This window comes from Lemur catta, unplaced genomic scaffold, assembly GCF_020740605.2.
Source record: "Lemur catta isolate mLemCat1 unplaced genomic scaffold, mLemCat1.pri scaffold_53_ctg1, whole genome shotgun sequence".
Taxonomy (NCBI): domain Eukaryota; kingdom Metazoa; phylum Chordata; class Mammalia; order Primates; family Lemuridae; genus Lemur; species Lemur catta.
The window spans coordinates 1,255,485-1,399,663 of NW_025423858.1; the positions used below are offsets into that span (position 1 = coordinate 1,255,485).

The 144,179-nt window shown below is 43.8% G+C and overlaps 2 protein-coding genes and 2 long non-coding RNA genes across 4 annotated transcripts in view; 2 read left to right on the forward strand and 2 right to left on the reverse strand.

Moving 5' to 3' along the window:
• Window positions 1–20,024: 20,024 nt before the first annotated feature.
• Window positions 20,025–71,603, forward strand: LOC123629842. Its single transcript, XM_045539221.1, has 6 exons — window positions 20,025–20,437; window positions 51,568–51,756; window positions 55,345–55,469; window positions 66,894–67,090; window positions 70,402–70,543; window positions 71,443–71,603. The coding sequence occupies exons 2-6, from the start codon at window positions 51,569–51,571 to the stop codon at window positions 71,511–71,513; spliced, it is 723 nt and encodes a 240-aa protein (XP_045395177.1). The 5' UTR covers window positions 20,025–20,437; window position 51,568; the 3' UTR covers window positions 71,514–71,603.
• Window positions 71,604–77,198: 5,595 nt separating this feature from the next.
• Window positions 77,199–83,821, forward strand: LOC123629843. The gene is made up of 2 exons (XR_006732314.1): window positions 77,199–77,733; window positions 82,130–83,821. It is a non-coding gene; the product is annotated as an uncharacterized LOC123629843 (long non-coding RNA).
• A 20,784-nt stretch (window positions 83,822–104,605) lies between these two features.
• LOC123629836 (putative neuroblastoma breakpoint family member 5) lies at window positions 104,606–110,336 on the reverse strand. Its single transcript, XM_045539218.1, has 5 exons — window positions 109,057–110,336; window positions 108,742–108,954; window positions 106,712–106,814; window positions 105,569–105,783; window positions 104,606–104,661 (listed from the first exon to the last, which is right to left on the reverse strand). The coding sequence occupies exons 2-5, from the start codon at window positions 108,917–108,919 to the stop codon at window positions 104,606–104,608; spliced, it is 552 nt and encodes a 183-aa protein (XP_045395174.1). The 5' UTR covers window positions 108,920–108,954; window positions 109,057–110,336.
• Window positions 110,337–122,112: 11,776 nt separating this feature from the next.
• LOC123629844 overlaps window positions 122,113–144,179 on the reverse strand; it is a 32,033-nt gene continuing 9,966 nt past the window's right edge. The window contains exons 3-4 of the long non-coding RNA XR_006732315.1: window positions 130,801–130,844; window positions 122,113–122,227 (exon numbers count right to left, since the gene is read on the reverse strand). This is a non-coding gene — a long non-coding RNA (uncharacterized LOC123629844). The remainder of the gene's footprint in view (window positions 122,228–130,800; window positions 130,845–144,179) is intronic.

A 144,179-nucleotide genomic window follows, 5' to 3' on the forward strand; every position in this document is an offset into this window, starting at 1 on the left:
AAAGTGACCAACATATAACTCAAGCCCATTAGATACTGGTGCCAAAGTGAATAAATGTTCTCTGTTACTCTGTATTTTTGAAAGCTTTTGTACCAGATCTTTTTTTTTTAACGAGTTGCAGTTTGTTTCTAGCCACAGTCACTCCAGGGCTTATGTTACCTAGCTTGGCTTTCTACATCCATAAATCAGCCACACTTTTACCAAATTTTTAGTGTGTTCTTACAGGAAAGTCTTTTGTTTACTGGCAGAAACTTTTGTTTGTTTTCCAGTTTAATCATTTGATTTCTATCTTATTCATTGTGAATTTTATATGTAAACAAATTATCTCTGTTGTTGTCCTTTTTATTTTCTTTTAATGCTGATTTTATCACAAGAAAAAAACTTGTCTCTAACATTTGGAATCAAAGATTTATTTTTAGGTAAATTGTCCACTAGATGGAACTATTGTTTCAAAAGAATAAGGGTGGTGCCTTGACAAGGACTTATTTCTATAACTTTCCCACTGAAAGTTACAACATAAAAACTGATGGAGAATTCCTTTTTTTTTTCCTTTTCTGTTTTTTGCTTTTTATATAAGTGACATTAGCATTTATAACGTATGCCATTTTCAGTTTATATTCTGAAAATCTTTGCATCTCTGTTAAGACTTTAGTTAAGACATCTCAATGCTGAGTTCTCTTTTTAAAAAATTCATTTTCTGTATGCTTCACAGGTTTCATCACAACAAATGAAAATATCTTAGTTAAAAAAAAAAACATGCCTTAGGATTCTGGGAACTTGCTCAATGAGTCAGAAATAAAAAATTCATAGAGGTTTAAATAAAAACCCTAAACCTAAAGTGCTTAAAAAGATAAGAAAACCCTCAAGTGAGAAAAACACACACAGAGATTAAGTGTATCTATTAGGCATGTCTGTCCCGTTCTCAAGGAAACAATATCATTGTGTGTTTACACACTCTTACCCAGTATACACAACTGTATTTAAAGTGGTATTTTACTATTTGCTAATGCAAATGGCATAGTAAAGTTGCAAATTGCACTCCTTTCTTATTTGCAGTTGCTGACATAAGTATAAAAATCTCTTTATTAACTGAAATTTATGATTTCTTCCATTATCTTCATGTACTTAATGCTGCTGCTTGATCAATTTTTTGTTCTCTTACTATAATGTTTGTGACATTTTTTACAGTATTCACTCAACCTCTTATAGCATATTATGTTTTATAATTAAATATCACTTTGGAATGAATGGTTAACATAATCTTTAGGAACTACGATCCTGAGGAAGCAAACTTAAACGCTGTATGAAAGCATTTTAGTTGGAGGCTTCAAACCTCCAACTGAGTGACAAGCTTTCTCCATATGTTGCCCCTCAAGTGTGTACTTTCAACAACTGATAAGAGGAAGTCAGTCAGCCCCTCAGAAAAGTCTTCACAGTAGTAATCGGAAATATCATAGAAAATGTATTTCTTAAAGCACATCTGAGTCACCATGATGTCATTGAAAATACTGTGGTTCTTTTTTCTCTAAAAAAAGTGGAGGAGAGATTTTAAAATTATATTGGAATAGTTATAATACTTTCTTAAAAAATATTTTTTTAAGTTTTCAGAGTAAATGTTCTTTCTTACATATTTACTTAGTAAAATTTAGCAAATACATTAAGGCTCTCAAAAACTAACATAGCAACTTTGTATTCTCCCTTTAAGTCATTTGTCAAAATGAAGTTTTTTAAACACTAGGTTTTGATTTAATATTGTATGTATAAATACAAAAGTAGTTCAAACTCTGTAATTTTACTTATAAAATTTTTGTACTTTGAAAAGTCTAGAAGCTCACTTTCCAGTTCTAAAGCTAGACAACTAAACTAGTCTACTAAAGGAGCGTGGGCTAATTTGTTACATAAATGAGATCACGCTGTTGATGTTTGGCATAAACAGTGGAGGTGAAACTGAAGTCAGCCTGCTTGTGTTATTTAAGCAGTCAGTGTAAGATTATGTAAACCCGAGTCCAGTGTTAGAATGATTGTGTGTTCCTCTGTTCACCCATCCAACTACTTTTTCATTTATTGATCAATATTTATTGAATGCCTAGCAGACCTTTTGAAGCATTCAACATTTTCCATGCCTTTATTTTTGTATGCTGTCGTACCTTCTTAATTTGATTCCCAAATGCTCTACTTTTTAAGCATTATAAAACATTGTTCCATAACTTCTTTCTGCCTACTGAGAACAAGTGCAAACTCTTCGGTCTGATATGCATGGCTTTCCTCAATACAGCTCCAACTTGTATTTTGAGATTTATTGCCTATTCCTCCACATGTCTTACATTTAATTCAAATTTTATCCACTCATCATTCCCTAAACACCACCTTCACTTATTGGTATTTTCCCTTTGCTAAAATTCTCTTGCTATGCAATCGCTTGCATCTCCAAATTCTTCACATACTTTAAGACACATCTTAGATTTCACCTCCCTGAGGTGATTGTACTCCCTACCAATGAGAAACCACCTTTCCGGTCTCTGAACTACCATTCCTTGCCCTTGACTTGTGTCTCTCCTATCGTTTATCACTTTGTACTGCAGAACAGAATCATTTGCGTGCGGTTTTTCTCTCTCCCACATGGAAGGAGGACCCGGGTCCTGCCATACTCATCTTTGCATCTTGAAATCCCTGATCACAGGAGCTCCTGTTACCAGCCTGTGACCATCTGGACCATCGTCACTCCTTTCTTCTGTCACCGGCAGGGGTTGCTTTTTTCTGACAGCGACTGGCTCCCACCAGCACCTTCCATCTTCATTCCCTGCCCTAGCGTCTCCTCCCAGCGACCATTCTCCTCTCTGCCAGCTTCTTCCCGTTAGCATAGGAACATGCTCAGGTCTCTTCTGAGACCTTGTCAACCTGTCACGCTCTTTCAGCTGGCGTCCTCTCTCTTCTCCTTCAACAGCCAAATCTCTGTCGAGGGTTGGTTTCCCACACATGCTGCCACCACGGCCGCAGCTCCTACTCCTTCTCTTCCCTACGCAGTCTGGCTTCCGTCGCCATCACTCCAGTAAAACTGTTCCCGTGAGGGACACACATTAAATCCACCGGGCACTTCTTAAACCTTTCCTTATTTGGCCTTTCTACATTATCTAACGCTATTGATCATTCTTTTCTCTTACATCACCCTCTTCCCTTGCACTTCCGTGACTCTTTGTGTTCCTGGGTATTACGTTCCAATCCGTCTCTTAAATTACGGACTGGGTCAGTGTTACATCCTTGGATTCTGTTCTGACTCTATATGCTTTTCCAGAATGATCGTCTAGTCCACAGCTCCAGACTCCATAAGGCCAGGGACTTTTGTATCTCATTTTAGTTCCAGCCCAAATTTCTCTTCTGAGCTTTGTGCCTACAAAATACAGCCTGCTACACGTGTCTTTTTGTGTGGTCTGTATGCACACAAGTACAATGGTACCAAACCAGGTTCGTCACATTTCTTCCTTTCAACCGATCCTTGGCTTATTTTTTGTTCCTCATCACATTAAAAGGCAATATTAGTCATCAGGTTTCCCAAGCCAGAAGCCAGGGTGTCTTCCCTGGATTTTCCCTCTCCCTTGTTCTGCGTATTTTAGTCAAACACCCACCCCTGCCAATTCCATCATCTTTCTCACCTGGATTTCTGCCGTGGCCTTCCAACTCGGGGCTCCGCCTCCAGTCTTGCTTTCTCCATTTACCCTGAAGGTAAAGGAAACTTGACAAATGCAAATCTGATTATTCCCCTGATTGAACACGTCAGTCAACCTAATGACTTGTAAGACTAAGTCCCGCTGCCTGAAGGCAGTTGACTACGGTGTGCAGGACCCGACCACTGCTTCTGCCTCTGGCCTCATGGGGCCGCACCCCCTTCAGACCCGACCTTCCAGCTCCTCTGGCCTCTTCGAGTTCCCTCAGCATGCCACGGTGTCTCTCACCTCTGACCCTTTGCAGGTGCTGTTTTTTATGTCTAGATCACCCTTATTCCCACCTCTCAACTGCTTTGCAAGGCTGACTCATTGCCATCCATCAAGCCTCTCAGCTTACACATCTTCCTCCAGAAAATCTCTAACTTACCGCACCTGGGCCTGATATCCATCCTGTGTACTTCTGATTGCATCCTACACTGTTCAGATCCTACCTAATTGGTTTTGCCTGTTTAGGTACCTGCATGCTCATGAGTTGGTAAACAGGGAGTGTGTCTATGTTGTGCACGACCATAACCACAGTGGCGAAGACAGTGCCGGCACATAGAAGTGACTGATATATGTACTGCTAGTTAAATATTTTTATTATCTTCCCAGAGTAAAGCTGATAGACTGGCAGATTCTAAATACACCCATTCCTGTGAATATAGACTATGGAATGCCAGAATATTCCCCAACACTTCAGTCATGAAAGTGATGTTAAGAAGCATTTTATGAAAAAGCATTGCAGTATTACTTTTGTTTTCTTTTTTTTTTTTTCTTTTTTTTGAGACAGAGTCTCACTTTGTTGCCTGGGCTAGAGTGCCATGGCATCAGCCTCGCTCACAGCAACCTCAAACTCCTGGGATCAAGCGATCCTCCTGCCTCAGCCTCCCAAGTAGCTGGGACTACAGGCATGCGCCACCATGCCTGGCTAATTTTTTCTATATATTGTTAGTTGTCCAGATAATTTGTTTCTATTTTTAGTAGAGACGGGGTCTTGCTCTTGCACAGGCTGGTTTCAAACTCCTGAGCTCAAACGATCCTCCCGCCTCGGCCTCCCAGAGTGCTAGGATTATAGGCGTGAGCCACCGCGCCTGGCCTCAACTTTGAAATCTTATAGATGGGAAGAGCAGAGTCTAGAGGGGTATTGTTTTAAGGTCCTTCCCCAACACAGTGGCAAAGCTCCCCTCAGGTTAACAGGATCACAGTAGGACACGCTTGCACACCATCCTACCCGGTGTTCTTCCCATCGCACGGTGTTGTTGTGGACCACCTCACTTCCCTTCGTTTAGAATTTCGAAGTAGAGCAATGCTGAGAATGTATTCCAACGATGTATGTTTTCTAGCTGGGATTAAAAAAAATTAATGGAATCTTATCTGGCACCACAATAAATACACAGAACAGATAAAATCAATAAATGGGTTTTTCAGGCAATTAAAATCTTCATTGTTTGTAGAATTCCTGATACGCTTTCAAAGGTCCAAAACAATCTCTGGAGCTGAGTTTGAAAACTACTCTAGACCAAGGACGGGAGATTTGGTGGCAGGATTCTGGATTCTGCCATTCAGCCAACCCAGTGCCACCCTTGGACGTGGAGAGAGCAGGCTGATGCAGCAGAGTTACTCTGGCATTCTTACGTGTCTTAACAGTGTCGGGATTTTTACCACAGTCAAGCAGGAAATAATCACCTCAATAAGACAATAGTAACTCAGAGCTCAGCCAAGACAAAACGATAGGAAATTGGGCGTCAGAGTGGTCTTTCTATGTTTCTGTTATGTGCATTCGTTCAACAAATTGTTTTTTGTTTTTCACACCGTCTCCCTGAGGGGCTTTAGTCACCAGCATCTTAGCTGTGCCCAATGTGCTCCTGCAACTAAAGACCTGACCCAGAGGAGCCAACGGCCAAATTTTTTTTTTTAATATAGATTATGCTTTAGACACTGGCTAGCTGTCTAAAAGCTCCCACAGATGCACTTCATATCTCCAGTTCCCGGTGTTTGCCAATGCCTGTTTCTCATCCCAGCTCTTTCATGGAAAGCTCATCGGAGTGAGGCGAGATTGCTTCCTCCTGTAAGTCCTTACGGCATTTTGCTCAGACTTCTTTTATAATAGTTAGGTCCATACAGACGTCCTAAGTGCCTACCTTCTCTCTGCCCCACCGTTCTCTCCGGACGCCACAACGCACACCTCTGTTTCTGAGACAGCTGCTCTCTTACTTACCTGTGTATCCACCAGAGCGGCCAGCCCAGTGTCTTGAAAAAAGAATGGGTTTTGGGAAAGATGAAATGAAGACATATTCTGGCTTTAGGATTTTTTCATCTAATATATTCCTTATGTAATCTTTCTCCACCTCAATTTCCTCATCTGCAAAATGTGGATAATTACTGTCTTGAAGAAGTAGGAAGTCCTTGGCAAAGATTGCAAAAAATGCCTGGATCATCATCATCTAGTACGTATTTATTTAATTCACATGGCATGGAGCTGGAGTCTGCTTTTCGTCTGCAGACTGCTGTGGCTGTGGTAGCAGTCTTGCCACCAGGCCTAGAGAGCTGCGGAGCCCACAGCCTGGCCTGTCAGTCCTGCCTCGTAGGGGCAGATTTCTCTTCCTACCCAATCTGTTTTGCGGCCCTCAGCTCACCCAAGGAAGCAAGATATGACGGGAAGACCACTGGATTGGAAGCCAGAAAACCTGTGTTGAACCTGAGCTTTAATTGATTGCGTGATGCCAGGGAAGGCAGAGACTTGTGTCCTTCATTAATTCATGTGGAAAATAAGCACTTGCCATATTTGCCTCACAGGCTGTGGCAAGTACCAGAGGCAATTACAGAAGTGAAAGCCATTTGGAAACTGAAAAGGACAAGACAAAAAGGGATTAAACATTTGGTTAGTTTATTGTTATTTTGAGTAGGTAATGTATAAACTGTACAAAATTCAAGAAGTGCAAATGGGCATACGGTGAAAAGCAAGTCTTTCTCTCCTTCTGTCCCCCAGCCACTCAGATCCTCCCCAGGGACCACAGATGTTATCATTTTCTTATTTATTCTTCCAGAGGTCTTCTATTTATGTGCAAGTGATTATGTAACTTTTTGTAAAACTTTCCAAATCCCCCACCACCACCACTTTCCTCCAGCCCAAGTTTCCACTTAACACCTTTGAAGCCAGCAACACCTAGGGCTGACAGCTCCGGTTGGCCTACTTGCACTGCTAACTGTATTTACTGTTAAGAGTCACTCAGTCACTGAGAAGGATTCTGTTGTAAGTCTGAAAAAGCCATCATTCTCGGCACACAATCCCCCCGGGGAGCACAGGGCCTGATGAGACATAAAGTTGCTACATCTTCAGCTCACAGTCCTAACAGCTAAATGGTCCCTATTCTCACACATTCCAGCTGAAGCTGTAATCCACCGACAACCAATTGCTTTACTTTTTTCTTCTACACAAACTTGGTTAACTTAGTTGCAGATATAATAATTTTCCACTGTATTTGCTTGAAACAAGTAGATTTGAAACAATCTTAATGTTTGGCTGATTTATATGTGTGATATTTATATGCTGTCATATTCATGTGAATATTGAATAGATTAACTAAAAGTGTTAATATTACAAAGCTCTTCCAAATTTGTTAGGTGAAAAGTCTACATTTATGTTAAGTCTGTGGTTTTAATATTAGAGAGTCTCAAATCTATTTTGAGACTCTCTAATATTAAATGTCTTCAAGTCCTTTGCCCATTTTTTTAATCAGGTTATTTGTTTTCTTGCTACCAAGTTGTTTAAATTCCTTATATATTTTGGATTTTAACTCTCCATCAGATATATGGTGTGCAAATGTTTTCCCCCATTCCATAGTCTGTCTCTTCACTCTGGCTGTTTGCCTTGCTGTGTAGAAGCCTGTTAGTTTGATGTGATCCCATTTGCCTGTTTTTACTTTTGTTGCCTGTGCTTTATATCCAAAAAATCATTGCCCAGACCGATGACAAAAAGATTTTTCCCTGTTTTCCTCTAGTAATCTTGTGGTTTCAAGTCATACATTTAAGTTTTTAATCCATTTTGAGTTGATTTTTGTATGTCGTATAAGGGTCCAGTTTCATTCTTCTGCATATGAATATCCAGTTTTCCCAACACCATTTATTGAAGAAACTGTCCTTTCCCCATTGTGTGTTCCTGGCACCTTTGTAGAAAATCAACTGGCCATAAATGCATAGATTTATTTGTGAGCTTTCTATTCTGTTACCGTGGTCTATCTTTAGGTTTTCATGTCATACCATGTTGTTTTTATTACATAGCTCTGTAGTATATTTTAGAATCAGGTAGTATGATGCCTCCAGATTTTTTCTTTTTGCCTAAGATTACTTTGGCTATTTGGGATCTTTTGTGGTTCTATATCAATTTTAGAATTGATTTGTTAATTTTTGTAAAAACTGTCATTGGAGTTTTGACACAGATTGCATTGAATCTGTAGATCATTTTGGGTACTGGAGATATTTAAACAATATTAATTCTTCCAATCCATCAACATGGTATATTTTTCCATTTATTTGTGTCTTTTTCAATTTTTTAATCTGTTTTTTATATAATATTCAGTGTACAGATATTTTACCTCCTTAAATTTATACCTAAGTATTTGGTTTTTGTCACTATTGTAAATGGCATTGTTTTCTTGATTTCTTTTTTGGAAAGATTGCTCTCAAGGTATAGAAACGCTACTGATTTTTGTAAGTTGATTTTAAATTTTGCAACTTTACTGAATTCATTTATTACTTCTAGGATTTTTTTTTTTTTTTTTTTTGCTAAAGTCTTTGTGGTTATCTATATATTAGATAAAGCCATCTGCAAACAGAAACAATTTAACTTCTTCCTTTCTGATTTGGATGCCATTTATTTATTTTCTTGCCTAATTGCTCTGGATAGAAGTGGCAAGAGTGGGCATCCTTGTCTTGTTTCTGATCTTAAAGGAAAATCTTCAGCTTGTCACCGCTGAGTATAAAGTTAGCTATGGGCTTGTCATCTATGGACTTTATTTTGTGATTATATGTGAGCCGTGATGAGTTAAAAATGACCACAAATTTTTTGCTGTTCCTCGCATCAGAGGGAGAGACCAATTCCTCACCTCTTGAATCTGGACCAGCTTTGTGAGTTGCTTTGTCCAACAAAAGAAGACAGAAGTGACAGTGACATTTCCTCATCTCTCCCCCTTTCTGCAGCCCTGCCTCATTCCCGACCTTGGGATTCGCTGCCATTGCTCTACTGCAGTTTGTCTCAGTAGCATCTTTCAGGGGCTTCCTGCCGCTGTGGGAAATCAGACAGTGTCCCTCCTGCCTTCCTAGTGGCCTGAGACTGTCTCACGCAAAGCAGCAATGGCATGCAATATTATTTTAGGTGGTTCCATAGCAAATATTTCGTTTATTTTAATGTGTATGAGAAGAAAAAACAATAACCAGCACATAAAACAGGCATTACTGTTTAGGTTGTTAACTTCGTTTTTAAATAAGCTGTTTACTAAAAAGTTGTTACGCAGCTTAAACAAATCAATCAAGTAAGTAATAATAGATGCGGTATTTAAATATGGAAAACTTTGGGGAAACTCTGCTTTAAGGAAAATTCGTTCAAATCCCACTTGGTGCAAATACAAAATCCAATTTACATTCTCTCCTTTTACCAAAAGGATCCCTCTAACTTCAAGATCCTCCCTGCTTCAGCTTTCTGTTGTCTTCCCTTTCAGACAGCTTGCCTTTGAAAATCTGCAACTCTTGGTTTTCCTAACTCCTAACTGGTGGCAAGATGGCAATTCTGGAAATAGGCCAACGTTCCCTGCAGTTAGCGTCACTGCACTACTCCGTTTTGTTTTCTCATTACATAAACATTGGCTTTATGATGTTCCATATGTGTTCTAGTAGAACATCGCGAAGCGTTTTCATTGCACTGTTCTGTGCTCTTCTCTGTCACTTCTGCCTTGGAGAAAAAGAGAAAAAAACGAGATTTTTCTCCATGCTTCCTACGTTATATAGCCCCTTTTCTGGCACCACTTCCAGTGTTGGTGCCGAGTTATGTATCACCCCTTTTCTCTTGGACTTCTGGACTCTTCTAATGAACTTGCACTTCCCCTCATTATTGTCCTCCCGTTTCTTATATCCACTGCCTCCCTGTGTTCTGCTCACTTTCCCTAACCATTTTACCTGTCTTTATTTTCTCATCACTAGTTTAAATTCTTAACCACTGTCTCCTCTTCTCTTCACCCATTTCTCTCCTCGTTCTCTACCTTTATTCTTCATTTTAGCGTGTGTCTTCCCCTGCCTTGTGCCCTGCTGCACTGAGGTTTGTAAATGTGTTCACTGATGGAAAGATGAAGACAGTCAGACCTCCCGGAGCTTTTGAAGTTCTTTCTGCATTGAGGCCCTGCTGGATTTGTATGACTTATTCCCTTCAGAACATTCTTGCTCAAAATAAGTTACAAAAATTCTGGACTGGAATTGATTGGATATAAGATTATCTTTAGTCCTTGAATGAGACTCTGTGTTTAATACAAATTACATATTGCTCACGGGTCAGCTTGCAATTTCCCACACAGATAAGGTCTTTGAAAAGTCCTTACAAAATCAGAATGATTTTACCATGTTTTGACAGATGTACAAATGAGCCCTTTTGAGTTTAGTGTTTCAAGTGACCTCCGAGTTTCAAACTTATTTGAATTTTCATTATGTTAGTCTCTACTAATTACAGGAAAATGTCCAACCCCTATATTTACAGTTTCTTCAAAATAGGAATTCCCTCAGCTTTTCACCGAATAGTTTAGGTTGGAGGATTAGAAATGATAGAACACTGTCTGATTACCACATTAATAAAAAGTTCTGACTTCAGGAACATAGAGAGCCACTGATAAAAGGCGAGGAAGACAAAAGAGAAAAATTCAAGGCTCTATATTCGGTTCTATTTTTTTGGAAGAGAAAATGACACATAAGGATTAAATTGAAGGGATGAAGAAAATTTGGGCTGGATAAATCTAAGCTTACATTAGGAAAAATCAAATTTTTCTTTTATAACTCCAAGAGTTTTCCAAGTTACATTAGACTCTATTGGTATGGAAACTGTTTTCCCAAAATAATTTCAGTGGTTCAATTATAATTTATTATCCAGAAAAAATGGCTCTACTTCTTTTAAATGACCCAAAATAATGCAATTTTTTTCTTCAACAGAGCATAATGAGAGATGAGTAGTTAACTCAGAAAATAAGAACAGCCCCTGTTTCTCATTACGTTCCACATATAGATTTTGAGTTATGGCGACTTATATTTGATCTAGTTTTATAACAGAATCTGCTTTGGCACAATGAAGTAAATATTAACACATTTCTTTCCTAGATGTGGTGTTTAAAAGTAGAAATGTGACATAATCCAGCATTAACTGGTCTAATCCAATAAGGAATTTAATATATTTGAGTCTGATAACACATACTGAAAATCTTAACATAATTCTAAAATAATGCTATCCTATTAAAGTTTTATTTTCTCAAAGGGAATTTTTTTTATATGCCGAACTACTAGGAAATAGTTTAAAATGCATGGTGATGAGAGGACTGGACTTGGCTTATTATTAATTTCTTTGATTTATTCTCCACATTTGTGACTACCTTGAATCCATTCCAAAAGGGGAAGAGTAAGTGTAATATCTAGAAGCACTTCCTGGGTTCATATTTCTTCTTGTCAAGAAATATGACAGGTTTGGGTGGCCTTGGTAGCCTCATCTCCACAGTGGGAATCATGATAACACCTACTGAAGGTGGCTCTTGTGGTTCCAGTAAGCAGTGACAGTAGAAGTCCCGTAGAAGCCACTCAATAAGTAACAGTGATTAAACAGCCAAGATGTTAATATGGAGATGCTCCCCCCTTTTTTGAAGTAACTAAGTTCTAGGGTTAGCAAGTTACTTATAACGGAAGCTGGTTGAACCAAAGGTATATATAATCACATGCTACTTTTTATGAGATACACACACTGAGATTTTTAAAAATTGTGTTAGTCCTCCCATCCGCACTGCTTTTCATAGACTGGCTAGTTTGTTAAATGTTTTTAGGAAAGGACTCATACTGTGTCAATGACAGAGTTTAAAAGGTTTTCAAATAAAAGAAGATTCAAGCAGTTAAATCACTTTGGACTATTCCACCTCCCTCTGGTTTAATCTTCAAGGCTTCTGACCTGAGAGGTTTGTGGCTAGAATTGATGGATAGGTACACTTTTGTGAAAACAGTACATGTGGTCAGATTCGCTCTTACAGGGAACCAACAAATCAAATTATGTGGTGAAATCCCTTTTTAAAAAAATGCCCATTAACATGACAGCACTGAAAAGAAAAAAATTTTAGAGGCTTCCGGTAACATCTCAGGAAGGCCTGCGGTGGTTAAGAGCACAGGCCTTGGAGTCTGACAGCAGGAGGCTCAGACCCTGGCCAGCCACTGATGGCCCTAAACCTCAGTTTCCTTATCTGTGAAAAGAAAACAATTACGTCTTCTTCACTAGATGTTTTAGGAATAAATCAGATAAAATTTGTAAAGGGAAGAGTATTGGATTGGGTACATTTTGTCAAACCTGAAATTAATCATTTTGTTTGTTCATCCTTATGAGCAGGGTCTGAATGATTCCATTAATTTTTTTTTTTTCACTGACAAATGGTCCTCTGATTAGGTAGAGACAAATGTCTTGTGCATTTTAAGGGAAATTGAATCCAGGAAATAAGAACTGGCCACTATTATCCAGACAATTATTTAGTGCCTATTACATATCAGGCACTTTACATAAGCAAAATAGTTTAATCTGACAATAACCCTATCAGAGAAATTTTATTATCCCCATTTTACAGATGAGAAAACAGAGCGTCAAGATTAAATAACTTTCCAAGCTCACATAGTCACAAAGTCATCCAGTGTCAGTGTGTAGGAAACTGTACCCAAGAGCTCTGACTGGGAAGCCTGTGTTCTTTCCACTACATCTGGTGCCATTCAGCTTCGCAACGTTTGAAAAATAACCAGGCTTCATGTCTGTGTGGCCTTAGGGCAGTATGATATCACTGGCACGTAACTGTCAGGAACTGGGGCCAAATTGCTCACATGAAAGAGTTTGCTTCTGTAGCTGTGCCTAAACAAGCCATGGGATGGAGAAAATAAAGCAATTATTAAATGAACCCAAATTATAGGAACGTATTAATCACATAATCTTAGACTCCTGTTATATCTAAGAATACATCTCTATATGTCAGAGGAACCCATTAATTGCCATCAAAAGAATGCCTCTTTTACAAACTACCAGTGTCCTTCTTACATGTGACAAAGGGGGTTTGCTTTGTTCTTTTGTGAATTTAGGTGTTACCCATTGCCAAGAGGATAAAGCCCAGACTTCCTCTTCTAACACCTTCTCTCCAATATGCCCAACCTACATATTCAATTTTTAGTTCTATTAATTCCATTAGCAATATCCACCCCAGCCAAATTATTCTACTCACTGTCTTTTAAGTGCTCCTTGGTATTTCCTCCCTGCAAACCTTTCCTGGTGCCACTTCTGTGTTTTTGATGCTCTTACATCTCCGTCGTTTCAAACCTTTCTCAGTGGTGAGTAAGTGATATGCTGTAATCTTACCACTCCCTTGGCAGTTGTCTTCTGGTGTCTGATGCTGTGTATGATACCTGAAAGCCAACTAACTTGTCACTTCCTCTGTGCGCTCTCTGAGGGTAGGGGTGACATCTGTCTTTGTAATAATGAGTGCTCAGGGTATGGAAGGAAATAGGCATTCAATAAATATTTACTGAATGTCTAAAGGAATGAAAGAAAATATGTCTAAACTCATCTTACAGACTTTTCCTGGGCAAATATTATGTTCTTTGTATCTCAGCACTGAGTTCAAGACCTTGAACAAAGTTAAGAATTAAATTTTTTTCCATGTTTTAAGTTAATTTTTGGAAATCTGTGCAAATTGCATTTGGAGTTTTTAATCTTTTATTTTAATCTAATGATTTCTTTTGTAAGATAGTAGCAATTCTGATTTAAATTACATGTATTTAAATGTACTATAATAATTTTATAACACCCAGCCTGAGCAAGAGCGAGACCCCATCTCTACTAAAAATAGAAAGAAATTAGCCAAACAACTAAAATATACACAAAAAAATTAGCCGGTCATGGTGGTGCATGCCTGTAGTCCCAGCTACTTGGGAGACTGAAGCAGAAGGATCACCTGAGCCCAGGAGTTTGAGGTTGCTGTGAGCTAGGCTGATGCCACGACACTCTAGCCTGGAGAACAGAGTGAGACTCTGTCTCAAAAAATAATAATAATAATAATTTTAAAATAGTCCGTTCTACTTATTAAACAAACTAAAACTCAAGGAAAATAGGTTGATCTTATGTATTTTAAAATTAAGATTTTTTTTATAGTAATGGCCAATTCTGTAACATTTCCTTATTACAGAATAGTCCATGCTAGTCCTTCTTCCTTCACACCCCCATCCTTTAACCCAAGGTGACTGACCCATCCTTCAGGTCTCTACTTAGATGTCACTTTCTCCAAGAATCCTTCCCTGATGCCCCACTCTCACCCTACCGACTGACTGGTATAGTACCGTGTTATGCCCTCGTTATATCACCCAGTAACTACCTAATTCTTCACTAAACTGCATGGTGCTCAGAGCTAGGGCCTTGTTTATTCTTTTGTTCCCAGCAGCTAGCATAGTGCCTGGCACATAAGAGGCGCTCAACAAATGTTTAATTAAGTGAATAAATGCCCTCAGGAGGAATAATAGGTGACTAAGACTTGATGTTTCAACTTCACATTGATTACGTGTGTAAGAGTCATCACATTAGAGGTAATCATTAATTTTTAAGGGGCTTTGGAGAACCAGTTCCTGAACTGTGTAGCACCCCCAACCCATGGCGATAGTGCAGTCAGGGAGGGATTGAACCCGAACCACAGACAGGAATGACCAGCGCTGGTGCAGCCAGGGGCGTGATACTGTTTCATACAAGCTTCAGGATTTGGAGGATGCTTTCCATTAGTTCTTTTGTCCCAGTCCCCGGAGTAGAGGTGTCGATTATAACACTCTATAGAATTAAGTTTATGTATAGAAGGACCTATTCACATTTGTGTGAAATGAGAATTGTACAAATACAATTGAGGTGATAGCCAAGCTATAGGCAGAATATTGTGACAAGCTTTTGATGATCTGTCAACCTATTTTCATGATAGTAGTCCTCAGGACAGCTTTGCAGTCTGCAATTATTAAGGATTCCAAGGAGCTTTTGTTTTTATGGGTTATTTCTATTTGTATTCAACATACTATGAATTACAACAGAAATCTTTAAAATATTTATTAACTCACTTAAAAATAACTGTAGTAAACCTACTACATGCTAACACAAATAACATCATTTTCTGAAAAATAACTATGTTTTCCAAAATAGGTTAGTGAGAAAAGTGGTATTGTTTTACAGTTTTGTAAATCTCTTTAATGTCTGGCTTAATAGAAGACAGATGGATTCTAATATGATGTCTGTATTCAATCTGTCTCAATTTGGGTTTTTTTGTTGTTGTTTGAAGTAAATGAGGAAAATTCAGATTCACTAAGATATACAGTTGAAAAATGAAGAAGCATTTTAATCATCTTTTCAAATAATTCTGGATATTCATTCTTCTTTAATGCTACACCAAAACTCAACAAGTGGTAGTTTCTTAAACCTTATAATTGCAATGTGGAATATGAAACCATGTCAGTTACCTTTTCATACTGTGTTATATCAAAATCCATTTGTCTATTTTGCACTTTAAATGGATCTTTAACTTGTGGATGAATTTATAATATCATGTGTTATTAGTCATTTGGAAAATACTGGTTCACTGATTTATGCAGATCTTCCAAATAATATAATTCGCTGTACAGTATCTAAAACCATATTAATTTAAATGATCATAGTCTTATTAGAAAGACTAAGTATCAGGGAAACTGTCCAGCTCATGGTGGCAGACATAAGTTTTCTAAATTCTAATTTTTTACTTGAAAGCTCAAACTTCTAATTGAAAATAAATATTGTGGGTTGTTTACCTTGAAGTGAAAGGCTCATTTTATTCATTTGTAAAAATCTGTCTGCCAAATATCCAAGTCTGAATAACCATAGTTTGTCTGTCAGTTGTTCTTGCAAGTAAAAATATATTTCATAAAAAAACTAGTTTAGCTCATAGCTCATAAAACACACAAGTATTTTGGTTCAGAACAAACACTATACTTTGGTATATAGCAGAAGAGCTTCATTTGTGCTTCCCATTTTGCCACAGGGACTTTTTAAATTATTTTTATTTTTATTTTTTTAGAGACAGGGTCTCGCTCTGTCACCCAGGCTGGAGTGCAGTGGGACAATCATGACTCACTGTAACCTTGAGCTCCTGGACTGACGGGATCCTCCTGTTTCAACCTCCCGGAGTGGCTAGGACTACAGGTGCATGCCACCATGTCTGGCTAATTAATTTTTTTTAGAGATGGAGTCTTGCTATGTTGCCCAGGTTGCTCTTGAACTCCTGGCCTCCAATAATCCTCCCATCTCCTCCTCCCAAAATCCTGGGATTATAAGCCACAATGTGCAGCACCACACATAGTCAAGGGTTGAAATTTCATAAAATGAATAATTTTTTACTGCTTCATTAAAGACATTCTTAAGTGGAACCGACATTTGTGACAATAAAATATACAGTTATTTCTAGGACTGTTTGATGCCACTGCCTTGATCGTGCTAAGGTGCTAGCAGTTTCACCTATCATTGCTTTTGTATCATTAGTGCAAATTCAACACAGTAAAGGAAGGCAAATTAATGTCTTAGATCAATATGAAAATGGCTTTGGCCTTGCAGATCTCCCTTGAAAGGATCTCAGGAGCCTTTAGGGGTCTACAGATCCCACTTAGAGGACTACTGCCTTAAGACATAGGCTTGCATCAGGAGTTCTCCTAAGTAGACTTAAATTATACTCTCAATTTTATAATTGTTTTGGACTTTTTTCCCAGTTTACTGAATATTTATGAATTTCATAATTTAAAAGTAAATTCAGATATAAGTAAATAAATATCTTCCAAACACTTTAATGTGTTATGCTACCCAATACTCACAAAACATCTGTAAGTCAGCTATAATTTGTTCCATTTTTATATTTGAAAAAAAAAAACCCTGATGTTCAGAGAGGTTTTGTCCCACAGCAAATAATTGTCAGAGTCTAGAATTAAATACAAGTCTGTCTGGCTAAATAATGCATGCTCTGTCTAATATGGCATGTTGCCCAAATCTCTCAGGACTCACTGAAAATACTTACATAACTAAAAATATAAATATGCACAATGCCATTGGTTTTACTATGGGCATATCGTTTTTGAGAAGACAGGGTATATTGATATTTGCAAATTGTGATGTTCAAAACACAGGTATTTTCTGGAACTTTCATAAGAATATCCTTCACAGGGTCTGCAGAACTTTTTGACAGATTCATGTCTGTCATTATTTGGCTGGATGTATTAATGACAAGTCACTTTAACGTCATTAGGACTCAGTTTCTTCCTAATGGCAATTTTACACCTACAACATAGACTACAATTGCTTGGGTCAAGATCACAGAGACGTTTTGTGAAGAGGCGCAATCGCTTTTCAGTCTGGTTGTCTTCATGTGTCTTCCACAGTTTGCCCCGGTCATCAGTGTTGTCTTCCCTTGGCTCCATCAACCCTGCTCCTTCCTCTGTGGTCTTCACCTTTTTCTTTTGCAGGGTCCTCTTCCTCTACCCATGCCTAAAACATCAGTGTTCTGCCACATTCCATCCTAAGTCTTCTCTTCCCGCCTGCCCTCCTCCTCTCCCTGGCTCTGCAAAACCCCTGCCTGCTGATGACTGCTGTGTATCCCTGCGGCTTGGACCTCCTCTCCTGGGAACTCCGCTTCTGGCTGTCCGCACGGAGCTGCACTCCGATGTCACATAGGCACCCCTTCCACAAGTCTGAAGTAGAACTCGTTCGTTCCTCCTGAAACCGCTCCCTCCGTGTGCTGTCTGTCTTGGCTAACGGGCACCACCAGCTGCCCTGTCGCCCCAGCCAGAACACTGGGAGTGAGTCTCGACTGGGCCGCCTCGCCATCAGCCTCTCTATCCAGTCCATCACTGAGGCCTGTCTATTCTGTTTGCTAGATCTCTCTCGAGCCGTCCCGACCTCCCACATGGCGTTTCTGCTGTCCTGGTTCAGACCTAATATTTTCCTCTGGAAATAACCTTCTCCCTGTGCTCTCTCTCCTGTTCGTCTGGCACCATGATGCCGGAGGAAACGTTCTAAAACACATTATGTGATGACACGTAAGAACCTTAAGATCTGTCCTTGCTTAAGACCTTCAGTAGTTGTCCAGCCACTCACCACCTTCAGGAAAGTTCTGGCTCTTCAGGCCAGCAGAACCCGGCGGACCCTGGCCCTGCTCACGTCACCCGCCACCCAGCCACACCTGACTTCTTCCTTCCTGGGACACACTGAGCACTCCGACACTTTCCTAATCCCTTCTCTTGCTTCTCTCTGGTTCTGGAATGCCCGTCCCCTCCGCCATCCCCGTTTGCTGCCCCATCGTCAGAAGCTGCCCGAGGATCCCTGCCGAGAACAGCTGGGAAGGACCAGGCACGAACATTTATATAGTGCTGATCACATTTTCATCTGTGCCTCTGTCCCCTCACCAGGCTGTGAGTTCCTCAAAGGTGGCACCGTGTCTTACCCCTAAACCTCCGCAGCTCGGACACCCCCGGCCCACTGGGAACTTAGTGTGTGTTCCCGAAGGCCCGAAGCCCGGGCGTACGTCGCCAGGGCAAGCAGCGCCTTCTCCAGAGAGGAGACTTGTCTCCCGAGCTGAGATGCAGGGGTCCCTTTTCCCACCTCACTGTCGTCTCGTCTGCAGAAGTCAAGCTTGCCCAGTGACCTGGAATGTTCCTTGTAAAGGTTAAGCATCCTGTGGCGTCCACGAAACGATTTCCTGCCATGTAAGCGGTTTATAAATCTCACCCAGGAGCCGCACTGGGCGGCCCGTTACCGGGTCGTTCCTAGCGTCCTCTCGGCAAGGCCGGTTTTCATCTTCTTTGTCCTCATTGCACCGTGGCGTGAGAAGGGGCCAGCGCTTTCAATGCCGACGCCGTATTTCAAATGTCACGTATGCTTAGAACTTCCAGCTCTACACACTAGAGTCTGGAAACCAGGTTTGCGGGAAACTAGGCTCGCGGTTGGAGAATGAGATCACTGACTCGCTGGGCACCCCGCGCCCGTCCTCCTGCCCAGGCCAGGTTGCTAATCAGGTAACTTCTTATCTTCTTATCGTAATTGCCTACTCAGCCCAATGGCCGCGCGCACTCCGCTGGGTCTCAATTGCTCAAAGGGCTGCCGAGTTTGCGGCGGGGAGGCTGGGCCGGCGGGCGGCGCGGAAAGCGCTCCCACCCCGACCTCCGGCCGCCTGGACGGGACGCGGCTCCCCACTCCGCCCCCAGACCACCCCGGTCGCCCTGACACTGCCATGGCCCTGCGCTGTCTCCCGGGCTTTGCAGCTTCGCTGCCGCGGCGCCTCCCTCATCCTCCCCGCGTGGCGGCAGGGAGCAGGGACGGCGTGTGTCCCCGCCAAGCTGCCCGCGGGGGTCGCGTGTGGGGAGCGCTGGTCGCTGGGCGGGGTGTGCGACTGTGTGTGAGAGAGAGAGAGGTGTGTGTGTGAGGTGTGTGTCACAGAAGTGTATGTGTGAGAGGTGTGTATGTGACAGAGGTATGTGTGAGAGAAATGTGTGAGAGGTGTGTGTGTGTGAGAATGTATGAGAGAGACTGTGTGTGAGGTTGTGTGTGAGAAGTGTGTGTGCGGTGTGTGTGAGGTGTGTGTGAGTTGTGTGCCTGAGAGATGTGTGTCACAGAGAAGTTGCATGTGTGAGAGAGAGGTGTGTGTGAGAGGAGTGTGTGTGTGAGAGGAGTATGTGCGCGTGTGTGTGTGAGAGGAGTGTGTGTGTGAGAGGAGTATGTGCGCGTGTGTGTGAGAGAGGAGTGTGAGAGAGAGGAGTGTGAGAGGAGTGTGTGTGTGAGAGGAGTATGTGCGCGTGTGTGTGTGAGAGAGGAGTGTGAGAGAGAGGAGTGTGTGCATATGTGTGAGAGAGAGAGAGGAGTGTGAGAGGAGTGAGAGAGAGAGAGAGGAGTGTGCGAGCCCGCTGGCGCGCAGCGGGAGAGGGAAGGAGGGATGGGGGGAGGCGGCGGGCAGCGGAGGGAGGGGCGGGCGGTGGCGGCGGGGCGGGAGCGGCCGGGGCTGGGAGGGGACAGCTCCGGGCTCAGCGGTGACACTCGGAGCGAACACACACTCCCCGCTCGGAGCCGCCAGACAGCGGAGCGAACCGAGCCGCGCGCCGGCATCGTCCCGCCGCCCGGCGTCCGCACGCCCCCCGCCTTTTCAAAGGCCCTCCCGCCGCTCCCAGCTCCACCCGGGACTCCCCGGCCCGCGCGGCTCCCGGCTTCGCTTCGCGGCCACTTCGGCGGCCGCCCGCCGCGCGCCCTCGCCCGCCTTTGAAGTTTGCTGTGCCGGCGGCAAAGTTGGGACGCTTCCGCCGACGGAATTTTTCGCTTCTCCCCGCTCCGCCCCCTCCCTCTGGTCGCCCGGTTCCCGGACGCCGGCGCCGGGCTGCTCGCGCCGCATCTCGGGGCGGCCGCTCTCCGCCTCCCCCGGGAGGCCGGACGGATCTCTGAGGTGAGCGGCGAGAGCAGGCAGAGCCCGACGCCCGAGCGGCAGCGCCGGCGCAGGGGCGCTCGCTCGCGGGCTCCTGCGGGCCCGATTCGGAAGCGCCGGCGGGGCTCCCAAGGGCGCCGGCTCCCGGGAGCTGCGGGCAGCGGGGTGCGGGGCGGGTTTCCCTCGGGTTCCAGGCTGCCCCCGTGGCGGGGCGGCCCCGAGAAACGCTAGGCGGCGGACGGACGTCGCGCTGGCGGGGAAGGCGCGGGGACCGGGACCCGGGGTGCGGCGGGGTCCGGGAAGCCGCGGAGCCTTCACCCCGCGCAGGCCCGCCCGCCGGGAGCGCCGTGCCCCCTCTCCAGGCCCGCGCCCTCCGCCCGCGGGAAGGTCTGCGGGGCCGGGGTGTGCGGGGCGGCTGCGGGGGGCGAAGGGTGCGAGGTCGGGGCGGCGTCGTCAGAGAAACTTCCCCGGGCGGAGCGGGGGGCCTGGGGCCGGCTCGTACTTCGCTCCGAGGGCAAAGCCGCCCCCGGTGGGACCCTCCCGCCGCAGCCGGGCGCCTCGGCGTCGCGGCCTCGGCCGTCCGTGCGCGGGTCGGGGCGCGCCGGCCGCGCCACCTTCCCTCCCGGCTGCGACACGCGGGGCCGCGCCCGCGACTCCGGGTCCCAGCTGTTTCCTTGGGGCCCGTCGCGAGCTGCCCGAGGTGGGGGGCGATGTCGTCTGCTCGTGCGCCCTTCCTGCCCGCACCCGGCCCCAGCAGGGGCGAGCGTCCCGCAGCGTCCTGCACCGGCCCCGCCCGCTGGCGCCGAGCTGCCCCTGCGGGGTGCTGCCCACCCTGGCTGCGGGCACGAGTGGCTCCCGGAAGCCGAGACCTGGAGCGGGAAATGAACCCGAGCAAACGTCTGTCTGTGTGTGTCTTTTGCAGAGTTTTTAGCAACTTCGTGGGGTTGATGGATTTGTTCGCTGCTTGTCTGACGGTCCCGCTGGATGGCAGGGACAATCTGCGTTTGCATTTAGTTGATCTCGGCAGACACGCGGCTCTCTCCTCCCTCTCCCCCGCACCCTCCTCCTCCTCTCCTCCCCCCCCTCCCTCTCCCCTCCCCCCTCCCCTCCCCCTCCTCCCTCTCCCCCCTCCTCCACCTCCTCCCTCTCCCCCCTCCTCCCCCTTTCCCTCCCCCCCCCCCGCCCCGTCCCGTCCCGTCCCCTGAGCGCCCGGGACGGGGGAGTCGTCAGTGCAAATAAATGGGGCCTGCTCCGCTCTCCACCCCTGCAGACAAGCAGAGCCCTCCCTGGGGTCCCAGAAGGGGAGAGAAAACCTCCTTCCCAAGGGGGCGGTTGCTGAGGGTTTGGTGGGATCCAACTGCTCTGTTATCCCGGAAGAAGTGATGGATGGACGCTATGTGTATGGAGCAGAGGGTAGCGAGGGCGATCGGCATTTATTATCATTCATTACTGTTTATTGAGAGTGATAATAAAGCCCTAACCCTCGCTGAGGACTCGTGTTTATACTTGATTGCATGTCAGTCTCTTATTACAGTGGTTTCAGAAAGTGAAAACGCCAAAACGGCATTAATTCCTCACAGTCCTTCTGCATATGGGATTAATCAAATGTCAGAAAGATACTGTCATTTTATCAGACTTTTAATCCGTGAACTTTTAGAAGGTTGTACTCTTTATGAAATGTCATTTGCCTCAGTCTGTCTGCTTAAAGTTTAAAAATCTTGGCAACATAATTAATTATGGTCCCGATTCCCATTTTCAATCTAAACCTGTATTCAGGATTATATTAAAATACCCCTTATTCTTCAAAAGTGACTCTTACGAGTTTAAATTCCTGGAGGGGGTAAGGGGACAACTGGGAACAAGAGGCCAAGAAGTTAGAGAAATTAGGACTATTTCAGATTTCTCTTAAAAATCCTTTACTTCTTCCTTTAAGGAAAGAAATTTCGAGTCCCTTCTCTGCACAGTTCTTAACTTCGGTGAATGTCCTTAATCTTTACCACACGCTTGAAACATAACAGCTTGCAGCCTTGCCTGCATCATTGTTTTCATTTGTGTGTCAGGACATTTTATTCATTAAACCTGTATGTCAAAGACTCAGGCTCAGCATGGCAGTAACACTCTGTTTTAATTAGTAAGTATCATAAAAAAGAAGCTAGAACTCTGTAATAGGACTAAATTGCTATGAATTATGTGTGGTTTAAATTACGCATTCATTTTAGCAGAAATCAAGCCACGAATATAAAACATCTTTTAATCACTTGCAGATACAGTTTTTATCTCTTAAGATGTTAACAAAATATATAATTGGAAAGTACTCTTCTAAGAGTAAGGGAAGCCCCTACCCTCAGTTTATTTGTCCTGGGTCTGTTTGACGTTCATGTGATAAAGTATGAATGTTAAAGACTCAAAACTGATGTCACAGCCTTTGCACTGTCGTGCAGAGGCTATGGTGCGTTGGAAGCAGCCACAATGGGTTGGTCCTCAGATAACTTAATGCAAAGACTTTTTAACAGCTCAGAGTGCTAACCACTATACGATCCCGGCAAGAGGCTTTTTCAATTGGCTTTATGAACCTTGGCGATTCAGATTTCAGTTTTCTCACTTGGACTCACCAAAGAGACTCTCTGGTAGGGGGAAAAATATGTTCTAAAACTCTAATAAACTATTTGAAATGAACGGGGGTGTAGAAATAAAGTGTATCTGTTGTTATCTTTGTGTATTTATTTCTATAGCAGTTCTATTCAGACTGTCCAGAGGTCAGAATTTTTATTTTAAAACTGAGTGTTTTTCTTGCTGTTGTTAGAACATATTACTTTGATATGATGGATGAGCAGATACTGGAAATGGAATGATTGCACCTGAATTATCAGAAAGCCTGGGAGCAGTGTGTGAATTGCACATAATACGTGCTGATTAAAACGATTTTAATTTCCCTTCCTGAGTTTCTTTGTGATGAGGAGGTTGATACCTGTGACCAACCAGTGCTCGCTCCCACTTTTTCTGCTCGGTCTTCTTGTCAGCCTTAGCCTGGGGGAGCCAGGGGCCCACAGCACCAGCTCACAGATTGAACCCTGCCAGAGTCAGTCGCCACGAGCTACTGATTAGGAAGAAAGTATATCCCGTAGTCATCTGTGGGTCAAAGGCAAGCATAACCAACAAAAATAATCCAGCTAATTCATTTGACCTTGAAATAATAGCTAGACCTTATAAATGTTTATTTGGAAGGATTATTCTGAAGAACATAATTTATTCTTCCCCTGTTGGTTCACAGCCATTTAGTAGAAGCCACAGCATAACTGAATAATAAATAGTAAACCACACCAAATGTTTGCTTTGAAAGCTGATTTTATTTTAAATTTTTATTTTTTTAAAATTAGTTTGTGTTTTATTTTTAATTTGTGTACAGTAAAATTCATTCTTCATGGTGTAGGTTCTGTGAATTTTGACAAATGGGAAGAATGACGTGTCCACCATCATAGTTATGCTATGGAATAATTCTGTCACTCCAAAAATTCTCTCACACTATGCCTCTTTGATGTCATCCTCTTCCCTTAACCTAATTCCTGGTAACTACTGATCTATGTTCCTTTCTAATAGTTTTGCCTTGAAAACTGGTTTTAAAATCAAAGTCCTTCGGTATCTACTAAATACTCCTTTTAAAAATACTTTGCATTTCGTGCCTTGAAGTTAGGATAAATTCTGCTTTATTTTTCCGTTATATTACAAGAGCAAAATTAAACGACATCTAGGATGCATGCCGTCACGCTTCCATGTTTATTTCCACCTAGGAAGAACAGTACATACTTCATTGTCATTAAAAACAATAACAGAGTATGACATGGAAAAATAAAAATGCTAATATTTTATTGTATCATATAGTGGTATGTTGACTATAAATTCAGTTATATATTTGGGAAAAACCACAGCATTTCAGTTTGAGTCTGCGTTTGCTTGGATGCATGTATTTCCTGTATTTCTTGAAACTTCTGAGATGACACCCGGCATTTGCTGTTCCATAGCCTATGAGTGCCCCAGCCAGTGCTAAAAGCAGGATTCTTGGCTGCCTACTTCCTAAACACATAACCCAAAGATTTAATATCCACACCTTTTTTTCCTTTTGGTATTTTACTAAAAACTGCACACCAACAAATACATGAATTTTAGTCCTTTAAAATATTTGGAAAACATGAAGTATATCTTATTAATCCTCTCCCAAATAAAAAATGAGTTGCTTGTTTTACATTTTAAAAATTAAGGATAGAGAATTTGATCAATGTGGAGTAAAAAGCCAGCTAGCAATATGTTTCTGTAGATTTTTCCTCTTGGAATGAAGAGACAGATTTGACCACAGAACAGCTGGGTATTGGGTCCTATTACAATGTCAATTTTTTTCAAGGAACTTATTGAGTTAAATTTGATTTAAATTTCACTTTGAAGTCCAGAGACCTCATGTTTATAAGAAAAGTATAGAAACTTCCAAGATTACATGTCATTATTCCTTCAATAATTTCCGGATGCTTTGGAAGCTGATTTATTTTAGTAAATTAGTGAATGAGTCTTGGTTTTCATTTGTTAATTTTTTCCTGCAGCAAATTTGAACATGGCACATACTTAATGTTTCCTATAGTTCTCTGAAGTATTTTTAGTTTCACTTATGAAAACTGAAATGAATCTAAAAAAATATGGATGGAGGTAGTAGTATAAATATATAGTTAATTTACCAAATGTCTCTTTTAATTCTTCTTTTGAAATAACTTGTTCCCTTTTCATAGTTGTGAGAAAATAACATTTTTAGAAATAATGGGGTTATATAAAGTTTGGAAGGAACTTGATAAAAACATGATTATGGATGATTAGAAGTCAGCTCATTTGAGCGGAACTCTTAGACACTCTCTTGGCAGGATGGAGACGTTTAAATGTAACAACCAAATTACAAAAATGGAGTTAACAACATCCATGCATTTCTAATGGGAATGATTTCAGCCGATACCACAAATAGTGGTGACCAGCTGAAATAAATGGAGACTGTACAAGTTTCTGTCGATGTTTCTTCCCTCTAAGAGAATATCAAGGTAAACACCCTCTTCTTCCAGCTGTGTGCTCAGAGAACATATATTCCAAATTGGACTATACTCAAATGTGTGTTTTATCAACAACTAAAAATCACCATAACTATATCTTCTTTTCTGAAGCAATGTCCTTATATATACAGATGTACATAAAATATGAGATTGAAATTTAATGTTTTTGAAAATAAGCAGTAAAATCTGAACTCATAATTAGAAATACCTGTAAGGTGTGATATCTTGTTTTTGAAATCACCATGACTATTTTTACAAATTATAATATAGGAACTATGAACAAGTTAGTATATGCAACACAGACAATACTGTATCCAGACAGTTGGTAAACAAAATGAGGGGGTGGCATTGTGGTACTTTCTTGAAAATATTGATATTGTGTTTAAGAGAGAAAAGCTAGTGTAAAAGGGCCTGAGTTGTTTTGGATTGCTTTCTTCAATTTAGATGCTATGGTGTTAGGTGCCTACTGGAATGTAGATGGTTACAATTTACAGCACATTGTAGTGAAAAGTAAACCATAGTAATCCATATACAACTTGGAGACGGCTTTGATGACTGAGTTTAATTCATATATATGCTAAGCTTGTAGGCATTGCCAAGTGGAACATTATGCATTTTATCCAGTGATGAAATACATTTCTTGTTAAATTATCTGTCATATAAAAAAAACCCACACAAACATAAACATACTTGATCCATTTGAGTAATTTTGTTAAAAATACATTAGAAAACATATAAGTACCTTTTTATGCATAACACTAGCATATATATATCATGATGTAGATCTAAATATCATGTGTATGTTGATAGTCCTCAAGGTTATAATTTCATATTAAATTACAGCATTCACTAAAATTCATTGATACGGTCAAAAGCTTCAAATTTGGACTGATTCACAAGTAATTAGATCCTGTAATTGAAGAGGCATTTGTTGCCAACAGGGTAACAGAGTTTGCTAGCTAGAACACCTGGCAAACTGGAAAAGGACAGCAATTGTTTATCTCTTTGCTTCCCTGAGTCTCTGATATTGTTAGTTCTATTGGGTGATCTGTCGAAGTTTGTGAAAATGTGCTATGAAAATACATTACTTTTTTATGGAAAAATAAAACTACCTCCAAATGGAGACAAAACTGTGCCCCTCTAATTAATGATCACAGTAGCAAGATTCACCATACTAGCAGATGAAGTAACAGGTGGGTCACAGGAGAGATGGCCTGGGAGATACCAGGGAAGCCACCCTGCCCCCAGATGTTACCTGGGCCTCTCAGGGTACTAAAAGACTACCTGAAAAATAATTTTTCCTTTACTTTTAAAGTAATTTTTTTATTGTCCCCTATAAATATGAAAATAGCCCTGCCATGGGAAATGGATAAACTGATATCAGCTAATGTATTACCAAGATATGTTAATAGCTAGATAAAGCCAGATAGGAATGAGGCCAGCTTAGACAAAATTTTAGAGAGGGGTGATATATCTATATATGTGTGTATGTATGTCTGTGTATACATATATTTATATCCTCTAGGCTCTACTGTTTTGGACAGTCTACCTTTAGTATATACCTGCTCTTTATTCTCTTCCCCTGATAATTCTCAGTTTGTTATAAAAGTATTAAGTTACGTCCTGGGTCAGCTTCATGGGCCACTCTTAGAGGGACCTGGGGCTTGGCTGAATGCTCCAGTGTCACCATCTTGAAATTCCTAATTTTTGAACAAGAGGTCTTGCCCTGGGCCCCACAAATTATGTAACCCATGCTCATTATGCCGTGGTGTGAATCAAAGATTTAAAATTCTGATGTCCGGGAAATAGAAAGTGCATTTGAGATTAACTTTGCAAGGTTAGGCCCAGTGAATATTTGCATTTAAAAACTTGTCTTTTAAGGACGATACAATGAAAGATACGAGATACTCTTTTAATTTTGTGGTGGAAGTTTCCCGTTGCCTCTGAAGTCACACGGAGTAGGTATCCAGCTTCTGAGAGCACCGGCCTGGTAAAGCAAAGGCCTCTGAAAGGGAGTGTCCTCTTTGTTTCATTGCGGTGGACAAGATGCCCCATTATAGTGTAAGAAGGAAATAGCAGATCTATTAATATTTATATTCACTTTTATGTATAAATAATGAAATTAAGTTTTATGACTATTAATAATAAACAAATTAACAAAGGCACAGTCTTACTCAGCATATCAGATGGTCGTGGAACAACAAAAAATGGAAATGGTGACAGCTTCTCTGAAGTAAAAATGATGACATTCTGCTGGGTGTGATGGCACGTGCCTATAGACCCCATCACTTGGGAGGCTGGAGCAGGAGAATTGCTTGAGCCCAGCAGTTCGAGGCTGTGTTGCTTTATGATCGCAACTGTGAATAGCCACTGTACTGCAGCCTGGGGAACATGGCAAGGTCCCATCTCGAAAAAATAAAGTAGTAATAATAATAATAATAGTGACATTCTTATTAGCCCTGTTCACAAAACACCACTGATATTAACTTGAAAAAAATTTGAAATGTACAATGTCATCCACTATAGTTATGATACTCATCCCAGTATAGATTGCCTTTAAGTATTTTATACATTACACATTAATATATATATATATTTTTAAATCACAGTTCTAAGAGGTTTGAAGACCACGGTGTAGACAATACATTATAGAATGAGAGGTCTTGAAAGGAGTTGAGCAGGAAGCTGAAAAATTTCCCACATAAACTAGTCACTGTTGTCGGGAGTATTCTTAGTTATTTGTATAAGCATTTCATAATTCCTCTGTTATCAATAGATATTATATGCCGTTATGTTCTGAAAATTTCAGTATTCTGATAGTTTAAAAAATACTTCCCAACACTTTTCATGAATATCATCGTATTAGTCCATTTTGCGTTGACATAAAGGAATACCTGAGGCTGGGTAATTTATAAAGAGAAGAGATTTATTGGGCTCATGCTTCTGTGGGCTGTACAAGAAGCATTGCATCAGCAGCTGCTTCTGGTGGGGGCTTCAGGGAGCTTCCCGTCAAGGTGGAAGGTGAGGGGGAGCAGGTGTGTCACATGGCAAGAGATGAGCAAGAGAGGGAGGAGGAGGTGCCAGGCTCCACACAACCTGCTCTCTCGGGAATTAATAAAGGGAGACCTTACTCATTATTGCAGGAGGGCACCGGGCCACTCCTGAGGGGATCGGCACAGGACCCAGGCACCCCCCATCGGGCCCCACATCCAACGCAGGGATCACATTTCATCGTGAGATTTGGAGGAGCCAAACATCCAAACCATATCAGTTGTGTTACATTTTAAAGTTTTTCTTTAAAATTTTATTGCTTTTCAGTTAAGTTAGTTATTAACCGATGTTACAGTTGTTTCTGTGCTTTGAATTTTACAACAGAAATGGAAATGACTATTTATTAATAATAGTATAACTTTATATAACCCTTGGTTGTTATAGGCCTTCCACATCCATCATTTTCCTTAATCCTCAGAGCAACCCAGTGAGGAAGATACTGTATCCTCTTACGCCTGAGAAACCTGACACTCCATTTTAGTGAAGAGACTTATCTAAACTTGCAGAAACTTTTTAAATAAAGTCATAAGTTTTTGGTTTCAGAAGCAAAACTGATGAAAATTTCTAAAAATTTTAAGTTGAGATTAATTGCCAAATTCATTCGCATGGACCCAATTTGCTTAGAATGTTTTTGCAATTTAATGATTCGGAGTATCATTTATTAAGCCTGCATCCACAAGACCATAATTCTAGGCTTCCTGTGCACTGTTTGTTTTTGGTAATAGTTAGCTAATAGAGAATTTTTTAGGGGAAACCATTAAACTTTTCCACTTTCAAATCATTATTTAAGGTGCAGCAGAAACAACTTCTCTTTGAGAGTAAAAACACTCTAGTTCTAAATGGCGCTAAGGGCTACCAGTGATAAACAGATAAATAACGCCTAACATCTATCCTTCCAGAAGGTTAGTCTTTTTTAATAGGGAAATCATGGAAAGTATAATAGAGTTTCCATCTCAGAATGTGTGTAGGTTCTGACGTAAACCTCCCCTGGCCTTCCCACACCCCCAGCCACCATTCGCACAAATTCTGCTCCAATCGTAAAAGGCAAGCTCGATTATCAGTTTGCTTTCTTAAGCCTACTTATAGCTGTGAGACTATCTCTTGAAATCAAATCCCTTTTCCTTTCTTTAGCCTTCTTGATTAGTCCGACTGACCAGCCATTCAAATCTGGGTGTTAAAATGTTCTAGGATATGCTATGTGTTGAGTTTGAGCTCTCTCTCTTTCGGCATACACATGTAATAGAGCCTTTGCCATACCTTGGAGACAAGTTATCTGATAAAAGAAAAAATAAGAGATGGCGGAGTGGAGGTGACCTCCTGGATTTGTGCTCCCAGAGAGGAAGGCGTGGATCTCCACCTGCCACAACGCTAGAGGATTGCTTCTCCACAGGAACGGCGGTGTGAACCCACGGAGAATCACCGTGGGACACGGGGAACAGGAAAAAACAGAGGCGAGTGAGAAATCAGACCGAGATAATTTGGAGAGTGCGGGACGGAAAACAGACAGCGGAGTGCGGGACGGCCGTGCCTGCCTCACCGGCCAGTGGGGCGGGTACAGCCCCACAGCAGAGCGGCTTGATCTCCCCACTGACCCCCACATCCACTCGGTCAGGGATCTGGCTGAAATTGGTGCAGAATCACCGCGGGAGACGTGGAGCTCCGAGGACAGGTGACATAGGCGGGAGAGAGCTTGGACTCGGGCGGGTCTCCGTGGTGCCCTATCTCTTAAAGGGACAGACGCGGACCTGCACCGAGGCGAGGGGCCGCGAGCGTGAAATATTAAAGCGGGACTTTTTTGCTTTTCTCTCCCCGTACGGCAGCTCTCCGGCTGGGGAGCCGCTGCGGGCCCTGGCGCCTGCCGAGCTCTGAACGCTCTCGTGTGGTCGCCATCTCGGTTCCCACAGCTAAGCGGAAAGGACCTTGAACTCTGGCAGGCCTCCGCGGTGACGGTGCCCTATCTCTTAAAGGGACAGAAGCAGACCTGCACCGAGGCGAGGGGCCCCGAGCCTGAAATATTAAAGTGGGATTTTTTTTTTCTTTTTTTTTCTTTTTATCTCTCTCTTTCTTTCTTTCTTTCTTTCTCTTTTCTTTCTTGTTTTCTCTTTCTTCTTCTTGTTATTCATATTGTTTCTCTCCTTTTTTTTTTTTTTTTTTCTTTTCTTTTTTCCTTTCTTTTTCTTTTCTCCTTTCCGGTGTCCCTCCAGCCCAGGAGCTACTGTAAACTCCTGAGTGCTCCAGACCCCCAGCTGTGATTCCTATCGGACCCTGAAAATTACCCCCCAGTGCCAGTGATCTGCGGGTGGGCAGGAACAATTGTGAGGGCCAAGGTCTAACTGCTGCAGAGCCATAGGGTGCCAGGCGACTCCTCAGGAGGCTCCATCCCCTGATCCATAGACCCTCTCCAGGTCCCCTTCCCAGGTGTGAACACTGAGTGCTTCCCTAAACGCAAGAGTGTGGAGCCCGGACCTTGGGAACACTGGGACAGTGTAGACCTTTGCCCGTGGGAGCTGCAGCAGCTGGGGCACTGAGGGAGTGAGGGCACTGCCTCCTCGGCCTAGCCAGTGTCTTTCCTGCTGAAGGAGACAGAAACCACACATCCAGAGGAAGAACCAAAAAGCCAGGGGGGGGGGAAAAAAAAAAAAAGAGAGGGAGAAGAGGCTTTCTGCTTGCAAATCGTGTGAATCCTGCCTACTAACTGAAAGTCCGCAACACAATGATTTAACTTGCCAAACTGGTCTTAGGTCAAGCCAACCCTCTGGGGGTGGACCCATCAGAAGCAGCCCCCCAACTGAGATAGAAAAAAGAAACTCTAAACAGCACACAACAGTCTCCCCCTATAGATAAAGGAAGCAACATTCCTAGACTGTTCCATAGCCTAAGAACAGAGTACAAGACGTGCTGTTAACTAGACTAAAGCTGTGAGAAAAGATCTAACGATAGAGCCAGATGGGAAGGGCTCAGCGGAAAAATATGGGGAGCACAAAAAACCAAACGGAAACCTCGCCCCCAAAGAGAAATACCAACTCTCCTCCAATTGGCACAAGCCAGTTTCAGAATACCAACATGTTACCAGAAGAATTTCAGTCTTGGGTTATAAATAAGCTGAATGATATACAAGAAAAAATTGATATCCACCGCAAAGAAACCGCAAAAAAATTCCAGGATTTGGAAGAAAAATTCACTAAAGAAATAGACGTATTGAAAAAAAACCAAACTGAACTCCTAGAAATGAGGGATTTATTCAGGGAGCTACAAAACACAGTGGAAAGTCTCAAGAACAGGGTAGATCAAATAGAAGACAGAATCTCAGAAATCGAAGATAACTCTTTCCAATTAAATAAGACAGTCACAGAGATAGAGCAAAGAAATAAGAAAAAAGACCAGAGTCTTCAAGAAATGTGGGATTATGTGAAGAAACCTAACGTGAGAGTTATAGGCATCCCTGAAGGTGAAGAAGATAATAAGCAAGGGCTGGATAAACTATTTGAAGACATAATAGAAGAAAATTTCCCAGGCCTTGCTAAAACTTTAGATATACAGGTTCAAGAAGCTCAAAGAACCCCTGGTAGATTCATAGCAAATAGGAAAACACCACGCCACGTAGTCGTCAGACTGACCAAAATATCCACTAAAGAGACCCTTCTTCGAGCTGTAAGGAGAAAGAAACAAGTAACATACAAAGGGAGGCCCATTAGAATTACGCCAGATTTCTCAACTGAAACTTTACAAGCAAGAAGAAGTTGGGGCCCCATTCTCACTCTTCTGAAACAGAATAATGCCCAGCCTAGAATCTTGTACCCAGCTAAGCTAAGCTTTCTATATGAAGGAGAAATTAAGACATTCTCGGATAAACAAGGACTGAGGGAATTCACCAAGACAAGGCCACCCCTCCAAGAAGTACTCAAAAGAGAGTTACACATGGATCATCACAACAAAGACCCACGAATGTAAAACCACCCAAGAGCTAAAGATCAAATTCTAGCCACCACAATGGCTCAAGAGAGAAAACATAGCAATGAAGTTCTACCCAATAAGATAAACAGAAATCTATCCCAATTATCAGTTCTCTCACTAAATGTCAATGGCCTGAATTCCCCACTCAAGAGACATAGACTGGGCCAATGGATAAAAAAACACAAACCAAGTGTCTGCTGCCTTCAGGAAACTCACTTAACCGGCAAAGATGCATTTAGACTGAAAATAAAAGGATGGAACCTGATATTTCAAGCAAATGGTAGCCAAAAGAAAGCTGGTGTGGCAGTTTTAATTTCCAATAACTTAGTCTTCAAACCAACAAAAGTAATAAAAGACAAAGACGGTTACTACATACTGGTGAAAGGCACAATTCAACAAGAAGACATAACCATACTTAATATATATGCACCCAATCTAGGTGCACCCAGATTCATAAAGCAAATCCTACTCGATCTAAACCAAATCATAGGCAACAACACTTTAATAGTTGGAGATTTTAATACCCCACTGACAGCACAGGACAGATCCTCCAAGCAGAAAATAAGCAAAGACATAGTAGACTTAAACAGAATGCTAGAACAAATGGGCCTGACTGACATCTACAGGACATTCTACCCGAAAACCACTGAATATACATTCTTCTCATCAGCTCACGGGACATTCTCTAAGATTGACCATATCCTAGGACATAAAGCAAGTCTTAAAAAAATTAAAAAAATAGAAATCATACCCTGCATCTTCTCAGATCACAATGGAATAAAAATAATAATGAACCTTAACAGGAACTCTCATTCCTACTCAAAGTCATGGAAGCTAAACAACCTTCTCCTGAATAACAATTTTGTAAAGGAAGAAATTAAGTCAGAAATCAAAACATTCTTTGAATTAAATGACAAAGGTGACACAACTTATCAAAATCTATGGGATGCAGCTAAAGCAGTCCTGAGAGGAAAATTCATTTCCATAAATGCCTATTTCAAAAAGACAGACAATTTACAACTAGACAACTTAATGAATAGACTCAAAGAGCTGGAGAAAGAAGAACAGACTGACCCCAAACCCAGCAGAAGGCGAGAAATTATTAAGATCAAATCAGAATTAAATGAAAAAGACAACAAAAATACTATAAGGGAAATTAATAAAACAAAAAGTTGGTTCTTTGAAAAGATAAATAAAATAGACACACCACTGGCTAGACTAACCAAGAGCAGAAAAGAAAAATCTTTAATAACTTCCATCAGGAACATGAAAGGAGAAATCACAACCGAAGCCACAGAGATACGTGACATTATCTATGAATATTACAAAAATCTTTATGCACACAAATTGGAGAATGAGGAGGAAATGGACAAATTTTTAGAATCACACAGCCTTCCCAAGCTCAATCAGGAAGAAATAGAATTCCTGAATAGACCAATATCAACAACTGAAATTGAAACAGCAATAAAAAACCTTCCCAAAAAGAAAAGCCCTGGTCCAGATGGGTTCACACCTGAATTTTACCATACATACAAAGATGAACTGGTGCCCATCCTACATAAACTATTCTTCAATATTGAGAAGGATGGAATTCTCCCCAACACATTCTACCAAGCCAATATAACATTAATACCAAAACCAGGAAAGGATGCAACAAAAAAAGAAAACTACAGACCAATTTCTCTCATGAACGTAGACGCAAAAATTCTCAATAAAATCCTAGCAAATCGTATCCAAGTGCTGATTAAAAAAATAATTCATCATGACCAAGTAGGCTTCATCCCAGAGATGCAGGGGTGGTTTAACATACGAAAATCTATAAATGTAATTAACCACGTAAATAGAAGCAAAAATAAAGACCATATGATCCTCTCAATAGATGCAGAAAAAGCATTTGACAAAATTCAACACCCTTTTATTATAAAAACACTTAACAACATAGGCATAAATGGGACCTACCTAAAAATAATACAAGCCATATATGACAAACCCACAGCCAACATCATACTGAATGGGGAAAAACTGAAAGCATTCCCACTCAGAACTGGAACCAGACAAGGCTGCCCACTGTCCCCATTACTTTTCAACATAGTATTGGAAGTCCTTGCAAGAGCTATCAGACAAGAGAGCAGAATCAAAGGTGTCCAAATAGGGACAGAAGAGATCAAACTCTCACTCTTTGCTGATGACATGATGTTGTATCTGGAAAACCCCAAGGACTCAACCAAGAGACTCCTGGAATTAATTAACGAATTCAGTAATGTCTCAGGTTACAAAGTCAATACACACAAATCAGAGGCATTCATATATGCCAATACCATTCAATTGGAGAACCAAATTAAGGACTCAATACCTTTCAAAATAGCAACAAAGAAAATAAAATATCTAGGAATATATTTAACTAAAGAGGTAAAGGACCTCTATAAAGAGAACTATGAAACGCTAAGGAAGGAAATTGCAGAACACGTAAATAAGTGGAAATCCATACCATGCTCATGGATTGGAAGAATTAACATCATTAAAATGTCTATCCTACCCAAAGTAATCTATAGATTCAATGCAATTCCTATTAAAATACCAACATCATTTTTCACAGATTTAGAAAAAATAATTATACACTTTGTATGGAATCAGAGAAGACCCCGTATAGCAAAAGCAATCTTAAGCAATAAAAACAAAATGGGAGGTATTGATTTGCCAGACTTCAAACTATACTACAAAGCTGTGGTTCTTAAAACTGCTTGGTATTGGCACAAGGGCAGGGACACAGACCAGTGGAACAGAACAGAAAACCCAAATATAAAATCATCCTCATATAACTATCTAATCTTTGACAAAATAGACAAAAACATACTCTGGGGACAAGAGTCCCTATTCAATAAATGGTGCTGGGAAAACTGGATAGCCACATGTAGAAGACTGAAACAGGACCCACAGATTTCACCTCTCACAAAAATCAAATCACGGTGGATAACAGATTTAAACCTTAAATGGGAAACAATTAGAATTCTAGAAGAAAATGTAGGAAAGACTCTTACAGACATTGGTCTAGGCAAAGAATTTATGAAGAAAACCCCTAAGGCAATCGCAGCAACAACAAAAATAAACGACTGGGACCTGATTAAATTAAAAAGCTTCTGCACAGCCAAAGAAATAGTCATGAAAATAAACAGACAGCCTACAGAATGGGAAAAAATTTTCGCATACTACACATCAGATAAAAGACTGATAACAAGAATCTATTTAGAACTCAGGAAAATCAGCAGGAAAAAATCAAACAATCCTATCAAAAAATGGGCAAAGGACATGAATAGAAATTTTTCAAAAGAAGACATAAGAATGGCCAAAAAACATATAAAAAAATGCTCAACATCCCTAATCATCAGGGAAATGCAAATCAAAACCACAATGAGATACCACTTAACTCCGGTGAGAATGGCCTTTATCAAAAAATCCCAAAACAACACATGTTGGCGTGGATGCAGAGAGACAGGAACACTCATACACTGCTGGTGGGAATGCAAACTAGTGCAACCCCTATGGAAAGCAATATGGAGATACCTTAAACAGATTCAAGTAGACCTACCATTTGATCCAGCAATCCCATTATTGGGCATATACCCAGAAGAACAAAAGTCATTCTTTAACAAAGACACCTGTACCCGAATGTTTATAGCAGCACAATTTACAATCGCAAGGATGTGGAAACAACCCAAGTGCCCATCAATCCACGAATGGATTAGTAAACTGTGGTATATGTATACCATGGAGTACTACTCAGCTATAAGAAATAACAATGATACGACATCTCTTTGGTTCTCCTGGAGAGAGCTGGAACCCATTATACTAAGTGAAGTATCCAAAGAATGGAAAAACAAGCATCACATGTACTCACCAGAAAACTGGTTTCCCTGATCATCACCTAAATGTACATCAGGGAAGGATACCAATTGGATATCAGACTGGGATGGGGGGTGGGGGGAGGGGATGGGTGTATGCCTACATGATGAGTGCGTTGCACACCCTCTGGGGAATGGTCATGCTTGAAGGTGCAGACCCGGGGAGGTGGGGGGGGGAGGGGATGGAGGTATGACTACATGATGAGTGCCAGGTGCACTGTCTGGAGAATGAGAACGGACGCGCTTGGGACTCTGACTCGGGGGGATGGGTGGGACATGGAAAATGTATATAACCTAAACTTATGTACCCCCATGATGAGCTGAAATAAAAAAATATATATATTAAAAAAAAATAAAAATAAAAATAAATACAGCTGATAGTTACCACTAAAAAAAAAAAAAAAAAGAAAAAATAAAAACATTTTCTTCAGTAAGTAGAGCCTAATAAGAAAATTGGTGATTAAAAAAGTAAGTTATAAGTTTATTAGAGACCCATAACCCATGATATTTAAACATACTCCAATTACGTATGGCAGCTGTATCACTGAAAAATCAATAAGTTACAGAATCCCTTTTGAAAATTAGTAATAATTAGTGGTAATTCACCTATACAGTTATTACATTATTCCATTAATTATGTGGCATTCTTGAGAGGTAAGAGGTGAAATTAGATCAGCCTAAGATTTTTAAAATGGATTATTTCAAAATATTGAATGAAACTGTATGTTTCAGTGAAATAATGATAACTATCATAGACATATATATGAGGATATATTCTATTCTAAAAGCTTAAAGCCCTTTGAAATATAAGAAAAAATAAGTTCAGACCGTAAAAGTATTTATACACCCATATTAATACTCCAGCCACCAAATTCAATCTGTAATTTAAAAAGAAAATCTGTACATTTAAAGTTCATTCACACATTTACAAAGCAGTGACAACAACCAGGCAGTTTTGAAACCTCTTTTTCTCTTGGCAGCAGCCTCTATTTTGTGTAATGACCACGGAACATTGTGGACCCCAAGCTGCAGCTTTTTCCTTAGCGCTTCCTTTAAAAAAAAAACAAAACAAACCACACCTAACTGTATATCTTACTTCCTTGCGGGGAGAAGGATGACATAATTGTGGGTCTGAATTCCCACACCAGGTCAGTATTTGTGGTTTGTCATCTCTGTAATTGCTGTAGGTTTATATGCTTGTATCATTTCATCATAATTTGCTATAAACGCATTATTAGAAATGACTGTGGGGTCTGTCTTCAGCGTCTGCCTTTTGAAAGTGTCCTTTTCTTTAATCATCTCTTAATCCAGAGATAATAATGCAGAACAACCCAGGAACTGATGTTGATCCTCCGTGCGTTAATCTCAACACGTGCCTCTGAAATCCTTGGCTAGATCTAGCGCCTGAGGAGCCTGAGCAGGCTCACCTTTGAACCAGTTCTAATCTAGTTTTGTTTATTAAACAACATTGATGTCCTCAGATACAGTGTAGCAAAGCTAAAAAATATTAAGAGTTTACTGTTGTTGATGTGATTGTTTTTAAAAATCCAACACTATGGCCTTTCCTTTGTTCTTCTTTCTAGTCAGTCTCTACTTGAATAGGGTCCTAACCTCTTACCTTAGAGGTTAGGTGAATAAAGATAGAATAATCTGATGCTGGAACTCCTTCTATCTCCATTTGAAGAGCAAGTCGAAACATGTCTTTTGCTGTTGAATAAAATTTTGCAACCAGTTTGAGAAACTGGCCTACACCATTTAAAGATAAATAGAACCTTTTTAGTTTTAAAAGAGTACTCACATCATTATTTCATTTAATCTTATAACAATCCTGGGAATAATTGTCTCCATTTTGTAGATGAGGTAATTGAGATTGAAAGAGATTAAAAGACTCACTCAAAGTACAAAAGCAGATAATGTGATAATGGTTTGGTTAGGACTTCTTCAACTCAGATCTTTTTACTCTAAGTGATCTTTTTTTGTTTTGCTTTGGCAGCCTTTTAACTGTACCAAAATTTGAATGAATGATTGAATGAATGAATGAATGAAAAAATAAAAATTGCATGATAGTGGAGGATGGAAGAGTGAAGAGCAGACCAAAAATTAAATTCAGGTGTTGGCAAGAACGTTCGATCGTGAATTGACAGGAAACTAAGATGTGGGAAGAGCTCACCTGAGACCCTGAGACACATGAGCTAGGAGAGAATGAGAGGGAATAAAAAGGGAAGTGATGTGTTAACTATGCTTTCTGCTGGGTTCTCCAAATTACTAGATTGTTAGGAACCAGTGTCCTTGGAGAATATTATCTAATCTTTCCAAAGATGTGTCTTGGCTTGTTTTTTTTTTGGGGGGGTGGTGGTGCTTAGATAAGAGGGCTGGTAGAATAAATACATATTTGAATTTTAAATTATTTCTTTTTGCTAAAACATAACAACTACATACTTGTGTACCTTCTTTTTTCTTCTTTTTTTTTCTAGAAATAAGAATATTTCTAGGGCATGGAAAGGGTTTAACTATTTTAACTATTTAAGATCCCTGGTATATCTACTCACTCATCTATCTGTGGATCATATTACCTTCATTATAGTTATTTTTAAATTACTACTTTGGTTACGTCATGTGCTTTGGCACTGGAGGCCACCACAAATTCTCTGTGGTGATAGACAGGCTTTAGTGCTGACACATCAAAAAAACTGCTTGGAGAAGGTGAAGCTTGAGAACCATCAGCTTTTGGGAAAATATGGGATTAGGCCCATGGAATGAAGCATCACTTTTTTAATCTGTGGTATTTGTTATTCTATGGTAGTAATGAATGGTTTCTTCTTGATAACATTTTATTTATTAGTGTTTTCCCAAACTCCGCTAAGTACACGAGTGGTCCACTGGTCCGTTACTGGGCTTTAAGGGAAACACGAACTACTCAGAGAGAATGGACTTCTCTTTTATGTAAATAAGGTAGAGAAAAGAGATCACTGTGAAATAACGTGGCCATAATAATAGTTCTCTTAAAAAAAGGAAGAAAGGATATGGACAGTCTCTGTTTCATCCACTCCTCTCCCTAAATAGATGTCTAAAATATTAAATATTAAACCTTGGTAATGAATGAAAATTAGAGATCAGAATGTTTGAACAACCAAAGTGCTGGAGGTGAATATCATAGTGCTGCCACTATCAGGTGATAGGTCTTAGTATTTGGGGAGTTTGAAAATAAAAATACATGAGAATACTAGGGTTGGAAGCGACAAAGCCGTATAACCCGGCTACTCAAAGTGCAGTCCATGAACTGTCGGGTCCGCATCTCCCAGGCGCTTGTCAGAAAGGGACCGTTTTCAAGACCCCGCCCCCCAGACCCATTGAACAAGAACCTGCATTTTGATGGGAAAACTGGGTAATTCGTGTGCACATTAAGGGTTGAGAAGCGCTATTCTATACCATGCCTGCTCTCAGATCAGAATGTATCCCAGCCAGGTAAAAATTTACACGTTTTCAGAGGAAAGAGGCCCTCCTGAGTAATGCACTGTATTTATCCTTACCAGGACATTTTTGTATTCTTAAGGATGGAAAAGAGGCTTCCTTATACCGTATGTCAGACTGCTTTGCTCTCTGCTAGTAGCTTCTTGAAAGCAGTATAATTCAGCAACTATTTATCTGGCGCCTACTTTATGCTAGGAGACTAAAAACAGCTGCGCAGGTGATCTAAAGATAGGTGAAGGGTAATTTCTGCTCCTAAACTTATGTCATGTAAGCCTCATGGAGATCTTTTCTGTAGGGACGAGAAAAAATATATTTAAAAAAAATATAATTCAAATAAGATAAAGTACCATAAGAAACAAAGTCTCAAGTTTCACCAGAGGACTCTGATTCCACGTTATCGGCCTCCGGGGCTTCCAGGGGACTGGCAATAGGCACTTGATAAACACCAGTTGACTTCCTGACAGTGTACAGGGAGAGCTCAGATAACATATCGTCTAAGTAAACACCCCCCTGCCACAATCCTGTTAAGACTCTCCCCGGAGATTTTATAGCACTCTTTTTTTTTGTTTGTCACTCTGGACAGTCAGGAAGCATCCTTCCTCTGCCGGGACACCTCCTGCTTTTCAAACTCCTTCCTTCGGGGTCTGTGCCTTGCTGAGCTCAGTCTCCTTCCCTCGAAAGCCATGCTGAGCCAGATCTCTGATACGTCTCTCATCTGACAATGGGCCTCCAAGCCTCTGCCGTCCTCCCTGAGCTTAGCACTGGCCGGTTGTCCCTCACGGAATGCCACTGGCAGGCCACAGTGAGCCAGTGCCTGTGTCCTCATCCCTGCGGCTTGGCAGTGTGTCCCTCTTGACGGCTGATGGTGGCAGTTAACCCACAGGTGAGGCAGCTTCCCGGGTGTGAAGCCTGGGAGGACCATGCCCTTCCCCTCTCTCTTTCCTCAGTGTCCTCAACTGTGAAACATCCCCACTGGCTCTGGGTGGCTCACTTTTCATCTGAGTCTCTGCTGAAATGTTGCTTCCTCGGAGAGGCCGTCTTTGACCACTCGGCCCAGAAGGGCTCCTTCTCCCCCCACCCACCCTGTCTCCGTAATTCCCTTCCGGCCTCTCAGCCAGTGTTGTTTTCCTTACAGTGCTCACTGCTCTCTGGAATCAGCATATTAATTGCATTTCCTTGTTTGCTTGTGCATCATGTCTCTAACCCACCAGCACAGGCTCTGCAAGCTCACGATCGGCACACGTGTTGTTTGCTGGCCTGTCCGCAGTGGCTCGGGCAGTGCTGGCAGCAGTTGCCGCGTCAGCTGGGAGCTCTCCCATCCCGCCATGCTGACTCTTTGAAAAGTTTCTGTTGTCACTGCCTCCTTGGTGGTATCGCTGCTTATTACGTCACTAGAAACTAGGTTATAAAACATTTCTTTGATCCAGACTTTAGGGAGGGTGCAGCCCAGATGTTTAGCAGACAGAGCTGGCAGAACCACCAAAGCCGTTTTTAAAACCAGATTTGTCTTGAGAACAGGAATATCTTTGAGCTTGAATCATTTAAGTACCTTGTTTTGTTAATGTGGTAACTAGACCTAGAAAGACCTTTTGAATTTTTAAGATCCTTTGAGAAGGCAGTACGTATGATTCGAGATAGATAGATAGATGGAAAGTGTGTAAAAATTCAAGGTTGTTGCTGATGGACGAGTGAAAAGTTGGGTAGTGTTTTAGAAAATTTTTTTCCTGCTATAGTATTCTGTTTTTGGTTTTCAGTTTCATCCTTGCTGTCACTAACACACAAAATTAGTAATGATCTCAGGTCAGAAGATAGAGTGATTATTCAGTTTGGTCCATTAGTTCATCCGTATTTAACGAGCGCTTAACGTGTGTACTATAAAATGTATGAAGAGATTGTTGATTTTTCTCCTCTAGGGTGTGATACTTCCCAGCGTGGCTTCCATCCTAAGGATGCTGCCCGTCACTTCTTTTCTCCTCCAGCCCGCGTTTCTCGCCGGTCTGGTCCACTCTGTGAACTCACCGTCTGCATCTTCGTGGCCCAGGCCTGGGCAGCCCCCTGCAGTCCCGATTATTCCGTTGACTTTAGGATTGCTCCGCTGATGCTGTTGCTTCCCAAAAACGTGCCTGGAAGCCTAAGTTATATGACTTTGGCAGGTGTGTGTTTGTCGGAAGGCTCATGGGTTTTAATCATCTTATTTGGACACAGCTTATGAATATGTCCAGTCACGTATGCCAAATAGTAATACTTTCTTGTCAAATTTTCTTCATAACTTCTGTATGTCTCTCTTATGCTGTTTCCTTCTTACTTGCTATAAACTACCACTTTCCAGAACTAAAATAGGGCTTTGAACTTATTCCTCCTCCAGGTACTCTTGACAAATTAGTTGGCCTCTAATACTGTGCATTCTTGCATTTGAAATGTAAGTTTGAGGAAGCAGGTTTGGGGGGCAGGGATGCACTTACTGCCTTTTTCCAGTGTGTCCCACCAGCCCTCCCTGAGTCTGGCAAACCCCATGTCCCACCGTGACAATGGGAATCAGTACTTTTATTTTTCTAACCGACACATCTTACTACTTTCCACCTTGGCCTTCCTCCTCTGTGTTTCTCATCACCTGGAGAGACCACCTTCCTCTTTGCTCCTCTGCTCCAACACCTTGTTAAGTATAATAACTAGTATTTAAAAAGGCATCTAAAATGTCCCACTATTCGTAATTTATTTGATGCCACCTGGAAATTCTGCTTGACAAATTTTATTTCTCTCTGATTTCTTCCATTATGTTTTATCACTTTATTGTATGTGTGTTCCTGTAGTCAGTGTGTTATTTTTGATTCCTCTCTTTTCCTCGCTTTCTGCCGACAGCTCACCTGCATACTCTGGGCCGCCATCTGTAAAACACATCCCAGGGCTCTCCGTTGTCTTCCATCTTCTCTGCAAACTCCAAGCCACCACCATCTCTACCTTGCACAACTGCAGTAGCCATCATCTGATCTTTTTGCTTTTACAGAGATGAGGTTGTTTTTTATTTCTGCAGTTTCCCTGAAATCCATTTTCTACACCATGGACAACATGAATCGTATCATGGCCCTGCTGGGATTCGAGGGCTTTCCATCACACTCAGAATATAATCCAGCCGCCTTAATATGGTTGCAAGGCTCTGTGTGGTCTGCACTTTACCTTTCCCTCTCTCCCACTCTGTTCTCTGATGCCCTTTCCTTTTGTTAATACCCCAAGCTTAGTGCCACCCCAGGGCCTTTGCACCCGCCATTTCTCTCCCCAGAATGCTCTTTGCCGTACGTTTGCTTCACTGGCTTCCTGTTGTCACTCAGATCTCAGCATAAATGTCATTTCCTCCAAGAAATCACACACGGTCTTTCACACAAGCCTATTTTAATTTTTGCATAGCTACCAGTCTACCAGTGTTTTCGTATTTGCGTATCTGTTTATGTGTTGTCTCTCACTCCCACTAGAATGTCCCCCTCATGAGGTCATCGCTCTCCCCAGAAGAGTGCCTGGCGTGTAGCAGGGACTCATTACACAGACGTTGAAGGAAAAAATAATGAATGAGTGAATATACTGACATTATTGGATTCTGCTACCTGGATATATGTTTTGTCTTTATAAGCAGATTATAAATTGCTAAGATATTTATTCTGAGCCCTCATATCACCCACTTCAGTTTAAAGTATGGAGTCATTTCTCGGCAAACTGTTATTCTCTTGATTTTAGCTCTTTGGGCCATATTTAGCTCTTGGTATCCTAAGGAATCTGTGAAGTCATTCAATTCTTGGCTACCATGACTATAAAAATCTAATTTATAGGTGTTACATACAGCGAGGACTCAGTATTTGTTTGTTGGCCATGGCAATTCATGTCTCGCCTTCCTGGGTGGCGTGTGCTGTTGCTAAATGCTGTGGCATCTGCTATGCTCCATCGTAGCTAGATTTCGGTAGAGAATGAGGTGTGCAGTTTGTAAACCGCTTTGGGGAACATTACACAGGAAGTCATTTTCATTTTGTGGCAGGTCAACAGGAAATAAGGCTTAGTTGCCAAACTAAGAAAGCAACCAGGCATATTACTGTTCCCTGAGGAGCTTTCATTATTCCAGCAGTCATCAGTTTCTCCCAAGACAGTGGAAGTTATCCCAGCTACGTCACTTGTCACATGACATTTTGGTAGGAAGAAGGTATGCAGTATTTTGTGCCCATTTTTCTTTGCGTTATTTTCTACATTGTTTTTGATATCTTCTAATCACCTATCAGGTCCATTTTGGGAGATGTACTCCTTGCTTTAATATAGTGGGTCTGGCTTTCTGGATTAAAGACTGTTCCTATCTGTGGTGCATTTGTTTGGCCATTGCTATTATTCATTGTTCTTTTGGCAGGAGTGGTGGTGGGAGTCCAAGGTACTTACTTGAAAGTCTGATCCTCTTTCAAGCCATCTCCTTCTGTAGGCTTGGCCAGCCTTTGAAACAGGATGACCCCTGACCTCAGCCCTGTCGTGAACTATGCACCGGGAGGGTCAGGGGGAGTGGATGACAGAATGGAAAGTTTAACTCCTTGGCATGTTTTAATTTCACATTTTTTATATTAATTTAATTTCCTTCCAGAATGAAAGTTGGCAGCCATTTAGGGAAGTGCTGGAGAAGGCTGGAGTCATTGCAGTTGAAATGCATGTGGAAATCCCCAATCCGCAGGTTATTGACATAATGAACTTGAAAACCCTTCCCAGTCATGCCATCACGTGCCGACAGCCTACGTTTAGGGAGCGTTAGCACATGGGTTCTGTGCGTCAAGTGAGCTCTCCTTCGCTGGGCTGGGCGGAAGTCGGTATCTTTCCACTGCTCTCCACAGTTACCTGCAGAATGAGGGCTCACCTAGCGCGAGCCGGAAACCGCTCCTTAGGGCAGGCCAGGAGTCTTTACTTCTCCCTACTTTATTTCTCCCTTTTCAAATATGGAAAGATCAGACTACAGATATGCTATATTTCTCTCAAATTTTTTAACTGTATCAGAGAATTTTTGGATTTTTAAAAACATCCAACTAACTTCAGTCAACATTTTCATTGTTTGCAAAAGACGACAGAATAAAACCACTTTTGAGAATCCAGCTTTTTTTATTGCTGCATTTTTGCCTAGAGGGATTCTGTTTGTCCAAGCTGGCAAATGGTGGGCATTCCAAGGCGAAAGTGCACAGAGCCCTTGCTTGCTCACTGCTCAGGGACTCTCAATTTCGGCAAACACGGGGACCCCGCCTGCTACCAAAACTACATTCTTTTTCTTTGCAGTTAGATCAAATGCTTCAGAGTTATTATCAGATGTGGCATGGAAGATCCAAACAAAAACAAAACGCCCTCGAGTTTAAAATAGAAGTTCTAAAGACTAAATATTTGCACTTAAAAAGGAAAAGAAAGTAACAGAAATCTCTGTGGCAGACCATTCCTTGAAATTATTCTCACTAAATTATACTCATGCACTTTCCACTCTCTGTAATAAAACAGTGGATTTCATTTATTCCAGATGCATTTGCTTCAAGTAAATCAGAATTCCCATCCTTCTTTTTGGTCATCGTGAATTTATTTCAGTTTTGTGGCCTACACATGATCAGGCACATTGGATAGTTTTTAAGTGAATCTGAATGATACTATGGGTTCTTTTTTTAAATTGTATACTTTGTGTTGTATTTATACAGATGAATCTGATTTTAAGTTTTGTAATATGTACTGTCTGTAAGAGCTTTGACAAATATGCTCATGTTTCTGCAAGTGACTTACGGGACCTTGGTGGCTGGTGGTGGAGGGATGAGGGAATGTGCTTTGACGTGTTGTCACAGGTAGGCAGGACTGTTGGCTGCTGTCCTGAGGAGCCTCCAGTGCCAAGAAAGGGTCATAATGGCTTCATGTATGTCATACCTTCTATTCAGAGAGCCTTGCACAGCTATATGAAAACCCAAAGGAACCTTTTATTTACTAGATTTGCAAATCCCTTGCGCTGGTGAGCTAGCATAACTAAACAGCAGTCTATAAATATTAAAGACAAGCTTTCTAGTGGTTTGAAATGTTTCCTTACTCTTAAGACAGTTGTTATTCATGGTTAAATCCATTTAATATATTTTTAAGTAGTAAAAAATTAACCAGGCTTATTTACTTATTATCATTATTTATACGATTTCAAATAATAAATGTTTATGTTCTCTAAGTGAATCTGTGGTTTAACCAAGATTGGTAAATTGACTAGTTGATCGTATGTAATTGCAGATAAATTTTGCAAAATGACAGTGGGGCAACCACTGCAGGTATCCTGGGGCAAGTTTAATTGTCTTTTACATACACTGTGCTTCTTGTGGCCATCCTGGGTATTTAATTGATACAATGGCAAATTATTCAAGCTCCTTTTAATTTTTTGTTTTGCTTACCATTGGCGATTTTACGATTCACAAGCATTCCCACAGGTTTGTGGGAAAAGGCCACACCAGGTCAGTTTGACCATTTAGCTACACTAAAGGCTTCTCCATAGAATAAGAAGTTGAAACTGATGCTGAACATTATGTCTTAGAATTATTTGTACATTTTTAGTTATCCATCATTTGCTCGACTCCCTACTCCTTGCAGAACAACGCAGATGCTTTATATCTATTCACTGGCGTTTCTTTTAAAACCGAAGGATTTGAGGGGGAGAAGCAGCTCCCATCATCAAAGTCCTCAAATATTGAAAAGAAAACCGTTCTCCACATATGTGTCTTAAGCTGTAGTGTTTATCTGCTTACCAGAGAAGGGGCAGCACACATTCTGTTTTTATACTGAAATGACTCTTCTTGGGGGACTACTACTCATTTACCTTTACTCCAGCATTAACTAATTGGATTCATAGTGTTTCTAAATATTTTGACCGAAAAAATATGTATGTCTATATACATATACTGTCTAAACTAATTATATTTATTTACTTTGCAGTACCCAAACCCATCTCTACCTTTGTAAGTAGAGAACACACTAATAATCTCTAATTATATTTCAGAAATAATTTTTCCATTTAATCTAGGACACATGGACATTCCAAAGAATAAAACTATCTCATGTCACCATAATCTATTTTGCAAAGATTGAGGTGTATCAAATCATTAGGTCATTTTTCTTTTCTCATTTCAGTTTTGGCAGGATCTGAGGGCATAAATATGAAGAAGGCTTTTGGCAACATGAACAATGTCCGAGTTTCAGTTTAGTGTCCATGTGCTTGATTCATCAGAACATTTCAATCGAAACAAAGTTAATCTCCTCAGTAATAGGATAACACCACCTAGTTTTTCTGGGTTGTGAATAATTGTGCAACCAAATTGATTGATCTGCATAGTAAATATATTTGGAATTACCCTAGCAACTTGCTACTAGTGTTTGAACTAGAGCCTCAATACTGCAAAGATGTAAGATTTCTTGCTGTACAGACACATTTCCTGCACTACCCACCAGATGGCCAGGAAAAAAGAAGTAGTGCTGAAGGTGAAATTTGGATTAGTGTTATTTAATCTGAACATTAAATCTAAATATGCTCTGGATACCTGGGAATAGCAAAAAGAAATGAGAGGAAAAGTTATGCCATTAGAGGGCACTTTTGTAATCTTAGAGAGAAGTCTGTTCTTATAAACTGACTTAACTAAGACTTATGTTTAACAATGAATTTTCAGATGTTTATTTAAAGTGAGTAATTCTTAAACTAAATGTCTGAGAGAGAATATTTCATGGTAAGGGAAAAAAATCTATAAAATCTTAAAACTACGGTATAAACAATGTTTATGTAAAGGTTCAATTTTTGATCAGTGAATATAAGTTGTAAAAATATGCACAATGTATCTGCACAGTAGTTTTTTGATCAACTATATTCATTGCGTATTTTAAATACATCGTGTTAAAAAAATTCTGCCTGTAACCTCATCAAATTGAACAGATGATTAATGCTTCCTAATATCCAAGTTTTTCCCCAATAGTAGTTGAATGTTATTATTAATAGAGAACATCTTGAAAACCATAAAGTGACAATATAAATTCTTGCATTTGGGGGCCATGCTAATTTTAAACACTTTTCTGAAAAATACCTGTTTTGTCCATAATTGGTGTGGCAATTAAGATGGTTAAAACTGTTTCAGAAACAAAAAGTGGGACCTGACAGAATTTTAGTTGGGGAAATACGATCTTTTGATGAAACAAAAGATCAAATTGAGTCTGTTCTCTATTGGTGGTAGTTTAAATGAAAATGTCTACCTGAGCCAATAAAGTAGGCCAACCAGTAAAATATGAAAGGAAAAGCTTAGTGTCAAGAACTGTGAAGAGTTTGAGATTTTATTCCACTTGCAAGCTAGTAAATGCCTGCCATAGTTTCATGGATGCTGGAAGAACGAACGCGACTCTGAGCCTTACTACTGGGAGCTGTAGCGGTAGGCGCAGCGCCATCATTCGCTGCACTGGCTCCCTGAGCCCCCACCCCCTGTCCAGCGCCCGTAGGATGATGCAGACAGGCCAGAGGGCACCAGCCCACGCAGGGGGGTTTGCTGCAGGAGAGAAGTTCTGAATTCAGGGAACCCAGATCTGGTTTTCATGGGTAGCAGTCAGGCCTGCCCTCTGCCCTGGAGGCTCTGCCTTCCGAGGCTGTTCACTCTACAAACATCCTGGGAAAGATAACGTGGAACAGAGGCAGCCAGCACTTCTGCTCCCAAGACAGGCAAAATCAAACACAGAGACCCCTGGAGAATTATCTCCTAACACTTACTCTGCAGAGTCCTATAATTTGAGATGTTTACTAATATTAAATTGCTAAGTAGCTGATGTAGAGAAATATAGAATAATCAGATTTACCATATTTTAAGTCACCCATAGTACATAGTTTATATTTTTTACATCATACGGTATTTAAGCCTTGGTTTGATTATATTTAATATGAGAAAAATGTAGCCCCCACATCACAGGGTTGTTGCCAGCGTTAGGTCAGATTATACATACCTATATGTAACACACTTAGAAGAGTGCCTGGCTTGCAGCATGTACACAGCAAAGTTTTATTAATATTGTTGTTATATCAAAATTCATCTTTTATAATTAGCTGAGAATGCTGGAAAAATTCCGATGGACCGTGCCTAGCGATGTCTCTGACTCTGGGCTGGCCTGCGTGTCCCAGGCAGCCCGAGACACTGGCCGCCCGTCCTGCTGAGCGGCACAGGCACAGGCACAGCTGGCAGCTCTGTGGGCAAGCACGGGCCTGGGGAGGTGACCTGCCCTCGAGTGGTGGCTCCGGGCGGAGGTGCCTGGCACCACACACTCGCATACTCCCCCGGCACGTTTGCTCTGCGTTCCCAACAAGGATGCAAAGCCACATCCTACCTGTGTCTAAAGAGACTTTTTTTCATTGTCTGGCCTCTTCTGCTCTCAGGAGGCCAGTATCAGGAATGGTACTACAAAGAGAAGTGACCTGAATGTGTTTTATTTTGCTAGAATCGTAAGTATTTCTGAACACAGGCAGCCTATCGAATGCTACTCAGATTTTCCATTTCTCTTAGCTCCAGGCAAAGGGGGAGCAGGAGTCGGGGCTGGGGGTAGTGATTGGAGGTCCTGTGGGTTCAGCAGACCATGTCCCTGTTTGGCCTTGATTTTGGTCCCTCCAGTCGTCTTTCGTAGACATGACCTTTGTCTCTTAGTGACTCGCCTGAGCTCCCACTCACAGCCCCAGCGCCCCGTGGGTTTCTCCTTGACAGTCATCTGGGGTTTGAGGGACAGATTATCTCAGGAAACCTCGGCAGCCTGGTCTGGTTCCTGAACTGCGGCTGGTTGGGAAGAGTCTGATACTCAGTCACAGAATCGTTTCTCGTTAGAGATCACCTATCCACACCCGTACAGACTGGGGCCTGGGGTGGGTAAGTGAACAGATCCTGCATCTAGTGAGGAACTGAAACTACGCGTCAAGTTTCTTAGCTCTCAGTTGAATTTTCTTTCCGTTGTAATACAATTAAGAAATAACAGTGGCAAATAAAAACCTCTGTAAAAAATCGTTGGGCTGTCTTGAGAGATGTTAAAAAGGAGGCACGTTTTGGCTCTTCGGTCAGATCCACCTGGATTTGTGTCCTCTCTCTGCCTGCATGGCGAAGGTTTGTTCTTACACAGTGGCGGTGCCCACTTCACAGGGTCGCTGTGAGGACTGACGGGAGGAAGGCAGGGAGAGGAGCGTTGTGCTTCGCGCCCGGCAGCTAAATCACTGCAGGTATTTTGTGTAGAAAGCTGCAGGACACGGGGCAGACAAAACACTCGGAAAAAAGAAGTTAAGTACTTTCTGAGCAAGCTCATGGTGCAAGAACTACTTCTCACATCCTCATTATAAAAAAGAAACAGTTTTTTTCTTTCAAACATATTTTTAGTTGTCCCGATCTATTTTTGATAACACTCAAAGAAAGATGAAATTAAAGTCCAATGATGTTAGGAGATTTTTAATTATTCGTATCTGTAATGCTGTCTGTTTAAAAATAAAGCAAGCATTCACCTCATCTTGAATAATCACAGATGTTTGCATTTGGCTTTCCCACTATTTAAGGTACTTAAATGTGAAAACACTATATTTCTGTAATGCTTGAAATCCCTGATGTAGGTAGAGTGAAAAAGGTAAGGGAACACAATTCCTTACATGGCTCTTCCTGTGAGGAGAACTTGTACCGAATGATCCGGAAGGCACAGCCTTTCCCTGGCACCTGCCGTGCCAAGCGCCTGTGCACCTCAGTGTTGTTAGCACTGAGACACGTGGAAGCCAGCTTCTGACGACGTCCCTACGGCCATGTGCAGTAGGGTCATCCGTAATCACTTACAAGGTTGTGATGAAAGTCAGTGGCAAATGCCAAAATGCAGCTCAGTGAAAATGCTCTGCTAGAGGTTAAGACAAAGGGTCTAAATATATGACTTTCCAAAGATCTGACTTGATCTGCAAGTGGGAGCCAAGCTCGCGTTCTCGTGTTGTAGGTGTGTGTATGTCAGTGTTGTGTTGAAGAGTCTGGGACTCTGTGACATCCGGACATCAGCAAGCAACTCACCTTGTGATTTTGGATGAATTGCTTAACCTGTGAGGGAGCTGAACTTTATAATCTCTAAAAATCTCTGATACATGAAATTTGATCTTGGAATAAGCATAATCTATACATGTATAATCCTTAGTCCAGTTTTAAGGGAGAATAAAAACGACTGTACAGGGATAATTTTGTGGCTCTCAGGGGGTCTCTGTGACTCACGCTGAAGGCAGTGGCTCAGGTGTCAGGTGACTGCTGAGCAGTGGTGCCGGCCAGCCACCGCCAGGGCTTTTATAACAGCCGAGAGAACTCGCCCTAAGTGACCATTTCAGCGTAAGCTTTGACACATCGATGTAACATTATCCATTACTGTCCGTATAGGCTTCCGCCTCAGTGAAGTGAGGGTTTTCTCTGAATACCCAGGGAAGTTAAAGCACCAAGAATCCTTTCATTTCAGCATCTCTGTAATGTCTGAAATTCTGGCGAATTCATTCTCAACTTCGTAAAACAGTTTGAAGAAAAAGAATAGGAGAGTTGCCTTCAAGATCATGTGCATGTATTCAAAATATGTGATACGTCCCTAAGTTTCCATCAAAGCTCACATAATGTGAACGCTTTAGTGAGTTTTGCTTGCAGAACTAACCCAAGCGATCGCTTCTGCTGCCCAGGATGGCGCTGCTCCGCTGCTGTCTGCTGTGGCTCCTCCTGCCCGTCGGCTGCGGGACCCAGAAGTTGCCCACGCGAGACGAGGAGCTGTTCCAGATGCAGATCCGGGACAAGGCGTTTTTCCATGATTCGTCAGTCATTCCAGACGGGGCTGAAATCAGCAGTTATCTCTTTAGAGATACGCTTAAAAGGTATTCTCCCTGCAGTGCTTTCTTTATCAAAAATCTCATAAAGGATGCCTCCAAAAAAGAAAGTAACCTTTTAGACTTAGTTTAGGGAATTTGCAAATCAACCTATGAATGGCATTACTTATTTTCTCTAAGTAAAAAAAAAAATGGCAATGCAACTTCTATTCATTAAATGGAGCTGTTTGGTTCTTGCTGATTGTGATCTCCTTTTGGGAAGAGGGGGCAATCCTTGCATTTCTTGCATTTTAGAATGATTATTTTCTTATTTTCAGGATAGTAGGAAATTTCTAAGAAGGCCCCTGTAGGACTAAGATGAAATTAATTGAATAGATGATTCTTCAAGGGTTTGCATTAAGTTTTATATGGATGATATTTCTTTGACAAATCTGATCAGATCCCGAGGGAATCAAACCAGTGATAAAAAGCTGGCATTGTTCATTTACCTTTATGCCAACATCAACAAATTGGGCTCGCATATGTTTCTGAATATTTTGAACTCTAAAAATTATATACCTCATATAAATTATTTACCTCATATAAATAAAATATGTCTTACAAACTAATTAAATAAAGTTACTTATTTTGCAGTGCTCAAACCCCTCTCTACACTTGCAGAACACATGGTTGCTCTTTGGATAATTATATTTCAAACCCAATTTCTCCTTTTAACCTGGGGCACATTGGCATTCCAAAGGACTAAACTGTCTCACACAGTCAATAAGCCATTCTCCAAAGATTGAGGTATCCCCCACCATCGGGTCATCTTTCTATTTTGATCAAGAGTAAGGGAAGGTGACGCTTGGAATCCCTTCCACTTCTGGCCCAAGGATATCACCGTCTGGTCAGTCTGGACGATGCTCGGAGGTGAGTTTTCCTATTTTGACTGAAGTGAACTACTGTTTAGGTATCACTTCAGCACTGCCCGGGTGAAATCATTTATGTGAATGAATGCAATGGATCAGGAGCTGACTTGTCATGAGTCTTTAAAGGACATTCATGAGAGGGAGGCACAAAATGAAAGGATGATCACGTAGAAGGAACTTGCTGTCCTAGTCCTTGCTAAGACTCAAGTCTGCGCAAACAGGAAAGGGAACACAAAGCAGTCCTAGCACTTCAAGTTAACCTTTACTGTTAACTGAGTTCTCACTGAGTACATTTTGCTTTTCATATTATTTTGTCCCTTGAAATTTTTGAGTATGTCAGATCAAATCAAAATTTTTCTTTGGAAGTTACTTTCATTTCCCAAATGTACATGTGCACTGCTTGTTTTGCAGTGTTCTTTAAACACAGCATTCCATATTATATAATCATATCACTCAATCAAATCGTTTATCTCCTTTAGTTTTCCACTCCCTGAAAAGTTAAGTAAGTTTCGGTTCTAAAAGTTGTCTTAAAAATTACACTTTTTTTTTTAGGAGATTACTCTAGCTGCAGTGTGAAGAATCATTTAGAGATAGTGAAAGTAGATGTGTAGGAAACAGCTGTTCATTAATTCATTCAACAGATGTGTATTGGGATTGCCCTGCTCTCTTATAGCTGTCATTCTAGTTGGGGAAGATGGAAAAAAAAAAAAGTAATATATAGCATGTCAGGTAGTGGTAAGTGGTTTGACGAAAAATGGAGTGAAAGGGAGCTTTGTGGGCTGGAAGTGTACCATACTTTACACCAGGGGTCAGGGTGGTTCTGTACAGGGTGGAGCTGGAGGAGAGAGCTGGGGAGGGGATGAGCGGGCAGGGTCCCTACCTGGAGGAGGAGGATCTCAGGTGAGAGGTGGGGGCAGGAGTCTGCGTGTTCCAAAGCGAGCAAGGCGCTGAGTGGAGGGGGGAGGAGAAGGGTTTAGATATTTGCTTGTAAGACATTGCAAGTTCTTATCCCGCAGGAAACAGGAAGCTCTTGGAGAGTTTTGAGCAAGGGGGTGTGGTGTGTTTGCCTTAGGTTCACTGGGACCCCTCCGCCTGCCTGGAGGGGGGAATAAACTGAGGGGTCCAGGTGGAAGCAGGAAGCTCAGTCAGGAGGCTGCTGCAGTGCCCAGGCAAGAGGTGGTGGCTCATATCAGGTGGTACCAGGTGGAGCAGGACAAAGAGCCAGATTCTGGGTATATTTTCAAAGTGCAGCCAAAGGTGTCTGCTCGTTCATAGTGTGTTAGCAGAAGAGAAAGTTGACAGTGACCCTGTTTGTCCTACATGACTGCAAGGGTGGCATGGTCATTTGCTGAGAAGGGACAGACTGCAAGAGAAGCCAATTTGGGGGAAATAATCTGAAATTTGGGTTAGATATCTTCAGTGTGAAATTGCCTTAACATCTAAGTGAAGATGGCAAGAAGATAGTTGTAACTGGAATTTTTAGGCAAGAGTTCAGGCTGAGGTTTTAAATTTGGGGGTGATTAACGTACCAGAGGTTAAAGCCACGAGCCTGGTGAGTTCACCCAGGAAGAGAGCACAGGTGAATGAGGGATGCTCCGAGCACAGGCCCATGGTGCATGCCAGGAGTTGGAGTTTGGGAAGGCGAGAGGCTGCCAGCAGGGGAGACTGCAGGCGTGGATGGCTGTGGTGGTCAGTTTGGAGAGCGTGGTGGTCTCAGATACCGAGAGAGCAGAGAGAGAAGAGGTGCCCAGGAGGTTCAATCTATAGGAGGCAAAACCTCCTTTTCTTTACCATGGAATCAGTGAGCAACTCCGGGCTTGCTAGAACTAAAATCACCATTTCCTCATTTGCAAGATTATAGGCTTTGAAATACAATTAAGTGAAATTATCTAAGTCACTTGGAGTAAGAATATACAGTCTTAATATTTTTATAGATAAGCAATATTTCATGCATTTTAAAAAGTCTTTTGAGAGATCACAAAGTCCGAGGAGAAAGCATAGAGCAGAATATTTTGAATTTTTTAAATTTTAAAAAATCATCAACTTATTAATTCAACAGAAAATCCTGGTGATAGAGAAGTGACAGACAAATGTATCTTTCCACTGACTGACACAGTGGTCTTTACTTTTTAAAAATATTTCTCAGATGGTGATTAGATATTGCTATTGAAAAAGATACGGAATAGCAAAGCTGTGAATAAAAGTCACTAATGTAAAAATGTGAATACAATGTTGTTTTGCCAGAGATCAACATACATTTCAGAACTAGGTTGCTGTGAAGATGGTGTTTCGAAATAGTTGGGACTATGTCAGAGCAGCCTCAGTGTAACGTGCAAATTTATCACCAAAATTATGGAAAACACAGCAATAAACCTGGAAATTTCCTTGATAGTGGCTTACTTTGCAATGGCAGGGCCTATGTTAAGTAACAGCCAGACACTGGTGAGGGTTGATTTTTAAGTCAAAATGTTTTTGGTTCAGTGTTTTTTGCTTATTTCACGCTGTGTTTGCTGGTGAGAAGTCTGGCTGCGGAGCCCTGAGCTGCCGGACTTGCACAGTTAGTGCCGTACGTATCACGTTTTGTGCCAAGCAGGAAGTTTCAGTGTCTATGAAATGGAAATAAAATGAAATTTTATGAAAATGAAAACCAAATGATTTTTCCACTAACTCTGGATTGTAAATGTTAGAAAGAATTACCGTGGTCTGAATGGAGTTCGCTTTCCCACAGGTATTTCTTTGTGGTTGAAGAAGACAACACCCCACTGTCGGTCACGGTGACACCCTGCGACGTGCCCTTGGAGTGGAAGCTGAGCCTGCAGGAGCTGCCCGAGGAGACGAGCGGAGAGGGCTCAGGTACACGGCAGCGCAGATCAGCCCAGACCCTGAAGGGATGGTTAAAAGGCTTGTGAAACATACACCTTCTGGTAATAAGAAAAACCAGCACAGGTGCCCAGGTGAAGCCGGAGATTTTTTTTTTTTTTTTTTGAGACAGAGTCTCACTTTGTTGCCTGGGCTAGAGTGAGTGCCGTGGCGTCAGCCTCGCTCACAGCAACCTCAGACTCCTGGGCTCAAGCGATCCTCCTGCCTCAGCCTCCCGAGTAGCTGGGACTACAGGCATGTGCCACCATGCCCGGATAATTTTTTTTCTATATATATTTTAGTTGGCCAGATAATTTCTTTCTATTTTTAGTAGAGACGGGGTCTCACTCTTGCTGGTCTCAAACTCCTGACCTCAAGCGATCCTCCTGCTTCGGCCTCCCAGAGTGCTAGGATTACAGGCGTGAGCCACCACGCCCGGCCTGGGATTAAATCTTGTTTGTGTATCATTTTGTCCGGTTAGCCATCACCCTTGACACTGGGCCGTGATTTTTTAACCTTGAACCATTGATACTCAAATTTTTTCCAGTTGTTTTTATAATTGGCTCTCCTGTTTTTCAAAACTCTGTTTATATTGAACTTTATACTTTAAAATATAGACATTTTAACATTTTATCTCTGAGTACTTCAGTATGCATCTCTTAAAAATAAGAACACCGCCCTACATAACCAAATCATTATCATAATTAATATGACTGGTAATCATTCTTAACATTGTCTGATATTCTGTCATATTCAAATTTTAACAGCTGCCCCCGCAATGTCCTTGGAAGATGGTTTGTCTGAAGCAGAGTTTGGTCCAGGACATGCAGTGTGTCTGGGTGCTGTGTCCTGAGTCTCTTTGGCTCCAGAGCAACCTCTTTCTCTTTTCTCCATGGCCCTGACTTGTTGGAGAGACCAGGCCGGTTGTTCAGAGAATGTTCTCTCTTTGGAATTCTCATCATTTCTTCTTCCTAGTGCATTCAGTTTATTCCTCTGGTTCTTGCAATTCTTGAAATAGAGTTTAGGTCCAAAGGCTTGAAGATCAAAGCAAACACTTGGCTAGAAATCATCACAGGTGACATGTTCTCATCTTGCATCTCCTCAGTGGTCATGGAATAGCTGGTTTTCCCTACACCTGAGGCCAATATTGAGCACCAGGTTCTGATTCTTCACTGTAAAGTTACATTTTTCCCTCTGTAACTGAGTCTAGGGTCTAACTACTAATTTGTAGTTCATACATGGGGCAGGAAGAAGCATGATAAATCCTCTGCCAACAGGTGTGACCATAATTACTGGCATTGTTTACTGGTGTGATCATTTTCTTTGGACTAGTCGGGAGTAGGGCCACTCGGTTCCTTTTCAGGAAACTAATTAATCATTAAATTCCCGAGACTAGATTTTTTTTAAGTGTTCTGACTGGGTATCAATTTCAAGACCAATTTTCTTAAACTTCCCAGGTGTTGGTGTTGGAGTTAGCATAGCATAAGATTGTGAGAACAGCCTGAGATTGCGTCCTACTTTTGGAGTTAAGCAACAGAACCTCTTAGTCCCAGTTTTCTCATCTATAACATACTTCCTAATTTATGGAGTTTTGTGTCTACAGGGCAGTTAGCTCACATAGTCAGTCTACCATATACATTGGTTATCAAGGGCAGTCCAATTAGGTACTGTTATATTTACAAATGTTATTATATGTTCAAAGTAAACTGAGCATTTGATGGTGAGATCATCAAACACTATCTATCTAGAACTTTTACTTAGTTAGCTGTATCTATGAATTTTATCTTCTAAAAAACACTCCAAGTGTATATATGTGTAGTTACTGAGTTATTAATTATGCATGGAGTGTGCTAATTGATTTTCATATGAGTTACTAGGAAACCTATGTCTTTGCTAAAAGTATTAAGACCTTTAAGAGTATAGTAATAACATTTAATATTACCAGTGGCAATATGGATTATTCTAAGTTTAAGCTGTAAGGCATTTTTATTATTAATATGTTTCTGTGGCGAAAAGCCAAACTTTTGGCCGGGCACGGTGGCTCATGCCTGTAATCCTAGCACTCTGGGCAGCCCAGGTGGGTGGATTGTTTGAGCTCAGGAGTTCGAGACCAGCCTGAGCAAGAGCGAGACTCTGTCTCTACTAAAAATAGAAAGACATTACCTGGACAACTTAAAATATATGGAAAAAATTAGCCGGGCATGGTGGTGCATGCCTGTAGTCCCAGCTACTCGGGAGGCTGAGGCAGGAGGATCACTTGAGCCCAGGAGTTTGAGGTTGCTGTGAGCCAGGCTGATGCCACGGCACTCACTCTAGCCTGGGCAACAGAGTGAGACTCTGTCTAAAAAAAAAAAACAGAAAAGCCAAGCTTTTGTTGCTTAGAAAGATGCATAGAAACTTTAAATGACACTGAATATTAGTTGCATTTATAGTTATTGAAGTCATCCTAAAAATGCATGTTGTAATGCAGAGTTCTTTCTTTAGTGACAGAGACTTTTTTTCACTTATCTAAGTAGTTCTCGAACCAAAGCCATGTTGACAACAACAGTCAGTTACACAGAACATAGAGATGGAGTCACAAGGAGGCCATATGTTCGTGTTGAGCACACGCATGAGTTAAGCAAAGTGCTAACATCTTTTTCAAGCACTAGCTCACTGCTCTTTTTGTATGAGGGGATTCATGTTTGGAAAAGTAGCTAAAAGGAAAAATATCTCTGCATATACAAGGCAGCAAAGATCCTCCACAAAGCCCTCATAACAACTAGCAACCCAGCTTTGTAGAGATTTGTTTTTAGCACAAGTTCTCTGATGCCCTGAGCTGACACTGTTGGTTTGCCTTTCTTGCACTGGATTTTATAGCTCTCTCGTAAGTTTGCATTAAAGAGTAATCTGCAACTCTTCCTCCTCTCTAATCTGTCTTGCTCATTGATTTAAAGGCTAAGTACTTTCAGATGAGATAGTTTTTTAATGACACATGGTTGACATCAGAGTGTAATTGTGGCTTGTCTCAATGTATGCTTTGTTCTTAAGCAAATTTCATCTCTGTCTTATTTGCTCTGTTGAATTCCCAGGGGGCAGCTACGTCATGCCTCCCTGGAATAGTGCTTGCAATTTCCCTGTGCGATGCTGTCTGTGTTGACCCTCATCTTTTAATGTTGTCTGTGTATTTTGCTAGCTGGCAAGCTTCCTAGATACAAAACGAATTATTATACTTAAGATACTTAAATTGGATTAACTCAGAACTTGGAGAAAGGTAAGGTGCAGGAAAGGAGGCAGCCAGATGTTAGAAAATTAGATAACTTGAGACTACATATATACCCAGTGAAGTTTCAGGTGCACACATTTTAATTAGAATTCCTTTCTGTTTGCTTAACATTAAAAGCATTTCCCCGTGTCTTTCAAAACACTTAAAAGCATGGCTGAGTCCTGTGACATCATATTTTATTGTGTGGACGTGCCATAATTTACACAGGAATTTTAAAATTTTGGACATTTCTTTCCCCTGAGGTTTTTTTTTTTTTTGGCCATAAAATGATCATGTACAACCATATTATTGAGTAGTTAGAATAAATTTTTTTCTGGTATAAATTGCTCTTTAAAAAAATTTTTTTTGCTCATGTATTTTACTGTTCATGAAAATTAAAAAAGTATTTTATAAACTTTACAATAAAGATAGCCTGGTATATGGAATTCTTGAGCAGGAAAGAGACCTTGTTTGATAGGTAAGGAAGTTCGGCCCCCTGAGGTCACCCAGTGGCCCCGAAGTCACAGTTAGTGGGAGGCAGAGTGACACTGTTAATAGGAAAATGAATAATTTCTTTGCACAAAAAGTTTTGTTTTGGACACTACAACCTTGTGGTTTTTTTTTTTTTTGGTAAAATACTTTGCAGGCATTAAAATACTTGCAAAGGTTTGCCTCTGATTATGTATGTGTTCACTGAGAATCTGAAGTTGAGTAATGCAAGTCTCAGCTTAACTTTTGGGCCATCACCTTATAATCTGTAATAAAAATAATGTGTATGTTCGTCCAGTGTTTTATAGGCTACAAATTACCTCCATAAATATTCTTCCTAAAATTACGTTAAAATGAATAAATAAATAAAACAGATTTACAGCACTAAAACCAGAAAAGGTTAAGATGCTGACTGATTCTTCCTCCCTCCCCACTCCCCAGCTCTGCCTTTTGGGGAGCAGGGAAGGTAAAAACTCTGGTGTCTGTTTAAACTAAATACCAGGCAGTATTTAGGTAAATTGCATCCTGTGAAGGATGTGTTGTTCATCAGCTGTTGGGGGCCAGGGCAGAGGGGGAGCTGCTTGGCGGTGCCGGGAGAGGAACAGGAACCGGTGTTCACTGAGCTCGTGCATCATGTCAGCTTAGTTCCTACCGCCCTGCGGGTCAGCCCTGATCATCCCTGTGTCCAGCTGTGGCGTCCACGCCTGGGAGGTTTCAGTCAGTTCCCCAGAGTAGCCCAGATTTAAACCTCAGAGTCTGGCCGGGTGCCGTGGCTCACGCTGTAATCCCAGCACTCTGGGAGGCCGAGGCAGGAGGATCACTTGAGGTCAGGAGTTCGAGACCAGCCTGAGCAAGAGCAAGACCCCGTCTCTACCAAAAATAGAAAGAAATGGTCTGGACAACTAAAAATATATAGAAAAAAATCAGCCGGGCATGGTGTCACATGCCTGTAGTCCCAGCTACTCGGGAGGCTGAGGCAGGAGGATCGCTTGAGGTCAGGAGTTCGAGACCAGCCTGAGCAACAGACACTATCTCTGCTAAAAATAGAAAATAATTAGCTGGGTGTGGTGGTGCTGGCCTGTAGTCCCAGCTACTGGGGTGGTGCCGAGGCAGGAGGATCGCTTGAGCCCAGGAGTTTGAGGTAAAATATATGTAACACAAAATTTACCGTTGTGACAATTTTTAAGTTTATAGTACATTAGGTATATTCACATTGCTGTACAACTATTACCACTGTCCCTCTCCAGAATTTTTCATCATCCCCAAATCAAACTTTGCACCCATGTTAGATGACTGAGTTTGGGCCAGTGATGTTTAGGTAGGAGTGTCACGTATCACTGTAGGAAGTGTCCTGTCCTTGTCCCACTGCCGGCTCCTCGCTGACTGCAGGGCAGAGGGGGTGGCTGGAGCTTGAGGAGCTACATTGGGCCAGAAGGTGCCACCCTAAGGATGACAGTAGAGCAAGCGAGAACGAGCTTGGGGCCCTAATTACTGCCCTCGAGCCGGCAGCTACCTCTGGTCTAAACTTGTTTAAGTCGCTGTGATTTTCAGTTCTGTTGCAGCCACCTCTATTTCTAACAAAAACGTCTCTTCACTCAAGTTTATCCGTAGTAAATTTACTTCTTCCACAGTTGGAAGTGACACCACTAGAACCTCAGATTCCAGTGATGGTAACCGCCTGTCAAAATGATGAATGACTGCAGAAATTGCATTTTCAGCCCTTGTCACCCTTGTCATTTTTAGACTACAGCATCTATATTTTTAGTTTGTTTTTTCACTGATCCTATATCTCTTCCCCTTATTTTAGTTGCCCTTTTCCCATAACATTACAACTATCTTGACAATTTACAACAAAAAATACATTGAAGAAAAAAAAAGAAGGAGGGGAGGGAGGCTGGGAGAAATGGTCTTTATTCCAGATAGCCATTGTCCTCCTGAAAATCTGAGGTTCCTTTTTTTTTTTTTGAGACAGAGTCTCGCTTTGTTGCCCGGGCTAGAGTGAGTGCCGTGGCATCAGCCTAGCTCACAGCAACCTCAAACTCCTGGGCTCAAGCAATCCTCCTGCCTCAGCCTCCTGAGTAGCTGGGACTACAGGCATGTGCCACCATGCCCAGCTAATTTTTTCTATATATATTTTTAGCTGTCCATATAATTTCTTTCTATTTTTAGTAGAGACAGGGTCTCGCTCTTGCTCAGGCTGATCTCAAACTCCCGACCTCGAGCGATCCTCCCGCCTCGGCCTCCCAGAGTGCTAGGATGACAGGCATGAGCCACCGTGCCCGGCCAAGGTTCCATTATTAATGGAGAAAAGGAGGGTACACATTGGGGCATCCCTAATGATCTCTGAAACGTGTGTAAGGGCTGAAAATGAGAAGAAGAACACCAAACAAACAAAAAAGAGACACAGAAAGTCGTGCATGAGCTTTGAAGTGAGTTGGCAAGTAGGATTAATAACTGTGCTTTTACCAGGGGCCACAGAAATGCACCAGACCAACTTCCGATGTCTAATCCGGAATCCTGTGTTCCCACAGTGGCATCGCCAAAGCGTGGAGTGGGGTGTATTTTGGCGAAGGTTCCGGCCCCGTGGTGCTGGACGAAGTGCGCTGCACTGGGAACGAGCTCTCCGTCGAGCAGTGTGCGAGGAGCTCCTGGGGACAGCACGACTGTGCCCACGGAGAGGACGCGGGAGTATCCTGCACCCCCGTCACAGGCAAGGACTTGGCCCCATTCGTGCGCGGACCCCTGCCCCGGCACTGCTGGGGCTTGCCCCAGCGCCCCTCACCCTCAGTTTAGATGGTATCACCACGTGGGCACACACATCAATCCCCCAAATCAAACTAAAAAAAAAAAAAAATGAACACAAATCGTATATCAAAATACTATCTCCTTATTCACAGATATTTCTGAATTGTGCAATTTAAGGCTCTACAGTCCTGTAAAACTTGATCAGGACACGAGACTTTGTTGCAATGTAGGGTTCAGTAATGAAATCAGTGTGCAGTGATAAATTTCAGGCAGTAGATGTAAAGATTACGTCTTTAGTCCATTCGGCTGTTACCTTGGCTTGACTCTCAGAAGGTGTTTAAAGCTGGTAAAACCGTAGTGATGCGATTGCTGACGAAAGCACACTATTAAAGAAACCAATTAGCTTTGCTCAGTTTTTAGACTATTCCAGATTGTAGCACAACTGTGGAAACATGTCAGGGGGTAGGAGAAGGGCGTGTCTGAGTGCAGACTGGTGTGTGTGTGTGTGTGTGTGTGTGTGTGTGATTACATGTTGGGGGTGAGAAGAAGGAAATGAACAGTCAAGAGAAATTGAGTTATCACAAATCCATTGTTTTTATGGCAAAAAGAACTTGAATAAAATTTTTTTGTTTAAATCTTTCTTTAATAAAAATTAAAAAAATAACTTCTTGGAGCCTACAAAATACTAAATTTATATTTTTATTGACAATTCTCTACATGCCTTTGTTTTTATTAGCAGATTAACACATTGGTAGTCAATAAAAATAGATAATTTATGCCAGATTTTAAACCAGAGCACATGATCTTCTTGAGTCACAATTTCCCCCTCTTTCAAATGAAGATAGCCTTGTAGCGTTGCTGTGATGGTCCGATGAGGTAATACTCATCGCGTGCCTTGCAGACAGTGCAGTGTTATGTTCGTAAATGGTTCTGTTGCTAAGAGACCTTTATTTGCTTTAAATGATCCCAGAGATTCATGAGAAGTCTGACTTTTACCCAAGATTATATATATGTTTGATGGGAGGACTATTTGGATTATTTGGGATGGAAAATGGCTTTTAAATCTACATTTTTAAAATTTAAATTTATTGTCCTGTGTATCTGCTTCGAAGCTCTTTTAATTATTCAGTTAATAAGATTCCAATTCAGATCTGTGTCATCAATAAAAGAACAAAGGCAAGATGTGCGTTCCAGTGTTTATGACTCATGGACGCCTAAGGAATAATAAATGCATTGACCCGACAGACTGTCCTTTATCCAGAATAGTTTCTTCTGTCGTCTTATTTTAATATTTTTTATTTGCAGTTGAAATTTTGAACCATCTCCAAGTTAATATGTGTTCTTACTTTTTACATTTAAATGGCCCATGCTGCTTAGATTTCAAAGACTAATGTTATAGGAAACATCACAAATATTACTTAGTCCAGAAAAATTTAAATAGATACTTCGGAATTATATCAGGATATATTTTTCTACTCAGAGGACAGGAGTACACATAGAAAGGGACACTGTCACACTTCAGCATCGATACAGTAACCCCAGGTCACCGAGCACAGATGTGATACAAGTTTAACAAGAGGCCTGGAGCTGCTGATAGTTCTCATGAAATGACAGCATTGTTTTGCCTGTTTTTGAGCGCTGATTTGCTTAGTCTCTGTGTCTCCTTCTCATCACAGATGGGGCCATCAGACTCGCAGGGGGCAAAGGCAGCCACGAGGGCTGCTTGGAGGTGTATCACCAGGGACAGTGGGGCTCTGTCTCTGACGACGGCTGGACGGTGCTGAACACATATGTGGTTTGTCAGCAGCTGGGATTTAAGTAAGGCTCACTGGGATGAGGCAGCTGAATGCCAGATTCTGTCTTTAAAAATATTATTGTGTAATCTCTATTGGAATTTCTTTCTTTTTTTTATTTTATTTATTTATTTATTTATATTTTTTTGAGACAGAGTCTCACTCTGTCACCCTGGCTAGAGTGAGTGCCATGGCGTCAGACTCACTCACAGCAACCTCAAACTCCTGGGCTCAGTCGATCCTCCTGCCTCACCCTCCAGAGTAGCTGGGACTACAGGCATGCGCCACCATGCCCGGCTAATTTTTTCTATATATATTTTTAGCTGTCCATATAATTTCTTTCTATTTTTAGTAGAGACGGGGTCTCACTCTTGCTCAGGCTGGTATCAAACTCCTGACCTCGAGTGATCCTCCCGCCTGGGCCTCCCAGAGTGCTAGGATTGCAGGCGTGAGCCACCGCGCCCGGCCTGGAATTTCTATAATACTACAAATGCATATTCGCTATCATCTCTCTGCCTATCTAGGGAAGCACAACAATAAAAGCCATGACAGTTTGTAAGGTGATGGGTGATCATGTCTTGCTGTTTGTCTCATTCACCTTTCCCGCCACCACCCCTCGTCTTGAACAATTGGTTGAAGCCAGGGTGACTTCTAGGTCTCTCTGTGTCTCTTCCAGCAAGACTTTGCTCGATTTTATTCTCACGCTCCAATACTGTTGCATGTCATTAGTTTCGACATCGTCGTGTCTAACGTTGCAGAGACGTCCGGTGTCAAATGCTTTCGTGTTTCATTATTCCCTTTCTCAGAATGTGATGGTGATTCTCACTTTTATTTGAGAAAAACAGCCCTCTTGTTATGAGACGCCCTCTAGAACTCGCCTTTGCCCTCACTCACGTAAAAGCCAAGTGTCACCCTGGGGACGTTCATCCCCTGCCACACACAGTGCATTCCAGAGCAGACCCAAGTATGTCCCCGTAACCGCAAATGATGCCTTTCCGTTAAATATTGAATGAACGCCCATTCTTTCTTGTTTTTCGTGTCTCTGTGTCATGCTTGAAGGAATTGTTTGAAGCTTGAAGAAAATTGGCAACATTGTTTCATTGCAGCTTCAGATAGAGCTATTTGCAAATATTCATTCCATCTTAAAAATATGCCTTCATTCAAGCTAGGTAAAGCTGTGTTTAAATGTATATTTTAAAATTTATAAAAGTAACATAAAACAGAGAAAGTTTGGAAAAGAAAGAAAATTTTAAAAAATCCATAATGTTTTATTCTTACACCATCATTATTATAATTTGTGTGTATGACTTTATATCAGTGCTAGTAGTGGACGTGTAATTTTTATATCCATATTTTTTACCATTATATTGCTATGTAGTCATAATTTTTAATAACAATATCCATAGAAGGTTCATACCATAACTTATTGAATATTTAGTTTAGTTTAATTTTGCCTGTTACAATAATGCTATCAGGAAGATATAAATGCATGTAATTGTGCCATGTCTTGAATATTCTTGGGCAGAGCGCTTATTGGGTAAAGGGCTATGACGTAACAGCCAAATAAATACAGTGTATTGACATTTAATTAATGAGAATTACTTAATACGTGTCATTTTAAGTAAATCTCTATTAGACTGTTAACTATACTCCAATTTCATAGATTTAGAGAGTCATAAATCCTATTGTTTACTATTTATATCCACATTTTTTCCTTATTAATGAAAACGAATGACATTGATTTTTTTTCTCCATATTTTATTTAGTTTCATAAATCCATTCGGTTTTTCTTGCATACACAGTAGTATACAAACTTACTGATTCTAAAAATGTTCTCAATAATGTGTGTTAGAAGTTTTAAGTGATTGTTTTGGATGGTAGTAAAAGCATGTGCTACATTTACTTGTAGTTTAGGGAGGAATTTTTGAAAAATAATTTTTGGGGGCATGAGAAAAGGATAAACTTTTTAGGTTTCTTTGTACAAATGCAATCCCAAAGTAAAATGACTTCCTGTTGTATGTTATATGGTTGATAAGGATAGATGATAATCAGATTGGGGCATTTCATGTAAGAATGGTGAAAAATGATAGCAATGGGACATTTAGGTGAATTACTTTTCTAGTTAAGGCCTAATTAGCAAATAGGAAAAAAAGCCTTAGAACGGTCTATTAAATGTTTCATTGTTTTAATTTAGTAAAATGTTCTTTAATAAATGCTTGTATAGAAAGAAATTAAGAAAACTCATGCCAGGGAGAAAGATCTCTTTGTATTCTTAGCACAGAAATAATAAGAACATGAATTGAGGGAGATGATGGACATAAAACTTATGAGTAAGAGTTGGATTTCATAGACTGTTCAAACTGAAAGATACCTAAAATATCCTTAAACTCAGTGATTTCTGGAGGTTTGGATTTTATGGGACAAAAGAAAACAAAATTGGGGGAGAATGAAAGGATTGTAGACTAAATTACCATTTTTATTTTGTAGATCTTTCCTATTCTGCAACGTATATATTTGTTATAACATATTTAGTTTTTTGGTAGTGCAATGTTACAAATAAAGTCAGCTGGAATGCAAATATAATTTATAAAAAGTTGGGTTTCTATAATCTTATGAAAAGCCAAGAACATTGTCATTCTGATATTAATGGGCCGAAATCCAAATTTCATCACGGATTAGGAACAGTGCCTGAGTCATCCCTGAACTAATCCGCACTTTTCCTAGCGGAGAAGGGGTCAGTTAGCAGAGAAGCCTGGAGAAGCAGATGGAATCAGTGAGCTCAGGTGGCCAACACGAGCTCCGTGTTCTCACCGTCTGGTCCACACTGTGACTTCTATGGTCAGGAATTTGAGGGTTTTCCTCTTTGTCTGCATTCTCTTTGATGGGCGGGTTACATTGCAGACAAAACACAAGAATGAATGGGGAAAGAGGTTTAGTTATTCATTAGTTACCCAGTGAAATAATAGAAAATTTTTAAGATGACCAACATGTGTGATGGAGCAAACATAGCTCTTAGAACTTTGTCCCCAAGGTAGGAAAGGAACAAATACTTACCCTCTGAAGTCATGACACTTCATGAGGTTGTTTTATGTGTGGTGGTTCCTTGAAGCCAGCAGTCTACCAGCCATGTTTGTTTTATTGTCACAGATACGGCAAACAAACCTCCGCAAACCACTTCCCAGAAAGCATGGGTCCCATATGGCTGGACGATGTCACCTGCTCCGGAAAGGAAACCAGTTTCCTCGACTGTTCCAGGAAGCCCTGGGGGCGGCATGACTGTGGCCATCGCAAGGACGTTGGAGTCGCCTGCTACCCTGGCAGCGAGGGACACAGACTTTCTCTGGGTGAGGACTGGCCTGGCTCTCGGTATCCCTAATTCAGTGGCTGCTGCACCTCCACCTGCTGCTCCAGAATGTGCAATGGCGCTTTTGGGGGGGTCTATTTCCCACAACTGTCTAATTGTCAGTCAATTTTATGCAGAGAAAAAACAATCTTTTGAGTCTCTCCACCAACTATGAAATGTCTACCCCTAAATTGGGTTTCTTTACTTAGAAGCTGAAGTTTCTAAAATGTTTAGGATCACATGTATCCGAGGTATGGACTAAAGAAGCTGCAATATCCATCCCCCTACTCCTTGGTCCCCTGCTCTGGTTTTTATTTACTTTGAATTCTAATGAACTATGTGAGACAGGATTAAAAAAAAAGAAATTCCATCTCCTCACCGCCACCCCAGCTCTGCCCTGCATCTAAGGATTCAGTTGTTGTCCCTGGCCAGCCATTGCTCTCTAGAGATTGTCAGGGGGCTTCTAAGTGGATTCCTTGCAGTTAATAGCCCACCCATCTTTCTAGGATGCTCTTGTATTCCAGAAACCCATCAGGGACCTTTGCTACTCCCAAATTATAATTTTTTTTTGGCTTTGTAGTTGGATCAAAGGCCACTAACTCCTCTAACAGTCTTGCAATAATTCTGGATACAGAACCTTTTATGGGCAAAGAACAGTTAAACATTCTTGACAGATTCTCAATGTCTGACAAGTAGGGGAGAATAAATACCCCTGAAAAATACAGAAGGAGGCATTTGGAAGACTTTCCAGAAATGCTCTTGTAGCTCTGTTATGTACCTACACATGCATCCACGTGTGTGTGTGTGTGTGTGTGTGTGTGTGTGTGTGAGTGTGAGTGTGTGTGAGTGGATGTTAAAATGTCATAGGTAGCCTTTTAGCCTCAGAATTGAACCAGCCCCTTCTTGTATCCATTTGTTTTGGGACCGTGAAGCTGAAATCTTCACATTATAAAGTAACAAAACTTGTTGATTCCCACAGCATTAAGCATATTGCATACTTTAAGTTCGTCAAAGTGGATGGTTATTCCTCGTTGTACTCTGAACGGTGAGATTGTGGTGACTCACTGCACTAATCTAGCATTATATCAAGTAGAAATACACGTTTTTATTCTATCCCTTGCGGGTTAGAGTTCCAATTTTCTTTCTTTGTATTTGTTCTCCTTGTCCCTTGCTCTATTCTTCTTTTGATCCCCCCAGGATTATGTGATAAATGATTGCGTGTGGCTGGGGAGAAGGAAGCTGTTTGCTAGAAATGGACCCTCTCGACCCCAGAGAGGAAGTATTAGGGTCTTGGGGTGACAGCTCAGATGTGCTCTGTCACCACATCTGGTGACAGAATACCGTGTAATCTGAGTTCTCTGCAGGCCTGTGTTGTTAACTACATCGGAGGGTTAGGACAACTGACCTTTCCAGTTCACCTGAAACTCTTTTTAATTCTAGGACTCTAAAAGTATTTTTTAAAAATTTAAAAAGCGGAAGGTGATAATGATTAATAAAATATGTGATCACTATTATGAATCTCTTTGGTTCTATTCTAATCTCAGTAATGTGTCTATTAACTCAAGTCATTTGTCCAAAGAACATTATGTCTTTGGACATATCCTTTGAGGAAATGATCATATGACCATTTATTCAGTCAAATAGATCGTTACTTTCCCACTTACTAAAAAATACTTTATATTGAAAAGATAAGCCTAGAGAAGGAGATCGTGGTTTACTGATACAAATAACAGCGTTTAAGAAACAGTAGAGGCTGGGCGCGGTGGCTCACGCCTGTAATCCTAGCACTCTGGGCAGCCCAGGTGGGTGGATCGTTTGAGCTCAGGAGTTCGAGACCAGCCTGAGCAAGAGCGAGACTCCGTCTCTACTAAAACATAGAAAGAAATTATACAGACAGTCAAAACTATATATAGAAAAATTATCCGGGCATGGTGGTGCATGCCTGTAGTCCCAGCTACTCGGGAGGCTGAGGCAGGAGAATCGCTTGAGCCCAGGAGTCTGAGGTTGCTGTGAGTGAGGCTGACGCCACGGCACTCACTCTAGCCCGGGCAACAGAGTGAGACTCTGTCTCAAAAAAAAAAAAAGAAAAAAGAAAAAAGAAACAGTAGAGGTTTTTACTACTTACTTTTACTTCTGCACTTGAACTTTAAATGTGAATGCAACTCTTCTCAAAATTAGCTTTAGCCCATTTAGCACACTCTTTTCCGTCTGCAGTAGGTGGAATACTCAAAAGTAAAATTCTAAGCCAGTAAAAGTAGTTCTGGTAAGAATACAGTTAGCGCCTGTGTGAGTGAGAGGCAATTTCTGGGGAGTAAATACGTGGACTTCTCACTTTATTTATTTTTTATTTTTATTTATTTATTTATTTTTAAGACAGAGTCTCACTCTGTTGCCTGGGCTAGAGTGAGTGCTGTGGCGTCAGCCTAGCTTACAGCAACCTCAAACTCCTGGGCTCAAGCGATCCTCCTGCCTCAGCCTCCCGAGTAGCTGGGACTACAGGCATGTGCCACCATGCCCGGCTAATTTTTTCTATATATATTTTTAGTTGTCCAGATAATTTATTTCTATTGTTTTAGTAGAGACGGGGTCTCGCTCTTGCTCAGGCTGGTCTTGAACTCCTGACCTTGAGCGATCCACCCGCCTCGGCCTCCCAGAGTGCTAGGATTACAGGTGTGAGCCACTGCGCCCGGCCGGACTTCTCACTTTAACGTGACACAGATTCTAAACTTCAGAGTGTTAAGCCCTAGCAAAGATTTCTTTCCCAGTGAGGTTGCCTCTTACTCAGTTTTACAGTATAAAATTAGACTTTTAATTTGTAGTTATGCTATATTTTGTCTTTTTTCTAAGAGATAGTATTATTTTCCAAAAATAGTGTATTATATCAATGTTACAGGAAAAATTAAAGAAAACTGCTAGAAATCAATTTGAGATATATAATTAAAGATACTGTATACCCAGAGATTGTTTAGCTTTCCCAAATATTTTATATTAAGATTTTGTAAAGGCCAGGCGCAGTGGCTCACACCTGTAATCCTAGCACTCTGGGAGGCCGAGGTGGGAGGATCGCTTGAGCTCAGGAGTTCGAGACCAGCCTGAGCAAGAGCGAGACCCCATCTCTACTAAAAATAGAAAGAAATGATCTGGACAGCTAAAAATATATATGGAAAAAAATTAGCCGGGCATGGTGGCGCATGCCGGTAGTCCCAGCTACTCGGGAGGCTGAGGCAGGAGGATCGCTTGAGCCCAGGAGTTTGAGTCTCTCATGCTTCATGCTTGTTTCAGCTGTTCTAATGCTCTCGAATGGCGGCCTAGGTTTTCCTCTCCGACTGGTGTATGGAGAAAACAAGAAGGAGGGATGCATGGAGGTTTTTATCCATGGCCAGTGGGGAACCATCTGCGACGATGGATGGAGTGACAAGGACGCAGCTGTGGTCTGTCGGCAGCTTGGCTTTAAGTAAGGAAAGCTTCGTTGTTTGTGGTGGTTACTGGTGCCCATTTCTGACTTTTTTGTGCTTGTTCTAATGAGTTACTTCTTATCTAAAATTCGTTTATATTATTCAGCTGAAAATACTGGCAGCATGTTGATTTGATTCAGAATTATAACAAAGTAACAGGTAGAGTCTATGCAAATTTTTCTATCATGAGAAACCTTATGTCACGTAAGATACAATATTTGATACAATGCAAATGCAAATTTGATCCAATGACCATTTATTATTATTTAATATCATTAAATGAGTTTTACACAAAAAAGATTTAATTCTAAGAGAAACTTTAGAAGCATCTTTTTGGGCACAGGAATCTTCCATCACTAAACATTTCTATTTTTTTCTTTTTTTAAAGTTAAATTATTTACTTATTTTTAGTTAAAAATTTTTTTTTTCAGACAGTCTCACTTTCTCACCCTGGGTACAGTGCCGTGGCATCAGCCTAGCTCACAGCAACCTCAGATTCCTGGGCTCAAGTGATCCTCCTGCCTCAGCCTCCCGAGTAGCTGGGACGACAGGCATACGCCACCATGCCCGGCTAATTTTTTCTGCATATTTTTAACTGTCCAGATCATTTCTTTCTATTTTTTTAGTAGAGACGGGGTCTTGGTCTCACTCTTGCTCAGGCTGGTCTTGAACTCCTGACCTTGAGCAATCCTCCTGCCTCGGCCTCCCAGAGTGCTAGGATTACAGGCTAGGGTTTTTTTTTTTTTTTGACAGTCATGAAATAAATGGTTTTTAGCACATGCAGAGGCTAATTTTAATATGCAAAAATTAGAGAACGTGGAACGGGGGCACAGGCTGTGATTTGCTCAGACGCGTGATGGACTGACTCTCCGTGTGCCTAAGAAGGCTCTGTTTGCAGGGGCCCCGCCAGAGCACGAGGCGTGGCTTACTTTGGGGAAGGAGCAGGACCCATCCACGTGGACAACGTGAAGTGCACAGGACATGAGAGGTCCTTGGCTGACTGCATCAAGCAGGACATCGGAAGACACAACTGCCGCCACAGCGAGGATGCGGGCGTTATTTGCGATTATTCTGGCAAGAAAGCGTCAGGTAACAGTAAGAAAGGTGAGCCGCCTTCTGGGGCCCTAAGCAAGCCACGGGATGCTGACCCCCACCTCGTTACTCCAAGGAGGGCTTTGGTGACGTAAGTCCCGTGCAGCAAGAACGTATGCAGTCAGTGCCTGCTCCTGGTGGTAGTATTTAGAGCAGTGGTTCTTGGCAAACTTGCCCAGGTGGGGCTTGCAGAGAGAGCATGCTCAGGGCTAGGAGCGGATTTCCAGAAACTGTGATCCCTGGGATCACCCCCTTTGTACATTCTTAACGGTTCCTATATTCCCTTCTTTGGATGAAATAAAGCTGTCCTTGAAGATCCAGAATTGATATTTCCGTCTTAAAAAGGAAAGCAATGGAAATAGAGAGATGAATCCAACAAAGGCACTTCTTCACTCTTATTTTATTCTGTTATATTTTTTTTTTATTTTATTTTTTGAGACAGGGTCTCTCTCTCTGTCACCCAAGCCGGAGTGCAGTGCTGTGATCACAGCTCACTGCAACCTCCAAGTTCTGGGCTTACACGATCCTTCCACGTGAATCTCTCAAAGTCACTGGGACTACAGGTGTGCACCACCACGCCCTACTAATTTTTTTAAAATAATTTTTTGTAGGATAAGGTCTTGCTACATTTGCTGAAAAGAACAGTCATCTCTTTGTCTGCATTGAAAGTTCATATTTTTGTGCCATTGGCTTTTGTTAAGATCAGGTACATCTAAGTATTTGAGTATTATTCTTTTCTAAAACCTTTTAATAACTGCCAAAGACAGTGCAATAAATGAATGCAATAAATGAATTGGATGTTGGTTTTTTTTTTACGTTTAAAAACATTTTTTTCTTTTAAGCATTTTAGAGCATTCTGGATGTTGTTAATATGATTCTTCACTATCTGAGGAGCTTTTGAGTGTAGACAGAACATTGACAACTCCTTGTGCTTTATTTTTTTACATATACATATACATACACATAGGAATTGGTAAGACAGTTTTCTCTACATTCTGATTATTAAGTTCCCTTCAATAATTTAAACTACACTTACAAATTGAATATAACTGATTCTTTGGATTATGTCAAATCCCTGAAGTAGTTATAAAATATAAAAATTCAATAACTGTGAAATATTTTACTACACTTCTATGTAAACCTATTCTAAAAGATGAGCTACCGTAGGTTTGTTTCTTCATTGTTTATGTGTTTGTTTTTATGCCTTTCTGGAGTTGTGGCAATACTTATTTTGACTCCTTTCCATGGTTATAACAATGTTGCCAGACCTCAAGTAAAAAGATTTCCTGCTACACTAGCTAGATTACAGAAACTGGCTCAGGAACCGATTGATTTGATATTCACACTCTTGACTGGTGACTTCTATAAGGTGATTCAAACTCAAGTCATTGGTCATTGGTCATCTGATGGGGTCCTTTTATAAATGAACTTCATTTTGCTTTTTATTTATTTTTTATAACAGTTTGTGGGTTTAAATACATTTTATTCTCTTGCAATCTGGTGCTTTGTCTCAGAGTGATGTCAACTTCAGGTTTTGCTTGCTCACTGTTACATCATTCCTTTTCTTGGCATCATATACATTTAGCCAACTTGGAGCACTATTGGAAACTTATGTTTTTTTTCTAATATCCTATAATATGCAGTGTCATCTAGAGGACTCATATTCTAAGAGCTGAAGTTACAATTTGACAGCATGCCTCTGAGATCATTTGGCAAATTAGTCATCTTGGCACACATTGTCGGACCTCTTTCTCCATCAAGAAATAACGACTGCTAATTCCCCACTGGGCTCTCCTCTACCTGAGTATCATGGGAGACCATTAGTCCCCATGAGGTCTCGTGTTCTTGGCAAGATGCCCACCCTTCTGTCCTTACGCAAATGGAAAGACAGCGCGTATCTGTGCCTGATCCACACGTACTTAACCAAAGAAGCAAAGTACCTCTATATACATTCTCTTGCTTTCTAAAATTATTTTAAAAATTGGTCATATCTGTTAGATTTGCCCTTCTTTTTTACACCACCTTGCATGTCATTTTCATTGAACTCTTTTTTGTATGTTCCTGACAGAAGTCTGTTACCTGGGGAAGTTTGACTGTATTACCCATCAATACAGTTGACCACTTAAATTGGCTTAGCAAACCCTTTTCATACGTTAATACCCCGAGTAAACGTAAATTCAGATCGGAATTCTAGCCTGGGAATGTTTGCTCCTTTGAGTTACATATTCATCTGTGGCTTGGAACAGTGGTGTATTTGGAAAGTGAGTCATTTAGACCCTTACTGCCTTTGCCATTCTCTTATTTTGTTTGACATTCCTGAACTCCGGGACAGCTTCTATAGTTGGCAGCAGGACACGACCAGGACAAGGCACTAGACGGGGTCACACGACTCAGAAGCCCTAAAACCCCTTGGAGCTAAAACCTCATAAAATTTCCCATGTGTTTGCAACTTGCTACCATTTGGTCGAATGAGGACACTTTTTATCTTCATTATAGGAAAAGTTATCCTACAATTTGCAGAGAAAGGGATTTTGACATAGAGGAGGAAGCATCAGGGGAGTACAACACTTATTGTGCCTTTACCCCTCCATCAGCAGCGAGGGTCTAACTCCTGACCTTCCTCCTTCAGGGCCCCTGGCGTCTGTCTGTGGGCTGAGGTTACTGCACCGTCGGCAGAAGCGGATCATTGGTGGGAAAAATTCCTTAAGGTAAAAGGTTCTTTGAAGCAGATTTTCCATATTAAAGAATTATTTATATACATACAGCGTTACAAACTAGGCATGTTCTATTATTATAGAAGGGATTTGTTTCATTCATTTTATTTTCTAAACTAAATACAGACTGCGCTGATAATCACACTGTCTTTTGACCTGTGTTTAATTTATATAGACCCTGTTCTTCTTTTTTTTTTCTTTTTTTTTTTTTTGAGACAGAGTCTTGCTCTGTCAGCCGGGCTAGAGTGCCGTGGCGTCAGCCTCGCTCACAGCAACCTCAAACTCCTGGGCTCAAGCGATCCTACTGCCTCAGTCTCCCGAGTAGCTGGGACTACAGGCATGTGCCACCATTCCTGGCTAATTTTTTTCAATATATATTTTTAGCTGTCCAGATCATTTCTTTCTATTTTTAGTAGAGACGGGGTCTCTCTCTTGCTCAGGCTGCTCTCGAACTCCTGACCTTGAGCGATCCTCCCACCTCGGCCTCCCAGAGTGCTAGGATTACAGGCGTGAGCCACCGTGCCCGGCCATCTCTTTTTTTTTTCTTAAGAATACTTTTGACTTACGGAGAAGTTTCAAGGACAGTACATAGAGTTCCCACACACCCCTTTCCCAGTCCCTCTGCGGTCACATCTTACATTACCAGGCTACCTTTGTCATACTTAAGGGACCGACCTTACTTAGCATCACTATTAACTAAATTCCACACGTTATCTGAATGATTTCACTAGTTTTCACCTTATGTCCATTTTCTCTCCAGGATTCCACAGAGCCCCTTGCATATCACATTTGGCTGTCATCTCTTCTTAGCCTCCTCTGTTCCATGACAGTTTCTCAGGCTTTCCTTGTTTTGGTGACCTAGGCAGCTTTGAGGCGTCCCGGGCAAGCGCGTTGTAGAATGTGCTCAGTCTGATGTCCCCGTGAGTAGACGAAGGCTGCGGGTCTGTGGGGGAGACCACAGAGGTCAGATGCCTTCTTGTCACGGCCTCTCGGGTCACACTCCCAACATAGCTGATCACTGACGCCTTCGCCTTGATCACTGGGTCAGTGTAGCATGTGCCAGGGTTCTCTGCTGCGGAGGGCTTCCATGCTCCTGGGAAGGAACATGGGAAGGGCATAGCAACTGTGAGGGCTGGGAGGTCAAGGCCGCCTCCTCACATGCACCGTCTGGACTGCGTCCACACAGGCAGGTGCCTCTTTCCCCTTGGGCCTCCCTGGGATGGAAGTTTCAAGTGCCCTGGAGGCTTTGCCAAGCTTTCTCTTCCCTGTGCCATGATGACTGTGAACAGTGGCTCCATGGCCAGGACCCAGAGGAAGGACAATGATGACATGGACATGTCATGTGAACAAGAAATGAAGCATCGTTGTTTTGAGCCATTGAGATTTGGGGGTGTTTGTTACTGCACATTACAGAGCCTATTCTTTCTCAGGGAAAGGATTGTTGTAAGAAGAGATGACAGCCAAATGTGATATGTGGGAACTCAAGGGCAGAAGTCAGCAGGGTTGGGGCCACAGAAGGCACAGTGTGTCCATTAGTGGTTTACAACTCAGCCTGGGACACAGCCAGACATGGGAGGTCTGCTCTGATGTGATGTGGCCTCCGTGGCTTGATGGGGGGCCAGATACCATTAAATCCCCCTGTCACAGGGTGAAGCTCTCCCTTCTAGATCTCTCCTAATTACTGCAACACACATTGATTTTGTCATACATCTCATCTCAAATCAAATCATCACCTCCCATCAACCATAGCCAAGACCTGCTCCCGACTTTGTATTTCTGACCCTGGTATAGTCCTCTTCTCTTTACCAACTCAGAATCTTAGTATTATTTTTGGACACAGCTTCTGCTGTGGTCAATCACTTGTAGAGGTTCTACCCACAATGTTACACTGACTTTCAACTTTTCAATTCTATGGCTCCCTGTCCACTTCAGAACCTCCTACCGTTCTGTCTGCACCATTATGACAGACGCTATTTAACTTCCTGCTCTCTCTTCACCCTTCCCTTCCTCCCTTCCTGGTGTCTGTCTCTAATCTAAAGACCTGATCAATTCTTTCTACTATGCGAACTCCCTTCGTGGTCGACCATTGGTCTTCCACAGTCCGGTTTCAATCTACTTGCCCAACTCATCTCCCGTTACCCCTGCACCTCAAACTCACAGCCCAGACAGCCTGCTGGGCCCATTTTCCAAGTGCGTGTGGTTCTTTGTGAAAAGGTCCCTCTTCCTCTTATGCTTTAACCTCTTTTCTCCTTCTCCAAGTGACAGATTCTGGCAACCCCTCAATGCTTGGCTCAAATGTCATCTCTTCTGTGAAATCTTGATTCTTTTCCTATTCTGGACAGAATTAATCATTCCTTTTTCCTTTTCCAGTTTGGAAAAATCATATTTGCTCTTTGGTGTTTGACTCAAGAATCACCTCTTATTTTCCTTCTTTCTGTATTAGTTTACTAGAGCTGCCATAACCAATATCATGGACCAAATGGATTAAACAACAAGAATTTATTGTATCACAGTACTGGAGGCCAGAAGTTTGAGATCAAGATGTTAGCAGGCTTGGTTTCTTCTGAGGTCTGTCTGTCTCCTTGGCCTGTAAATGTCCATCTTCCCTGTGTCTTCACATGGTCATCCCTCTGTGTGTGTCTGTGTCCATCTGTGTTCTGATTGCCTTTTCCTATTAGGACATCAGTCATATTGGATTAGGGCCCACCTTTGTGACCTCTTTCATATTAATTACCTCTTTAAGGATTCTATTCCCAAATAGAGTCACATTCTGAGATACCTGGGGTTAGGAGATACCTGGGGTTAGGACTTCAACATATGAATTTTGGGAATACACAATTTAGCAAATAACATCCTTCCTTCCTTCCTTTCTACTTCTCTCTCTCTCTCTCTTTCTCCGTCTCTTTCTTTCTTTTCTATGAAAAAGATAAGTTGAGCCCTGTACTTTCAGTAGGAATAAAGAGCAATGAATACATGGTCCTTGTCCTCAAGCAGAGTCTAGTCTCTTAAAGGGGACAGGCATGTAACCAAATAAGACCAAGCTCCCTTCAGAAGGAATCATCAGGCTCCTTTGGGGCTCTGTCAGAACTCTGTATACCAGGCTTCAGCTAAAGAACTCCCCACGTTGTTCTAGAATGCCTTGTCTAGCTTCCCATTTCAGGAAGAAATAGTGAACTTCTTAAGGACAGGGCCACTTCAGTCATCTCTGAATTTACAGAGCCCAGAATTGTGCCTAATACATAATAAATGATCAACAAGTACTGGTTGAATTGAACCTAAATAAAGTGATGTTTTATTTTTATTCTTGAAGGATTTCTTGCTATGGATGAACTTTTTCAAGACTTAAAAAAGGGACAAGCTTCCTGGTTAAAGTCATGTCAAAGGTGGGCAATTATATCATATTTTGCTTTCAAACTGATAAAAATATGGATTCATATCTAAAAGAAGCAATGTTTCTACAATATGGGAGGGACGACCTCAGAGTTTTCTTCTATTTAGAAATCTCGGCCGGGCGCGGTGGCTCACTCCTGTAATCCTACCACTCTGGGAGGCTGAGGCAGGTGGATCACTCAAGGTCAGGAGTTCAAGACCAGCCTGAGCAAGAGCGAGACCCCGTCTCTACTAAAAAAAATAGAAAGAAATTATCTGGCCTACTAAAAAATATATATAGAAAAAAATTAGCCGGGCATGGTGGCGCATGTCTGTAGTCCCAGCTACTCAGGAGGCTGAGGCAGGAGGATCGCTCGAGCCCAGGAGTCTGAGGTTGCTGTGAGCTAGGCTGACGCCACGGCACTCACTCTAGCCCATGCAACAGAGCGAAACTCTGTTTCAAAAAAAAAAAAAAAAAAGAAAGAAAGAAATCTCTCAGGTCTTTTCCACTGCAATGAGTTATGTATCTAAAAATGATAAGTGCAATGACAAATTAATATTAGTTACCTTTTGACATGAACCAAAAATAAAAATAAGCCTTATGCTCTGTGAAAATGACCAAGAAGTTAATCAGAATCTTACAACAACTTGAAAACATTTTGAGGAAATAAAAAAGTACAAAATTAGAAATGTCTGACTTAATTATTAAATAACTAAGCTTTAACAACTAATTTATAGCTTGAACAGTCGGGTCTAGTTTAAAGTTACTGGTGACAGTGTTTGTAACCAGCGGTTGCGTGGGATCGAGGGCACACTGTGATTGCCCGACACAGAGTCGCACTCTGTTTTTATTCAGAGACTGATGGTGATTTCCCCTCAGTCTCATCTCCGTCATCTGCCCAGGAGGCAGCTTCTGTGGGAGAATCCCGTGTGGCCGTCTGGGGCTACTTGCACCCCATCGCGGCCCAGGTGGCGGAGCTGCAGCTGGCCCCACTGCACCGGCAGCCGGGCCTGGCGGATGGGCAGAAACTCGAGAGCCGGGCAGGCCACGCTCTGAAGCTCCTGCTTGGTCACCGCCTTTTCAGCAGTGTCCTGCCCTTCCTTTTCCATCTTTTCGGGGTCTTTGTAGAAGTAGAGACCAGATGTGACTTCCCACAGGGATGGGGGTAGCGACAGCCAATACATACCACCCCTGGGAAGGGAAAGGCTGGGGGTGGCCGTGCTGTTGGCAGGTGCAGCGCAGCCACTGCTGGAGGAGTGACGCTTGACCCGCTGGAACTAGAACTGTGATGTGACAAGATGTCATCAAAGTAGAACAACGATAACAACAATAATACCAGCAGGCACTTACATAGCAGTTGCTATAAGCCAGGCAGTGTTCCGCCACTTTTATATATGTGAACACACTGTACGTTATTTTTTGTTTAATATCACAAACATGTAATATGCAGAAGACTATTAACTCCTATGCATTTCTAGTGAGATGCCGTTTCCCATTAAGTCTCTTAACAGATGACCAAAAAAAATAAAAAACAAAAAAAAGCAAGCCTTACGTTATGAGAGGCTATCAGGGACCACCCAGCAAACCTTTTTAAAAAGCTACTTATGCCATGTAATTGAGCTCATAGAATTTCCTTTTAAGTATCGAATATATTATGCGACCAAAATCCAAAGTGATTCTTATGAACAAACAGCACATAGCTAAACTGGAAAATTATTCTGGGACCTCACACTGTTACAAAGTTTTCCCTTCCACAGAAGCAGAATCTTCTTCCCCAGAACATCCTTCTTTATTCCTTATGAGATCTCTTAGTGCAGCTCAAAGCATGCTTGGTCCTCTGAGAAATGTCTGAGTAAACACAGCAGTCATTTGTCTGGGGTAGCGGCTTTCTTCCTTGCTAAACCTAATCAGTTCTTTCAGCTCTTCTTTATGTGAGATGTGGATAATGCATACGTGCATATAAAAGATACATTTACAAAAATGTGTGCACCGTGTGGTTTAGCAGGGGATGCTCTCTGCATGGCTACGCGAGTACGTGATGCGTTGATAAATCATGCACACGAGTCCTTGTGGGGCGGGCCCTGGTCAGTGCAACGGGAACACACTGCGTAGCTGACCAGTGCAACACAAGCAGCCTGAACAGTGCAAGCCTGAACCGCGTGGCTCCGCTTCTACACAGATTCTTCTCGATAAAACTTACCCTGACTGTACCTGCCTCTCCTGCCTCTTCTTCCACCTCCACCTCTTCCACAGTGAATATATTTTCTCTTCCTTATCATTTTCTTAGTAACATTTTTTTTTTAGAAATGAGTTATTGCTCTGTTGCCCAGGCTGGAGTTCAGTGGCACAGTCGTAGCTCACTGTAACCTCCGAACCCCTGCGCTCAAGCAATCCTCCCGCCTCAGTCTCCTGAGTAGCTGGGACCACAGGTGCACAACACTGCACCAGGCTCTGACTTTCTTAATAATATTTTCTTTTCTCTAGCTTACTTTACTGTAAGAACACAGTACATAATGCATATAGCATACAAAATATGTGCTAATTGACTGTTTATGTCATTGGTTAGGCTGCCAGGCAACAGTAGGCTATTAGTAGTTAAATTCTGGGAGAGTCAAAAGTTATACGTGGACTTTCAACTGCATGGGGTCAGTACCCCCAACCCCCATGTTGTTCATGGGTCCACTGTACTGACACTGCCGGCCTCTCTTTTCCTTGGTGCGCAGTCAGCATGCATGCCAATTGCAGTTTTACTTTCTTTCTTTCTTTCTTTCTTTTCTTTTCTTTTTTTTTTTTTTTTTTTTTTGGAGACAGAGTCTCACTCTATCACCCTGGGTAAACTGCAGTGGCATCATCACAGCTCACTGCAACCTCAAAATCCTGGGCTCAACGATCCTCCTCTCTGAGCCTCCCAAGTAGCTGGGGACTACAGGCATGTGCCACCATGCCTGGATAATTTTTTCTATTTTGGGTAAAGATGGGGTCTCGAACTCCTGACCTCAAGTGATCCTCCCATCTGGGTCTCCCAGAGTGCTAGGATTACAGGCATGAGCTACTACTCCTGGCCTGTAGTTTTACTTTCTCCTAAGCGTATTTCATTGCTTCAGTGTTTTTGTCTTTGGATCAAATTTATTTATTGTTTTGGTCAGAATTTATGGACAATCTGCAAAGCAGTAGCCATAGGAGGGATTGCCATGCTCGCATTAGTCAGGGTCCCAGGGAAAGAGATGATGCACTCAAAGGGGTCGCCAAAAATACTTAAGTTGACAGACTATCTAGAAAAGCCAGGACAGGATTAAGGAGACCAACAACCTGTAGCAAAACCCCGGAGATAAGCGACAAGCAGAGGCCCTTATCACCTCTAAGCCTGTTGGGGACCGGGAGACGGGGACACTTACCAGAACTCAGGGCTCTGGCTGTGGAGAGGGGCTGCCGACAGAACCAGAGGCTCCAGAGGGGGAGCGAATGTCTCTGAGAGAGTGCACAGGCAGGAAAGCCCAGCCTCTCTCCACCCTGCTACGGACCAAGCCCAGCGAAAAGCAGAGATCTCAGAAGATGACAGGGGAAGAGGCTGGTCTTCTGGGCCACATAACAGGGTTGGTGGGCTCTGGAGGGACAAAGGAAAAATCCAGCCCTACACAAAAGGCAGGAAGAGAACGACAGGTTCCCAGAAAGCAGGGACTATGCACACGGCACCTTTCCATGACCACGTCCAGTGTCTCGTGCAGGGCTTGACACACACGTGCTCAACCAGGGTCTTAATGAACCCATGAATAGATTAGAAGTCAGATGCTCCTGAAATACAAGACGTTGCAACTAATAGGAGAGTACTCATGAATTCTGGCTTTTTTAGACAACCAACATGCCACATATTACTATTATTTAAAACGTCCTCTTCTAAAACAATATCTTTCTTTTATTAATCAACAAATATTAAAGGAGAATCTGATAAGTCTGGCTTTTCGGATCGTCCCTAACCTGTGCATGGAGGAATTGTCTTCAGAAGGGAGTTTCTGATGTCCTTAAGCACCTAAAATTTTTATAAGTAAATAAAAGAGCAAAGCTGTCCTGAAGAGAGAACCAAGGCTGCAAGGCGCAGCAGCAGGAGGCGGACTACGGTTCAAACCCTCACTCCACAGCCGGTGTTTCCAGGGGTGGGTCACCCGCTCTCCGAGTGCCTCAGTTTCTTCACCCATTCAATAGAGTATCGACTGGCTTAAAAAATGTACAAAATAAAATAAAAATAGGAGTAATAACAGTACTACCTCTTAGACACTCCTTTCTAGCAACTGTCCTACCTTCATCAAATGCCATCATATTGCACAGTGCATGTTCCGATCAGTCAATAATTTCTATTGCTTCCGACAACTCAAAATCTCTTCCTTTAATCTGTCATTGTTTGTTCTCTCCAGCTGACCCCATGGCTTGGTTACTGGACTCTGCCTTACTGTCTAGCTCATACATTAATAAATGGGCACCTTAGCTCTGCTCTGCAGCTCTGGAGACCGTGCTTAGAGCAGGGTTGCCAGAGACGATGCAGACTTTCAAAATGTAAGTAAATACAGATGATGTTTAGATAAAATGCAAAGTAAAAAATTTGAATTTCAGACAGACAACCAATATTTTTTTAGTATAAGTATGTCACAAATATTGCACGACAACCCCAGATCGGAAGCCATCTTTCAAATCAACCTTGAGTTCTGAGGCGCTGAGAAGCACTGCTCAGCTCGTCCATTGTCACGTTGTCCCTCTTTCCCTGGGGCCTGAGCACTGTCAGGGGCGACCCTATCTCGCTCTGGGGAGGAGCGTGCGGTGTGGCGGGATGAGCTCAGGGAGTGGACAGCTGCCGGGCAGCCACGCGAGCCCAGGCAGCCCCAGCCAGTCCAGCAACCCAGCTCTTCTGGGAAGGAGGTTTAAACAAATACCCTCCACTGGGAAGAAAGAGATCACGGTGTCTGTGGGTTCTCAGTATTGGGTGTGTATGTAAAGCTGTATGAAATCGTGTGAAGAGATTAAAATTTTAATGACCACCCTTTGCACTCTAAGGATCTATCAAAATTCCGCCTTGAGCTTCCTGAGAGAGAAACTTCCTTTCCCGTCTCGTTGATAAACCGACACGGGTTCTGTTTGCTCTGTAAATGTATGAAAAAAGGGCTGGCCTTTCAGTTCCTGGTTTGGTAAGGACTGTTGAGAATCTGGAAGTCCTTGGACAGGCTAATGAAATGGAATTCTGAAGACACTACCCGGAATCTTATCAAATTCAAAGTGAACTATAAATTTTTATCACTTTTTGAAACCCAAGTGCAAGCCCAACTAACCTGGAGGTAGAATTGGGCCTGTCCACCTGGATCGGGAATGGAGGCAGAGGCTGCAACGTGTCCCACGAGTCCGGTGGGGCAGATCCTGGCTGACGTAAGGAAGACTCATTGTTTTCATCTTCATTATCCGTAGAAATACGCCCCAACTGACTGCAGAAAGGTAATCGAACTGATCAGCAAATTCATATTAAATAAGGCATCTGGAGAAGATATTTTTGACACTCAAAGTTGTTTTTAAAGTTTTGGGTTCTAATTCTTGTCATCTTATTTATTACTGTTAACTCTGCAGATAATAATTTTACCAGTTTTATTTCAAAATGTAGTCCATCTTTTTTCTTTTAGAGCAATCGCTCTCACTCCCTCTCAACCATATACTTTTCCTCTGTGCTTACTTTCTGAATGTTAATATGAGTGGACTGTCCAGGTCAACATTCTGGAGGCAGCGGCTATGAACTGTCCTTCTACAGCCAGACGTTGTCCTGACCTCTGTCACATATTCACGTGATTAGTCCAAAAGCCTGTCTCCCCCTTCTCCTCCTACCTGCTCCCCCCACTGTGACCAGGGCAAAATCCCTACATTCTCTAGGTAAGCTGAATGCGTGCCCTCTATTTTTGTAAGAATATAAGACAAGTTTCTACTCTACATGGACTATTGTTTCATTGCATACCTTCAAATCCCCTGGCTCTGCTATTTCTAGCCTTCGGTTGAACTTGGAAAAAGTAACTTAACCTCTTATGTTTTCTCACCTTTCAAATGTAGAAAATAAAAATTATCTCTGAAGTTGTCTTGAGGCTTAAAGAGAATCATTTTAAACACTGCTGAGCACGTGCTAGAGGCTGTGACAGAGTCATGGTCTTCACTACGGAGCTGTGAGCACGTGGAGCTCTCAGGTCTAAGACTCACCCAGTCAGGGGCGCCCTGTCTCCCTCTGGGGAGGAGCGTGCGGGGCGGTGGGACGGGCTCAGGGAGCGGACAGCTGCCGGGCAGCCACGCGAGCCGAGGCCACGCTCGTCCAGGAAGCCCCAGCCAGTCACCGAGCAGGGCAGGGTACTCAGGCCTGGCTACTCCTGCCCACCGTAGGGCTGCCTTGAAGGGCAGCTGGCTCTGGAGCTTCCCCTTGGATTGATAGAGTGTCCCGTATGTGTCACCACCTGCGGTCACCCTATCCAGACTACTGTCTCCCCTTTATCTTCCCCACACGTTACTCCCACCACGAGCCTTCCACTCTCTTTACCCCATCTCGCTGTGTACTTCCTGGAGAACTGACACAGTGAGGACAAGTCCCCCATACACACCACGCTCAAATACAAGTTCACACAGTGATGGCGCCTGGTACACCTGGAAGGGAATAAAGATGGTAGGATTGGATCGGATTAATAGTTGACCCATGAACAACACAGGTCTGAACTGCAAGGAACCACTCACATGCAGATTTCCTTCCACCTCTGCCACCGCTGAGACAGCAAGATTCACCTTCCTCTTCTTCCTCCTCAGCCTGCTCAGTGTGAAGCCATGAGGATGCAGACCTTAGGATGATCCACTCCCACTGAATGAATACTAAACATATTTTCCCCTCCTTATGATTTTATTAATAACATTTTCTTTTCTCTAGCTTACTTAATTGTAAGAATACAGTATATAATACATATAACATGCAAAATAGTTAATCACCTATGTTATCAGTAAGGCTTCTAGTTAAGAGTAGGCTATCAGTTGTTTTGGGGGCATCAAAAGTTACACATGAATTTCTGACTGTGTGTGGGGAGTGCTGGTGCCCCTACCCCTAGCATTGTTCAAGGGTCAACTGTACTGTTAACAAGCAAAGACCTATATGTATGTGGGGGGAGAGAGAGAGAGAGAGAGAGGGAAGGAGACAGAGAGAAAGAGAGAGAGAGACCCGAGAAGGAAGCAATGTGGAGAAAAGGAGGTACCCCTGCTCCAGAATTCACCCCTTGAGCTCCTTACTGAAGAGCTCAGAGTCTCAGCCGAAGCAGTAGAACTTCACCTGTTGACTGTATCCCATGCCCGGCTAGAACTCTAAAACTGTGTTGAGCTGAACTCCTGATCCCATACCTTAGCCAGCCCTGGGCCTCTGAATTCCCAGTATCTGGCGGGTTTTCAGAAGTCTGGTAACCATAGCAACTATTAGCATGAGAGATTTTCTTATCTAGAACTCCTGCCTGGTTCCTTACTTTGTCTTATTCTCACAGTTGTCCTTTAAGGAAGGATTGTTTTTTTTCATTGAGGAAACTATAGCCTAGAGGAGTTGAGTAACCTGTCCTAGTTCTACCGCAATTATGTAGCAGAGCCATGAGTTTGAGATTTTTCTGTCTGACCTCTGACCACTCTTACACTGTGTCCCTTTAGGGAGACTGTACTAGCAAAGGTATTTAGACCCGAACTAAATCTCTGATGCACAAAAGAGCAGGAACAAGGTTTATCCTTTACAGTTAAACCCAAACCAGTCTGAAAGTGAGCAATTTCAATGCAAAACTGTTTTATAGTTTCAATCTTGTTGACAAAGTCACAGGCTGTAGGTGGCCTATCATTCGGTGACTCTGCACCTGCTCCCCCCTTTGTCAGCTCTGCCCATCGTCAGCTGCGTCCTGCATGCCCCGTCTATGGATCACACGGGCAGAGAGTCTTCTGCTCTTGTAAACTTTTGGAGCCACAGATCTCCCAGCTCCCACATCCCTCTCGAAAGTATCTGCAGATGCAAGTCCAGCCAGAATCATCTCATGATTAACAGGCCAGTGGAGACTGTCTTTGTGTTGCTCATGTAGCCTGTTCAGCAGATTGTGCTAAAGGGTCACGACCCACCTCCTGTGAGCTGCCCACTCTGCTGCCAGCCCCCAACCGTCACAAAATATTCTGCTTCTTACGGTCCATTTCTCCACGACCACAGGAAGCTCGAACTGAGCTGTGCCGCAGTTGCATAATTAGTTCAGCTCTTGGAAAACTGTGCTTCCTGAATGTTTTGCCAGCTCTATATGGAACTGAAACTGTGTTTTATTCTCAGCACAACCACAGCCTAATAGGTTACAAACCTTTAGGGACTGCAAATGTATGGGAGGGATTGCTCCCTCCGTCCCAGTAACTGCATTCTCCCCTGCTCAGGGCCTCTGTGAAGCAGGGTCCAGTGAAAGCTTAGCCTCGTGAGATGGAGCCTGACAAAATCCACCTGCCTAAAGTTCATCCTGTCTATCCAGAAACTAGCCTTGACTTCAATTTTCTTATACTACTGGAAATAAGGAAATGGGGTCTGATAAAATGTCCTATGTTTGTCAATTGTTTGTACAATATGATTGACACTTACCAGGGATAGACAGGCCATGGGGGACCTTGGTCCTGTGAGCCCTGGGGGCATTGGAGATGGGGAGGAGGGCTGGCAAGAGTTGCTTGTGACAAAGTCACTTCATGGAACATGGAAAGGAAGTCATTTCTCCTCCAGGGATCCTGGCAAAATGTGGAGTGAAGAGGAGAGGCCAGAAAGCTGTGTAAAGGTCTTCCAGGAACAACCTCCAAGACCCAAGTGCAGATGCTGGAGCCTCCCCTTGGCCTGATGGTGTCTCCCGTGGCCACGGCCCACCTGCACTAGTGCTCAGCGGGGTCCGGCTGTCTAGGGCCTCACCAACCCTGACTCTTCCCGGCTCCCCAAGACCTTGCACCAGACTTCAAGCCCAGGACATAGCCTTTTTGCTATAAAAGAAGGATCTTAATTTCCAAAGAAAGCACTTGAGGAACAGAAGAGCAGGTTTCTCCCCTATATAAGCAGAATAACTTTAAAACGGCACAAAAAGGAAGAATTTGAGAGAAATCATGGCAGACAGTCAGCAGGTTTTGCCTCTGGAATAAATACAAATGCCCTCATCTGTTTACCCGAGTACCTGGGACCCGCCGGTGGTGGGTGGGGCTGACTGGCTGGCTACATCCTTCCGGAGGGTCTTCCCATACAGGAGAGTCTGGAAGACTAAAAACTGCATTGCCTGGAGTCCCCTGCAGCCAGCACTCTCTAAGTTCCTGGGATTTTAGAGGCAGTCGAAGCAGAAGCAGCTTTAAGACTGTGTGTTCCAGTGTTAATTCTCCCACTTTGAGAGGTTGAGAGGCAGTTTGGGAGGTGGCAGGAAACTCCTGATTTGGGGATTAAAGTTCTGGCTCCAATGGCTGCCTAAGAATGAGTCCATTCTGTGAAGTGCTGAGAGTCATTCCTGAAACCCTGGGCTGACACTCACCCCTCCAAACCTCCTAACGACTGTGTGAGCGTGTAATTCCCTGTATTCAATCCCTTTCCGAGTAACAGACATAAAGGTGGCTTCTGTTCCCTACTGATACAAATCCTTAGTCAGAGACCCATCTGGTCCAAGCTTCATCTTTCCTTACTTATTCTATTCTTACTTCTCAAATTGTTTTTGAGGTTCTCTTCTTATCCAGCTTCACATTTTATTTACCCCTGGAAAAAGCATACATTTGAGAGTTCAGTAGATCTTGTTTTAGAATCTCACTCTCCCACTGATAATCCGCGTCACCGTGGGTAAAGTTTTTAGTCTCCAGCCTCTGTTTTCTGGTCTCTAAAACATGCCCAGGGGCACCTTTCCTGTCAGTTGGGGTGCAGCTCAGGAGAGAAGTCCTGGAGGCCCCTAGCAGGACAGAGGGTAGCACTAAACCGGTCCTTCCCACAGTGAGCTCCACGGTCATCAGTTATCATTTCCAGTGTTGGAGACGGTCACTCCCCCACCAGGGATACACAGCCCAAGCCCCTCTTCAGTAGTTGGGGTGAAAGAGAAGCTCGGTGTAGGGTCTTTCCTGTCCCCGTGTGCATGGGCTGGATGGCACACATCTCAGCACCCGCGTGATGTCCCCAGAGCTTCATGGTGACACAGCCTCTGCTCAGTGCCCTGCAAAGATGTGGACTCCTCACCCCTGGGGATCTGCTCTCTCAGGCCTTGTCTGAGTCTTGCTGGAGTCCACGTGTACGTTGTCCAGTTCGTTTCTTTTTCTTTTTCTCTCCTTATATGTCTCTCTCTCCTTCGCTCCCTCTTTCTCCATTTCTGCGTTTTCCCACTCCCCGCGTCTGCTCATCGTTCTCTTTCTCCTACGGGGTGTCCGGCCCCTGCTCTGTTGCAGTGTCTGTCCCACTTCCTGTCATTCCTTCTTCCCAAGTTTGAATTGTCCGCTAACTCCGTGTGTTTCTGCCTCTCTTCCCTGTCTCTGTCCGCCTGCGCTTTCCCTGTCCCGGTCCCTCTTCCCCTGCTCTGCCGTCCCCTGAACTCGGCCTCCCTCAGCCTGCTGAGCTCCTTGCCTGCTCTGGGTCCCCCTCTGCTCCTGTCACTCCTTAACCCCCGCTCTCAGTCTGCAGCATCTCCCCGTGCGGACGACTTCTGCTTCTGGCGGCCGCACCCTCCCCGTCCCCGCCCTTCCTCTCTGCTCAGCTCCCTCTTCTCCCTTTGCTTTTCTCCTGCTTCTGGCACCGGGTCTGTCCTTCACTCCATTGTTTCTCCAAGTGCACAGGCTCTGTCCCCTGCTGTGTGTCGCTTTCTTCTCCCTCACAGGCGTTCTAGTTATCCCTCCCTTACTCTCTGCTTCTGTCCCCCACCCAGCCCAGCGCACATTCACGGGTGCGGATAAAAAAGATATTCGTTGCCTGGAAGAGCAGCTCAAGCACGCAAACACGCCACAGCGAGCACAGCCGGTGGGATGTGATTTGTGCAGAAGAAACACAGAGGGTCGCCAGACAGGCGCAGGTCACTTCCGCCAGCACGAGAGCCGAGGCCTGCCGCGGTGGCGAGTGCCCTGGGGACAGCCAGGGGGCGCAGGGTTGGCCCGAGGGGTCACAGGAGGGGGAAGCGGAGAGAGGGGTGGGGTCTGCAGAATTCCAGGGTCAGGGAGGAGCCACACACAACACTTGGACCCACCGACCTACCCACATGGTTGTGTGGGGTGAGGGGGAGGAAGGGCGTCACCGAAGGGCGTTAAGCAGGAAAGTGACAGCACAGTGGGTGTCTACCTGGACCTACTGCAGACAAGCAGGGGTGGGGCGTCGGGGGTGGCCGTGACTCATCTCAGAATGATTTTAACCCGGGATAAACGTGGATCTTAAGCAGAGCAAACAGGACTCAGAAAAACCCCACGTGACACCAGGGCTGAAGGGGTTTTAACACACGGGGCGGCTGCTGACTCCTGGTTGTGACTGACCGGGGTCCTGGGTGACCCGGAGATCACACAGCTGACGGCTCAGCTCCGCCCTTGCTCTGCCGGGTGCCTGCCGCTCACCTCAGCCATGAACCTCTCCAGAGCAGGGGCGATAGGAAATCTGCAATCTTTGTCCCCAAGCTTCCCGGGGTATCTGGAATATAGTAAGGCCGCAACATGAAATAAAGCCATCTCCCCCAGCTCCTTTCCCTGTGGACAGACAGCCACTCGGAGCTTGTGGCCCCTGGGGACTCCGAGCCACACGCGCCTACAGGCTCACCGCTCCCTCTGCGTCTTGTCTCCAGGACTGTGGCCCGACAGGGCTTTTCCACATGCAGCTTCTCCATGTCCGGATCCTGCCCCGCAACAGCCCCGGCTTCTCCTCTCCACACCGTCGTCAGCGGGCGCTTTGAAGCAAAAATCGCTTGAAATCATCAACTGACTTCCATCTTAGGAAATAACCAAAAATGTGGACAGAAATGACTACAGAACAGTGTTAGATCCAATATTCAATGTCAAAGTTTGTGCTTTATGGTTCTGAGATATAAACCCCCAGCTCGAGAAAATTTCTAGTACCTAGCTAACTTGTGTGAATATTGCTGGACGTAGGGACAGAGAAGGAAAGACTACCTAAGAGTTAACATGCTTTGGCAGCAAGTAACAGAAAGATTGTCTCAAAAGGGCTTAAGCGATAAAGGACTTTGTTGGCTCACGGAAGTGGAGATGCAGAAGTTTGGGCTTTGCGATTCTCGCACTCTGTCCTCCTCCTTTGGAGACCTTTATTCTTACAGATGCAGGGAGCTGCCAACTGAGACAATAGTCACGACAAGTGGGAGAGAAAGTCTCTTATCTAACTGTGAAATTAAACTCCCCTCTTCATTCTGATTGGAATCATTTAGTATATGCACTTGTCCCTGAACTAGGAACTGTCACCAGGGAAATGTCACACACTGATTGGCTTAAACCTGGGTTCCTAAAATAATTCCTAGCAGAAGAATGGAATTATCCAACTGGCTTAGGCTGGATCTGGAGTCAATTCCCAAAACCACATTGTTCCTGCTCTAAAGAGCAATGAGGAGACAGATGTTCACACACAAAGAGAACTGCGGAGACGCGTCTAGTCCCTCACTTGGATCAAAGTAGTGTGAAAGATTAAAAAATATTCACAAGACAAAAAGTTGAAACTGACATTTCAGTAGAAGTGAGAAGTCCAAGCCAGAAATCCTGAGGAGGTCCCTGAACTTCCCATAGGATGTAGGAAGAGAAGTTTGGAGTTGGTTTTATCAAAGTCACAAAGAGCAGGACAGAACGACCCAGCTTTATCTGGGTAACACACATAGAATAAGTAACAATGCCTAACAATAAGTAGGCGAGGGGGGGGACAGTGAGGAGGAGGTATAATTGCACAAAAGCAAATGCTGGGGTGAAAATGCTGAAATATAATAGTCTCTGCCATTGGATAAGGGAACTGTGATTATTTTTCTCCTTTCTAGTTTTCCCAATATTCTTCTAATGAGAATATATTAATTTTACGATTAGAAAGTATAAAAATAAATGGTTGTTAATGGTGGTTTCCAGAGGTAACTTACTCTGAGACGTGCCATTCCCATGACCCATTCTTTACTCGCCATACACAAAAGCCAAATGCACAGTAATAAATTTTCTGATACTTGTTATGCACTGAATTGTTAAGCTCTTGGGAGGCCTGGCAAGATAAAAGTCCCTAGTCAACAAGTACTCAAGGGCTGACACATCACGTGTTGAAACTGTGGTATATTTGTGGTTGAAGGCTATGCTTATGTTAAAAAGTTAATTGTTACTGAGTCAATAAGAGATAACTCTGGCTCCAGCAGAGAAACTGATTAAACTGGGAAGCCTCGGCAGAGCTCCCGCTGCAAGGAGAAGCACATTCTTGTCTCTAGGTGACTTTCCAGGAGCAGCAGGGTGAGTCCCTGGGAGGCAAGAATTCTGTGCAGTGACCATCACATGCACACACAGCGGCATAATAAAATCTTTTCTTGATACAGATAAAAACCAACAAACTCTCGTGGCACAAACTCACTTTAATCAGCTTCATTATTTTCTCTGTTTTGTACTATTTGATCATCTTCATTTCTCTTCTCTCCTTTCTTTTTTAATTTCTTTTCCACATTAACAGGGTTTGGATTAGCAAGGATTTCACTCACTGAACTGCCCGTGTGTCAGGAAGTGAGAGGTTTTGTATCCTCCTGGAAACCCTTTATTTGCGATGGACTTGGCCTGCCACGCTCTTAGGCACCAGAGCTGCCTCTTCTTTCCTCGTCTCTGCGCGGACGCTGCTGACGGGCCGCTGGCCAGGAGGACATGGGCTCGCCCAGGTCGGGCCTCCAGACTCACGCCCAGCCCAGTGGTCTCAAGACATAACTTTCTTTATTGGAGTTTGGTGAGAACTATGAATTTCTTAACCTCGTATTGAATTTGGTTAAAATAAAAAATCCTAAGCCGGTAAAGGTCAACCAACAGTGAAGAGAATTTTGATTATCTTAAAATTATAGAGAAGAGACAGTAGAGATTTGTTGGTTTCAGCTCCTGGTGAGGATGAAAAAATTCAAAGCCAGAGAAATTAAACTCATCCTCTAAATGTACACAGCGGGTCCTGGCAAAGGCAGGGTGAGGATTCAGGGTTCCTGGGACCCTGGTGATGCCGGGCGGTCCTCTCTGCTCTGTGCCATGCAGCCCCTCCTGGTGACATTGCCAACACACGCTGCCCTAGAGCAACCACCCTTGCTGAAACCCCAGATGTGGGCATATCACAAATTGTATGCAAGAGAAAAGGAAATGTCTCAAAAGTATGGACAGACAGTGCATGTCAGAAGAACAATGGAAGTCAAAATCAGAGAGTGTCTTATGGGATCCTGGGGCACAACTACCCAGGAAAATGCCTTTGGGGAGGGAGAGGGACAGAGTGGGGAATGGAATCACATTCTGGGAACCCATTCTATGCTTTGGGAAGTGGCTCAGAGGAGCTGCGGTTCTGCTGGAACACCGCTACGGAGGGCCACGCTGATAATCGTAATAAATTTAACACAAGGTTTTAAAAATGGCCTCCTGTACCCTGTGCTCTACATTGTTCCCATTGTCCAAATGCAGCCTGAATTCTGTTAATTTTGCTAGAAAAGCGAACAGGTGGAAACAACATAAGTCTGCCATCAAAGGGACATCCAGCCTCTAGCTCAGCCGGCTGCCTCTGTGCATGAGCAGGCTCCATTCCCCTCAGTGTAAGCGCCCTCCCTCCCCAGCGCAGCAAGACCCAGCGGAGAGTCTAGGCAACATCTTGTCTCACCCTGTGCATAGTCAGACACTGGCAAAAATAGTGTAGGTTACTGCCACTACTGTACGTTTTACCACCAGCATCCCTGGCTGCTAAACCGGTTGTGTTCTCCACCTACACAATAGTGTACGTGCTCCACCTCTCTTTACCCAAAATAGACACGAGCAATGGACTGTGTCAGCCCTAACAGCCCCCACCTCCCGGTCTCACATTAATCTAGTCGGCAGGCCCCAAGCAAACCACCTCCCCGTGCTCATGCACCCGTGCAACGCCTTCCCCCACCCGCAAACATTGTCTCTGGGCTTGCTTTGCCCCACGGACATTGCCAAGTGGGATGCAAACAGAGGCTTGGGAAGCCCTCGCACACCGGAGCTGTCTCTCTTGGCACACTCCCCAGTGAGGTCTGGCTAGTCTCCACGCTGCAAGGAAAGTCAGCCTAGACTGCTGAAGATGGGGGTGCACAGGCACGGAGCCCCAGACAGGGAGATCTAAAGATGGAAGCCTACAAAGGGTCCCCCAGAGTCAGACTCCCCGCTGCACATCCCTCAACCACACACGTACACATGGGGCAAAAGAACTGCCTGGCAGAGCCTGGTCTACCCACAGGAGCACAAGAAGGAATAAATAGCTGCTGCTCGAAGCCACTACACGTTGGGGTGGCTTGTTATTCAGAAATAGGCAACTGAACCAGCACTAACCCCCTACTGGGGGTTGTAAGGGGCTCTTCTGTATCCTCTCCGTACAGGAGCAGAAAGGGAGAGGGGAAATTAAGGCTGAAAAAATATCCTCAAGGAGTAATGGTTCTGCCACCTCCTCAGGCAAAGTCCCTTAGCAAATTAGTCTCTTTGTTTCTCTCTCCACTATATAAGGATAATAGCAACCGATCCTATACATGCCCAGCATGTGTCGTGTGGGGTTAGAAGGGATGATGCATTCATTCATTCATTTATATCACAGCTTGGTTGAAAGAAGATTTAGGCAGGTTAGGGCAATAGATGAAATGTTTTTCATGCCCCATAAGCAAAGGTGGTTCATAAATTTCAGATAGTACAGTGTTTACCAAAATATTTTCTCCACCTATCAACTCGCTCTTTTCCCTAGTCTTCTCTACCAACATTTTCATAAGGAACATTTGTATTGTTTTACCTAAATAATTATTAGCCTAATTAATGATTGATCACCTTCAACTTTTTCCACTTTGAAATAGAAACACTTGGCTTTCAGCAGGACCTGATCAGTTTTGGGGGTGAAGGTCAGGCGATTTAGACAAGGGGCAAGGGTAAAGAAAGGGGGGCTGAATCGGAGATTTGGGCCAATTAACCATGTGGCCAGGCCGCAGTGGACTGTCTAACTTTGGGTAGGCACTTGGGCACACGGGCCCCACCATAAAAATTATTCAGGGTTGTCACAAAAGTAAGAACTACTCACATAATGACCCTGCTCTCATTCCCACCCCTTAGACTGAAATAAAGTGACAAAGAAGGTAGGTTTTTTATTTGTTCAAAGTTATGGGGTACATGAGAAATTTTGTGTCATGTACATAACATGTAATAGTCCAGTCAGGGTATTCAGGGTGTGTGTCATCCAAGGACAGTACACTTTTGTTGAGTACAGTCATCCTAATCTGCCATCAAACACTGAATTTATGCCTTCTATCTTACTTTACGTTAGTACCCTTTAACTCACTTCTCTTCATCCTTCCCCATCCCCCTCCAATGCTTGGAGTTTGTTATCTATTTTTCTACTCACTACCTCCAGGTATTCAAAATTTTTATCTCCCGCCTATAAGTGAGAACACATAATATTTGTCTTTTTGTGCCTGGCTTATTTCACTTAACATAATGACTTCCAGTTCCATCCATGTTGCTGCAAATGACATGATTTCCTTCTCTTTATGACTGAGTAGTATTGTGTTGTGTACACACACACCACATTTTCTCCATCCACTCATTCACTGATGGACACTGAGGTTGGTTCCATGTCCTTGCTGCTGTGAACAGCGCTGCAATAAGCGTGCGCGAGCAGGCGTCCCTATGACACATTGATTCCTTTTCCTGTGGGGAGGTACCCAGTAGTGACATTGCTGGATCAAATGATAATTCCATTTTTAGTTTTTTGAGAAATCTCCGTTGTGCTTTCCATAGTGGCTGTACTACTTTACATTCCCTCCACCAGTGTATATGGGTTTCCTTTACAAGGAGGTAAATTGTGTAGGTAAATTAAGCACATTGAAAATCCACTTATCAGTGACTGTGTGTGGGTGTGTCTGGTTTTAGATCATTAATGTGCAATAATAACCCGTGTGCGGGCCTCCTGACTTTGTGCTCTGGCCTGACATTTCATTTCCGAATGACCATTGGGAGCCCAAGAGGATCCAAGAGAGGGAAGCACACAGGAGAGGAGGATCAGAGTGGGAGGAAGAAGTTTGGAGACTCTGGATGACTTTGGGGGGAGGCGGTTCTGTTTGGTTTTTGTTTTTTTTTACCAATAACTTTTGATGAATAAATGAGTCAAGCCAATCTAACTATTGCAGTTGTTATTGCTGTGGTTGATGACATCACAGACATCACAGAGTTCTAAGCTCCTACCGAGCACCTCTCCAGACACATGAGCAGATGCAAAATGGAGCCCTGGACTGGCCAGCCGGGTTTTGTATGGTCTAAGTCCATGACAAATTGGAGAGCAAATGACAGTCAGCCTTTCTGATCTTCATGGTAAGATGTCAGTTTTTCTATTTGCTCCTGAAGCACGTGACTCTTTTCCACCAGCTACATAACAATTTGGTTCTTGTCTTGAAGCACAAACTATTATCCCGCATCTGTCAGAGAGATTGATGCACGTGATATCTCCAAAAGTTTGTGTACTAAGGGATATACTAGAATGTCCAAGTTCTATTTGTGCTTTAAGTTGGGACTATAAGAATACACATCCTCAGGGGAATACTTTTCATAGTGACAACCAGCGTATGCCGAATGGCTATTACACCTCTAGCTAATTGACAGGAAATGATTTTTTAAAAAAAGCCATATGGAAAATGTTTCTCCATCTTGTGCAAAGGCAGGCATTTTTGGTACCCAAATTCAAGGCAAGAAAACAGAATCCCCCTGCAGAGATTCCAGAAAGCAACACAGCACTGCTGACACTTTGATTTTAGTGCAGTGAGACCCATGTCAGATTTCTCATCTCCAGAATATAAACCAATACATCTGCGGCTGGAGTCAGGCTCAGCAGTGGGATGGTGTGACCTCAAGGGCTCCAGGCTGCATGTCCCTTTCATGGGGGACATTCTTGTGCTTTGGACTCTCCAGAACCACAAGGTAAGGGTGTGGCCAGTGGGGGTCTGGGGAGGTGGGTGGTGCAAAGGGACAGTTCTGTGCATCATGTAGAATGTGCCCTAAGCCTGGGGAGTCCCCATGGAAGAGTCCCCAGAATCAGGGAAAGGAGGCGGGGTGAGATGCTGCTCTTGTGAGAAGACAGAGGCTGCAGGGGGAGGGACCAGGGTGAGCTGTGAGCAGAGAGTGGGATCCAGGGGTGACCTAGAGAGACGGGCTGCCATGCTGGGGCCAGGGAAGAGAATCACCTGTTGTTCAGCTCACATTCCCCTTCCTCCTCCTCCTCCCCCCTCCTAGGCCCAAACCCTCCCTGCCCATCCCCCTCTGGCTCCCCCTCCATCTCAGGATGCCACACGGGGGTGCTATGGTCAGAAGGCCCAGGTCCCCCCATTTCTTACGTTGAAATCCTAACCTGCAGTGTCATGGTAATATCAATAGAAGATGGGACCTTTAGGGAATGATTCGTTCCTAAGGGCAGAGCCCTCTTGAATGGGATGAGGGCCCACATAGAAGACCCCAGAGAGCTGCCTTCTAGCACGTGGGGACACAAAGAGAAAGGGCCATGGACGAATCAGGAAAGGGGTCCTCGTCAGACAGCGAGCCTGCTGGTGCCCCTTGGACCTGTCAGCCTCCGACCTGGGAGAGAACGAATTTCATTTGCTCATAAGCCCCCGGTTCATGGGTTTTGTCGCAGCAGCTGGAATAAGCTAGGACGGGGGTGACAGGGACTAGCACAATAGGCTCACGAGCACATTTTAATTTATTTTAAATAACTTTATTTGAGGTCAAAGAAAATATTTTAACATAAAATATTATGCTTTCTCTTTATGATAAATACAGGGTAAAATATGGGAAAGGGTACTGTACAGAAATAAATAGGGAAATTAAAATATTTATTCTGAATATTATCTATGTCAACTGTTATAGTTTTTTTTTTTTTTTCAGGTAGAAATGGTACTTTTTCTGAAACACTTTTAGTTTTTTCATAGTTCCAGCAGTACTTGGTATCTGCAAAAAGAAAAAAAAATCCAGTGAGAGTCTGTGAGGTCCTGCTGGTGGCTGAGTCGGGAGGGGCGGCTGAGGGGGACGGACCCAGGGCCACACTGGGCTCCTGCAGGAGGCTGGGCTGAAGTGGACAGTGACAGCCACAGGGGAGAAGGAAACCTCCCTGAACTTAAGGTCACCCTGAGGGGCAGGATATAGGGACCCTGTCCCTGCCCAACCAGGACCTGGTTCTATCAGCCACTTTCTTCCCTTGTTTGCAGAAAAGTGATGGCTTTTCATGCCTCCTGGTGGGGGACATGCTCAGTGTCACCCACCAGACTCAGAGACAGACACTGCAGGGAGGGGCCCTGGCAGAGTAACAGGCCCTCTTATACCCCCACGCCCCAGACTTTCAGGGAGGGGGGGGCGGCTGTGGGAAGAGCCCGGCTGTGAGAGCCAGCAGGGACCTCGGACTCCTCCACGTCCCGTCCCCCTTGGACTGACGAGGAGAGCGTGGTGCCGAAGGGCTGAGACTCCACTAAAGCCACGTGACCTGTTGCTGACAACCCCGGAACTAGAACCCCGGCCTGAGGCCCTTTCCACACTGTTTGGAAGGAGGAGAGAAAGGGTCCAATGGAGAAATGAACAAGCCACTGCAGGCTGTGGGTCACGCTGGGTGGGACAGGGATCAGGATTTAGAAACAGCAAAAGTATTTTCCTAGAGAGGGTCGGCAAAGAAAGGAAGAAGGAGAGATTCCAAATGGAATTGCACAGAGAGAGCAGGGACGCTTGCCTGGACTTGTGGAGGTAGAAACGGGAAGGAAATGGACAGAGAGCAGATGTCTAAGGACCCTGTGGTCTATGAGGATTGATGTCCCGCCCTGTGCAACTACTTCTGCACTGACGTCACTTTAGGGTCCCTTCAGTGTCCTTCAGCTAATGTCGGCTCAAATGAGTCCACAGTGCCTGGACACTGAGTCCCTGCAAACGCCACCCTCGTCACACAGCCCTGCACCTCTGGGGCTGAACACAAAGCTGACAAGGCCACTGCAGGTCTCCTGCCTGGGACCAGGTTCTAAGTTACTTTTTGCCATGAGCAATAAATGTGCTCACTTTTAACTGTTCTCATTCAGAGGTTGGAGGGAGTCACAGCAGGGGCTGCTCCTAGGGAGCTACAGGTCGCCAAGGATGGAAAAGAAGGAAAACTCTTGAGTCCTGGCAGGCGCATTCCAGGGACCTGGCTGGCCTTGCAAAGTCAATGATCAACTTGACCATCGAGACCAGACGGAGGTTACAGCGGCTGTTGGAGGGAACACATGTGGCAGAGAAAGAGCAGCGGGAGAGGAGCTGTCCGCTTGCACAGAGAGCAGCAGGAGTGTGTGTGTGTGAGACCGCAGGTGGGGTTACCTCTGCACCCGCAGCTGCAGGCCTGGGAAACTGCACGTGACTCTCCACTTGCTGAACAGCAACTTTCTCTCGCTCATCCTCAGTTTCAGGGCACTCGGGCCAGCGAGCAGGGGAGAGACCGTCTGGGCCAGTGCGGGGAGTCTTGGCTGGGCTCCTGGGAATCCACGAACTAGAAGACAGACCAGAGGGAAGGGTAGAGGCTCAGATGATACAAGTTACCAGGACAGGGGTCTGGGATTCGCATCCTGTGAGCACTGGGCACTTCTCAGGAGCCCTCCCCATGGGGCCAGCCTGGGGCTCCTGACCTCTCGTGACTCTTGTCTCATCCTGGGTACCTGGGGCTTGTCACCTCTCAGATGACGGCATGGCCTGACAGAGGAGGCCCAGGCCACAGGCTCCAGGAGGAGATAGAGGGGACAGAGAGCAAGGAGGGGCAGGACAGGATGTGGGGCCTGGGAGGGCTGTGTTAAGACAGTCTGAGCAAAGTGGGTCCTTTTGAGAAGGAAACTGAGGACATGGCCCTGCCATGCCTGCAGGTGATGAACTAGAGGGGCAGTCACAGGGGAGACTGATTTGGACAGTTTCTAAAAAAAGGTTGTGCTTTGCTTCAAAAAGAAGATTAAAGAAACGGAATAAAACCTGGATATGTGAGGAAATTGACCTGTGGGCCCAGGATCAACACTGTTAAAAAAAATCCATGTGAAATCACTATGTAAGTGATAAATCACCGAAAGATATAAGGACTAGACATGACATGGTCACAGCTTTCATTGAACAATTGGGCCCCAAAGTCCTCTCCACCCCTGCATGGTGACAGCAACCCCAACATCAGAGCCTCCTGCTCCCCTGTCCTGCCCACCTGGGAGGAGCAGCCACTGGTGCCCAGAGTCAGCGCTGGCTGCGAGGATCCAGGGGTCGCAGGGGAGGCTCCATGTGGCAAAGCCACAGCCACGACCCCACTGCTGGTCCAGCTGGAGCTGCAGACAGTCAGTCACCAGGGCGCTTGGCTGCAGCTGTGTGTTTGCAGCTTGCACCTGTGACACGCAGGGGCTCAAGTCTCCACTCCAAGGCCCTTGGGGACAGGCCTCCTGTGTGGGAGTTGAAAGGAGAAGAGGCTTCAGTGGGAACAATCCTAGTGCTCTCTCTGCTACGTCCTCCCAGAACACCCATTTCTGATGTCCCTGCGGGTCAGTGAGACCACCCAGTGACTCTGGCAACCCATTGAGTATATGAAGGAGATGTCACCAGTCAGGTGTGAGCCTGGGGAAGCAAAGATCCCAGGTGCCCAGGCTGGTGGAGACACGGCCAGGCACTGGGCAGATGGCAAAGCTCCCAGACCCACCTCCCCTCTGTTCAGAAAACTCTGCCCAAGCACCTGACAGGAACCAACGATGTCTCCAGGGTTGGCCTGCAGGGACATCGCTCAGCCCAGGCAGAGGGCTGAGCAGAGCGAGGCCACCTGGGACGCCAGTGAGACTGACCAGCTTTCTCACGGGAGGACTCACCCGCTCCATCCAGAACAGACTCGGCCTCAGGCTCGGCAGACAGGGAGGTGGCGCTTCTGATCAGCTCTCGGCAGTCAGACAGGTCAGCACCACCAGGAGGGAAACCCTGCTCCGTCAGTGCCTGTGACAGCCCTGTGGTCCCTGCGTCCTCCTGCAGCTCACTGGGCACACTGGGGAGAGGAAGAACCAAAGATGAAGGCAGGAGGGGTGAGACCCCTGAGCACCCCGCAGGGCCTGATGGGAAGCACAAGGGGGGGTTCAATGGCGTGTGGCCTCCCTTCGCAAAGGAGGCAGGACACCCCCTCCTCGGCCTTGGGCACAGCTCGGCTGCCTTGGCCATGGGGGCGAGAAACAGAGACAGAGAGACAGAGAGAAAGAGAGAAAGAGACAGAGACCACAGGGCAGTGCAAAGTGCACTGACAAGATGAGGAGCTAAGGAGGAAGAGACCCCAGATGCCCTGTCAGATGCAGGCAGGACCCACAGCACACAGGGACCCATAACCTTGGGTCAACCCTGGGGACAGATGACGGTGAATTTCACATGCAGCAGTGCAGGGAACATGGGGCCTGAGGCCCTATAGACTCTCTGAGATCTTGTGTGTTCTAGGTCTGCTGTTCCAAACTTGTGCCATGGGGAGACTGTTTGCGAGGACATTCCTGTCAATGACCCAAGGCCACAGTGTGGACAGCAGACAGGCACACCCTGCTGGTCTCAGCCTCACGCAGTAGACCACGTGATCTATCCAAGGGCAAGACACCCTGAGACTGGTCAGTTCCCTTGGTCAGACTCACGCTACTAGGGCCACGAAGGAGACGGACCATGGGGGAGGTGACACCCTTGCTGCAAGGCTCTGCCACCTCCGGGGTAGTGAAGGCATCAGTACAACCAGTGGGCTGGGTTTGCCTCGAGCGTGAAATCTTGGTGACTTTGGCCTCACATTCTGCCCTTAGACACCACCCTGCCCTGGCATGTCGTACTCTTGCTTCTAGCCCCTGATAATTCATTGTCACCTGGAGGCCAGTGATTCTAGATCTTCTTCGTCTTCCTCCTCTTCATAGTTCTCTGCAAACAAATTGAGAAATGTCCAGACATTAAATAGTGCCATTCCCACCGTGACACACGCTGGGCCCATCTGTACCTGGAGACAGATGACCCGTGTGACCTCGGACACCCTTAGAGAGCTGTGCCCATCTCGTCTGCAGACGTTGACGAAGTAGGGAGGGACCACGTATTGATCCATCTTGTAAAATGCCCCCAACATGGCGGATCGTTGTCATGGTGAGCTCTGAACTTACTGGGAAAAGTTATATTTCGGTCTCAAGGTCACAGGACACTTGCACGGGTTTTTTCTGGATTTCTCCAGCTATGTGTCCCGTCTCTCTTGATATCAAGGACAACTCCACATGTGGCCATGACAGGTGTATTTCCTCTGGTATTCCGACACACCCTGGGCAAGGAGCAGTTGAATTAGAGTGGACAGAGAGATTGTGCCTGGAATCCAGGAACTACGGTACCATCTGCACAGACACAGGCAAGACACCAACCTACTGGGACAGTCACTGGTGCTTTTGTAACAATTATCAGACCCTGCAGGACAGGTCCCAAGTCCCAACATGAAAGAACGGGCTCGTGCAGACCCCTGCCGTGCATGGCCATCAGCGGTGGCTGAGAGTCGGTGACAGTTTCTGCAGTCTCCCCACTCTGCCTAGCTCTGTGGTGCCCACTGTGACCTTGTCGTTGTGTCCCCTGGGTAAGTGTTTGGCCTGGGATTTGGGAGTCACCTGGCTGCCTGACACCCCTGACGTCTGTGCCTAACGCTCAGGCGGCCACCCTCATCCACATCAGTGTGTTTCCAGAGTCTGCTGGCATCTCTCTACCTGGTGACAGGTGCGGGGCACAGAGAACGTGGAGGCTCCCTGGGAGGACACTGGGACTCATCTACTTTATACCAGACACACTCACCAGCTGGACCCGGGCAGGCGCAGTCGTCTCCTGCATCGGGCAGCAGGACAGCGGGAAGGGCAGCGGGACTCAGAGAGGTCCTGGCCACTGGAGAGGGTGACACGCTGCTCATGCAGTGAGGTCTGCTGGGTGGGATTCGCCTCCTCCTCCTCCCCGCTGAGCCTGGGGGTACACAGGAGAGTAGGTTAAGCTGAGAGAGATCGGGCACCGCGGCATCCCCGGCTGGTTCTGATCAGGGGACACAGGCAGAGGTCCCAGAGGCAGCGAGGCCACCCCTGAAACAGGAAGACAGCCCTCCTCGGACTGCGGCTCAGGGCGGCTGCCGTGGGGTCTGAGGTAGTGGCAGGCGCTCAGTGCACCGGCCACAGGGCACAGTGATGAGGACAGACACCGCCCTCCCCTGCATGGGGCAATCAGGACACGCAGCGCAGCGACCCGCAGCACATGCCGCAGCTGCTGTGCGTTTGAGTCCCGCTCTCCCTGCCCAGCTGCAGGGAATAGACGCACCTGAGGCAGCGTGGCCTTTAGGAGATCTCGGGCCTTCTAGGCCTTGTTCTCTCAGTACTGTGAAATGACGTGACATTTTTCTTTTTCTTTCTTGTCTCCGTATACTACCTGCTGTGGAATCCCTGCCAACAACCTAAGGCCACCCTTGCAGAGAGAAGCTGCGCCTGTCCTCCCAGTCACCTCCCATGGGAGAGGGAGGTGGTCACCCTGAGTGCAGGGACACCTGAGACTGGTTAGCTCATCTGGGGTCACAGGACTCCAGCTTATTAAACTGGAGAAATTGGTGGGAAGTGGAAACCAGTGTAAGAACCACCAGGTCGACAGAGGCATCTTGCCAGGCAGGCCGGGTGAGGGGATCTAGGCTGCACCCTCTGCTGCTCCCTGGAGCGAGATCTCCAGGGGGTGCTGTGGCGCTCATAGCTCATGACTGTCACACTCACCCGGTCTCCATGGGCTCTTGTCCTTCCTGTGTGTTGCTGTCACCTCGAGTTGCTGCAAATACAGTCAGACAGGACCAGTCACCACAGGTACTTGCCTCATGGTCAACACAAACCCAGGGGCCTGTGTAATGCATGGAGGAAAGTACTGCTGGTGGGAGATCAGTTTTCCCTGGAGAATATTCCAGAAGGCCTCAGGCTATGTCTTCTGAGAAGCGGCTAGGCTTCCTGTTCTGAGTCCCTGGGCAGACTGTCCCTGAATTGGTCCATTAGTGTCACACTGTCCTCTGTCCTGTGTCTGGGCAAACAATGAAACATATTTTCCCAGTGAACAGGAAGAGCCTGCCTAGTGGCTCTAGACATGTGGCTACAAGACGCCGTCTTTAGTCCATCAGCTGCTGTGGTTGCTATGGGTACAGATGGGATGATCCACTGAGATCAGATGGTGGGTGCAATCTCCATACCCTCAAATAGGAAAGATCTTTGCTGCTACTTAGAGAACAGGATACTTTTCATTCAAGGATACGGAGGGTGTCAAGGGCCCTGCCCTGTTTTCAGGGATAATTCCAGACTCATTCAAGAGGTGTTTGTATTCTGGTGGATAAACGGCCATTTATCAAGGACAGGTCAACATAGAGAAGAGAGAGACCATGGTCTAGAGTTGAGGAGTCAACACTATCTCCAAAGACATAGGCAAGAATATCCACCCAGTCAGACAGTCACTAATGCTCAGAGTACGCTGTTTGGATCAGCATTTAGAAAGGACATTGCAGGAGACAACAGACATCCCATCTGCAAAGAATGGACTCCTGCAGACACCTGTGTGCACATGCGTCAGTGGTGGCTGTGGTTTGTCACAATTTCTTCAGTCTCCCCACTCTGTGAGCCCTGTGTTCACCACCCTGAACCTGCCATGGAGCCCAGCAGGCACGGAGCCTACCCACAGGACAATGTGGAGTCGTTCCCTTATAACAGAGCACTCACTAGCTGCATCCAGTGCCCTGGAGACTCCCTGCTCATCAAACAGGATGGCACCGGTGCAGGGAGGCTGGTCGGTGTCACACAGGTCACGGTGACTGGCAGAAGTCAGGTGGCCTTCACCCAACTGGCTCTGCAGGACTCCATTCACCTTCTCCTCCTGCTCCACACTGCTCAACCTCGTGGGATAAAGAATAGGACCAAACCAAGAGGGACTGGACACCAGATCCAAGGCGGTGCTGATGACAGGCATGAAGGACTGGCCACAGAGTGCAAGGGGCTTTCATTTTGAAGAGAAAGAAAGCTATCCTGTTATGATAAAGGAAGAATGTGGGAGCCTCGAGGGCAGGAGTGAGAGAGGAGCAATTGCTCTGTGCACTGGCCACGTAAGGAGATGGTGAGGAAGGGGACACTGTCCCCTTGGTACCGTGTTGGCAGGCAGCACACACAGAGAACCACGCAGTGGCTCAGCCTCCTGCGTGGACCGTGTTGACTGTTCCCGCAGCAGCACAGTGGGCACAGGCTCCTGACAGTGTAGGTCAGGAGCTCTTGTGCCTTCTAGGACCCTGTCTAGCAATATGGTGACATGGTGCAAATATTTCAGTCTGCTCATATCCCCTGCTACGGAGTCACTTCCAACATTTCAAGGCCAACCACACAGAAAGCAGATGGGCATCTCATACTGAGTTCAGCCATGGGAGGGAGAACAGGTAGAATCTGTGATTGTAGAAATCCTTAAGACTGACTTTTTCTCCTAGTTAATGGGAAATGCCTTGAAGACAGTGAACAACCTTGTTAATGGAAGGAATTTTTCACTGGTTGTGAGAATGTCATCAAAGAACAAACAGTTTTCACACACCTTTGCTGTGAAATCTGTGGCTACTTTGACACCTTGACCAGTGCAACTGGGCCCTCCCATATTTTACCCACCCTCCTCCAGGCCGTGCTTGCTCATTGCTACCTGGGGGCTGGTGGTTCTTCTTCCTTCTCCTCCTCCTGATCTTCGTGGTTTTCTGCATAGAAATTCAGAAATGTCCAGTCAGACATTGAGTAGCTCCACACTACCCCTACAAACACCAGCAGATATCTCTACATGTGGACCGTTTCTATGGTAAGAAAACCTAAGGCATAATTGACCAATTGCTGGAGTATGAGTCTGCAGAAATTTGAGAAATAAAACAATAGGCAGTTGCAGTCACAGAAGTGCCCAAACCCTCAGAAGTGTACTCCTACTGAGCATCACACTGGAAGGTCTAATTGTTTCAATAAGACAAAGAAAGGAAATAAAAGCTAATGTCTATATTAAAAAATCCCAAAGAATTAGCAATGAGGGCACCAACAAAATGCTTCTGGAATGAATAAGCCATTGGTAGCAAGGTTGCAGGATACAGAGCTAATATATGCAATCAATTGATGAGTTAAATATCAGCAATGAAGAGCTGGAATTTCAAATTAATACACAATGCGATTTAAGGTAGCTCAAAAAAGACATTCTTAAGTATGAAGCTAATTACATATGTATAAGGTCCACTGAGGAGTGGGGAACCTTGGGGCCACATGTGTCTTTCCAGATCCTTGAGTGTGGCCTTTTGACTGAATGCAATTTTACAGAACAAATCCTTGGGATTGGTCACCTAGATTTGGGTCCTTGGACACAACACACAAAAGCAAAACCCATGAAAAAAGAATTGATAAGTTCAAGGCCACGGTGCATCAGGAGGAAGGACAGAGTGGGGACATTGGGACCTCCACCCTGAGTATTCTGTCCTCTGCTCCCGCTGGCCAGCCCTGATCCTGTCGTGGCCATAAATGTGACGTGCAAACCAGGACAGCTGGGTGAAGAGCCACATTGTGAGTGGAGTGTCTTGCGAGCTGGCACCTGGGAGCAGCTCAGAGTCCTGAGGGCCTGTGGCCACTCACCTGGGCTGAGCGTGCGGGCAAGGTGCTCTGCCAGCCTGTGCCCCTCTGCCAGGTGCTCACGGAGGTCCTGGCCCTGGCAGCTGTCAGGATTGTCCTGGAGGAGGATGGCCTGCAGGTGCTGCTTGAGGAGAAATGAGCCATCTCTCCCCTCTCGCAACACCTGCCTCAATCGGGTCAGCTCTCGGGCCTGCTGGTCAATGAGCCTGTTGGCTTCCCTATGGTGGGAACAAAAGCAAATATGAAAAGGCACAGTTGACAATAGAGTATATGCACAGTAGCAGACAGTTCTGTGAAGGTGTCCCCAGGAAGCCTTCCAAGTGCAATTCTAGCACGTATTTGGTGACCTGCTTGTGGCAAAGAGAGAGAAGAATGTGCAGGGAAAGCCTCCCGTGCATCACAGAGTGTCCCTGTGAGATCCTTGATGCTCCCTTCCTGTTTCCTTCTGTAGAGGAGCCAGGTGTCTTCCTGAATCGGCTTCACAACGGTGTCCCTCAGTCCCTCACTGTGGCCAAGGCCTTTTCCATGTGAAGACACACCCAGCACGTTCTGCTGAGACTGGACACGCAGCCACAGGAAGCAATGTGCCAGCTCCAGCTGGGGCCAGTTGAAAGCATGAAAGACACAGGATAACCAGGCCAAGGGGACAATGTTCTTTGGGTGACAGTCTCAGAAGCCACATTCAGTCAGGGTGAGTGTGATTCAAAGTGAATGGGACGATGACTGCACAACACTGTAAAGTTTTAATTGTATGTCTGTGACGGGTCCAAGTGCAGTGTTGTCACAGGGATATATTGCACAGTGTGGAGTCGGGGCTTTTAGTGTTTCCATCACCTGAATGCGCAGTGTGACTACACTCAATGCTGCTGAGTTGTCACTGTCCTTTGGTTACCTTTATGTTACGTGACTTTCACCCTAACAACTTCTTGTTTGGAAGGAGAAAACCTGGCTCTGAGTCACAGTTGTGGGCCAGAATACATCCTTAGTTTTGTTTTCATCTTGTTTTATTAATATCTGTGAAAAACATGCCGGCCTCGTGCATTCCTGCCATTGCCCTGGCAAGGTGGGCTCTTAGATGTCCCAGCTGAGCTGCCCACATCAGAGACTCACACGTCCCCCTGTCTGCCCCACACACAGCAGCCTTACCTGAGCTCGTCCTCCAGGGTCGGCATCTCTGCCCGCTCCTCCTCCCAGAAGTCCAGCCTCACCCCCAGCACGGACTCCAGGACATCCCTGAACTTGCCACACTCTGAGAAAGATACACACGCTGGCCTCAGTGGGAAGCTGTGGCCACTGCCCACAGGGGAGGTGGCAGGGTCCCTCCAAGGGACCAAAGTGTCCGCAGTCCCAGGTCTTATGTGGGGATTTCTACACCTTTAATTCTCACCCTCCCGTCTCCATGGCATTGAGAATTCCTATTGCAAGATGAGGAAGGAGAAGCTGAAAGGCACATAAAGGTACTTGGCAAAAATCGAATTGGGATTTAGGACAGTCAGAGTTCTCTCCCCCAAGGTCTGACTCTGATCATGGGCCTCGTGACCAAGCTGTAGCCTGTGACGGAAATCACTGAACTGGGCACAATGCAGTGACACCTGCACAGCTAGGAAGGCCCTGAGGACCCCACGATTTGTGGGTCCCTCGTGCTGGGAATGCAAAGAGTGCACCAGCCTCTCACAGGTGGAAATCGCATCCGGATGCGCCTGTGGGAGACATCAGGCGTTAGACCACGAGGACCCGAGAGAAAATTCCCACATGCTAGTGAGGCTCGGGTCACACTGGAAGTGAGAGACCTGCGAGCTCACAGTGGCTCCTCTTGTCAGGCTCTGCTGTAAAAGCGACACAGGAATTAATGAATGTATCATTGCAACTCCAATTAATAGGTGATACAATAGCACCATGTAAACAGAGGAGGAAACTGAGGCACACCATAGACAAACAACTTGCATTGGTGCCCGGAGACATTCCCAGGGTCCCTGCTGTACACGTGGTCTTCAGCCTTCTTCCATGTTCTTCCTCTTCACAGTATTTCACATGCTTATGTTATGATTAGATGGAAAGGTGTTAATAAAACACAGTTTGTCCTTTCCCAGAACTCATCTCTTCACCTCCATAACAGGCTTCAATTTTTAATCTTCTCTTTAATTCCTTTTGATTAAAAATAATCCTCTGATTTATTGGAAAATAATTTGGAGGAAAAGGATGCAAGCTCAGCCTCAGAGTTGCGAGGTTCCTTCCAATCCTGCTGCTGTGCGCGTGCCCTGCTCCCAGGACCCCTCAGTCGCTCAGGCTTCTCTTTCTGGGCAGGACAAGGGCTGGCAGTGGCCAGGCGCACTGGGGTGGGGGTGGGGGCCCATCCCACACACTGCTTTTCTTGTCACAGGGGCTGCTGCTGTCCTCCTCGTCCCTTGTTCACACGTGGGCCAACATCTGCTAGATCAGGCCATCATGGTCCACGTGCACCTGCTGGCTGTCCTGTGTCCCTGAAGGTTCCCCAGCTCAGGGGACACACAGAGGTGGGAAAGTGTCCCTGACATAACCAGAAGCACCATCTACCTTCCAGCTAAGTTTCAAATCACTTTCTTGGACTCAAAGTAGAACTGGTGTCCCAGGATGCAGAGCTTCTCTCCCACCAGGGTCAGCCCCCTGGACAGGGTCACTAAGGATTGTCACAACTGCCATTAGGAGCACGCTCCTCTGGAAGCTCCTCTGAAGCAGGGGCTGTGTCCATCCCAACCTTCCCCAGGAGGCAGCTCAGTGCTTTCCTGTTGGGCCTCACCACAATTGAACGGAAGCTCATCAGTCCCAGAAATTACAACCACAGTGACGTTATGTGACTGCAGGATTTTGTGCAGTACACAGGCTCCTAAGAAAAACAGGTGTAGCTTGTGCCCAAATCACAGGCACTTCCTTGGCAGCTGCAGAAATAAATAACTGACATTTTACCTCATGCCCCACCCTACTCCTCACCTGGAATCATGGCCAAACTCTGTGTGCCTCAGTTTCTCCATCCTCAGAAAAACAGGGTTAAAATACCCCCTTTTCCCTTCTTGGGAATATAGCAGGATGAAATTTATTTTGATAAAGGGAAGAGAAGCACCAAGTCTAGAAACTTTATTTCCTCAGAGAGAATACACACAACCATCTGTCACTGAACATGGTGAACCTACAGAACTTACTGTATTTCTGCAGCTGGTTGGCCAGGGAGAAAGCAGTTGATTCGGAAATGTCCAGTTTCTCCCTGAGGTCCAGAACCTGCTGTTTAGCCTCCACCAGCTGGGAGCGCAGTTCCCTGTTTTGTTCCCAGATGTCCATCTGTGCCCTCTGCCTGGACAGAGAGCAGAGGGACCCTGCCATGCTGGCCGCTGTGGCAGGAGAGGCACAGCCTGGGACTGGGGAGAAGAAACCCAAACACACGGTGGGTGAACAACAAATCAAATCCAATAGGTTTCATCAGGACTGAGGGAGGACCAACACTGGACTTCTTCACTTACTATTGGAAAAACGTGATCCACACCCCACAGCACTCAACAGTCCTTCACTTTGTAGTCAATCAGGCTCAGGACGCCGGAGCTCAGAGCTGAAGTCACTGACTATAGCTCAGAGCCCAAGAAAAGTGAGCCAGTGGAGCTCAGCGAGCCACGTAACAGTCTTCAGTCGCCATAACAGAATTCTGTGCAGAATGTTAGGAGCCCTGCCCCCCAGGTGCCTGGGCCATGCCGATGCACAAGCCAGGTGGTCTGGCCTAAAGGGGACACCACTGATGGGGACACCCCCTGAGCAGCCATGCTCCAGAATGGTGTAGACACGTGCTCATGCCACAGACCCCTTCATTTCTCAGTAAATCTCAGCACGTTTCCTCTTGTCCATTCCCATGTCTGTATGGAAATATCTAGGTAGGAACAGTTTCCCCCCCAGTTTTATTTCCTTCATGGTTGTGTAGTCACCCAACCATTTCTTTACCATGAAAACAGATCTTACGACTTTTCCTAAATTAAATAACGTCAAACTTTTGCGATGTAAAAATGTAAATCTCTCGTGACTTTCTTCTCTGCATCTTCTCCCATCCCTCCAAATCCATTAGAAAGTATAGAACAAAATTCTGTCCTGTCTGAGTGTCCCTGCTGCATTCCAGGGTTACGTTGGCTTCAGTCGTCTCACAGGGGGCTGTGTCTCTCCTTGTACCTGCGTCACGTGTGACCTCCCACCACCTATGTCCTCCCGTGTGGGGGGTGCTTTGGGTTGTTACTTCCTCTCACTGAACATTAAACTTCATATTTGCTGCTAATGGATTTCTTTCTACTTCCTTGTGTTCCCTTTCCCAGCCGTCACAGTGATTAAACTAGTTCATGTGCAGGTGCTTGAATACATGACGTGACCATCTCTATTGAAAAGACTTGTCAACCTCATGGCAGGTTTTACATTTTTGGTCATTTCATTCACATGCTGCACAGGACAAGGATCCAGAGCACCTTTATGAAACCTTGTTCTGTAGCTCTGTGTGTTGACCTGAAACGGTTGAGCTGTGGTTGTGTTCCACTAACTGAACATGGGAAGGTCAAGGTCATGACTCTGGCTGGGGTGATGAGCCTCCATGGTGCCCACATGCAATGTGGTTTAGGGACACAGCAGGTGAGGCTGAGCTGAGAGGGACAGGCAGGCAGGGGAGAGGGACCCCTGCGCCACCTCCTCACATTCTTGGCTTCCAGTCCCACCCAGGTCTGGTGAGCCTGACACCTGGGAGACGCCCTGTGGCCCAGGTCTCTGCAGTTCACCTGCTTGGACCTGAGTTGAGGGAGGAACTCATGTCATCGCGGGCCCCGAGCGTTCATGTCAGAGTGAAGGAAGGAGGACTGCTCGGCCACGTTTGACAGTGTCTCCCTCCACCCTAAAACACCCCCACACTACACTGTGGATGATGTCAGTTATGAGATGTATGTTAAGCCCCAGTGGCCACTGGGTCCCCATTTCAACCAAACACAGTTTTTGAAAAGATAATATTTCTGTTTCTCTAAGCAGCTCACTCACAGCTCCACAGCAGGCAGCCAGTTCATGTGCTGTATTGTGGCCACTGTGCTAAGTTCCATCTGCTTCCTGCTGTGTCATCCCCAGGAGACCCATGTCATTCCTTGGCCGTAGAAGCAGAGCCATTTTCCCAGCTTATTTGCTGCATTAAAGACCTTCTGATCTGGTGTACAGGGCCACCATTTGGGGCAAGTGGAGAGTGTTTTTGCTCCTGAAGTCACCAGGTGCTGCGAGATGCAGTCAGGTGTCTCCCACCACAGGACACTGGACCTGGCTCATCCGTGTGTTCCGCAAAGCGTCACTTTCTGAGCAGGTTCTTGACCTTTGTAGAGACCCGTTGCCTGACCAGACATCGTGCAAGGATTTCCAGTCCGTCACTGCGCTGCTTCTCTTCTTGCTGCTACAATCTAGACATGATCTGTGACGTACACACATGGAGAGGAGCCATGCTGAGGATGTGTGACAGTCAACTGTGACAAAGGAAGCTTGGACCCTCCCTGCAGGACGTTCTCCACATGGTGTGGGCATGAATCAGGAGGAGGGGCATAAAGCCCAGGGCCGTCACTGCTCCTCATCATCCTCTTCCTCATCAGCAGGGGAGCGAGGGGGTGAGCTGTTGATTCCCCACCTACACACACCCCTGGCTGAATTCAGAGCAGACAACTCTCAGCTCCTTTCAGTGGGGACCGGAGCTCCTGTCCTCTGTCCCCCAGTGTGACGAGCACAGGACACTACCCACAGGGATCAGGAACTGCCCTCGCTGAGCTCAACTGACTTAGCTCAGCGTCCCTAGGTGAGCACAGATGTCGGATTTTTCAGACAGGGACAGGGTGGACAGACAGTGAAACAAGGGTGTGGGACATTTCTGTGTCTCTGAGCACAAGAGTCACGATGTTCCCCGAGCCTGTGAATGCAGAAAGCCAGTCCAGCCCCAGTCCCTGTGTGTTCCCTGCAAACACGGAAACAGCTTTATTCCCTCCACACTCGTTCTTTACTGCGAGATCTGAGAGTAAATTATGAGCTACTGAAATTCTAAAAATAGAGTCATCGTTTAATTAATTTTGATGTGATGGGAGATTAGGAAGGTATGGAAACATGTAATTATCCACAAGAACAGGGACCAGCGTCACCTTTCTGGCAGACATGGACTTAAGGGTCCCACTAAACTGGCCTCATGGTGTCTCCAGGTGGCCATGACGGAGTCAGCAGTTTCCCCTGGAGACCTTGGCTCTGTTGACCTTGACACGACCTGGAGGCAGATGCTGGTGGTGTCCCGGGAGGTCAGGAGTGTTGTCACCCAGGGCCCACCAGCTGTTGGAAACAAACAGAAGGGGGACCAGGACAGCCACTGAGGTCACCCCCACACCCCATGGGACCCTCCCTCACCGTGACCACACTTGCCACGATGCACGGCCTACCGGCCTGAGAGCTCCGTGGATGCTGGGACACAGTTTCACCAACTCCGTGTTCACGGTTCCCACTCAGGCCCGGCACCAGGGGGCTCCCCGCAGTGGTCGTCAGTGACTGAATAAAAGTGGTTTCTGACTCCAGCACCCCGTCTACACTCCTTCCCTGAGTGTTCTGTGAGAGACACCCTCCTTCCTGCCAGGGAGCTGCACGTCTCCTTCTGTAGAGAGACCCCTGCCCTACAGTATCAGAACTCAGGGACAGTCCCCTGTGGGGGTCTGGTGACACCGGGACTGCTCTCAGAAATTCCCTTCCTGTTCACTGCGTCATGGGGATGACGTGTCTGTGACCTCTCCACCCGTTCCCTGGGCTGCCACCAGACCTTTCTCAACTGAAAGGCACAGAGAATAGCCAAGTGTCACTACTTCATGTGCAAGGGTCCCCTGTCCCCGGGTCACTGGCCTAGAGCAGCATGTCCACCCTTCTCCTGCTCAGCCCACCCTGACCTGGAGGGCGTCCACTGCCAGGGCAGCCCCAAGGACGAGGCTGCTGGAGCTGGGCAGGGTCTCACGGTCACTTCTTCCTCCTCTTGGGGTTGGTGCTTCCCTCAGTGTGAACCAGCTCTGAGTCCAGCCTGTGGGTGTCCTTGGCCAGGTGCCTAGGACCCCAGTGCCCTGAGCTCCTCTCCCATCCCCACTGCTCTGTCCAGGCTGGCCCTGGAGGGTTTGGGTGATGACAGGCGTCTCTCAGTGACTCCTGATCTCTAAACCCAATTTGTCCTCATTCTCACCCCATGTGTGTCCACCTGCACCACCGTTCCCGTGTCCTTGTTTCGGTCATTCTCATCCCCCAACCTGCCGGCTCCCCTTCCTCCATCTGCTCCCTCAGTTCTGAGTTCTCAGGGTGTGGCCTCAGCTCAGGGCCCTGCAGGAGATAGTCACAGTAGGGACCAAGGTCAGGTCTCCACTGCGGGTCGCAGGGCACCTTTACCACAGCTCTGCCCACAGAGACTCAGAGCAAACCCGGCAGGAAGGTCCCTGGGAGAGGTGCAGTTGGAACCTTCACTTCCTGATGGGGAAACTGAGGCCCAGAAGGACTAAGAGATTCTCCCCAGCTCCCTCACCCCTTGCTGGCAGCAGGGCCACCTCACAAGCCTGGGCCTCAGCTTCCCTGTCCAAAGCACCGAGCTCTACCACCAGGAACTCACATCTCTGTTTCTGGGATTTGGGATCCAACATGGCTATTTCCACTGTTAAAACATCTCAGATGTCTCCATCCTGGGACATATCTTTTATCACAGTTCTATAGTTCTTAGCCCTATATTTTGTTCTTTAAGAAGAGGGTCTTGCTGTGTTGTCCAGGCTGGCATGCAGGGCCATGAACACAGCTCACGGCAGCCCCAGACTCCTGGGCTCAAGGGATCCTCCTGCGTCAGCTTGCTGAGTAGCTATGACAACGGGTGCCCACCAGTACCCAGAGCTCATTTATTATTATTATTGTTAATATTATTTGTAGAAATGCTGTGGTATTATGTTGCCCAGGCTGGTCTTGAACTCTTGGCCTCAAGTGATCTGTCTCCTAGACCTCCCAAAGTGCTGAAATTACAGGCTGGATCCACTATGCCTGATCCAGTTCTATTATTTATACTCAGTTTTCAATCAATGACTGGTCTCAGGTGACAAAGAAACACAAAGGATAAATTATATGTAACAGAATCACAAAAGAAGTATATTAGGTGATTATCTATAATCTCTTCAGTAGGAAGATGATCTTCAGCAGACCAGGGACTCTGTCCGCCCTGGTGATGACAGGTCTCCAGTGTCCCCACAAGCACCTGCTACGGTAAACAGTCAGTACTAATCAAGTGAATCATTCCCCGTCACTAAGAGTCATTCACTTTTACCAAAGACCTCTCATCCCAACCACCGTCCCAGCCAAATTCCATCCTGGGTCAGTGCAGAAGCAACAACAGCACAGCCTCGGCTCAGCAGATCTGAGATTCAAATGCAGCTTCTCGCAGGCCAGGGATGCTTCAAAGGAGAATTTCTCTACCCTCTTTGAGGCTATAATCCTCATGTGGAAAATAGGGCAGCAGTCACCACTAGGGTTTGGGATGGTTAAATAGAATAACATGAATCTGAAAGGCATCCCGGACTTTACTAGACACAGAGCTAAAGAACATGCATGTGAGTCACTGGGACACTTGTTAAAACATCTCTGGAGATAAGGCTCAGGAATCTATTTCAGAGAAATATCCCTAGAGATTCTCACGTAAGAAAAAAGGCCACCATTAAATGCACATCCTGGGAAAAGGTCCCCAGAACTCTGATAGCCACAGGAACAACTCAGCTAGAGCAGACCACGTCCCATGTCCATGGTGGCCTTCCTTTGGGAACTGTCCCCTTTTCCACATAAGGTGTCCCACCTGGTAGGGGACACAAGTGGGAACCCCACTTCCCCAGCCTGGCTTTTAGCTCCTCCATTCTCCTTTAGGTTTCTCCCTCTGATTTAATTGCTGGGGAACCTCAGCTCTCATGTGGGTCATTGTTTTAGAAACATCCCTCTGATTTTCTCCCCCTTGGAGATAGCCCGGGCAGAGATTGGTTCTGGTTCTCTGCAGTCCTGGACTTTCCCTTAAACCATCCAGGTGAGGTGAAAGCAGTCGGGACTGGCAGAAGTCAGCTCAGCACAGAGGACCCCAAGGAGCCTGAGACCACGAGGGCAGCCCCCACGGGAGACAGTGGGAACCATGCCATGGTCAGTGTGAGACCAATTTGGGTGGGAAGCATGTCCCAAGCCATTAAGGGAAGGTGCTGTCGTGAGGATGAAGAGGAAGAAGCAATGAGTGTGAGAAGAAAGAGAAAAGTAATGATTCCAATGAAGATGAAATATGTGCAGAGCCAAGAGCCCAGAGGCAAAGCCCCACGTCACAGAGGATTCATCCAGGCTTTGACCTTTGACCACGCAACTATTGATGCTGTTTAATTATAGCCGTCCTAGTGGTGTGGACTGGGGTCTCATTGTTGGGTTCTTCCATGTTTCCCTTATATCTAATGCTGTTGACCATCTACCATGTGCTTCTTTGCAATTCATGTATCTTGTTTGGAGAAATGTCTATATAATTCCTTTGCCCATTTTAGTTGGATGTTTGTGTTTCTGTACTTGAATTATAAGAGTTCATTATATTTTCTGGGTATAAAATCCTTAATAGGTTTATCATTTGCCAGTATTTTCTGCTATCCCACGAGCTGTCTTTACAATCTCTTGTGAGTGTCTTTTGAGACAGGAAAGTTTTTAATTTTGTTGGCGCCCCATTTATCTGTTTTTTTCTTTCTTCTTTTACTGCTAAAGCTTTTGGTGACATGTTTACAAAACTGTCAAATCCAAGGTCATAAAGATTTCCCCCTACATTTTCTTCTAAGACCTTTAGTTTTAGTTCTTAAATTTAATTATTTTATCCATATTCAGTTAATTTTTAATATTTTGTTTGGTTAAGATCCACCTTGACTCATTGATTGATAATTTTACATGTCTACATGTGTAAAGAGATCTTCCAGTCAGTGGGATAAACTTATATTTGTTTCTTCTACGAAGTTTTCATTATTTCCAAATGATTTAAAGCATAATAGCAAGTAAACATTTTTTAAAAAATTCTCTAAGACAGTAGAAGTCATTCTGAATGCTAACCTGTAAAAAAAGTATTGAAGTGGAACAATGGCATTGTCATAAGCAGTCCCACACTGCCCTCTGGTGGCTGCATGAGAAAATGGCAAGAAGCCGAGGGGCTCCCTGGTTCTGCTGGCAAAAGGGGAAGACACTCAAACTTAGATACCCCCATGTGTTCTGTGTCACCTTCCTGAGAGCTCACACTGTGTCAGACTCTCATCATCACCGCCTGGATTCCCCAGTGTCCTCCCGACTGGGACCCTGATGCTGCCACCTCCACACTGTCAGTCCCTCACTGGGCTCAGCCCCCACAGTCCTCTCACCACGTCCTGCTCTGCCTCCAAGACCTTCCTCTCCACGGCCCACGACACGACGCACGTCACCCCCCCCCCCCACCTTGTGGTCCTGCTCACTGTGGCCCAACATTCTCACCCAACCTCACTTCCCCCCAAATTGTCCTTGTGCAGATCGTCCCCTGGGGTCAGGCTGTCCCCCCCAGCCCTGCACCAGGGACCTTCCAGCATCCAGGTCTTTGTGCACAGGCTCCTCCCTCGGCCTGGTGGCCCCCATAGTGACTGAAGGCACAGTTTGCCACCACGAACCATCATTCCAGTGGGACAGTCACTAAGAGCTGGTGAGAGTTCCTGCTGGGCTCCTGGGGAAACATCTCCCCCCGACACGCCTGTCTGTGGAAGGAACTGTGAAGCCCAGGGACGAGCGTCGCACACTCGGCAGGACTGAAGGGCACTGAGGCAGAAATCTCCCCCAGGACCCAGCACGTCACCTGGTCCCTTCTCTACTGTCCCTGGAGGTGAACTCACTCCCTCCCCACCTGCCTTTCCCTCCCTGCACGGTCGTGGTGGTCTGGAACCTTCCTGGGAATGTGGCCAACTCCTGACGCCCTGAAGGCTCCTTCACGTTTTTACTTATTTAGCCTCATGATTGTCACAAAGCTCATCTCCCCTCGGCTCCCTTAGGTCATTCAAATATTTGAGCTGGGCATCACCACACTATGGTGTCGAATGTCAAGGGTGATCATTGTCAGGTTTCTCCTGTGTCCAGCCATGTGGCCCTCACGGATTCCGGACCCTCCTCCATAGACTGTTAGACAGGTGTCCCTAACCCACCCTTGCCCCGGGGAGTCTTGTCCTCCCGCGGGGACGTTCCATTTGCACCACTGCAGACGCAGACCGAGGGGCTGTCCACGCAGCCTGGTCTTGCTGGTGGCCCTGAGCTGTGTGGACCCCCCTTCCCGCCTCCCCTGAATGGCTGCAGAGCCAGGTCTCCCCAGCCTGGTCCCACAGGGGACGGTTACAGCACGGCTGGGCATGTGGCACGTTCCTGCTGCTGCCCAGAGCCTCCTCCCTCCGGGCGGAGCCTGCGCAACCCACGCTGCGGAGATGGAGATGCTGTCCCAGCACAGGGCGAGGGACAGCGTCCGTCACACTCCCGACTTCCGTGCCTGGTGTTGCATGGCTACGTGGAGAAAATCCTTGCTAAAACATCCACGTGTCATTTAGGTGACATTCGTGCTGTGTCTGCCCGGGCTCTCCCTGCAGGGGGAGGGTGGGCGGGGCAGACCGCCTGTGCCACCGCTGCCGGGCCCGGCTGGGCACTGCACACACACACGGTTCACACTATCGCAGGGAGGCCACGCAGGAGGTGGCCTTCTGTGATTGTGACCCCACTGCAGAGGAGAACTGGCCTCTCCTGGCCCGTGATTAGTGATGTCTGGCAGGGCCGTCCCCTCCCACACTCAGCTCCCTTCTGAGACCTGTGTCTGAGCATCTCCCGTCCTCCTCACGGGAGCCCAGGCCTGGCGGGGTGGTTGTGCGACTGAGCCTGGAGCTTTCCAAGGGCCCCAGGACAGCCAAGGTGAGAGCAGAGGCCCTAGGGACAGGGCGGGAGAGACAAGGACCTTGGAGCCCCTGGTTGATTGCCAATGGGTCTCATGGAGCTGCAGCTCCACCTGCAGAGTGGAGGCCCCGCCCAGGACATGCAGGGGACATGAGATGCCACTCACAGGGGAGACTCGGGCAGACCCTGCTGTGCACATGCTGCAGGGGCTGGGACCTGCCTGTGCATCTGCGGCCTGCACAGGGCAGTGGGGGCCGGGCTGGCAGAGACACGGCCAGGTGCTGGGAAGACGGCAAAGCTTTCAGACCCACCTCCCCTCTGTGCAGGAAACTCTGCCCAAGCACCTGACGGGAACCAACGATGTCTCCTGAGTCAGCCTGCAGGGACATCACTCAGCCCAGGCAGAGGACTGAGCACAGTGAGGCCACCTGGGATGCCAGTGAGACTGACCAGCTTCATCACGGGAGGACTCACCTGCTCCATCCAGAACAGACTGGACCTCAGGCTCGGCAGACAGGGAGGCGGCGCTTCTGATGGCTCTCGGCAGTCAGACAGGTCAGCACCACCAGGAGGGAAACCCTGCTCCGTCAGTGCCTGTGACAGCCCTGCAGTCCCTGCATCCTCCTGCAGCTCACTGGGCCCACTGGGGAGAGGAAGAACCAAAGATGAAGGCAGGAGGGGTGAGACCCCTGAGCACCCCGTGGGGCCTGATGGGAAGCACAAGGGGGGGTCCAATGGCGTGTGGCCTCCCTTCGCAAAGGAGGCAGGACACCCCCTCCTCTGCTTTGGGCACAGCTCGGCTGCCTTGGCCATGGGGGTGACAGACAGAGAGAGACAAAGACAGAGAGAGAGACAGAGGTCACAGGGCAGTGCAAAGTGCACTGACAAGTGAGGAGCTAAGGAGGAAGAGATCCCCCCAGACGCCCTGTCAGGTGCAGGCAGGACACACAGCACACAGGGACCCATAACCCTGGGTCACCCCACGGCCCCAGGCAGCTCTTCAATGGATCCTGCAACATGTTTGCTGAATGTGCAGCAGCTTTTCTGAAATGTCTGCAAAGGTAGGTTTATATCTGGGGCATCGTGTGCCTAGTTGCTGTGCCTTCTTGACATGAACTTTCTTTTGTCTAGTTACGTTTCTTCCTGTGGAGACCCTGCCAGCAGGCTGGGCCCGCAATGAAGACGGCAGGGACGCCTCCTCCCTGATATATTTTTTTTTTTTTTTTGAGGCAGAGTCTCGCTCTGTTGCCCGGGCTAGAGTGCCGTGGCGTCAGCCTAGCTCACAGCAACCTCAAACTCCTGGGACTACAGGCATGCGCCATCATGCCCTGCTAATCTTTTTTTCTCTATATTTTTAGTTGTTCAGCTAATTTGTATTTTTTTTTTTTTTTTAGTAGAGACGGGGTCTCGCTCTTCCTCAGGCCGGTCTCGAACTCCTGAGCTCAAATGATCCTCCCGCCTTGGCCTCCCAGAGTGCTGGGATTACAGGCATGAGCCACCACGCCCGGCCCCTGTTGAGCTTTAATCAGTCATTTTTTACTCGCATTACTCAAAAATGCCTTAACTGATATCCTGGCCCCTAGCCTTATCCTCCCTTCAATCTGTCCTCAACATAACCACCTGCTACATGACTGATGTCAAGTCACAACCTGACCACGTCACTCACCAGCTGACCCCACCCCACCACTGAAGTGATTCTCAGTCTTGGCCGAGCATTAGAATCACAGGAGAGAACATGTAAAAAGCCTGATGCTTAAACCACACTTCAGCCCAGTGAAGTTGGCGTCCCTAGAGGTGGGGCCTGGGATTACAGTTTCCCATGCATCCCAGCGACTCTAGCACCCAGCCAGCACTGAGAATCCGTAACCTACAGGAAAAAGTTCCAGATCCTCGATTAGGGCCACTGGCTGGCTCCTGCCTTTCTTCAACCTTCTCTCCTGCCACTCCCTCCCCCTCACTCCCTTGCTGGCTCACTCTTACTTATACTTTGAAAGTTTGAGCTCAGCCATCACGTCCTCCTGGAGGCCCCCCGAGACACTGGGTGGGGCAGGCCCCGCTTCTCTGTTATGCCAGGGACCTGTGCATCTCTCAATCGCTGCATCAGCCTCACAGGATTATCATTATCTTTTGATTGTCTCCCTTGAAAGATGGTTTCTTGAGGGCAAGAATTGTGATTAATTTTTGTATCCTAGCACTTGGCAAAGAATAGGCACTCAGATATTTGAATGATTAAAAAGTGAATACCCAAATATGTTCGGTAATATTTAAATAAAAACTCTAGTAAGGGACAACTACATAGTATTTCATCAGTTGCCCACATTAGAGTTATTTCAAGTTATTTTTACCAAAGCAACAAATATAACAACGAGGCATGTTACAATCGAGGCATGCTCAGTTAGCTTCAGAAATAAAATGACTCCTGACTGCACAGCTCCATGACGCCCCATCTGCAACTGCCAACATTCCAGGATGCACTCATCATGCCGTTACATGTGGCCCAGGCCCAACAGAACCGGCATGTTGCTGACAGAGAGTGGACAAAGGCCTGTTCCTCCTCCTTTAAGCGAAGGAGCCCAGGGAGACTGTGGCTCTAAGAGCAAACACTGGCTGAAACCTTGACTGCCCCCCCCAGTCGAGCTGGTCTCCCGTCCCTTTCATCGCTGTGGAAACCATCCTGGCCAGAGGGCAGCTTTCACCGCAGCCACAGGATGTGACCTGCAAACCCGTAAGTGGCGGTTTTAGGTTGGCAGGTGCAGAGAGAATATTCTTTGACCAAATTGCTCCTGAAAATATTAAAAGGTGATATTACTGAGCTAGAGAGTAAAAACACGCAGATGAAAAGTTTATTAATGGAAAGGCTTTTACCTTATTCAATTTTGTTAAGTATTTTTCTTGCACACTGTACAAAAGCCTCTTCCACATTCTCTCATCAGCGTACTTGTCTCCAAAAACATCAGCTCTGAAATTGATATCAAACAAAATACAACACCACATTTAGAAGATGAATCATAATTTTCACTTACTAGGAGCCCATTTAGCATTCTTAGAACAGCAGACAAAATATGACATAAAACTATGTAATTCTGTAAATACAAAATCAACATGTGTCAGTTATGTTTTTTAAAATGTTAGAAGCATTCTAACTTTTTCTGAAAAGCAGCTGCCATCTTGTGTTAGCACTTAATCCACTGGAGAGACGGAAGGAGCAACGAGGCTTCTGCAGCCGGCACGACTGCCCAGCGGGAGAAGGCACCGGCCGCACGGCTCTGCCAAAAGCAGCAATTTCCTTCTTCAAACAATCTGTATGTTACCACAAGTACAATCTACACGTCTTTGTACTTTCTAGGGGACTGTATCACAATTTGTCACTCTGCCCGTGGAGAGGCGTATAGGAATGAGCGCTCCTTTTACCCAGCAGAGGGACTGCCAGTCCTCAGACAGGCCTGTTTCGCTGCTCTCCAGGCAAACCACGACCTCTCCAGCCTCTTGTGTCCTCACTTGTAAAGATGTGGACATTTCAGTCACATGAAAATTCCTTTTGTGCTTTTAACATTCTTAGCTTCTGTATTTCTAAACAGATCTTTGAAAACTGTCATGATTCTGGCTTATGTGTTTCTCTCATGTTTATTTTCTTAGCAAGAAACTAGTCAGTTTCCAAGAATGTAATACGGTAGTCCTAGAATCCCATCAAACACCGATATTAGGATATTGTAGTTCTTGATTGGTTCTAAAACTTAAAGTTATTTAAAATGTCTGAATTTTGGCCAGGCACAGTGGCTCACACCTGTAATCCTAGCACTCTGGGAGGCCGAGGTGGGAGGATTGCTTGAGCTCAGGAGTTCAAAACCAGCCTGAGCAAGAGTGAGACCCCGTCTCTACTAAAAATAGAAAGAAATTAAGCTGAACAACTAAAAATAGAAACAAAAAACTAGCCAGGTGTGGTGGCGCATGCCTGTAGTCCCAGCTACTCAGGAGGCTGAGGCAGAAAGATTGCTTGAGCCCAGGAGTTTGAGGTTGTAGTGAGCTATGATTACGCCACTGCACTCCAGCCTGGGCAACAGAGAGAGACGTACGTGTGTGTGTGTGTGTGTGTGTGTGTGTGTGTGTGTGTGTGTGTGTGTGTGTGTGTGTGTGTGTGTGTGTGTGTGTGTGTGTGTGTGTGTGTGTGTGTGTGTGTGTGTGTGTGTGTGTGTGTGTGTGTGTGTGTGTGTGTGTGTGTGTGTGTGTGTGTGTGTGTGTGTGTGTGTGTGTGTGTGTGTGTGTGTGTGTGTGTCTCCATTGCCCCCCCCCCCGCATATATATAAATAAATAAATTTCACTTTAACCCAAGATCTCTAATATTCAAAGATCTAATACTAAAAAGTCATATGAATGTTAATAGATTTGCTTTTATCATCATAGTAACTTTTGTAGGCAGAATGCAATATACTGAAAATACACTAAATAAGTCTAAATTTATAGTAAAAACAATCTCAAATTCTACATTTCCTAAATATAACCTTGAAGCTCCAATAGATGTTTTAAACTCAAAGAAATGTTGTTACCCCCCAAATTTGCCATTTGAAAAACAGTAAGAGATAAAAGGTCACTTGCCATTTTCTTGAGCAAATCTGGAGGCTTCTATGAACGTAACTTCGCGATCTGCATCCAGGTCCTTCTTGTTTCCACAGAGGATGATCACAATGTTCTGACTCGCTAGCGTTCTGGCATCTGTTAACCAATTAGTAAGCGCATTGTAGGTTTCTCAGCTGCGTAATATAAGATTGTGAAAATAATACATGCATTTTATAAAGCTAGCAACTCTTTCTAGTCATTCTCACTACTCACACTGCTTTTCAACATTTTGAGGTAATGGCAACAACACCTTTAAGGTAACTCACATAACCTGAATGCACCAAGTACATGACACACTCCCAGGGTCTCTTTCATTTTGTTTCCAGAAAAATGAGACAATAAGCCAGAGAGTTTGTTGTTTTTTGTTTGCTCAAGCAAAAGGAAACAGAATTTCCTTCCTTTTTTTTATGAATATCTGTTGAGCTCTTAGTATGTGCCAGGCACAGTCCAGACATTGACTGGTGAGCAAGATGACAGCTGATGGCTGCCACCGAGTCAACCCTGCAACGTGCTGGCAGGGTTGTTTTGTAGGAATTTATCACACTGACGCTTTATAAGGACTCTGTGATGGACTGCTATTTCCCCCCCTTTTCCATGAGAAACCTGAGGCCCAGAGAGATTAATTAAGTTGCCTAAAGTCACACAGCAGCCAGTGGTAAAGCCAGGACCTTGCTGACTCCAGGACCCACTCTCAAACCTGCTGTTTCCAGCTCTCATGTGTCTAAGGACAAATTTCTGACCATGACACTTTGATACCCTGATTGATGACTTCACACTTTGGCCAGCTGAGCCTCTCACCGGGCAAGCGCAGCGCGGGCTGGGCCGGGAGCTGCCTGCCTTCTCGCAGAGCACCCAGCTCCGAGGACATGGCCTGGAGCAGGGAAGCAGCCGGGTGATGTCTCCTCACTGAACTGGTTCCCACCTGGAAGGAACCCCTGATGATACCGTTTAGACGACACCTTTCTAGGTCTGTGCTGGCAAACACTGAGGTCAGGGTTATCTGATGGAATTTCTTCAGGGCAGGAATGTTCTCTAACCTGCCCTGTCCAACACAGCAGGCACCAGCCACACGTGGACCCTGAGCACTTGAAACGTGGCCAGTGCAACTGAGGAACAAAATTTTTTACTTTATTTAATTTCATTTAAATTGCCATAGGTAGCTAATAGCTACAATATAAATGTTTCACGTTAACTTAATTTAAACCTCCAATAACCTCACAAGGATGACATGATTATTATCACCTTCATCTACGGACCAGGGAACCAAGGTCCAGGCGGCTGAAGCACCTGTTACCAGCTGGTAACGGGACCAGGACTGGAACCCAGGCAATCTCCACCCAGAGTAACTCACTTCTAAGAACTCACCACACAGAAAGCTTCGTGAACCTTGAGGAAAGTGTCCAGGCATCATGTTAAGAAATGTAATGAAACATGAAAAATTGCTTTATCTACCTAAAACCTTGTAAACATGTTTCTCTACGTGGTAAAGTAGTGGTGGGGGCTCGTTCCAAGACCTCTCAGATCCAGATGGAAGTAAGGGGCTTCCTGGGTGACGGCCGCACCGCCTTCCCCGGGCACCTGGGTGACAGCCACACCACCTGCCCCGGACACCTGGGTGACAGCCTCACTGCCTGCCCGACACCTGGGTGACAGCCTCACTGCCTGCCCGGGCACCCACAGCACACGGCACACACAGCACACAGGGCGCCTTGCCAGGGCCGGGCTGCAGACGTGGTGCTGGGCGGCCTCCTCTACCCTGGGAGCTGGCATCACCTGGTGATGTCGCAGACAAGGAGCACCCCGGCTGCGCCTCTGTAGTAATTTCTTGTCACGGACCTGGAAGAGTGACACTGGCTTTACTTCCAACCAGCTGAGACCCTCACTACTAAATACCATCTTCCCACAAAAACACCCACGTTTGCTTTGTGAACCACAACACAGGGCAGACGTTGTTCTAATATAGAAACGTTTGAAAGACACTGAACACACGTGTGGGGAGCTGTGCTGTCTGAAACCAGGTCACAGGAACGACAGGAGGTGGGGAGGCCGGCCTGGGACAGGAGGACGCTCTCTCAGGGCCGAAGCAGCCACGAGTGGACCTCGCCCTGAGACTCCTGAGGAGGGCGAGGCATCTGCAGGCAGAAGAGCCACCGCCAAGCCCAGGCGGGCTCCCCAGAGTCCCCTCCGCCTCTTCTAGGGAACAGGGATGTCCTCAGATGGGAACCGCCTCGTCTCCCGGCCAGGATCCACGGTCACCGCTGCCCATCACCAGACAGGAGACCGATCCCCGGCCCCGTGCCCTGTGCACACTCGCGGGACTGTTCTCTCTCAGTAACACGCTTTCTCCCCGCATTATCCATCTCTCCCCCTTTGCTGTATCTTTTTCCTATCAGCAAAATAGAGGTGGCCCTGGCACCTACCATCCTAAAACACCAACCAAAAACATGCTGGCGGTCCTGTCGGCGACTCTCCCTCCGGCCGCCCGCAGTCCTCAGCCCTGCCTCCGCCGCCTTCTCTGCTGCGCCCCCCCTGGGTCCGTCTCTGACACTCTCTGCAGCAGCCTGCCGAGGTCCCCCAGCTCCGTGTGCCCAAAACTAGTGGGCACTCCTGTCCTCGTCCACCCCGCCTTTGCGGCTCGCCGTCTCCGGGTCTCGCACCTGCCGGCCACCGCCACCCCAGCGCCGGACCCTCTCAATCTGCCCTGTGGGGACTGCAGCTCCACTGCGTGGGTCCTGGCCTCTCTTGGCTGGTGACATTCGACTCCAATTTTGTCTCCAGCTCAGACTGCTTCACTAAGACCCCACTGATGCCCCCACACTGCCATGAGACTGCCTGATAAACACGGCAGACTTCACATTTACAAGACAGAATTCCTTTTGGTCCCTCCCTCCAGGCCCATGCTGGCCTAGGAAGGGGCATCACTCCCCGCCCAAGCTCCACAGCAAATCACCCCCACGTTTATCCTCGACTCCTTTTTGTCCACCTCCACGTTCGATCTCCGGCCAAGTCCCATCCCTCACACCCCACACATCCTGCTCCAGGCACGCCTTCCCCTGTCACCTGCACCCTCCGCACCCAACCACCGCCAGGCCTCTGCCCCCACGCTGCGGTCGCCTGGCAGCTACCCCGCTGCCTCGCGGGCCTTAGTCCTTCTCCAGGGCAGCCCAAGTCCTCAAAGCCAGCCCTGTGCTCAGGCTGTCCCCCCGCCCACTGTGCCAGGCCACCGGAGACTTAACCTTCCTTGGTGAGTCACTTCACTTTTTCTGGTTAGCAAAGAACTTGCGTTCTGCTTAGCACAGTAACCGAAGTGTTTAGGAGAACACCAACTCCCTCTCCCTTTCACTCCACTGCCGAGCCCAGCCCTCACCCACGATCCTGACTCACCACCACCAAGCCCCACTGCTGCCCAGCTCGTTGTGTGGCCTGGAACATCCTGCTCCGTAGTCCTGGCTCCCTTGTTCGCTCCTCTTTTTCCAGATCAAACACTCCCTAACCTTGGCTACCTTCCCTCCCCACATTAAGCTCCAATAGTCTGTTTCTTTCCTGACATTTGGCCCAGCCCTGTCACTCTGGGACAGTGTCTGGCTCTGCTGCCCAGGCTAGAATGCAGTGGGTTCACTGCAACCTCAAATTCCTGGGTTCAAGTGATCCTTCTGCCTCAGCCTCCTAAGAAGCTGGGATTACAGGTGCATGCCATCACACCTGGCTAATATTTTTTTTATTTTTTGTAGGGGATGGGGGTGGGCTCTTGCTATGATGTTCAGGCTGTTCTTGAACTCCTGACCTCAAGCAATCCTCCTGCCTTGGCCTCCCAAAGTGCTGAGATTTCAGGCATAAGCCACTGAGCCCTGCCTGTTTCTTAAGAACTATATTCATCATCACTCAGAGGTGAACCCTATTCAACTTCTCATGATATTCAGATGGTTACAGGCAATTGAACTCAAAGAATAGTGCTGTTAGGATTATGTCAGCAGGATGAATGGATAAACAAAATGTGGTATATCCACAAAACAGAGTATTATTCAGCCCTAAAAAGGAAAGAAATTCTGACACATGCTACAACATGGATGAACCCTGAAGACACTGTGCTAAGTGAAATAAGCCAGTCACAAAAGGACAAATACTTAAATGAGAGTCAAACTCACAGAGACACAAAGAAGAACTGTGGTTGCCAGGAGCAGGAGGAGGGAGAGTGGAAAACTGCTGCCTAATGGGGATGAGCAGCAGTTTGGAAGATGAAAAAGCTCTAGAGGTGGATGGTGGTGACATCTGTACAACAATGTGACTGTACTTAATGCCAATGAACTGTACACATAAAATGTATATTTTATGTTACCTATATTTTGCCATAATAAAAATAAACAAACAAATAAATAATGCATGCCAGGCTTAATCATTTTCATTGAGTACTTTTACAACCCAAGAAATTGAAGGGAAAATGGTCAAGCTCGTCAGACTAACAAGAATATTGGAATTTCTTTTTTTTTTTTTTTTTTTGAGACAGAGTCTCGCTCTGTTGCCCAGCTAGAGTGAGTGCCGTGGTGTCAGCCTAGGTCACAGCAACCTCAAACTCCTGGGCTTAAGCGACCCTCCTGCCTCAGCCTCCTGAGTAGCTGGGACTACAGGCATGTGCCACCATGCCTGGCTAATTTTTTTCTATATATATATTTTTAGCTGTCCAGATAATTTCTTTCTATTTTTAGTATAGATGGGGTTCTAGCTCTTGCTCAGGCTGGTCTCGAACTCCTGACCTCAAGCGATCCTCCCGCCTCAGCCTCCCAGAGTGTTAGGATTACAGGCGTGAGGCACTGTGCCCAGCCCAAATATTGGAATTTCTGAGTTTTGTTCAAGACCCTCTTCTATTTAAGAAATAAAGCCCAATACATTGTATAAGTTGTAAAGAGAAGAAGAAAACCAGGTCAAGAAGCTGGCAACATGTAGGCAATAGCATGTCTTAAGAGAGAAAAAGAACAATGTATAACACAGTTTAAAGATTCAAATGTTTCTGTACATAGGTACACAGAAAAATGAATTTCACAAATCCGTGTAATCCTGGAACTTAAACTATTCATATAGCTAAGCATGGACTTTAAGAAATATTTGTTCCAGGCCAGGTGTGGTGGCTCATGCCTGTAATCCTAGCACTCTGGGAGGCTGAGGTGGGAGGATCACTTGAGCTCAAGAGTTGGAGACCAGCCTGAGCAAGAGTGAGACCCCATCTCTACTAAAAATAGAAAAAATAAGCCAAGTGTCCTGGTGTAAGCCTGTAGTCCCAGCTTCCTGGGAGGCTGAGGCAGGAGATTTCTTAAGCCCAGGAGTTTGAGGTTGCTGTGAGCTAGGCTGATGCTACAGCACTCTAGCCTGGGTGACAGAGCAAGACTCTGTCTCATTAAAAAAAAAAATCATCATTTTCTGCTATGGTAATTTTGCTTAAATATACTCTATTATTATTACTATCCAGCTTGCATCATAGTCTCAACTAGCCAAAGGGTAATATATCTATTGAACTGTTCCTTGCTGGACAAAAGATATATAATTACCATATTTACAAATATGTCATGGAGCTCAGGCGGTGATGCGGGCACTGGGCAGTGATGGTTGGCTGCTGCAAATACAGATGGAGCTTTGCTGGCTCTTCCTCCAGCCAATCACCTCCTGCTGTGTAGCCTGGTTAGTGACAGGCCACATTCCAGTACCAGTCCATGGCCCAGGGGATGGAGACTGCAGTTGTAGCTCAAATGTTACACATTATATGTTTGTATCAAAATATCACATGTATCCCATAAATATGTGCAACTGCTTATTATATATCCATAATAATTAAAAATAAAAACTAATAAGCAAACAAAAAGATAATTATTTAGAGTAAATATAAAATCTTTTGGTTTGAAAACCTTTTGGGATCAAATATTAATACATAAAAATGCTAGATAAAGTATATCATACTTTAAAAATGCATAGCTGAGCTTTTAGGAAATCTTCAGATGCTTAGAACAGAGAAGAAACTGAAAAAAGCAATGAGGGCCTTGGGTGGGGGGCTGCTAGACTGAGATTGGCTTTAGTGTCTGTTTGGGATGGGACAAGAGCTGGTGTCCACGTGACAGAGAGAGTACGGAACTGAATCTGAGTTTTCTTCAGGGTTAGGCCAGAAGTGAAAGGGTGAGATGAAAAACAAAAGCACACTCACTAGCTCAGGCAGGCAAGGAATCTTCCCTGACTCTGCCTGCTCTCTCAGCAGAATGGGATAAACATTCCCCTTTGAAAATTAATTATGGGCTGGTACCACAAGTAGGCTTGGGATTCAAATTTAAATAACCATGTGGACAATGAACCCCCAAGTTAGGAAATTAGCAAAAATAAAGGTGGCTCTAGAAAGGAGTATCACTGAGATGCCCAGAAGAAGCAAACGCAGATCACTCTGGAAGGACATATCCTCACCCAACACACACAATCCCCACACGCACTGCTGCTTCAAAAATAAACGTAAGACCACAAAACACTCAAGGAAACAAGCCACCAGGAGTGAATCAGCCAGACTATACTTTAGTCCTTCAAGATTTCAATAAAAGAACAACTCGATAGGCTGGGTGTGCTGGTTCACACCTGTAATGCCAGCAATTTCAGAGGCTGAGGCAGGAGGGTCGCTTGAGGCCGGGAGTTTGAGACCAGCCTGGGCAACACAGCAAGACCTTGTTCTACAAAAAATAAAAAAAATTAGCTAGGCACAGTGGTGCACACTTGTAGACTCGCACCTGTAGACCCAGCTACTGGGGAGCCTGAAGCAGGAGGACTGCTCGAGACCAGAAGTTTGGGGATGCAGTGAGCTATGATAGTGGCACCACACTTCAGCTTGGGAGACAAAGACCTTGTCTCAAAACAAAGCAAAACACACAAAAAAGAACAACCTGATAAAGTATCTTCAATATGATCAATACCATAAAAAAGGAAGTGAATCCTAAAAAAAAAAGAATAGGATGTCTTGAAAGAATTAATAGATTTCTATTAATAGAATCTAGAATATCTACAAATAAAAATTACAGTAATTAAAATTACTCAATGGATATGTTAGAAAGCAAAGTGGGCAAGACTGAAGAGAGAAGTAGTGAATTAGAATAGAAACTGGAGGAAATTACCAGGCACCAGTATAGAGAGTTCAAGATAGAACATATGATAGAGAACTTAAGAGATGGGGAGGATTGAAGGAAAGGGTCTAAAAGGCATTTTGGAATTAAAAGAAGAAATAGGAGAATGGGGGTAGAGAGACAACATTAAAAGAATTAATGGGTGAAAATTTTATAGAATGAAAATTAAAGGATTGTTAGAATAAAAAATAACATTGAATCATGTGAATAAATAAGAATCCATACATAAATACGTAATTGTGAAACTGCAGACCAAAGACAAAGGCTGTAAAAGCAATTAAAAAAAAAAAAGGAAAAATTCCCCACAAAGAAACTCGGTGTCTAGACTCCAAAGGTCAGAAGCAATGGGGTCCTATATGCACAGGCTGGGGGATGGGGGGCATGAAAACAACCTAATGTACCATTTGATGTACAAAAACTACCCTTAAAGCCAAGGTGGACTTCTGCTTCCAGGACGATGGATAAGTAGTTTTCCCTGTTTCACTCATTAAGTACAACTAAAAACCCTAGATACTATATATGTGTGTGTGTTTATATATTATAGAGAGTTGAAGACAGAACATGTGAAAGAGAGTGTAAGAGATGTGGCGGATTGCACATATACATAAAAAGATGACGCTGCATGGGAGAGAGAAAAAGGCAGACGGGCCAGGGACTTCACAGCCTGAGGGATGCTATGGTGGTGAGTTCCCTGGGTTTTCCTTTTGCCTCATATATCTCAGACTTGAAGGAGAACAAGCTGGTAACCGAGAAATGCCAATGGGTACAGATGAAAAAAGTCCCAACAAAAGCCTGCTCTCTCTAGAAGCTACAGGACCAGGAAAGGGGCAGCTGAACAAGAGAGAAAACTCTTACACAATAACCACTCTCCTCTACCCAAGCATCACAGCAAAAACTATGGCCCACACCAGTAAAGGCCAAATGGGGAGCCTAAACTTCCACCCTGGCAAGGCTAACAAGGCACACCAACACCCCCACAGAGGGGGTGTCAGAGAAGACCAAGTAGGGTGCTGGGGCTTTCTGCTGACTGGGTAGTGAGCTCTTCTGCCCCTGCTACTGTGTCAGGGGAGACCACGGGGAAGGGCACTAGAACATGTTCATCCCCACCCAGCAGTAACAAGAATCCCTCTCACCTGTCAGTGGAGGCCGAGTGAGGAATCTGGACTTCTACCCCCACCTGCTGGTGATGAGGTAGTACCCAAGAAAGGAAGCCAATTAAAAGAGCTAAAAAAGATCCAAGTCTTGTAATGTAATACAAAAATGTCCACGTTTCAGTTGAAAATCCCTTATTATACCAAGAACTAGGAAGATCTCAAAATGAAAGAAAAAAGATAATCAATAGATTCCAACATCAAGTTGACAGAAATGTTAGAATTACCTGACAAAGATTTTTCCTCACAGTTGATCAAGAGAAAATAATTATAGCTACTTATGTGTAGTGTAGTAGCAGCTACAGCAGCAGCAAGAGTAGGAGTAATTGTAATATTTCAATTTTAAATTTTTTACAAAAAATTATGTGGTTCCAACCTGGTCTCCAAAGTCCTCTGGGAATTTCCACAAAACCACAGGATCTGTAAATAATTGACACACATCCTTAAACAGAGGCAAAAGAACACATTTAAAGCAACAGTCCTGGTTAAATACTCTTAAAATTGTCAAAGCTACTTTAATTATAATTTTTAAATTTCTCTTGAGACATTTACAGTTGATGAGGTTCACTTCTTTTCCTTGATTGAGTTAAATATGTTGAACTTTTAAGGGTTTTAGTGACCTTTGGAATACAACAAATGAAATTAGTAACTTAGGCCATCAAAAACCATTACTGTATTTCTTTTAGCAACTCACTTTTTTATTTACATGTCATAAAGATTCTGAACTTTGAATTTTCAATTTTAACTATGCTTACAAAAATATTGGTTTTAATTTGAAAAGAAAATTTTAAATGTGGTAAACATGTAATCACATACATTATAGCCCTCAGGGACTAGTCTAAAATATACAGCTTAAATTTCCATTTAAAATCCCCAATAAAAATTTACAAAAATTGTAATAATGTTTGCTTCATATTGGCTTTAAGAGTCCTAGACTTTGCAGTAATAGGTGAGTTGGCAGGCAGGTATAAGGCAGCTTATTTAAAATACAGTTGGTATTTGCAGGACAGTTCAGAGAAATTTTTCTAATATAGCTAGTAATTTGGTAATTTATATAAATCAATATTGCTTTATAAATATTCACATCAGCTTTTTGTTTTCTTTATTTCTCACAATACTTCTCTTCTGTTTAGCATAAGAAAGTGAAGTTTTAGTTGTAATAATCACTAATAAATATGTTGGTCATACACTTATTTTTTAATTTTGTCAAAAACTTCTGAATACTTTAAATGTCTCTTAAAAGGATAGTGTTTAATAATAGATTATTACTTCTGACAAAAACCTTTGAAAGCCCAAGATAAAATATGAACAACAAGTACAACCTATATGACAGGGTTCGAACTCCACTCCAAGGAAAAGGCCCTGGTGGACCAAAGATCCACACTCCAGGTACTCAACCAATGGAAATCTACAGTTTATTTCTACTACTCCATATTGCTTTTTAAGAAATATTATTTAAGGATGTATAATTTCAAAAGTTTTAATTCCAAACTTTAATAAATGTCTAGCAACATTTTTAGCATGAGCTAGTTCCTCCTGTGTTTTTATTTAACAGAATATTTTTCAAATATTTTAACTTAAAAAAAAGCATGCTTTCTAGAATTAAACTTTTTACTTATTAAGGAGTAAAAAGTTCCCATATAAGTTAACATAAATAAATCATTTAAAACATCTTATATGAAAATAATGTATTACAAACTTATAAAGGTAATATTAAATGATTATGTCCTCATGTAAAACAAAATGTTTCCATTTCTAAAATAAATTTGAAATGCATTATTCATCACCATAAAATACTCAAACATTAATGTCCTGTGGATAACTATGTTCCCAGCTGGAAAAAATATACATATGTGGCAATTTTAGCAAAATGGTAGATGCTAAGATCTAAATCTCATAAGACAAAAGTATATGATGGAATCTCCATCAAATAGGAAACAAAAGTTACTACCTTGATAAATTACAATAACTAATAGCCACGTAAACAAATCATAATGCAGAAATGTTACATAATGTTCTCATAAACAATGGAATTAAGAGGTTTCACTGTGAATATTTCAAACAACCCTTCTAAACAACTCAACTTTGTAGTTCTCGTTTGAGAAAATGTTTGTGACAAGTTTCTTACACGTTGCTGTGCAGCCCTTACCGTCTGCCTGTACTGTTTGCAGCATTTACCTAAGTGTGTTTTCCTGTCTCGCTTTTCCTCATCTCTTACTCCACCAGTTTTTTCTGTACACTCTGCTTTTCCACACAGGGAAAACAAGTAAATACATGAAAATAGCATCTACTGGTTTCATCACGAAGTGGAAAATATCCTTTTCTTCTCATTAAATGAATTTTATCCTTCAGCACTCAAAACTTTATTATAATCATGTGCATCCATATTTTGAGATGGATTAACTTGGTTCCTGCCTATGTGATTAGATTTAGAGCACATCTGATGCATCTTTGTGGCAACTTTTCAGAAGTACTGCAAAGGAAGAAACAAAAGAGCTCTGAAAAATATAATCCGATTCTACAACTTTATGCACAAAGACCGAATTTTCTGTTCCCTGAGGATTACTTTCCAGATACTCAATCTGATCTGGCAATATTAGGTCAATTTTATGCTGATTTTATGAGTGAAAGGATGAGAACCGCTGGTGGGAATAATCGCTGCCAGTGATGACTGATACACACTGCGTTTCCTTCTTGCTAACGTCTACTAGTAATTCAAAAGAGACTCCATATCTTAATTTAAAAAAAAACTTTGCTGCCAACAATCTAGAAACCAAGTAACGATAAAAATATATAACTTCATTTTGACATAAATATTTCTTATTTTAATAAGAAATGTTACAGTGTAGTAAAAAAAATACAAATTTTTATTAAATTAGTAAATTTGGAAGGTGAATATTTAAAGTATGATTTGTGTGCCACCATCACAAAGATTCCAAATCCATTAAGGGTTTTTTAAAATGTAAAGTAAGATAAATTCAGCAGTATATTCTTTTCTTTCCCAATCAGATATTTCACATTTTCTGGCCCTTAATTAAAAACAAAAGTTAAAATTACTTAGAATACTAATGTGATTCTACTTCACTATAAAATTATGCAGGAAGAAGTTTGTAATTTTCATAAGTGAATAATATTTATTTAATTCTGTAGAATTCAATGATGAAATATACAATATCTTTAAAATCACACATTTGTAAAATTGCAAATCAGAGACTACTTTTGAAAAGGTAGCATGTATCCTATTAGTGTTTTGCATGATTATAGCTTTCTGTACTTGATTTACCTACATTGTAGAATCAGAACTTTAGTGTGAGGAAATTAAAGTCAAAACAGTGAGGAGTTTGTCTTAGCCATACAGCTAGCTAATGTCAGAGCCTGGAGCTTTCTTAATTGAGATGTAAAGAATACTTACTTTAAATAATTTCCAATAATTCATACATTTTTGTGGCACATTTAACTTAAGTTCAATTTATTTCATTGAAAAAGCTATGCGGTACTAAAGAAACGGGAAAAGTCCCTGCCGGGCACTGACCTACGACACCCATGGAGGAAACCTAGTTGTTCAAAGCTTTGTCTCAGGCACGGTTATCAGGTAGAAACATTTCAACTCAACTTGAAGAGTCACCGGCTTAATAATGTCAAAAAACATGACTAATGAAGGAATGAGGTCTCCTAAACATAAATGAGCAGAAATCATTAAAGAAAATGTGTGATTTTTGTTCTTTCACCTGTAGGGATACAATGGTGAACAAAGCAGAGTCCTTACCACTCATAGAAAAGAGGAGCATCAAAACATATAATACAGTAAAATTTTATGGTACTAACTGCATAGGATGCTGCAGGAGCACATAATAAGGAAATCTAACCTAATTTAGAGAGCCACTACAGGACTTCAGAAGGAAAGGACAGGAAAATTGACACTCAGGTTAGATAAGAAAATGATGATTTGTGCCATACAGTGGGCAAGGGAAAATGCTACTGAGTGGAGAACCAATATGCGTGAAGTCTTGGAGGTTACAAGAAAACAGAACACATTTTAGAAACTGAAAAAAAATCTAATATATCTAGAATGTAGATTGGGAGGGAGACAACGTCAAGAGATGAAGCCGGATTGGCAAGGAAAGCCACTGAAGCAGACATGGCACAAACCAGGTGAGGAAGAACCACCAGAAAGGTATGGTGAATGCAGCTGGAGTGTGTGTTGTCACGAAGTCAAGGGAACAGAGTGCATCTAAAAGAAATCCTCAAAAATGCTGCAAACATTGAAAAGTGACAACTGAAGAACTGCAACTGTATTTAAAGACATACAGCCACAGTCAGATGGGCTTCAATTAAAAGGCAGGAAGAAGGATGCAGATTTAAGATTATGGAAAGAGTGTGAGGAAAGAGAGACTGTATGGAGGCAATTTATTTAAGAAAGGCTATAAAAGGCAGAAGAAAGTAAAGGTGGGTAGAAAGGTTAAGTGTGACAGATTTGTTGTGTTTTAATTTCAGACGGGCACAGACTTGCACGTGTTTAAAGGCTGACAGGAAGTGATGAGCTAGCAGAGCACCAGAGAAAGAAAGAGCCTAAGATCCCTGAGAACACAGCCAGGGCTGGAATCCTGGTCAGGACGGTGAGACGAGCCTTAGACAGAAGCTGGAGGACGTGTGCCATTGTTACAGGAAAAACAGAAGAGAAAGCCATAAATCTAAGTAAATCTGTTGTGGTACAAAAATAAGAGTTTTGTGTAAAAGTTGCTCATTTTTTTTGTTTAGTAGGAAGCTCTCTGCCACCAAAACATGCAAATACATTTTAAAACAGCTATTTTCAGTTGAAGATATACTACATATATATGAAGACTGTAGGATTGAGAAATAAGATGAAATAAATAAATGGAAGCATAAGTAGAATTATGAAATTAGGCAGCTTAACTTCTGGTCTTCTACCTATGAGTAACACAATGCTTTCCGTCTGTGATCAGACGCAGGTATTGAAAAATAGCGAATCAACTTCCTTCTCCACTTCTCTAAGTTGATTTTAAAAGAACAGTGTCTCATGTGCTTATCCAAGTATCCTATGTAACTATCATTTTCTACATGTGCTAGTATATGAAAAAGCCTGAAAAGCACAAAGTTTAATAACTACAGTTAAAATTATAATTTTTATTACATCTGCAAAGTAGTTTTCAAACCCACTAATCATTGTAATTTTATATTCGGCCTGATTGCAAAAAAGGATTTCAGGAAGTATCTCAATCATTTAGGGCCACAAATGACCTTGGCGAAACCAGAAAGCCAGAGAACCAACACCATGCCATTTTTCCTTGCATGTACCCCAGCAAAACACAGATTTACAGCATTGATGGAAAAATATCACTCATTCTGACAAAGCAGTAATAAAAAAAACACAATATTACAGACTGCACAACATTACAAACGTTAAGACTACAAGCAATAGTGAAAACAAAAACAAATTCATTGCTGAAAAATCTTAAATTCAGACTAAAAATAATCTTGATAAAACATAATCAGATGTGTGTACAAATTATTTTAAAGCTAACATGTAGATGAGAATATAGAATTTTAGTATCCTTTTAAAGGTCTAGTTCAGCAGTTCTCAAACTTTAGCGTGCAACAGAAATGTCTACACATCCACACTGTTGAGTCCTACTCACAGAACTTCTGAGGCTGGTCTGAGAACATGCATTTCTAACATGTTCCCAGGTGATACTGACACTACTCGTCTAAGCACCAGACTTTGAGAGCTAATAGCACAGATCATGTATCTCTCACAACGATTACCATTATGTGTCACATGTTAAGGAATTTAATACTTCCTGATTGTAAATATTCTTTCTAATATGGCAATAAATAATTAAAAATTCTCTTTATTACATATTTTTTTATTTGACAATAGGTAGATCTTCACAGGGCCAAGAAGAAACACCACCCAGAGCAATTACAGCAGGAAATATTTTTAGAAAGAAAAACACTACCAAAATGTTTTTAAAACCCTTTCTGTGCTAGTAAGTCTACTAATAGGATAATTCTACTTCCATATCCCAAAGAAAAGAATTTTATTTCAAAATTGAGTGTTTTATGACACTGGACCTATATAATTGATGGAGAACTTTAGTTATGTGAACATAAAGATATACTGGCTATTCATTTCCTCTATGTACACCACATACAGACACACTGACAGTCCATATCTAAACAAGACAGACATCTGTCTGTACCTTTCCATGTCAGATACGTGAGGAAATATTTTTTGCTGTGGTTTCTTAGAATGCTTTGCTTTGTAGAATTTAAGCAATTAAGTTCCAATTTGAACAACAGAAGGGTAAATGCACAGTAGGTGTATCTGTGAATGTAAAAAAATTTAAGGCTTTTGTTTATTTTGTATTTTCACAAAAAGTTTCATTATATATGGATAGAATCTTAGAATTTTCTGAATGAGAAAGGACCTTAAAGGTACTTTTTACCACTCGGACTTAGGAAAGTTATATTTCATCCTGCGGTTCTGGAGCTAGTAACTATCGAAGCCAAGACTGGAATCCAGGTATCCCGGCTTCTAGCAGGACATCCTCTCTGAAACACGCCGCTGCACGTACAGCACCACACAAGTAAACCCAGTTTGCTCTGGTTGGTTACCTTTGACTTTAATGGTCATTCACTGGACACTAGTTTAAAGTACATTCACACTTAATTATCTACAAGAAGATATTTTCAGCAAAACAAGTATTTAAATTTTTTTTTGTAAAACAATGGCCTAAATCTTACAGACTTCCTCTGAACAATACTTGGAAATCTGTATGTGAAGAAACCTTGTAAAGAATATTAATAGTATTCAAATTAATATCCTCTCAATCTGGAATTAAAATAATTCTTCATATAATCATGTTAAGTTTGACTTACATGCACAAAAACCTTATAGAAATGAAAACATTATTTCAAGATCTTTTACTTTATAACCAGTTGCAAAAATAGAGATCACACTTCTATTTGTTGCTTTATATGATGTACACATTTAAAAGCAAGCAAATTTGGAAATTTGTCCATTTGTTCACCATCCTAAAAATGTACATAAGCAGTGATAGAAATAAAATCTAATGTAATGATCCCATTGTGATTATCTTCATTCTAAAGAGTCATCTGGAAAATCAAACTGCTTCTACTACTGTAAAATAATTTTGGTGCTTTTGAAATGCAAACCATAGAAACAACTTAATGGATAATTCTAGTCGTTCTAAATATTTCTCCCCAGAATAACCTAAAATTAGCATCACAACTCAAAATAAGGAAGCTCTTTTTGCTCATAGATTAGCAAATTCTAACTAAGGTAATGAAAATGAAACTTCTAAGAATCTCATATAATCCATACCGTGTTAGATGTATCATTTTACTACTTCCACTCCTTTTAAATAAGACCTATTATAATAAAATGAAAACTCTCATCAATCACCTGATAGAGTAATTCCAAACTTAACCAAACAGGGCTAATGGGTGAGAATTGAATTGAAAACACCTTGACAAAGAAAGCAATTTCTTTTCTTGGCACTCCTCTGAAGCTGTGGGTGATCATGGTAATCAAACCAACAGTAAGGGGCCATCTGTCCCAAGGGCCCTTCATGAGAGTTAAAAAAAAAATCAACAACAAAAAAGGGAAAGAAATGCTGTTCCACAGATGTTCAATTCTGATTAATCTATGACAAGGAACTTCCAACTGAGAATCAATGTTTTGACATTTTTCAGATATCAATCATAAAAAGCCAACACTAAGTTTTTATAAGAACACAGGGGAAAAAGAAGTTAATAGGTTGCCTGCAGAAAGACGATCTGTCATACAAAACCTGATACACCTTTTAGTCAGCTAAGATGTGCATCCTATCCTAAAGCAATAGCTTTTATTATGATTCCCTTAAAGAGGAAGGAAGACAAGAGGCCATGTTTTAATTTAGCATGAGACAGTGTTTTTTAATAATTCTTCCTACAAGTATGTGATTAAACAAAAAGACAACATGTATTTTTATTCACAATATCCCTTATATTTAACTCTTTGAACTAAAACATTTTAAAGAAACACAGCCTTAGCGTGAAACTTCAGAAATGTAAAATTAACTGACCCTCTCATAAAACAGTTTCATTTTATTCATAACATTTAATTTTCATATTACACCAAAAAATAATTCTGTGTAGAAATGCAAACTTAGTGAAGGCTTTTCCCATTTGACATAAAGATAGTTTGAAGTGCAACAGACTCCTGGCACTCCTAGATATAACACACAGTTTCAATAATTTGGAAATAAGCTAAAATTTATGAGTAGAATCATACCTACTATTAAAATGACTCAAAGTTTACTAAGATGAAAATATTTGTAAGCTACATTAAGAATTACTAAAAATATTTTAAAATGAAAATACAATAAAACAAAATATTAAAGAACCAAATTAAGCCATGTGTCACATTTCTTTCAGAATACATCCAAGTTAGGATCAAATTAAATGTAGAATATACTTAAGACTCAACAAATAAATTCACTAAGAAATTTACTGTAAATGCAATAACTACTTATCTTTTTATCTACAAAGCCTAGGAATTGATTTTGTAATCCCAGAGAGATCTCATATCAGGCACAGGACAGAGGCAAATATAAATATCCTTTGGAAGAAGAAATACTCAACTCAGGTCTTGCCAAACATAAATTTGCAATTCAAAATTACTATAGAAAATCTAAACACCTGTGATTATAACCCATCAGAAACAGAATTAAAATATTTTGTTTTGCTCCTGCCTCAAAGGCTTTTGATATTAAAGTTATCTGAAACAACATATATAATAAAAATATCTAAAACGTTTAAAAAAGAAAATAAGGATTCCAAGTATGAGCAAACAATAAGAGATTTTTAAAGACAGATTTTGAAAACTAGAACTTCAAAAATATAATTTTTGAAATTAAAAGCTCAATGGATAGAATAAATAGCAAATCTTATAAAATTGAGAAGAGAAATAGTGAAATAAATCAGACACAAAAGATAGTAAACAGAATGAGGCACAAGGATAAAAACAGTGAGAAACCTAAAGGAAGTTAAGAAAAATGGGGACCAAAATAACAACACAGATCTATTTAGAGTTCTAAAAAATCAGACCAAAGAGAATGGAGTGTGTGTAATGGGGGAGGGAAGAAAATAATATTAGAAGAAATAAAGACTGATTTTTCCAAAACTGGCAAACAACATAAGCTTCAGATTCAGAAAGCACAACAAGCCCAAGCTAGAGCTCAAGAAAGACATTTGAGGCCTGATAACGAAGTTGCAAAGCACAAAATGATGTCGATAACTTTAAAAGTATCCTACAGAGAAAAGAGATAACTAGAAAAATAGACACGTTATTACACTGATAGCAGACTTCTCAATAGCAGCAATGGAAGCCAGAAGACAGTGGAATAATATATTCAAAACCTTTAAGAAAGTATCCTTGTCATTTAAAACCGTGTAAACAGAAATGTAGGCAAAATAAAGATATTTTCAGAAAGACAAAAACTAAAACATGCACCAAGAACAGATTCTCACTAAAGGAGTGTCTAAAGATTGTAACAGCAGGAAAAAAGAATAATTCTCCCTAAGGAAAGTGTAAAATGCAAGAAATCATATATTTCATGTATGCAGACCAATATATACAACAATGTTTATTGAAGCACTGTTTGCAATTGACAAAGTTTTAGAAATAACCTTAAATGTCCATCAATATGAAAATGGTTATATTATTATTATTCTATAACATACTATACAGCCCTGAAAAAGATTACAGTCTTGAAAAAATTACGTTTGCTCATATGAAAAAAAATGTACAAAATACAGTATTAAATGAAAAAAGGAGACTAGATGAAGCCAGAAAGATAAGAGGAAACAAGAAGAACATAAAGAACCTTAAGAGTCATAAAGAAGAACTTGCCTTGAACTCTGGGAAAGGAAGCCACAGAACAGTTTGAGCAGAGAGGTAACATGGTCTCACATATTTCAACAGGATCACTCTGGCTTCTGTGTTGAGCATAAACTGAAAAGTGACAAAATAATGAGCCCAGGTATGAGGCTACTGAATAATTCAAATAATATTTTAAATGAACATCCTGGGAAAAGAACTTTCACCTTATAGATACTAGGACTAGAATTCAGACATATATTGACAATCTGTGGTGAAATAGCAGGGAAGACAGCAAATAATATAAGATTTATAAGATGATCCACCCTCCTGAGACAGAATTCATCCCAAGAGCAATAGAGGCCTACGAGTCAGAGGGAAACTCTCCCAGTGGATTACAGCGGGTGTTTATGAACCTGATCTAACTCAGGGACCTTGTCAGCAAGCGGGCACTGTGGAAAGTGTTTCATAGAATGACTAATGAGCTTTAGGTCTGCAGAACTTCAACACAGACCATAAGAAGCTGCCTCCCTACTCCGCAGGGACTGGACTCACAGTGCGGGCTGTGAAGGATCAAGTGGCGCTGAAAGTACAAAGGACCGGCAACACCATCACGAATGGCAGCCCAGGTGACAAGAGCAGTAGCAGTGACACAGGGTGCACTTCAAACAGTGCTCGAAGGTGATGGCACGCGTCCCTGCCAGCACCAGCCAGCATCACCAGCATCATCCTGGTGGAGCACCAAGCAAGGTCTGGAGAGACGACTGCGTCAGTCATACGGAGACGACTGCAGGGACAGGCATGAGGCACAGCAGCTGAGGGAGACGAGCGATTCCTCCACCTGTGAGACGCCCCTGGGGGACCACGGACATAGGGACCAAAGTGAACACCTCAAACTGGACTAAGACCCAGAAGGCGCTCAGATAAAGGTCGTCAAGCTGCAACAACTGAGTCTGAATTTCAATGTGTCATCTCCACCCTCAAGTTAGTGATGCCTATGGACTTGTGGGCAACACTTTTAAAATATCTATGATAAAATTAAGAAACTTGTTAATGACAAAGTACAATGATAAGCAAAACAAGCATAACCCAGGTATTATATTTCAGGTCTCTCTTGCTATACTATGAAAGAAGTAGAGATGTGAACAAATATTTCACTGTTACTAATTAAGCAATTTTTTAATTCTAAAGTCTTCCCTGATAGCATCTTCCTTAACTAATAATGAGTTTATACCATTAACCTTTGAGGTCAATATTATGATTGGTAAATATAACACTGATATTGGCAAAAAGAATCATTTCCTTGTAGGGACAGAAAGCTGTTAGTCTGAACATGCTTACCAATTATTAACTCCTAGAGTAATTTTCACTCATTTTTCTTAAAACACATAATATCAAGTTATTGGGAATTATATTAGAAAGACCTTGCTAGGTATTGAGAATAGAAAACAGTGATCTGGTTTTGAGGCCAACTAGACTGAATTCTACTTCTATAATACACAGACTGCAAGAGCAAACACAATTTCACACGGATTATTTGTCACGTGAGTTTACCTATGAAAATAACCACGTACTGGAGATTATAGGCTAGAGGGGTCACAAGAGGCCTTGTTCCCTCTCCCTGCGTGTCCGGCTCCTTCACATTACACCAAACTGGGTGTATCCATTTACACTCCGCACACACACTACCACGAACCTCCCAAGTTTCCCTCCTGCAGTGTCCAATAAATCTAATGGTTCAAAGTTCTTCCCAGTAGGATGCTCTGAGTGCAGTGGTATTTACAACTAATTGATCACAACCAGTTACAGATTCCTTTGTCCCTTCTCCACTCCCATGGCCTCACTTGACCAGTCTTAAAAAGTTCTTCCCAGTAGAACAGACACTGGAGACTCGGAGGGGCAGGGGGGTGGAAGGTGGGAGGTGGGAGAGGGGTGGGAGATGAGAAATTACCTAATGGGTACTAAGTACACTCACTGGGTGAAGGTGACATAAAAAGCCCAGACTTCACCACTATGCAATATGTCCATGTAACAAATCTGCACACGTACCCCACAAATCAATAAAAATTTTTAAAAAATAAATAAAAATTCTTCCCCATGTCCAACTAAATCTCTCACAAGAGAACTTAACTCTTTTCTCTCTTGTTGAAAAGCTGGAACATCACCACATGTAATTTAAAACAAACCCAAAAGCTGTTACTGAAACTCTATTTCCCGTATCTCACAAATTATTTCCTCTACATAAATGTGGTGGTTCTCAACCCTTTCTGTTCATTAAATTGCCTAAGGAACATCATTTAAAAAAGAAAAAGGTGGCCTCTTTACCCTATCCCATACCATACTAAATGTCTGCAATTAATTTTTGTTTAAAACTCCCCAGGTGATTCTAATGTGTAGCGCTGGTTGGGAACAACTACCTCAATCTTTCTGGAAAAAAAAAAAAAAATTTCAGCCTTTTTTCAAGCTTCAGGTGTTTCAAACTAGACTCAAAACTACAACATAATACATAATTCCACATGTAAAACATTAGTGTTTTTTATAGATGTTCATAAGCATAAAGTAAAATTTCGTATCTTAAGCCAAATTTTTCCAATGACTTCATTACACCATTCCCTTAGTGTCTAAACTGATCATACCCTTCTCACTCTACTAATGAAACCCAGGCACCAAAGCTGAAAATCTCAGAATCAGCCTTAACACACCTTCTTCATCCTCTACATCTAATCGGCTGCTAATCATGTTAGTTCTTCCTTTGAAATGTAGTTCTCATCCATTCCTCTTCTGTCATATTCTAACCCTACTCTAAATTCTTACTAACTAGTCTGGCTGACACTTAGCTCTTCTCATCCCACTGCCACTAAATTAATTCCTTAAAATAGTGTTGTCCTTTGTCTTGGTTTTTAGAAACAGGGTCTCGCTCTGTTGCCCAGGCTGAAGTGCACTGGCAGAATCATAGCTAACTAGAGCCTTGAACTCCTGGGCTCAAGCCATCCTCCTGCCTTGGCCTCCCAGGGTGCTGAGATTATAGGTATGAGCCACCCCACACCCAGCCTAAAATAATGTTATTATGCCCCTGTTCAAAGAAAAATATTCAGTGGCTTCTCACTGCTTACACTGAGAAAACCCAATTCCTCAATCTATGTTGGTATTTAATACCTCAAGTAGAATATTCAAATTTTAACACAATAAATAACTCTACATATTAAGACCAGTCAATGTAGCAAACTTGGCACTTCTGACCCAATTCCATCCTACCTAAAATTTATTTCCCTCTACATTCCAATATAAATTTTCTATTCAATCCAGGCATCCAGTCTTTCACGTACATAAAATGACAAATTCCAAGGATTTACTCATACTTCAATACATGCTGTACCCCCTTCCTCAAATACTATGTTCACTTTTATCTGTATCTCCAAATTCTTTGCTCTGTTCTGGACCACTGCTGTGAGGCCTTCCCAAAACACTGCAACCTCACGGACGGTCTCACTTCCAGGCAATACATATCATCTAAGCCAGTTATTTTGAAATATGTTATACTGCCTTACACTTCTACTTAACTATTTTATATTTCCTCACTTAAATAAAGATCCTGAAGGCAGAAATCATGTGTTTTATTTTTTCTGTATACTTCATAAAAGCAGTCTTTTCAATTTTTTTCATGGAATTTATTTTTCATTCCTTCCAGCCAATGGAAATATATAATGCATATAAAATTCTTCCCTATCATATCACTTTTTTCAGAGTAAATCTCATGACATTAATTTACTTATATCAACGTGCTTATTTTAAGTAGCTAGCCTACTTTAATATAAGTCTGATCAATTCTGATTTAAAGGCAATATAATGAA

What these genes read in the sequence shown, in the direction of transcription:
- LOC123629842 (XM_045539221.1), top strand. Translation starts at nt 51,569, where the DNA reads ATGGCGCTGCTCCGCTGCTGTCTGCTGTGGCTCCTCCTGCCCGTCGGC. An exon ending in GACGAGCGGAGAGGGCTCAG is followed by an intron (nt 55,470 to 66,893) that starts GTACACGGCAGC and finishes TTATTGTCACAG; the next exon opens with ATACGGCAAACAAACCTCCG. An exon ending in GGGACACAGACTTTCTCTGG is followed by an intron (nt 67,091 to 70,401) that starts GTGAGGACTGGC and finishes ATGGCGGCCTAG; the next exon opens with GTTTTCCTCTCCGACTGGTG.
- LOC123629836 (XM_045539218.1), bottom strand. Translation starts at nt 108,919, where the DNA reads ATGGCAGGGTCCCTCTGCTCTCTGTCCAGGCAGAGGGCACAGATGGAC. An exon ending in ACCCTGGAGGACGAGCTCAG is followed by an intron (nt 105,784 to 106,711) that starts GTAAGGCTGCTG and finishes TTCCCACCATAG; the next exon opens with GGAAGCCAACAGGCTCATTG. An exon ending in TGCCCGCACGCTCAGCCCAG is followed by an intron (nt 104,662 to 105,568) that starts GTGAGTGGCCAC and finishes ATTTCTATGCAG; the next exon opens with AAAACCACGAAGATCAGGAG.